Source organism: Python bivittatus, unplaced genomic scaffold, assembly GCF_059951505.1.
Source record: "Python bivittatus isolate LINGU-HERP-01145 unplaced genomic scaffold, Pbiv_v1 ctg000220_np1212, whole genome shotgun sequence".
In the NCBI taxonomy this organism is placed as follows: domain Eukaryota; kingdom Metazoa; phylum Chordata; class Lepidosauria; order Squamata; family Pythonidae; genus Python; species Python bivittatus.
This window is the reverse complement of record NW_028277048.1, coordinates 1756081-1871245: the sequence shown is the minus strand read 5'-3', so window position 1 is coordinate 1871245 and position 115165 is coordinate 1756081. Positions and strand designations below refer to the sequence as shown.

General features: G+C 43.1%; 2 protein-coding genes and 1 long non-coding RNA gene across 10 annotated transcripts; 1 reads left to right on the top strand and 2 right to left on the bottom strand.

Annotated features, from left to right (window-relative positions):
• Positions 1-2292: 2292 nt before the first annotated feature.
• On the bottom strand, positions 2293-12391 carry LOC112541999 (uncharacterized). Of its 2 annotated transcripts, none has more exons than XR_015795588.1 (3): positions 4940-12391; positions 3423-3524; positions 2293-2478 (listed from the first exon to the last, which is right to left on the bottom strand). It is a non-coding gene; the product is annotated as an uncharacterized LOC112541999 (long non-coding RNA). The 2 variants fall into 2 exon arrangements; XR_015795589.1 differs by having other exon boundaries at positions 4947-12391.
• Positions 12392-12597: 206 nt separating this feature from the next.
• KANK2 (KN motif and ankyrin repeat domains 2) lies at positions 12598-81913 on the top strand. Of its 6 annotated transcripts, none has more exons than XM_088137631.1 (14): positions 12598-12714; positions 39494-39617; positions 53488-53686; positions 57428-57546; positions 59341-60864; positions 66727-66849; positions 66929-67031; positions 67517-67753; positions 68655-68742; positions 68949-69168; positions 70572-70714; positions 71033-71233; positions 78357-78455; positions 79987-81913. In XM_088137631.1, the coding sequence occupies exons 4-14, from the start codon at positions 57510-57512 to the stop codon at positions 80059-80061; spliced, it is 2850 nt and encodes a 949-aa protein (XP_087993757.1). In that variant the 5' UTR covers positions 12598-12714; positions 39494-39617; positions 53488-53686; positions 57428-57509; the 3' UTR covers positions 80062-81913. The 6 variants fall into 6 exon arrangements, with proteins under 6 accessions (XP_087993757.1, XP_087993754.1, XP_087993753.1 ...); XM_088137627.1 differs by having other exon boundaries at positions 12644-12959; XM_088137628.1 differs by lacking the exon at positions 53488-53686.
• An 8656-nt stretch (positions 81914-90569) lies between these two features.
• Positions 90570-114192, bottom strand: LDLR (low density lipoprotein receptor). Of its 2 annotated transcripts, none has more exons than XM_007442645.4 (18): positions 113951-114192; positions 107389-107511; positions 106035-106157; positions 105085-105462; positions 103811-103933; positions 103167-103289; positions 102543-102662; positions 101920-102045; positions 101544-101715; positions 100058-100285; positions 99426-99544; positions 98349-98488; positions 97290-97431; positions 96948-97100; positions 96633-96830; positions 96098-96175; positions 95694-95851; positions 90570-94124 (listed from the first exon to the last, which is right to left on the bottom strand). In XM_007442645.4, the coding sequence occupies exons 1-18, from the start codon at positions 114024-114026 to the stop codon at positions 94089-94091; spliced, it is 2616 nt and encodes an 871-aa protein (XP_007442707.1). In that variant the 5' UTR covers positions 114027-114192; the 3' UTR covers positions 90570-94088. The 2 variants fall into 2 exon arrangements, with proteins under 2 accessions (XP_007442707.1, XP_025031714.1); XM_025175946.2 differs by lacking the exon at positions 113951-114192 and adding an exon at positions 112019-112152.
• Between the last annotated feature and the right edge of the window lie 973 nt (positions 114193-115165).

Genomic DNA, 115165 nt, shown 5'->3' with positions numbered 1-115165 from the left:
GTACTGCCCAGGTTTCATCCTTTTCAGCTTTTCAAGTTCAACAAAAGCCAATTGAGGAGAGGTGGGGCAAGTGGAAATTTGAAGGAAAAAGATTGTGAATATAACAGTGAAACAAGAAATAAAGGAAAAAACAGGAAGGTCTGCTGTTCTGGAACCAAGAGAGGATCCTGTCAAGTGGGATGAAAAAAGAGACTATTGGCAGATATGAAATCCATGTAGCCATGAGAATTGGATGAAGCAGCTAATGATAAGAGTTGCAGTGCATAGTCCAGCTCTCATCAGAGGATAGTTTAGAGTTGAGCTTGGACTATGACACACTACTTGACCAAAAAAATAGGAGGGAACTACTAAACCTCCTAAATATCAGTGCTGGGGAGGCCAGGCATGATTAGCCATGCACATTTGTTCTGGTGGCAGAAAAATAGCCTAAAGAAGAGACATGATAGCAATCCTCAGATACCTGAAGAGCTGTCACAGGGAAGAGGGTATGAATTTATTCTCCATAAGTCTTAAGGGTAGAACAAGAACCAAGCTTTACAGGAGGAGATCCAGGAATTTCCTGACCACAAGGGCTATTAAGCAGTAGAACACCCTGCCTCTTGGAGTTATGGAAGTTTTCAAACAAAGGCTGGACTTCCATTTGTCTGGGGTGATCTGAGGATTCCTGTCCTGGGCAGAGGATTGGGCTAGAAGTCCTCCAAATTCCTTCCAACTCAATGATTTTAGGATGAAGGACATCCTATTGGAAGCCAGAGGGAAGGGCTGGTGCTTGTCTTGAAATAAACATAAATGGGAGAAGTTTTTATCATTGATGTTCTCACAGAACCCTCTCTGCACATGTTGGATTCTGCAATTCAGTAAATTTCAAAGTAATCAGGTACTATAAATGGGATGGGGAGCAGTGGGTAGAGAATGCAGCATTGGGAGTGCCCCTCTATTGAAACTTGGGATGAGGGAGAAGGAGACTTGCAAGCTATTAGAAATGAAATTCCTTTTTAGAAATGAGAGCAGCAACTACTTAAAAGCTATCTGTATTGTTACAACAGTGCTTTAAATCCCACAAGTGATTGTGATAAGTATCTCTACAAATCTGGCTGCGGTTCTGGAAGAATGCCCTCAGATGTGGGGAAGGCAGCCTGGGTGATGTAGAAATTTGCTTGGCACAGTTAATGGGATCCCCATGACTTTAAGATGTTTACAGCAACAGCAGAAAATAGCATCCTGTGCTCATCTGATTTATCCAAGCAGAAATAGAACAGAACAGAAGAAAGGGTTCTGTTGTGGCAACTTTGAACAGAAGGATTGTTTCAGCTCATTGCCTGTCTTAAGCTACTGTAAAAACACCACCACCTACTTTTTGGGTAAGCTAAAGTGTAGGCCTCCCATATGAAGAGGCCCTCTTCTCTCAGGCATTCGCTTGTACTATTTTTTTTTTTTTTATCATCTGCACTCAATTGTGACCGATTCTGCGGCGACTGCCTGGACGAGTCCCTGCAGTTTTCAAGGCAAGTTGTTTCAGAAGTGGTTTTGCCAGTGCCTCCTTCCTAGAGCAGAGCCCAGCTGGCGAGTCCAGGAGGCGGGGTTTCCGTTGCTTCGCACCTTTTTCGGGCGTGCACGGCTTCTGCGTTACCGGCAACTCGGTCCCATCTCCCGTGCAAGCGCCGCCAGCATTTTTCCTCCCACCGGGGTGAGAGTCCCCATTTATCTACTCTAAGTTTTCGAGCTGCTGGGTTGGCAGGAGCTGGGGAGGAAGCAGGAGCTCACTCTGCTGTGCGGAGCTGGGCTTGAACCGCTGAAGTGTCGACCATTTCTGGACGGCAACTTTCAGCATCATTAAGCCACTGCGCCACCACGTCCCCCTCACTTGTACTATACCAAGGCCCTATGTTGGTGGGAAGAGGAATTATTTGCTGTTCTGTGAACTAATTATTTGTATGAGAAAAGCAGCAGCACAGCAAGGTTGGACCCCTTTTTGGAAGTAGTTCACCTGTTAAGTGTGCAGCGGTAGAACAGGGCCTGCCTATGTCTACATGGTATGCCAGCAACATTTCCATCAGAAAGCCATGCATTGGAGGACATTGGAATATTAGCAGGTGCAGACTAAACCTGGCAGACTAAACCTAGAGCAAGGGTTTCTACACAGTTCTCTCCACCCAAACAGCACAGCCTGCGTCCTGCTGGCTAGCAACAAATTGAAGGCAGAGGTGTTTGAAAATGCACTTCTGGACTTGCTGCTCTGTGCTCTGCACAGAAGTGCTTAGTCCAAGCAATATGTTTCAAAACCTTGATCATGCAGTGCCTGCAAACTTGCAGGCTTCTAGCCCAATTAGTCTGCTATAAATACAACTTTCCACATTTGTGAGGAGTATGGGTTTCTTCTGTCCGTATGTTCCATTTACATCAGTAGGCCTGATGTTGCCACATGAGCTGATTCATTTAGGCACGCTCTAAGTTTTGACAGCACATTTTGAAAAGAGGCTGAAAAGAGAATTGAGCACTAATTAAAAGACAGCACATAAACACTCATAAGTCATTAAAAGCAATCCCCTTAAGCACTATTACAAGCATTTTAAAACTATTTTGGTAAAAGGAATTTTAATTAATGCAAACTTAATTAAACCCAATCAGCCTATAAAATTACGTTTTGCAAATTAAAAACTTAAAAGGTAATAGGGAAAGAGCATTGAAAGATAGATGCAGAGGACAGGCTTATCTCCCTTTCATATCACTGCATGTGTCAAATCCTCCAGACCTGTTTGAAAACAGAACAGTAAGTATTAAACTGATTCACACCTTCAGGAACTGTACTGTTTTGCTCATTAAAAAGATTATTGAAAATCTGAGACCAGAGGCTGCACGGGAAAAAAAAAAAAGAGAACAACATTTTGATGACATAGATATATAGGAAAATACTGAAATCCAGATATCATGCCAGACTATTTGCCAAGCCTTACCTGGACATGCCAAGGACTGAACATGGCAACTTGGGCATCCTGGATGTGAGCTCTAGCACAAAGCTTGTCACCTTTTCACTAAGACCTTGTTATTGACATGATACACATCAGTCTCTGCCTTATGTGATTTTACATGCATTTTAATTAAGAAAGGGGGGAAGGTAGAATTTTGCAGAGGAAATCACTGGCCTCCAGCACAACAAATTTTGGTTTTCAATTAATCCCTCTAGGCCCCTTTAGGGACACACTTAGAAAATAAAGTGGTGAAGGGGTTGCAACTCAGCTTTGCTTGGATGGGTGTCCGCTCATGAAAAAAAGTAGGCAAACTGAAGGGGCAGGAGATTCCTGGGAGGCATGCAGGGATTGCAGGGAGGAAGCTAGCAGACTGTTTTCTGGAAAATGTGTATTTTGTTATTTGCCATGGCCTCCATCGCAACCATTTTGCGAGAGAGCCCATAACGTGCTCACCAAATTCCAAAAGTCCTCCATGGTCCAAAAGGGCTGAGACCTCTGCATTAGAGTCCCTGAGTCTTTTCCCACCTTGCACAAACTTCTCTAAAATGCAGGTGCCTTGTGAGAAAACAAGAAGGCATAGTCATGAATAGCAAATGGGGAAGCACTTGTTTCTTTTCACAAATTAGTATTTCTTTGTATTCAGCAAAGCTAAGGGGGTGGTAAGGATTTAGGATAGTTGAGCAGAGTCATAGAAAGAAGAAAGGTGACTAAGAAAAATACATTCTGGAGGAAGCCAGGCTTTGGAGGTTGTCTGCAGAGTGAATACAAGTCTCAGCTCCACAAAGGCAGTGAAATCCTACGAGCAGAGAAGGCTAGCAGACAGCACTATTGCAAAAAATAAAAGCTGAAAGGGTGGGGCAAGCAATCAAGACCCGAGGATGAGAAGTTTGTTTTGGACGTGAAAGGGAATTTGGAGAGACTTGACTCCAGAAAGGGAAGGGCAGAGGAGAGCAGGCAGTTATGACAGCAAAGCAAAACATGAAACAGTCAAAAGAAGAGCAACAAGTAGCCTCCCCTCTACAAAATAATCCAGAGTCAGGAGCTTATTTCAGCACGCAGTTTTAACTGTCTTGCTGACTAGACTCTTTTGGATCCCTGAAAAGGTAGGTGAGTCCTGGCCAGAGACGGGGCTGGAAACGTCCTGTTCCAAGGGCTGTGTTTCTTCTGAAGGTGGGGGCGGGGGGGCTGGCATCCACCTCTCCCCCATCCAATCCCATCCATTCCACTCTTGCACTGGGCTTCCTCTTCAGTGATCAGACCAGTCTTAAAAGCTTCCACTAGCACTGATGGAAATGTTTTTTATGCTTTTATAACAAGAACCAATGGGAAGAAGCTTTACAGCGAGAGATCCAAACTTGGTCTAAAGAGGAATTTCTTGACTCTGAGATCCATTAAGCAATGGAACAGCCTGCCTCCTGAAGTTGTGGGTGCTCCATTGGTGGAAGTATTCAAGAAAAAAAAATGGACAGCCATTTGTCTGGGATGGTCTGAGGATTCCTGCACTGGGCACCAGAAGACCTCCAAGGTCCCTCTGATTCATTGCCCCATGGATGCACAAGTAAACAACTTCAGGGGAAATCACAAGGGAAGGGGAGGGCTAATTTTAAACACATGGCTGTAGGATTAAAAACAAAAAGCAATTTTCCATTTATAACAATTGAAGTATATTAAACTGAGGAGAAGGGATTGGAGGAGGTGGTTGTAAAGGAGGAAGGATGAACATTTCCCCTTCCAGCAGCAAATCTCACATTCTCTTTCCTATTCACCAATATGGCTTTTAAAGGGGTTACGTGAGTCAGCAGAAACTTTGAGGAATTTAAATCACTGTGAGGAGGTGAAGAAGTTATACCACAGAACTAAAGCAATAGCAGAGGATCATCTCTAATGAATTGTACTAAAATGAGTCAGTTTCAAGGCCTTATCTGCAGCAGTGATGGTAACAAAATCAAATAAGAAAATAAATAAAATACCTCTCACCCACTGTGGTTGCATTGTCACAGAGTCAGCTAATGGAGATGTTACATATTGGAAGAGGCTCATCACGTCTTGGTCATTCAGGGAGAGCAGCAGACGATTCCCTGTAGCCGCTTATAGTCAACTTGTATCAGTATTGCTCCTGTTTCTTTGATTAGACATTAAGTGCAGAATCACTGGATATGCTCTTAACTGCTGCTTGTCATGATATCATGGATGCCTTTCAATGTACAGATTATTTATAGGATTCAGACCATTAGGAAAGGAAGGCCAAGCCTCTCACTTAGCTCTTGTTCTTCCTAGTTGCTTAAAGGAGCCAAAGAAGATGCTGTGTGAATACAACATAGGGTAATTGGCTCCCTGGGAATAGAAATTGCAGTCATGGGGTTAAAAGAACACGATTTGTTAGTTGCCTAATAATTCTGGTATAGTGCATAGCAGTGTCACAATGCCAATGGTTTACGGACTGTTCTGTCTATCTGGCTCCATTTCGATCTGGCTTCAGACCCAAGCCATGCTGCCTGGGGATTTATAGGTATTGCAGTTCAGCACTTCAGGAGTGCACCGAGATTGATTGAAACAATTTATGTAGCTGCCCATCCCACCATAGTGACTTTAGATGGCTTACAAAAAATTAAAACCAGACAAACAAAACACAATTTATAAATGTAATGGGTCGGGGGGGAACACCTGTTCCACTTCAATCACAGAGATAACTAAACAATCAACCAATGGGGCTTGCTCAACCTCCTAGCCCAAATGCAAATGGGAGCATCCAGGTTTTTAACACTTTGCAGAAAGCCAACAGGGTTGAGGGCTATCTGGATCTCTAGGGGAAAGTTGTTCCACAGGGCAGATGCAGCAACAGAGAAAGCACAATTGCTAGATCTCGCAAGATCTAATAGGAAAGAGCTGGAGCATGCCAATTCTGCTGGTTCTGGTAGGGCAATCAGACAGGCGGTCCTGCAAATAACCTGGTCCTGTGCCATGTAGATAATGACCAGCACCTTAAATTCCAACCAGAAGCCCACTGGGGACTAGTGTAGCTTGCAAAACAGAGGTGGAATGTGCAAAACTGCTGTGCCACTGCATTCTGGAAAAACTGTAGCTTCCAAATGCCCTTCAAGGGCAGCCCCATGTAAAGTGCATTACAGTCAACCAGGAGGTGACTAAGGCCTCCTGATCCAAAAATGGATGCAATTGGTGTACATGGCCAACCTGTACAAAGGCCCTCCAAGCCATGCCACCACTTGCTCCTCTAACAGAAGTTGTGAATCCAAGAGGACCCCAAAATTGTGCACCAACGCCATCTGGGGGCGTGCAATCCCATTCACAAATAAAGATGGAGCCCACAACCACTCAGCTGGCCCCAATTGTATCAGAGCCTGGTCTTCCCCATCCAGATATCTGGTGGGATACTGTTCCACAAGACAGGAGATGTCACAAAGAAGGCATGGCTCCTGGGTCTTACAGGATGCCATTGTCTGATAGAGGGAACCAGGAGCATGCCCCCTCTGTTAGATTTGGTGTGTTGAACAGAAACAATAGAAAAAAGGTGGTCCCACAAGAAACCTGGCCTTATGAGCTCCCTCAACAGCTTCATGTAGATGTTAGAGTAAGGAGAGGGTAGACCCCTGAGGAATCCCACCTAGTAGGGTCTTGGGCTCAATCTCTCCCACCTACCAGCCCTGGACAAAGGAGAACTACTGGAACACTGTGCCTCTCACTTCCAGTCCCCTGAACCAATCCAGAATATCGATACTATCAAATGTTGAGAAGTCAAGGAGGGCCAAGTGGATAAGCTTCCTACATCCCAAGACTGCCAAAGATAATCAACAAGTGGAATCAATGCCATCTCAGCACTTCAACCAGGTCTGAATCCAACTGAAAGGGATCCAGATAATCCACCTCTTCCAGGGCCCTCTGGAACTGCAGGTTGACAACCTTCTCAACCACCTTCCCCCCAAAAAAGAAGGTTGGAGACTGGATAAAAATTGTTCAGGTCAACTGAGACTAGCTTTTTTGAGGAGAGGGAATATGGCACTGCCCTGTCCTGCAAGGGTGTATTAACCACTACATAGACACGACCACATGTCACCTTCAGGGATGCCTTAAGCAACCAGGAGGGGCATGGATCAGAAAGGCTGGCTTTTAATTTCTCACAAGGAAGTTCTCTATGCTCTAAACTTTCTTGGGTTCAGTCTTGCTCCTAGATGTTCACATGACAACTATAGATGAAAGTACCTACTGTTCTTCCTTCTGGATTCCAAGGGAAGCCGATTCTCTGGTTCTGTCATGAAGACACTCTATACACAAGCACACCCTATAGAGTAATTTTTCAAATTTAAAATCAATTATTACGTCATTAAAAAAAGAAAAACATGTTAAAGGCTTACTTGGCTAAACAGGCTCAATACTGAGGGTGGGGAAATTTTTTTAGAAACTCAAAGCTTGTGAAGCAGCAGGGTGGGGTGGTGAAAATATGCATTTGGAGTCAATGTATCAGTGTCAGAACAAGAAGTAGGTGGGTGGGAAGTAACATTCTTCACCCTGCAGACAAATTTATTCCTGCTTCAGTAAGAAAATATAGCCTTACTACAAGAATGGCAGATGACAGATCAGGATCGATGGACAGATCTCTGGGCGATTTGTAATAGATCAACAAGGAACTCTGACTCACCAAACATGAACAAAAGTTATTACAAAAAGGCTTTATTTACTATATCAAGCAAGAAAGAAGCTTTTTCTGTGCAAACTCCGGTTCCACTACGGAAAATAAATCCCAAGACAGAGCATGTGCTTGGAGACACCTCGTGCTTGGGAACACCCAATATGATGCCTGTCTTTCCTGTTTTGCATCTGATGGTAGATTTCTATGTTCTCACCAAAAACAAGCTGCCCACTGCTGCCTTAAAATAGAAGGAGCGGTGTTTTGCCTGTCATCTTCCTTAACACGCTTCTTTAACTCTGATTCAAATTCCGTATAATTCCTCCTCAATTGTTTTGGTCTTAACTGTCTACCTTAATGTTTAACATACAGTAATTGTACAGGTAGGATAAACACACAGTGCTACAGCATCGTTTTTAGAAATGTACAGGACTGTTGGAGTTAAAAATTCTAAAGTACCTTTGATCCTCTGCAGATGTATTGGACTACACCATATCTCAATTCCCATAAACATAGCTGTGCTGCTGGGTGAGAATGATGGGAATAATGGCAACATACTTGGAGGGACTAGACAGAAAAGGCTAGCAAACAAGGATAGACAATATGTCCTCCCAGTATAGCTGAATTACAACAGTTGACCATGCTGGCTAGGGCTGAAAGTCAACCACATCTGGAAGAAAACTCATTGCCCATCCCAGTTAAAAGACATTACAATTCCACACTTTCCCCATCCCACTTCAGCAGCTAATTCATACATCTATATGTAACCATGGTTTGTTGAATAAACCACAATTGGGTAAGTTTGCAGAACATGCTAAGTTATAAGCCATGGTTTACAAATCACAATGGCTGGGTTCACAGAACACTCTGGGCTAAAGTCATATTATGGCCTAAGTGTACAGACTGAAACTTTGAACCTGAGCAAATAACAGATTAGTAATGGTATAAATAGCAGGTGCAGAACAATGGTCCTAATCCAGATATCTCCCACACACACACACAACATAAAGAAATGATTTACTTTACATTAGAATGCCTATGATTTACAAAAGACGGGGCTTGTAGGATAGGCTTGGTTCTACTTGTACCCACCTTGGTAATATCTTCAGTAAATATTCTCTGTTTGCTTTTCCTCAGGTAATGACACCACAAGTGATAGCTTCATAGTTACTCATGATTGCCCCTTCATTGCACATCATGCTGGGGGAGGGGCCACTGTCCTACCTTTTATCTGGATGAGAACAACAGTACTCCAGCTAATTTCAAAGATGTCATAGTTACTGAGGAGCTGAAGAGAGTGTTCTGCCAGTGGAGCTCAGGAGGGGGGAGAGGGGAGAGGCAGCAGAGAGGCTGTTCATTTTGAGGGATTGTGTGCTCAACCCTGAAGAGCTGCTGATTGCAAGGAATGTGTCCTGATTGTCCAGGGTGAACGATGAAACAACTTTTCCCTGCTCCGTAGGCAAAGACTGTAGGAAGACTATAACGTAGCCAGAAAAGGAGCTCACTCAGCACGTGAACAGTTTGTCGGTGGAATATGGCGATGGTGGTTAAGAGAAAGTCGCTTTATATTTGGCTAATTTGGAAGCCTAAGAAGGGAAGATGAGAAATATAAGCCTGTCTACTCGTGTGTCTTATGAAAGAAAAACAAAGAGGGCTCCCCTATTGTGACCTGGCATGGGTGCATTCCTAACCAAATACCACCTGAGCCATATTGACAGGGAAGGGCAAGTTATAACCAGCAGTCTCCAAGCTACTATGATGTCATCATGCAAATGTCACCATTACATACTTGCAGCCTGACATCTGACACAAGATCACAGTATGGCAGTTGTGTGATGACATCATCATACACCTGTCCTCATTTACCACCCACCTTTGACCTTCCATGTTCATAGCAGCCCTTAAAACAAAAGTCAAAACACTGGACCAGCAAATGGCTGCTGTTCAGCTAATGAGAGAGAAAAAAGATTTACCAGTGGAAAGAAAGAGGCACTATGACCAAAACTGACAGTGGAAGCAACTCTCCATAAGAAGGGCAATCAAACAAAAGAGAAAGCCCAGCGGACAAGAGTAACAACCAGATGCAAGAGATGTAGAAGATATTCTGCACAACTGGGACTTGGAAACAGTTTCCAGGCCCTCACAGAACAAACAGGCTCTGAGTGTTCTAGGAAGAGAAAGAGACTCTGTGGAACATGGGACAGGACAGGGTTCCCTGAAGGGCAGAGGGGTTGTAACCAGGCCTCACAAGACAACAAAGAGAAACATCAGAGTAACTGCTAACTCACTGCTACAGGGAATCAGAGCAAATGTATGCCAAACAGACCCATCTGTCAAGTGAGCTGTTGGCCAAGAATCAAGGATATGACACAACTTCAACAATTTATCAAGCCCACTGACAATTCCCCATGCCTGTTAAATCCATGAGAGGACCAATAATATTGGAAAGAATAGCTCCATCATGACTTTGAAAATTTAAGAAGGAAGTGCAAGATCTTTGTGGTGAAGTGATGTTTATCCTTCTAATCCATGGAAGAGAATCAATAAGGGAAGGAAGGCTACTGCAAATGAATGGTGTTGACAGGAGGGATTTAGTTTTTGGGACCCCGGACTGAGTTATCTAGATGATGGACTTCTGGCTCAAGATGAATTGCACCTCACTGGGATCAGTAAAATGTGTTTACCTGAAGCAGGACAAGCTTGATTAGAAAGCCTCTCAACTGAATCTTGTGGGGACTGGAGACAAAAGCCCTGAAGTAAGGAGCTCAGACAAAGGCACTGCTTGTGCATTATAGGGAGAAAAAAATGAGTGAGTTGTTGTAATGGGGCCTTGGTCCAAAAACTACACAATCTTTATAGTCTAGGCCAGCAGTTCTTAAAGTGTGGTCTGGGGAACCCTGGGGGTCCCCAAGACCCTCTCAGGGGTTCTGCAAAGTCAAATAAATAAATATTTTTAAATTTCTCAGTTTTAATTTGTAATACAGTAAATATCAATAGATATAACTCACATCCTCAATCATTTTTAAGAATGCAAATGGGTCCTGAGACTGAAATGTTTGAGAACTGCTGGTCTAGACTCTAATGCTGGAACTATAAGGAAAAAACAAAAAGGCAAATATGATTTAACAAGCATAACAGAGACTAGCAGAATAAATTTTGGGACAGAAACACATCAGCTTAAAGATACTGTTTGTTCAAAAAGAACAAAAATAGAAAGGGAGGAGGAACAAATGAAAGCAATACTGTTGTTGGTGTTGACTATCTCCCCTCCAAACAAGGATGCCTTCTGAAAGCAAACTGCAGATCTTTCAAAGAGGCCTGAAACAGCAGTGATGGGAAACTTGTATTACCCCAACATCTGTTGGGAGAGAAACTCTGCCAAGCATGGTCCTTCCCAAAAATTCTTGATTTGCTGACAACTTTCTCTTTCAGAGAGTTGAGGCAGACAGATGAACATCTGCTACTCTTGACTTGATACTAACTAATAGGAGAAGCTTAGCTGGAATAGTGGAAGTAGCAAGGACACTGGAGGAAAGTGAACACCAAATGCTGGCATTCTTGATGTTAAGGGAAATTGAATTTGAGCTCAGTCTAATACATATCTTGGATTTAAAAGAAAGTGTGTGCATGTGACAAACTCAGAAGAATTATTCGTAGAATCCCACAGCAAGAAAAGAAGCTCAAAATGAATGGGAGTTCCTTTAAACAGAGATACCAAACCACAATTGCCAACTATTCTGGTAAGGAAGGTAATATGTGATCCACAGGAATTTGTAAAGAGCCAGGTAAAGGGACAGAACTGAAGCTAGTGACTGATAGAAAGATAGTCAGGGAATACTCCTTACTCAGAATGATTTCAATCTCCAGGGCAAGATGAACTGAATCATAGGGTCCTAAAGAAGCCAGCTGATGGTCTGGCTGAACTTCTAGGTATTATCCTTGGAGTGCCAGATGAACAAACTGGAGAACAAACATCCCTATGTTTAAAAGGGAAAAAAGGAGAGTCAGGAAATTACAGACCAGTCAGCTTGATATCCGTATCTGAGAAGATTCTAGAGCAGATTATCAAGGGATTCATCAGTATGCATCTAAAAAAAACACATTAATTACCAGAAGTCAGTGTGGATTGGATTGCTATAGATGTAAAGTATCAATTTCAGCAAAACATTTGATGGAGTACCCCACGACAATTTAATAGACACATAACTAGCTCAGAAATGTTACTCCTAAGGTCCTAGTCAATGGCTCCTCTTCATCATAGAGTTCCATGAGATTCAGTTCTGGGCCCTCTATTTTCAAGATTGTGATCAGTGATTCGGGTGAAAAGATGGAGGAAATGATTGTCAAGTCTTCAGATGACGCAAAACTGGATAACTAATACTGAAGAACCTGGCCATTCCATGGCTTTGGAATGAGCAGACCCAGGAAGGATTTGTTAGCACGGTTTAATACCTGAAAGGATATTGCTCAGAAGGCTAAGCTCTCCTTCAGGGGATGTGCTCAAGAGGAGGTTGGACCGCCAGCTGCCCGTGAGGCTTCAATCTGAAGTGCTGCTTGAATAGGGTGGATCTGAAGACCAGAAGGGCCCTTCCAATTCTGATTCTATGGGGAAAACACAACAATCTGAAATAGACATGTCTCTGCTACCTACCACAAGGACTGAAAAGCCAATGGACTAGAGACTATTTTCATCATCTTCAAAGCAAAGAACCGTCTTCCAAGGCCCTTTTTTGATATACGCGTTTCTGCAGCGATTCCACTGAAAAGGAATGCAACCAATCAAGAAAAATTAAACCCCCAGGACTTCATCGCGCAAAACTGCAGAGGTCAGAAGACTGGTGTGGGACAGAAATGGGAACTGCCCCGGCCGCTCAGTGCAAGCCGCGAGCTGGCCGCCCGTAGCCCGCTGAGGGTGGGGCTAGGCGGTCCCGCTACTTTCCCCCACCCCGTCCCTCGGCCCATCCAACAGAGGGGGAGCGGCCTCATCTGGAGGGGCGGAGCCTCAAGCAGTCGCGGGGTCCCCGCTGGGCAAGTCCGCTTCGCGGGCGAGGAGCCTCCGCCGGAGCCAGGAGTGGCGCACCGCAGGCCGGAGGGGCAGCTAAGGTACCTACCGCGCCGGCCCTCTTGAGCAGCCCCGTCCGATCAACTAACTCTCTGCTGGACGCGAAGATGCTCCGCTGCTTTGCTTCTTGCCCGCGAGCTCCCTCCCCTCTCCAAGCTTAACGCCGCTTCTTCCGAGGCTCCCTCCAAACTCCGCGCCTCAGCTGCCTTCTCCTCCTTTATTCCCCTCCCTCTCCAGTCTAAGAAATGACCCCACGGACGGAGGGTCCCAAGGCAGCTCTTAAAAGGTAAGCGGGGACTCCTCCGCCCGCTGGGTCCCCTCGCTCGCGCCCCTGCGCCTCTGATCCCCGCCGCCTCTCCCTTGACTCCTCGCCCTGCCCGCTCCGCAGATCGGCCTCGTTTGGATTTGGGTGGCTTCTGAGAAACCGGGCTGCCGGGTCCCTTCCAACTCCAGAGAAAGCCAGCCCGCTTGCCTGAGTTCCTGCCCAAGCCCTCCTTCGCCGCGTTATGGTTTTAATTTAATTTAAGCACGTTGCTGCTCTTCCCCACTCCCCGAGCTGGAAAAAGAGCCGAAAAGGACAAACACCATCTGTGCATTCCCCTCGTCCTGTGATTTGCCTCGCTGCTCTCAGTGCCTGTTTTTAGGCTGGAGAAAGGCGGGGCGGCGGCGGCGTAGTGTGGTCATCTACAGCTGTTTGCCATTAGAGTGAGGCGCGCGCTCGCGCGCTTGTTGCGAACGGGAACGCTGATGTTCAAAGTTGTTTTCCCCGTCCTGCCTCTCCTTTTCTCTCTCTCCTCTTTTGCTTCCCTGCCTGTCAGGCTGATGTTGGTAACTTATTGCTTTGGGACTTCCCGGGGTGGGGAGGAATCTTGGATTTCTTCGAGTTTGCTGCCCACAAGAAGTGGTGGGGCAGGAGGACCGTATCAACGCTGGTGGGTGGAAGTTCAGCAGCTGAAGGAAAGAGTGCAAAATAAGGAGGGAGTGGAGGGACAGGCCAGTTCCCGTTAACCTTGCTCAGCAGAGCGAAGGAGGGGGCCTGCTGGGTCCCCTCCCCAGAAAAAAAAGCCAGCTGGGCAGGAGTCGGCACTTGGAAAGAGCACTGCTTAGTTCTCAGTTGACACTGGGTAGCTGTTTTGACAAGAGGGACGGCGAGCCTGACAGCCCAATGCCCCTTCCAGCATCTGACATCCAGAATATCAAGGGCCTCCCCTTGTCCCTGAACCTGGAAAAGCTGGCCAAGGATGGCTGCCTTTTCTAGAGCACTGACATCCTTGAGCCAGAGCTCTCAAGCTCAGTTGATTGTGAGGTCCCCATGAGGACTAGTCCTAGCCAGATGGCTGCAGTTCTGCAAACCTTTCAGAAGTTAATCATGAAGAGCATTATGGTTTGCCTTTAAATATGCATTTTACAAAATATAAACAGCAGCACCCATACTGTGTAACAGAGCTTCTTTTTCACCATTCAGTGTGAACTTCTCTATCAACATTTTTCATTAACCAGAACACCAATACTTGGTTTGGTTGTACGAAATAACAATATAAAACGCTTGAACCTAACCATCTGTTGGCAGGATTTATACCCATAACAGATAAAATTGTGCTGCAAATTATTTCCAATTCTGCCAAGAAATAAAGAATGATACTGGCAGTTTTCTTGAAGGAACCAGAAAGGTACTATGTTTTCTCTTTAATATAGTATATGCCACCCTATCATAAAAAGCTATTATTTCTTCAAGTTTTAGCTCAATTTCAGATTAGTTTTAATGGAAAGCAGGCTAAAATTGATTAAAAACTTGTCACACAAAAGAAAAATAATTATCATTTTGTGTTTTCCAATTATAATTAACGAGGACATTTGGGATTTAGAATTGAGTAAGATACAAACCTAAGTGCCACCTGCCTCATAAGAGTGTCACAGGTAGAAAGCAGCCAGCCTGGGGCAGAAATTGGGACTTGCCTCTTTGGGATGTGTGGAAACAAGTAACAGTGCCTTGAAGGGGGTGGGATGGTCAAGGCCACGTGGAGGCCCCCTCCAGGTGCAACTCCTGGGTGACAGGTGAGAGCAAGCTCTGGAGAAAGAGTCCTTTCTCTTTCAAGAAGGCAGCAGCATTTCCACCTTGGCCCCAGACAGCAGAGGGTGGCTGGCAAAGACCACACCATGACCATATCCTCAGGCTGGGATGGTGTTCTGCCCTCCTATGTGGTGGGAGCACACTCCCCTCCTGGCCATGATTATTGGGGTTTGCCCTCTTTTCCCAAAGTGATCAGTCTCTTGCACCCAAACGAATGGCCCTGAGTGATGCTGGCTTCCTACCTTCTAGCTGGGTGGGGCGGGGGGGGGGCAAGCTGTTGGGAAGGTGTTTAAAGTTGCCAGCTGGCAGACAAGTGGGATTCCTGCTCCCCTCACTGTAGGTCCTCCGTACCAGAAGTGAGCTGGCAGGTTCAGGCTGGGGCTACAGCAGTTTCTTGATGTGGATCCAGAAACGCAGCCACTCATTGGCCTGCCCTACTCAGGGGTGGAGGATCCATAGCACCTGCTCAGGATTGGAGAGGCCCTGTCTGCCCTGGCTATCACTCTCCTAAATGTGTGAGTGAGGCACAGGCTGCACCAAATAACCTGGGAGGCTGCAAGTAGCTGTGAGCTTGAGACCCTGTTCTAGCCATTTCCTATCTCCATTTGTTGTAAATGTTCTGGGGCAGAGGGCCTTTGAATCTGTTTCTGTGTAAGAGAACTTTCTTTCTGGTCTGTAGTGTTTCATTCCACTGAGGTCTGCCATTCCTGGGTTTGTATTGGTTGCAAGAAACTGTTTGCTGTCCTGGCAGGATGAGCTTATGTGAATAAGGGCAGTTTTATATTTTGCAGAGACCTCTCCAAAGTGTAGGGCCTGCCAAGTGTCTAAGCACAAGGCAGAGTGAGATGTTGCCTTACTCCTTGAGGTGCTTCTTAGTAGAGACAAATCCTTTCAAAGTATTTTGAAGCTATCTGTGTGATCATCTCCATACCCAAAGACATATGTAGGGAGAGTTTAAAAAGTAGAGATGGTAGCCATGATCATGTGATTGTGCTTTCAGCACACGCCATGTACATTTGGACATTTTCAGAAAAAACTGAGTAATCTGTATGAAAGGAAAATTGCCTATCAAGATCCCAATATTCTTGCATGTAAATTCCCACTGGGAACTGTGGGGATGGCATGACGTGTAGTTTTGCAGGCAGGTGCTCTTCCAACAGTTGCAACCACAATTGTGGGTTGCATGTAGAGCTGCTGGGAGTAATAACTTGCTTAAACCCAGAAGAAGGGTCTGACTGCATGTTGCACAGTTTTTTCAAGGATTGTGAAACCATCTAGAAGAATTAAGATTAAGTTGCTGATAACGTGGCCTGTGAAATCCACCAGGGAGCTCCAGATTCAGATTAGGGATGCAAGGGAAGGCAGGAGTTGTTGTGAATGGAAAAATGGCCCTATCCCAAGCCCATGGAGCTCCAGCATCACAAATTGCTAAATTGAAGAGTTGTTATTTGAGCTGCACTGCGTCAGAGCTGGAAGAAAATTGGCTTGCTTGCCCAAGGAGGACAATGTGGTGAGAATATAGCAGGGCTGTGCTGATGCCAGATTAGGGCAACTACTCCATACTGAGGCATCCTTGATAAAGGGTGGAAGATTTTGCAACACTGCAGTTTTCCATACGTGGAGTAGGTGGCAGCTAATAGAGTAAATAAACCAATGCATTCAAGGGATAACTCTCACACTGTGACTAAACCTTCCTCCTGTCCTTGTAAATTGAGTGTGTGGAACAAGGTTACTTTCCACCCATTTCCTGGCTTGAGGTCTTCTAAAGGATTGTGCAAGGTTGCCTTTGCTCAGCTCTCCCCAGATTCTATTTATTGTTGAATGAATGACAGGATGGATGCTTGAAAGTAACTTCAGATACAGTGCATGGTTTCTGTTGATTTTTTTCTTGCTCTATTTGCACATAGCACTTGGAAGTGCAAAATAAAGTTTGAGTACCATACACTATCACTGTTCTACTGTAGTTCATCCTCTGAGGATATAGAGTTAAGGAAGCCATTGATCCAAGGCCGCATTGAGGAAAGAAGGGTTTCCTTCTCGCTGTTTTTTAAGAGTCAGAAATCCTGGCATCCACAACAGTTTATTCAAAGATCAACCAGTAGATCCTGAGACATCCTCTAATCAGTACTTTAGTGTGACCTGGGGCTGTGGTGGCCTGGGAGCTGCTAATCATTAGCTGCACTCATGCAGAACACTGAACTCTTTTTTTTTAGAACTATGGTTATTGAAGATATCTTTAGCTTGATGTCAACTTAACACTAAAGCGTAGTGGTGAGTTCACACATTATAGTAAGGCAAAACCAAAGTATAAAGTGTAAACTCTGACAGTGTACTGAGCCTTCCTCAGGATTCAATGATAAATGTTTCTGAGATCTTCGAAAAGTAAGACTGGCTGTGTCTGGAGAAGCCACTTATGACCTGATTTCACCGTCTCCTTGTGAACCCACAACATCTGAAGTCATAGAAGGATCGTAGCTTGAAGGATGGAGTGTGTTAGGTTTATCAGAAGATGATTGGCAACTAACTTCTTCATGTGGCTTTAAGATTTAGGGTGGATGTGGGCCCAGTATATTGATGGTGGCAGGTATTGTAGATACAGTATTCAGTTGTAGATATTCAATCTTCTTTCCAAAGAGTACAACACAGAATGAAAACAAAGAGAAGGCTCTTGGATTCTCAAGCTACTTCCAACTTATTTGTTTGGAGAGTGAGCATTTAACAAGATGAGTAAAGCACATTCTCAGGGCAGGAAGCTCCTCTTCCCCAAGTTTCCTAGGAAGGAGATGGTGGGACCTCAGAATGACATTTGCTCGTGTTTGGTTAATAACACAGATCTTATCCCATCTCTAAGGCAGCCAAAAAGTGCCTTTGTGCTGGGGGAGGAGAAATGGAACACTTTCAACCTACTGCTTGATTGCTATTTGTTGTTGTTGTTGTTCAGTCGTTAAGTCGTGTCCGACTCTTCGTGACCCCATGAACCATATTGTGCCAGGCCTTCCTGTCCTTCACTGCCTCCCTGAGTTTGCTCAGTTTCATGCTCATTGCTTCAGTGATGCTATCTAACCATCTCATCCTCTGCCGTCCTCTTCTCCTTTTGCCTTCAATCTTTCCCAGCATCAGGGTCTTTTCCAAAGACTCCTCTCTTCGCATTAGGTGACCAAAGTATCTGAGCTTGAGCTTCATTGCAATCAGGGTTGATTTCCTTTAAGATTGACTGGTTTGACCTCCTAGCAGTCCAGGGGACTCTTAAGAGTCTTCTCCAAGCACCACAGTTCAAAGGCATCAATTCTTCGGCGCTCAGCCTTCTTTATGGTCCAGCTCTCACAGCCATACCTTACTACTGGAAAAACCATAGCTTTGACTATGTAGATCTTTGTCGGCAAGGTGACGTCTCTGCTTTTTAATATGCTATCTAGGTTTGCCATAGCTTTCCTCCCAAGGAGCAAGCGTCTTTTAATTTCATGGCTGCAGTCTCTGTCTGTGGTGATCTTGGAGCCCAAATAAATGAAGTCTGTTACTGCTTCCATTGAGATAGTAAATATCTCACGGACAAGCAGAACAGAAGGGCAAGAAGGGACAGCAACTCAAGGCTGTGTTAGGGAAGGGTACAAACAGGGTATGGGAGAATTGATCACTCTCTGCCTCCAGGGGGGTATTATAATAACCAGCAGTCATCTGGATAATACCACAAATGATGTCAGGCAACAGTAACTGACCCTTCAAATGACCTTGTCTGATGTACTTTTATTCCGCTTTTGCTCAGTGCTGAATTCTCTTCTGATATGCTTGTTGGTATAAGCTTTCCAAACTTTGCCACTGTTGTTCTCCAGGATGTCACACCTATTTCTCCTAGAGCAACATAGGAAAGAACCTGATTCCTCAGGTATGCATGATCTCCATCTGCAGGGCTCTCTCCCCAAACCTCCATATGAGCAAAAACATTGCCTGCAGGGCATCAGGTGGCAGTTCCAACACTGTTGGCTGAAGGGCCTCATTGTATAAATGGGCTCTGAGAGTTCAGCAAGATCACACAATTCACTCTTTCATACCAGATGGAGTCACATATTCAAATCCAGTACTCTCCCTCCTTTTGCCCTTGCCCCACTGTGGGAAGAAGTTGGGCTGTGGGCAGCATCAGCATCAATTATGATTAGCATCATAATTTTTGCTAAATTTAAATTTAGCATTTACTCTTCCACATCCACTTTAGCAGCTCGAAGCAAAGAGAAAGAGCCTTAATGAAAAGATGCCATGTTCTCCAGAACACCTACTCAAGTGTCACTTACCACAGGGTAGTTACTTCTTTACAGTCTCACAACACATTGGTGCAGTGCTTGTGGCAAAGGATGGAATTTCTTTTACATACTCTTTCAGTTAATGCTCTGGGCTTTAATCACCTAATTGGGGTTGATCAATTAATATTTGCATTTCAGATGATGTGGGTCTTCAGAGGCCTCCTGCAAAGCTGTCTGCATGCTGAAAGCAGCTCATTCAGCTTCATGCCCAGCTGCAAGGTGCAGATTGCCTGTCTTCCCAAAGGCCCTCCTTCCTACACATGCAAGTCACAGAACTACCAGTCCTTAGAAATTATGAGCAGCTTGGTTTGTAACCCGACCCTTTACGAGGTGGCTACCAGCAGCAGAGCTCAATGTAATTAGCAACTGGGTTCATGCTTTTTTAAGCGTAAGTGGCAGGTGTGGGTATCCAACCTGGATGGGAACCTGGGAGGGAAAAGTAGAAAATCTCTAACTGCTTTGCCCTTGCTGCAGTCCTAATCTAGGCTGGCAAGTCCTGGGTTTCCTGTTGTTTTTTTTAATTTTACAAAAATCACCAATGTGTCTAGTTTGGCTCTGGGGTGCAGAGTCTATGCGCTATTTCTGAGGTTCATTACTGCAGATGTCAACTGCAGCCTAGGAAGAGCCCGCCCTCTTCTTAACTGGCACAGTGTTCTGAACATCTAACCATCCCAATGGCGAGGCAGAAAATCATTGGCATCTGGCAGTGGCCTGAAGTCCATAAGGAAAGTCTGACTTTCTGGAAGACAGCAGGGACCTGAGCTGTAAAGCTCCTTTAAATTTTTTCTACTTCTTATGTCCCACTGAGCTGCAATATAGCATTTATACACGTTTCTCTAAGTGCGTTTATTTTTTAAAAAATCTGTTTCTCCCATCTACCCTTACAGAGATCAGCACTGATACGATGTTCTGGACTTCTATATATTTGATTCATCACCCTCACTTCTCTTTCCCTCCACCCCCTATTCGTTTTCCTGAACACAGCAGATCTGTCAGCATTTTCTTTTTTTAACCACAGAATTCTAGGACTCCAGAAAATCCTAGGCTGGAAGTTCTTTTCTGAGTCTTCTAACAGCAAAGAAGCATTACTGCCATAATATTAGAATTTGTGTACTTTTTAACAATGAAAGAAACTATTATATGCCTATATTAATAGTAGAGTTCAGTGAATTAGCTGAGGCAGATTAATCCATAAAACTATCCTGAGAGAGTCATCCTCATGTCCTCAGAATCAGGGCTCACACACAGCATGGAGACAGACGGGAAGACCTGAAGAGTGGGGTATGCAGGTATATTGCCTACCTCTGTATAAGTGGGGCTCCTTCTGTTCTGAAAGCAAACAGGGAACAGTTAGGCAGAAGTGAGATGTAGAGTTCCTCTATTTTCCAGGATCCTAGGGATTATTTTCTGTTTCCCCTGTCCATGCGCATATCCTCAAGTTGAGGTCTCCACCCCTCCAGTCCAGCTGAGCCAGTCTCAAGTGTGTTTATGCTCAGAGACCAGCTATGAAAGGTGACCTTCATTGGCCTGGTGTTTGTTCAGGGATAAAACTGTCTTTCAGCCGGCCCCTCATATGCTCTTAATAGGTATCTATAAGTAGAGGAGCAGGGAAGCTCCTGTTTAATGTTCTCTGCCTGATTAAGCTCAGGACTCCATTGGAAGAATATACCTGGGTGTATCTGAGCAAGAGGGGGCTCTTGAGAATAATCCTGTTTCATTAAGAATGTTAAGTGGCTGGTTTTCTATCTATAGCGCTTAGCTCCAGACTAGCATTCCCAGCCCTGAGGACCACGTAGTAAGCAAATCTTTTTCAAAGAACTGTGAAATCTCAGTAAATGAAAGAGGAGGGTCCTTATGTCATGATCTGAAAGGATCAGAAGAGGCTGATCAAGAAGGGCAGTCTTTCGAGGGAACCCCACCCAGCTGCTGGGCTTCCAGGCTTTGCAGGCAGGACCTAATTTAATCCATGTGTGTGTGTGTGGCAGCTGGATGAAGCTGCCTTAAAGAGGCAGATGCTTCTGCATGGAGAAGGATTTCGAAGAGCAGAGCTGTACAGGCCAGAACAGCAAGAAATGTGGTAGATGGACTATCTTTTTGTGTGTGACATGCCTACTAAATACTCACCCAAGGCACCCTTTCAGATTAACTTGGAAAAAAAAAAGCTTAAGCTATTGATGTTCTTTTTGATAATGGAGCTGTACTGATAACAGCCTATTAAACAGTATATTTAAAAATTTAAAGGAAGTGGAGGAATTGATGCCTTTAGCATGTGTATTTTGTATACCGTCCTACTTCTCTATTTAAACCAATTCACTGAAACTCTTGGGAGGCGTACATTCCCATGATATGTATACACCCACGTTTTGTTATATCATACTCTCTGCATATTGCATATTTTTCAATAAGACCTTATTTAAACATTTTTAAATAAGATTTCATCTCACCCCTCCCCAATAAATAGAGTGAATGCAAGTACTAACAAGAGTAATTTCCCCCTTCCAAATTATCTTCACCTCTGGGGGTGAGGTGGACTATGTTGGTTATCTTCAACTTCCAAACCTGAGCATAGAAACATGGAAAAAGTCACTCAAGCTCTGGAAAACAGTCAGGAGAGATGGAATAGTGTTTTGAATCCCATAATGCTGTCAGCCATCATCTGACTATGAGAAGAGTCTAGATGAATGCAGGGGATGTGGCAGATGGAAATGAAAGCTGTTGACTTTCACAGTTGACTAGTTGAGGCCAGTTTTGTTCATCTATTTTAATCATTGCTGAGATAGCTGGAGATCTAGATCTAGAGTAACCAGAAGCTGAAGACCAAAACTTGTGGATCACCTTTGAGTCTCTTTCACTACCATCAATCTCGCCTTTCCTTAGATCAGCATTAAGGACACTGGCTTTTTGGAAACTAACACTGAATGCCATTACAATGGATCAAGTGTGAAGATCTAACGGAATTTGTAAGGCTTGTTCTCCTCTTTCATAATATTGCTTTTGGGCAAAACCTGGGGGTCAAAGCTAAAACTAATTATAACCATTTGCTGCATATCTTTTTTTCAAATGTTCAAGAAATTTATTGTACTGAAAAAGCAATTGCGTGTATCCAGAGAACATTATCAGTTATATGGAAGTGATGATACTGAATAGTAATCAACATACTGTATTTTGAAAAACTCACAGACAAAACCGCTGAGGTATAGACCTGAACATCATCAAACATTTTAGAAGCAGACTGGAAAGTAGACAAGCCAAATTGCAGCTGACTAGTCCAATCCTTCCACTGCATCACATGGCCTCTTGTAAAAGGAAGATACATTCATTGCATAGGATAATGTCTTAGTCTCAGATCAAATCAATCCTAGCTTAGCTAAACAGCTAACATGCAGAGAGGAGTCGTGCCTTTTGCATCCCTGGCCTAACAAAACAATGTTTGCAGTTTGAATTACGTTCGGCTACTTTTACTGGAGTCTGAGCTGCACAGTCTCCTTGCCTTGGCTCTGAGGCATCCCGCTTACCACTCGCTGAGGACCGGCGCTTGCATTGGAGCCTCCATTTCAGGGCTAAGCGGCTTCTGAGGCTGACCGAAGCCAGATCGAGGTGAGCCTGCAGGGAAATTACATTTTCCCATGGAAAACAGAAGAAAGCAGCCTATGCAAACACTCTTAGGCCACATGGAGGAGGAGCCTGAGGAAAGTGAGTTACCTGTGCAGCTCCAGTTGGCCCACTGCCTCCCATTTGGCTCGGGGCTCTGTGCCTCTGTGAGGATAAAGCAAGGGCTGGTGGCAGTCCTCTCCAGCAAGCGACAGCAGCAAGTATCACCACTCCTGGGCCCAGCACGGATCCTTCCAAGGGAGAGAGTTGGCTGTGGCTGCTGCTGAGCGGGGTGGCAATGCTCTCCAGGGCACGGAAGTAAGGGAAGCAGCAAAGGGGAGAGGAACAGAGAAAGCACAGCATCCCTGCAAGCCAGAAGAACCTTTGCTTTCCTTCTCCTTGCTCTTCCCTTTTCTGACAGCCACAGCAGCAACTAATAGTCGCCCTGGATTACTGTGAGGGCAGTGATGCTGATGTTAGCATACTTCCCTCCTGTCTTGAGGAGGGGAGGAAAACAACCTTGTGGACTATGTGGACAAGCCCTTATTCTTACTGAAAAGAATTGTCTCTGGTCTGTTGTCTCTGGAACCTTATTAGGAACACAGAATTACTTGTTTCTCTTAAAGGCAGTATTGGGCACAGCTTTTCCAGGCACAGGGCTTAGCCTCCATTGGATGAAGATGATGCCTGCGTAAGATAATTTGGTGTGGGATAACAGCAAACATGGCCGGTTATAAGAGAAGCCCAGCCCAGCAGCAACAGAGAATATCAATGTGGCTGGGCCTGTTTCAGTAGCATTTCTTCACCTCGCTGGGCAGCCCCATTTATTGCTGTTTAACCAACAGCTGCCCAGTGCTGGCCTTCCAGTGGTCTATGTGAACTTACCCTTCCTCATTCCAAAGTGATGATGGGTGTCAGGGAACTGAGGAATTGGATCTTGCTTCTTCAGTCATTTGTCATCTCCTCCCAACATTTGACAGAGCAAGTGCATATTTTTACATTGGACAATGTCAGCTATTACAACTGTGTCTTTTCCCTAAGGACTTCCAATGCAGCCAGCAGAGAGTTCTCCCATCCTGTTCCCACAAGGGGGCAATGAGGTTGGCTAGTCAGTGGCAAAAGAGGCCCACAAGCTGTACAGGCCAAAGAATTCAGGTTTCCCTGGTCCAAGGGCAAATATTCTATCCACAAAATATCCCATTACCTGCCAAAGGCATCTCAAGCACATGTTTTTCTTGACGAAGGTAACATTTCCTTGAGGCTGAGTCTCTTATATTAGAAAGGAGCAAGAGGAGAATTTCACAGAAATCTTAACATTTGAGAATGCCTGAGAGGGCTTGGTGAGGGGTGGCCATATGCCAATGGGGGAAATTGTAAAGTGGAGCTCCAGATGGGCCTTCAGATGTTGTAATGGGCTGTGAGAATAACCTCAAAAAGAAGAGCCACAACCAAGACAAGATAATAAGAGAAATCTGAGTCCAAAGCAGGAATGTAATTTGAGAAAGCATCTCAGACTTGACCCTCCCTAGTTCTCTTGAACGTAAAGGCAGGGAGGGGAGATGTGCATTCAGACTTGCAAGATTCTGTTACTGCAACCTTATAACAGCAGTAATATTAGCATTCATTGCTTTGGTTTCTTGAGCTGGACTACCCCAAAGGGGTTACAGATAGACAGGACACGAGACTCTTGCCTCTTCTGTGCTCAGATCCTAAACTCCCCCCTCCCCCCAGATAATTTTGCAGGCAGCTTCCCACTGGTGAAGAAAATAACAGGAGATCTCTATTTTTTTTTTTGCTGTAGTCCAAGCTTCACCTTTGCTTCTTATCCTGAAAAATTTTAGCTACAAATCTCAGCTTTCTCGCTCTTTCTCTTTCTCTCTGAGGGACAACCTACATATTATGGGCACGAAGTTTTCTATTCTGGTGTTTTTAAATTTCAAAGAACAATCACTAGGAAGGGGGAAATTTAGGCTGAGGCAGCAGAATGGAATACAGTTAATTCTTCTTTCCCATGGTTCACCAACAGCCTCCCCCTTTTTTTTTAAATTAGTATTTATCAGGATGGCAGGTTCCCTTTGCTGTTGTTTTTGGAAAATAGCACAGTATTTACAGTTTGTGTTCCACATTAATTTTCTGTATGCAGATAAACATAAAAATCAGAAATGGGCAGCATGTGGTCATCTTTGGCCTAATTTTAAAGCCCCTCTGCAAATGAATAATTCTAGCAAGAACAATCTGGGTCTTTCCCAAGCTTTGTGAAAAAGCTGTCAGAAAACATGCTGTCCGGAGAGGTGGTGAGGTCTTTAGTCCATTCTGTTGGAGGGTACAGGGTTAGGGAGGCTGATGATGCACATCAAAGTTATCCATCAAATGTTTGAAATGGGATTGCATTCTTTATGGCGCTTGAAATGGGAGAGTTTCAACACCTGCTAACCCACAAAGGTTGTGGTAAAGCTAAAAATGCAACTCTGAAATCCTTGCAACATACTATCTAATTGGGGTTGTATAAATAACAACTTAGGATATGGAAATAAAAGATTAGCCCACTTCTGCTTTCTTTCAAGATAGGACAATGTTAAATCTTTCCCAAAACTTTCCCAACTGCACCAGAGGTTCACATGGGTACTTTTTTTCTTTGATATCTTGCATTTAAATAGGTAGGAACAGTGGATTAGGCATTTTAGAAAGTTAACTTTCTAACTCAGACATCATTGAGCAAGAGAACAGGTTACTGGAGTTTGGTAGCAATGTTAAAGGGAAAGGTCTTTCTGTTGATGGTGCCATAAGAAATAGAAGCAAAGATGACAACTTTGTAATTGGGATCTATAATGCTTTGGCACGTTTGAACCATGTTTATGCAAGTTTGTGTAGTGTGCCTGAAGGAAAAGCAAGAGCATTTGAGCAGCAAGTGGCCATACGTTCATAACAGAAGAGCCACGTTAGTCTATGGTAACCAAAAATTAGGAGTCTGGTAGCACCTTTTCAGCCTAACCAGTTTTATTAAAAGGCATAAGCTTTTGTGAGCTATAGCTCACTTCATTATACTCCTTCTGATTATAAGAGAATGTGAAGGTTTATTAAAATAGTTAGAGGAGGCACAAGACAAGTTCTCAGAGGAAGCAACTCTCCACAAGGAGAAAGCCCACTAGATAAGAATGACAACCAGAAACAAGAGATACAGAAAATATTCTGCACTTATTATTCAGAAATAACTTCAGGGCAGAAGAAACCAGCTCTGAGTCTCCAGGGTAAGAATGAAAGATTAGCTGAATGGGAGAGAAGAGAGTGGAGCCCTGAAGAGCGGAAGAGATACAAAAGCTGCCAACAAGAGGAGACAGGGAGGAGTTGGTAGAACAGAAACAAATGTGTTCATTGGCTCATGAAGCGTGTGCTGTGTTCAGAAGCACAGATCAGGGATATGATAGAGAGGTTGCCAACACTTATCAAATCCAGTGACTGGTATCTGTTCCTACTCAACTATAGGGAGCAATATTATCCATAAAAAAAACTACAACTGTATTGTCTCTGACTTCAGTGTCTTAGGAAGCTGAAAAATTTGAGGAATTAAGTATTCTTTAATATTTTTTTAAATCCGTAGAAGAAGAGTTGAAAAGGAAAGAATAATTTGCAGGTGAATGACTAGATACGGAGATAGTGTTGGTGGGGGAGTTTTGATTTGTTATGTGGATGATGGACTGCTGGCATTAGATGGATTGTATCTCACATAGACTGGGAATAATGTGTTGATCAGGAGGGATTTAAACTGAATCCTGTGGGATTTGAAGATAGAAACTCAGAAATGCAAATGTTGGATAAGGATGTTTGCACTACAGAAATAAGTGTATATTTTTACAGTAACCCATACTGTATTACATACTGGTTTTAATACTAGTCACCAAGAGTAGAAGCCATCTCAAAGATGTCTGAGTTTTCAACTACCACTATATCTTCGGGCCATGAATTCCATAATTTCACAGTGTGGTTTTTTGAAGAAAAACTTTTGCCTGCCCTGAACCTCCCTTCTTCAGTCTTGTTACATGGCTGTGGGTTCTGCTACTATGTATGAGAGAAAATATTTTCCACATCCATTTGTTTCATTCTAAGCAAAATTTTACTTTTATATTTTCTCTCCTTTGCTTGCCCTTTTTCCTAAATAAAAAGTCCCAAATGAAATTTTTCCTGATAGGGGAGTTGCTCCAAATAGTTCGTCATACTGTGTCTTTTCTAGCTGCAACAGTATATTTTTATGAAGGACAGCAACCAGAACTTCGTACACCCTCTGCAGCAAGATTATTATGTGCTCAAAAGTGGGAAGGTTCAACACTACCCACAGTGGAGGAATGGTTGGTGAAGACGATGGAACTTGCAGAGATGGCTAAATTGACTTCCTTGATTAGAGAAAAGACAGTATCTACATTTATGGCTGACTGGAAACCTCTTATGGTCTTTTTGCATGAGACAGAAAAAAGTGCACTTATGATTTGTGATTTTAATGATTAGGAAAAAAAATAGATAATAGAAAAAAGTGAGCCTTTCTGTTTATAACCATAGAGTAAGAGATAACTTTGTAATCATACTTGTTTTTGCTGCAAAGAAAACCGGAAGCTTCTTCTACTTCTTTTTATCTTTTTTTCCCTGTATCTTTGTCTTTTTTTTCTTTTTTCTTTTTACTCTATATTAGTTTTTGCTAGTTTTTATCTTCTCTTCAAACTTTTAATAATACACACAGACATACTTTGTATACCACCACAGATCCTTTTCTGACTTAAACATGCCTAGTTCAGATTCTATCACTGTATATGTGAAACTGGATTTTTATTTTTTGTCCCAATGAGTATCACTGAATAATTCCTTACTTTGAACCACATGTGGAATATTGTTCAGTGTTCTACTCTGGAGAGATAGTTCTGGAACTCTTCACTGTTCCTTTCTAAGCATCGCTCATGGGCAAACTTGGGTACATCTATAATTATCTCTAATTCAGAAACCATTTATGAATAGATTAAAAGAATGGGAGTTACAGAAGGATATTTAACCCCTCTGCTGTTTTTCTACTGCAGACTCCACCACTCTGGAATTCTTGGAGTTCTTAATAGATGGAGGACTGCTGTTGCTACCATTGTGGAACCATGTACATTTTTTATTCTGTATATATTTGTTTATGATGAAGGGGAAAAAATGGATGTAATGGATGATTAAGGGAAAAAATGAATGTAAAAATTGATGAAGGGAAAAGAATCGATGTAATGGTGAGAAAATATGGAAAGGCAACACATAAAGTAGGATTTCTGTACTCACATAATTAAGTGGAGGCATAATACAAGCTTTACCAGACAATACTCCAGGTACCCATTTAGAGCAGATGGAAAATCTAAGGATGATTTGGAGCAGAAACAAGTATCTGTTGGGGGAAACAGCATTGCCTCAATTTCAAATAGTTCTCTCCACAGAAACAGTTTTTCGTAATTAAAAAAGGTCAGATTTATCTTGCATTAATTAGTATACAGTGTTAAGTTCTGCCCCAAACAGGAACTTTACATGATTGAATTCTGAGTATGCATACTAAAACATGCAAAAGTGAAGCTTTCAGAAATATTGGTTACTACACCAGCAGTGCTTACAACGCAAAGAAGTATATATTCTGCACTCTCTTGAGTTGTATATTCTTCACTCCAAGACTAAACCTGGAAGAAAGTGATTCTGCATATTTGTAAAAGGAACTAGTTGTGTACAATATTGATCTGGCATCTTACATGTCTACCTTTTTCTTTCCTGGAGAGAAAAATCATTAAAATGGGTGTTTTGAAAAGGCTGTATGTTAAATTGAAAAAAAATGTTCATATGGCTTGCTTCTCTAGAAATGTCTGATGATAGCCATGAGATCTATGGAAGAATTGATCTAAGTACCCTTCTTAATCACCCTCAGATTAAATTAGTTTTATGGATTTACATAGTGAAGATTTGAAGTCTGCCTTCCAATTTCCAGCTTGTACTGAGAAGCATCCATTAGAAGGTATGTTTTGTGGTAGTAGTGTATTGTTTAAAGTTATACACTTCCCTTATGTAAAGTGTGGTTAGTAAGTTTCCTGTGTCCATCTGGTGAAGGCAGGGGAAAATGAAGATATAGCTGCATCATTATAGCAATTTAGCTAGGGTTAGATTGAGAGGAGAATCAAAGGAGAGGATATGTTCACATTGGATTAAAATATATAAGAAACTGACCTTAAGAAAAACTCCAGTAAATTGGAGCAAGAGCCAAACTGCAATTTATTATGCTCACCATCTGTAGTTCTCAAGATATTTTCAGTAGGGTGTTAGATATGTGCTTACAAATTTGGACCTTGCAGAGAATATTTTCATCAAACTTCGCTCACTGTGAGCTAGACAATAGCTGAATATAGAAAACAATCAATTGTCTATTTCAAATTGATCAATGCTGAAGTATTCCCCACAGTCTCTCTGAATTAAGAACAACCTTTCCTTTCTTTCAGAAAAAAGAAGCAAATAAAATGCCAAGCATTCATTTCCCCAAATACTCACATTTATCTTGTGGTTTGGAAAATAGGCTGCTATGGGGACAGTTGCATGGGAAGACTTGTTTTTGAAATTAGTAACAACTATATTGAGAAGCCTCAAAAGTCATCTGTTTACCACAGCACCATATCAGTATTGCTGAGCAAAGCTTGTAAAAGCCGTATTCTAATGGGCCATGTGAAGTGAGTTGTCCCAGCAAATTCTGAGACAGTTGCACAACAGCAAACCCTATGAGGGTAGCATACCAGCAGAAGTGCCTTAGAGCACTCTTCCCTTAGCTGGGCTAGCTGAGTTACTGGGACGTAGTGTGACAGGCACTCTCTCCTATTGGAAAACAAATGCCCACAAACACATAATGAATTCTTTGAAATGTGAATGTAATCAGTCTCTGAAGTGAGGGAAAAACTATGCGTATAACTTTTCTGAAGGAGTTTAGAAATTTATATCACATATGTGCTGGTTTCAGATAATATTGTGAATGCAGCCCAAGAGCAAGGGGAAATTCATTGTCCAAATTGTACCTACCATATGTCTCAGTTGTAATAATGATGCAGCATGGGGAAGCATTGCTGTGTTTCAGGTAAAAATGATTGCGGCTTAAATGTTAGGAAAATGCAAAATCCCAGTTATTGTCCAGGCTTTATTTTTGAGGAAAGGCTTCCAGATTAAGCTGCTTAGGCAAAATGAATAAATAAAACGATAATATGGAGTACTTCCTGCTGCCCATCATAAGATTTGACCTTATGGAAAATTTAGTTTCATTTGCTTATTAAAAAGTGTCCAGCTGCCATCTTATCACAATGTTGAATTTAAAACAAAACACAGCCAGTAGGTTCTGGGGCTGAATCCTGCCTCAGATTCTGTCATCACAATTTGCACTTTTGTATTCCACTTCATAATATTTTTGCCCTTGGCCAAAGGAGAAGTTAGCATTTCAGGAGGACTGAAGCCTGTCTGCTCATTTTTAAGCTGCTTGACACTTGCAACTGCTACACTTCCAAAATCCACAAAGCTTTCCTGCCTGGCATTGGCCAACTTCAGCATGTTCACCTAGAGAACAATTTTGTCTTTTGTGTTCTTTCAAGATCTTGTAAGATTAATGGGAAGATCCTCTATCTCAGTGTCTGAGCCTGTATACCAGGAAGTAAGAAGAAAGGTTCTGAGTGATACCTTCACAAGAGTAGAACTTTGTTTCATATAATGAATTTGGATTGTGCACCTACAGTAGTTCTGTAAAAGCACCTCTGTAAAAGCACTTGGGAAGGGATGAATGAACAAAGGGATGCATTATTATTACCTGATTAATCAGCAGTTTTATTATATTTTGGGCAGAAGATGCCATGAAGTTTATGACCAGACTAGGAGTAGGCTAGGAGCAAACTAGGAGTCTGATGCTTGCTATGTATTTTGAATTTACAACTCCTTCAATCCCTTGTTCTTTGGCCATGCTACCCAGAGTCATCGAGAGTTGGCTGGCATACAAGTTTAATTTGAAATTATTATTGTTGGTTTTACAGTCAGTCAGATGTTTAGACTGGATTTGGCATTTTTATTCACCTATCGAGTCCTTCCCAAGGAACTGGGATAGGCAGATGTTGTTGTTTGATGGTGTTAAAGATATCATTGCAGGATCACTTAATAATAATTATTTAATGATGATGATGATGGCTGGAAGTCATGGTAGCTCCAAGCATTTGGAGGATGCCAAGATGCCTGACTCTGTGCTTACCTTTCCTATAGTACCAATTTTATTTCAAAAAAAATGTTTGTCACTTACAATAATATGGACTCAGTGTAGAGAAGCATATTAAAGGAGCCAGCATAGTATTTATTCAGAAAAGGGTACTTTGAGCACTGACAGTTAATTACAGGTACCAGTCCTGGATACAAAGATGGCTGTCAGTAGTAAAATATCTTGAGAGGACTTTTCCTGCAATGGGCATGTCTCTCTGAGCAGCAAAAGAAACAGCTGTCAAAATAGCAAAGGGTATAATTGTTAGGAAAGGGGTGTAAAGGAATTTCTTGAATGTTAATGCTTTCCAGCCCAGAGAAGCACTTCTAATTTAGAAACATGGCAAAACATCTGGACATGTGGAAGTTCTTGTTATCAGACATTTCAAAAACACAAAGATTCCGAGCCTGCTTTAATTACACTTTTGCTTGGTATAGCTAGTAGCCACAGACAGGAATGAATATGCTTGGAGAGTTGCATCAAATTCACTGAGGACCAGGCCAGCATCATAAAGTACATACATGGCTGTTGTATATACTAATCTTGCTTCTGGATTAGGACAAGAGAATTTCCATTTAGAGGTCTCCATTAAATACAGAGTGGAAATTACAACAATGTCAGTATCCAAAGCCATAACAAATGTACATCTCTACAATTCTGTAACCTTAATATTGTGCTATAACAAGACACGGTGAAAAGAATGGAGATGTTTGCAAAAGCATAGGATGTCCTAATAAGGCTTTGAGAGACATCAAAGCAAAACAGAGCAAATGGCATTGAACTCAAAGTTGTAGTTGAGGCATGAAAGTAGTTGTATAGTTATAATCATGCTACAGTTTTACATAATCATAATTGAAACTTAAATATGGTTTCCAGTAGATTTTTCTTCCAGGCTGACTGCCCTCTGTGTACGTGATCACATTAGTTCTATGTCTTTACCCACACAAACAGAGCTGCAAACCTCCAGGAACAGCTTTGTCCGAAACAGAGATACTGTTAAAGCAAAAGCAGCTGTTTTTCATATGTAGCTCTCAATACAAGCAAAGTTAAAATTCTAAAGCAACTAGGAGTGAACTGAGTTTCTAAAAAAATAAGATTAAAAGGAGAAGAAGAAAGGAAAAAGAGAAAGAGGCTGGGAGTGGCTTGAAATTGATCACTTGGCAATTTTATGAGGTTCCATTCCCAAAGTAATAGTCTTTTGCATGAACAGCAACTGGATCCTGGTGGGGCAAGAGTCAAACTCTGTTTCACTGTTCCCTGGTGATTTGGGGCTCCAATGCTGCTCTTTTTTTCCAGACCTCTGGGTAAGCCCCACCTCCAGGGATAAGCCAGAAATGACTCAGAGGCAGCATCTGGATCAGGGAGACTCTTTGCTGGGATCCCTAGAGTGAGGCCACTCTTGATCTCTGCCTGTAGGGAATTTGTTTCTCTTGATCCTCTCCCTCCTTCCCGTGTGTTTCTTCTGTTTTTCTCTTCCACTCCTTCACCCTGGGCAAGCCTCTCCCATCCTTCCCCAGCTCCAAGCTTTGGAGGCCGTCTTTCATCCCCTCCTCCCCACACAAGCAGGCCTTTGTACTTCAGAATGCTGGCTTCGTTCCACTATGAGTTCCAGATGCTAAGAATAGCCCTGAGCTGCTGCAGCAGCAGCTACTAACCCTCTTAGGCCTTGTATCTGAGGATCTGGTCAAGGCATCCTCTCCATCTAGGGGATAAGGATGCAGCTAAAAGAATGTCAGGATGCATTTTGCCAAAGGGTCCTCTAGAGTTCCAAATCAGAATTATCAAGATCATCAGGGCTGTAGCTAGCAATAACGGAAGTTACATTTCAAGAACATCTGGAGGGCACCAGGTCGCAAAGATTCCTGCATGACTTCCTTTTCTTACCATTACTTCCTTCCCTGACTCTTATATTTTATGTCTTAGATATTTTTACTGGAAAGAGACCGGGAGCGGGGGAGATATATGATTGCTGCCCCATCGCAATGTGTTGAATGAGCTTTTAATACACCTACCTCTATAAATGCCACAAAGTGTAGGAAAATGGATAGGCAGAAATATTTGGATGGATTTACCAGTCTTATAGCATCTCCATTCTCACAATACAGGATTATTTTATGGATAAAGCTGCAGAAATAGGTAGATTTGACTCGTGGTGTATTGCCAAGAGGGGGAAAATGTAGATTTCAGTGTGCTGCAAGGAAAGTTATTGCTAGTTATGGAGCATTTTTGACAATTGCTTTCTATAGTGATTTATGTGCAGTGCTTTATCAGTTATATCATTTGTAAATATGTGCAAACTGCAAAAAAGAGCTATATGGTACTCCAGAAGACTTCCACTGTTCCCATCCATCCATCCTGTATACGGTTACTGTACCATTTTACTGATACCTCAACTGCAGTCAATAATATTGATCAGTAAACCAGAAAGCTTATAAAGGCATCAGAAACAGATGCAAATAGACAAGTCATTCTAAAGAAGTATTGAAGTAGAGCCAAAACATATTTTTACATATCCACAGAATACCTAAATGAAAATATTTCAAATTCTTTATCAGACATTGTAGTATAAAATCCCAAGGAAAAAAACCCCTATCACAACTTTTTGATTCATTCATATTTTTAATTTTTCTTGTTTGCCAAAAATAAGAGGTACTTCCAGATTGTTCTTTGGGCTTTTGGTTAAAAGATAGCATCCTGTAATGGATGTTCTGTTGCAAGAAAAAGATGGAAGAGTGGGTTGATCAATAAATGCTTGATCTGAAAAAAGTTTTAGTTGCTTTAAAATTACACAGTGAAAAATACAGGTTTTGCCTTTGTTTTATTGCACATACAACAATCGGGGTGAGAAATTAAAAAGACATCCCCCCCCCCTTTTTTTTTGTTCTTACATGAGCAGAAGTCTTCTTTCCTTTAAAGTTGAAATTTGGGCTTTCTTTTCAAATAAGGATCAAATAACCATCATGAAATTGTTTCATTTTTCTTTTGGAGAAGGTTATGTTAATTACTTCATTCACTGTTTTTTGGAAAAAAGACACTTGCTTTCTCTGCATATGTAATGGTTGAGAGGAGTGAGATTAGGGTTTCCCCCCCACCCCAGGAAGTTTACTTCTTGTTTTAACCAATAATGGAAAGGCAAGACCTTTGCCTTCTCTGCCTTAGACTACTTTATGCAGTTTGGAAATGATGATTATACTGTATTGATTGTCTGTTGACACAAAATTTAGGTTTCTGAGAATTTCAATATTTAGTATTTAAAAAAAAAAGTTACTAGTTTTTTTTTTTTAACCAATCCACTAAGTGCTGGAAAACAACGTTGTCAAGTACATCTAGACCTGTGGGTACGGTGAGAAAGTGTACAGCTGGGATTCCCAATCACTTTGGGCTGGGCATATTTGGAATTTTGAGAAAATGTTGAGGACTTTAATGGGGATATAACCTATTACAAAGCATGGATTTATCAGAATGCTCCCTGGCCCTCCTCAAAGTCCCCCTTGTTTTCAAGAACTCTCTATAACCTTGTTTCCTTTTCTCCTGTTTCTGGGTTAGATGGACATATTTCCAAATAAAACATGGCTCATATCCATTCACTATTGTTATTTGCTTTGTAGCATGCCAATTTTTAAATTAAAATATTTTGTAAAATATCATGTGAGGCAGGGAGCGTACTAGAGGGGCACCTACCTAGCACTCCCTTAACTGAGCCCATTTACCCTAAAAGAGACTTAAACCAGTTTTAAAACAAAAGACTGTCTGTTTTACATACACACACACATGCATACACAAACTCTCAGGCTATTCCCTTCAAATATCTGTTAATTTGGCTCTTTTTCCCTCCACACTTCATTCTTCTGGAAATCAAAAGTGTCTGCCCAAGAGACTGCTGGTTTCATGGAGGATAGGTAAGAGCAGCCCTGAAAGCACTGGGACACTTCAGTCATATATTAGACTGTGGAGTTAATGGTCTTATGGGGTGGGGGAATCTCTTCAAATAGGAATGTCAAGTACTTCACTTCAGAATGGAGCAAAGATAAGCCAGGGATGCTAAGCATTTGTGGACCTTCTCTTACTCTTGTTGAATGGGGCACTGGACCTCTGCCTGAAAACTGATCCCTGCACCTTCCTCTCTTGTGTTCACTTCTGTATTCATGCACAACTTTTGGCTTCTGTATTCTCAGTGCTTTCTTTACAATCCACACAGAAGATGCTGGGAATCTCCAGGAGACTTCCATCTCTCCAGTTCCAGCATGAACATTTCTGGGATCACTTGTTGGTTTATTTTATTTTACTTTATGTTATTTGTATGCTGCCCATTCCTGAAGGCTCTAAGACCTGTAGACCTCTGCATGGGACTTCCAGAAGAAGCTTTTAGCATATGAAATTTTAAAAAAGGGAGGCGAGGGCAAACATTGACTTTCATTTGTAGGTCTCTTGTCTTTTCTCACAGTTTCTTCTGCACTTTTTCTTACCAGGAGATATAGAATCATTGCACAATTGTGTTTGAATGGCAATGTTTAGCTCAAATTTTCTTTTCTCCTTGATTATGAGTAAATATGTACCATTTAGAGGAGGAGGATATCTATCAATGCAAGGGAAAAATGTATAAATCATTCTCCAGATTATGATTTTTTTAAACTGTGAGCATCCATTTAAAAACGTATCGGTGCATGAACAAATTCAGTAAAGAAAGACAGCAAGTAAGCAAACCCTAGCCAGAAAAGGCATGAAGAGCACTTGACTTTTACTCTGAAGGAAAAATCATTCTCCACAATCTTAACTTTTTCTGCAATTTTAGCAAAGAGCCATATTTTAAACCCCACACAAGGTGGGAAAGCATCCACAGCACAGTACAGAAAGGGACAACAAGAGAGATTTTAATTCTCTTAATCAGCTGGAGAGTGTGGAGAAGCAGTTATATCCAGGTTGTCTGCAAAATCGCAGGTTTATTAGATTTATATTAATTGAAAGAGAGAGACAGTGGCTTTTAATTTAGATTATTGTAGCAAGGAGAGGGGGCAGCTTCCAACCTGCTCCTCATTATCTGTCTCATCTCACATTATTGTGTTTTCATGCGACATATATTTTCAGGGAAATGGACATCAGAAAAAAATCAAATTGGGGCATACTTTGGTGCAAGAGATGAGGAGTGGCCAGATTTCCTAACTAGTCTTCCAAATGTCATATGTAAGATCGTGGTGTTATAGATTCTCCCTATACTGTAAATTGGATGAATTCAGACATATGGGAGAGGTAGGCTGGCAGAACTACCAATTTTCAAAATCAGAAAGAGGGACATCTTTAGTTATTTATTGCGCCTCACACAGCAGGTTTGCCATGACAACATGCATGTTGCTTTTTGCCTTTATCTCTCCAGGATACAAATGCTACCCCCCAAGCTCCAGAGGATAATTTTCATACAAAGGGTAAAATCTGCTTTGAGTTGAGCTCCTGGTGACTTAGTGGATAGGACCATGGAATGCTCTTATTGTATTTAATCAGTTTCCTAGCTCCTTAACTGGCAAAGCAGAGGGGACACCTGTTAAGACTCTTGAGATCAGATGTCAGGTAAGTTCAGGTAGCTGCTGCCACCCCACTGGGTGGTCTTCATATAGGCTCAATTAAGCAAGACATTCAAATAATGTCTATTATGTTTGTATCACAGTAGAGAACCTTATATTGCCCAATTGTAGGAAAAGCTTTGAGGCCACATTCCAAGCTTGACAGGGCAAAATTTAAAATAGAGCAAAAAAAAGACTTTCAAATTAAGCAAGAACATCCGTTGAAAAAGTAGTATTCTGCAATATGTTATGATTATTAATATGCCATTTGCACCATAATTAGGTTGCCTTTGGCCTTAATTTGCCACAAAAAGATAATGCCTCCAGCAATAGAAGGAAAATCAACCCTTTGTTTTAAAAATGAGCATTGAACAAATGTAACCAGAAAAAGACCTGGGGCAGGGGTGGGGAGAAGTAAAAACAAATGGTATCCAAAAGAAATGCAATGAAGCTGTTGAAATTAATTTAATAATTCCAGCTGCTGGAGAGCCAGGTTTTTCCCAGGGTGGGATTTTGCTGTGGAACTGCACTCTGTAAAGCGGTGCTATCACGTCCTGTGTTCTTGACACTAGACCTCTCTCGACACAGCCCAAGACTACATTGGCTCTTTGGCAGCTGCGGCACACTGCTGGCTGATGCCAAGTCTGTGGTCCACCAGGATGCCCAAATCCTTCTCCCAAGTACTACTGCTGAGCCAGCTACTAACTTGACTTGTGCATTTGGGTTTTCCTGTCTTACATTTACCTTACATTTCTCACCATTTAATTGCATATTGTTGGATAGGGCCCAATATTCAAGTGTACCAAGACCCATTTGAACCTTGAGCTTGTCTTCTGAGGTATTAGCAATACTACCTCCATTCCTGCCCCCTCCTTTGCATCATTGACATCCCTTCTGTTTCCTCATCTAAGTCATTTAGGAAAATGTTGGAGCGCTACGCCCAGGACAGAGCCCTAGGGTACCCTGCTGCATACCTCCTCCATGTTATCATTGATCCACTAAGGGCCACCTGTTGGTATGGTTGCCCAACTGCAAATCCATCTAGTAGTGAGACAGTCTCATCCCACATTGTTCTGTGTTATCAAGAAGAAAGCAGTGGACAATTTGAGATAGTTCTAGGTACGGTTTTACTGTGCCAAATCTTGTACCATAGATAGTTGTTTATCCTTTGTTTTGGGATTACCATGATGCAGCCAAGATGTATTCATAGCTAGCCCAAAGCGTTTGCTGCCCCAGGTATTTGCAAAATCCAAAAAACCCCTCCCACAAAGTGCAAGTGATTTGAGGGCTAGGACCCAGAATTTCAGATTGTCTGAGTTTATGTGGATTCAGCTGAGGGTTGCCGCCCCACTGCTTTAGCCAGGAAACATATGCTAGAACGTGCTGAACTCTGGTCCTTCTCATGGAAAGGAGCTGTGCTCTGCCTGCTGTTGAACTAAGGAACTGATTTCACAAAGAAATTGGCCTTGATCCTTGTGTTGCTTTATTAGCATCTCAAATTATAGCATCATTCAGAACCAACAACTGAACTGGGAGGTAAATAAATAAATTACATCAGTGGCATTGTTTTGGCCCCATAGAAGTTTGGGGTACAGATTTCAAAGAAGGTGGGGAGGTATTATTAACCAATGTCCCAAGTATGAGGTGGTCAACATCTGGTCAAATTTTGGCATTTCTTTTTTTAGAATGTGCAACACTAAGAGCTTGAAAAAGGTGTGAATTTGACTGTTGCTAGTCTGTGGCTCCTAAACCCTTCTCTGCCTCATTTTCTGCCATTTTCTTCCTGGGTTCTGGCTCTGTCCTCCCCTGTTTTAGCCTGATCTGGCCATAATCCAGGACTCCAGTGGTCCTTGTGAGGAATCCAAGTAGAACAGGAAGACCATCAGCCTTAAAAATGCAGCTCAGAGTCAAAACATTTTTGAAAATATTAATGCAGCTTTAGCTTTGGCCCTGGTTAAAGGTTTGGATATTTAAAACATTATGAAGGCCCAGTCTTTGTAAGGATTGAGGCAGCTGGTGGGATATTTCTTGCAAGCCTTTCCGATGCTTGACATTCACCTTCAGATGCATTTTGAAATGTTCAGTCCCAGAGGTAACTATTATGGCTTTCCTACAAATGAAGACAATGATCTGGTTGGCCCCACTAAAGTCAGTGTTTGTTACTCAGTTCTGACCAGATTATCCAAATCCTGACTTTGCTCAGAGATAAAACTCTTGCTTTCCCGATTGTGAAATCAGCTTCTCTGCTCCAATCAGAATCTGTGAAAGGTGATTCCCCACAGTATTCAGGAGTTAGAAAGGAGCCCTCGGATGCCTTCTACCCCTGATCTTAGCCAAGAGGGCTGGGGTGGCAGAGAAACCCCAGCGCTTGAGAGCTGTTGGTCCCATGTGGCAAGAAATAAAGGACAGGCTATATCCTGCTGCAGCTTCATGTTCCTGCCTGGATGGGAGTAGCAACAAGAAGTCTGAGTTCCTGATGAATTTGAGAATTCATGAATTAATAGCAAGTCAAAGGTGAAGTTAGAACAGAAGAGATGAACTGGCTGGCACTGTGTGCTTATTTTGCTGTTTTATAAGCCCTGGCTTATAAGGAGGGAGAGAGAGAGATTGGGCTTAATCTGAATGTTGCTTTCTCTAAATAAAGGAAATAAACCTAGGAGCGTGTAAGCAAGTGTACCGGGGTGGTCTTTGCTAACCAGTGTTAAGAGTCTGAGGCTTGCAAGAGACCAAAGGAACAAGATCTGTATGAAATTGTGTAAACAGGGAGTGCTCATTTTCACAGTACAAGTACTGGAACAATACTATTTGGGGTGATTCAGAGTCGCGTTTTCTTGTTCTGTTGGCTTTTTTGTATATAGTAGCAATTGCTGGACTACTGTAACAGTTTGATAGTGACTTGAGTCTGAATATTCTAAGGCAAATTTATGTATTCACATATACATTTATCTTATTCAGTTTCCTTTTGCAGAATCAAGTGACCTTTTCCCATTTTGGGGGAAAAAAATGGAAGATCACATTGCCTTCTTAAATTTTGTTTTGCAGGGTCATTGATACATTGGGACTGTTGGGTAGGAAAGAAGGGAAGACAAAAGAGAGACAAACATGTGGATTCAGCCTCTGTCTCCTCTCTCCAGGCAGCAGAGATAGGAAAGTAATTCTGATCCAGGTGAGAAAAACCTTTCTTGTTCAGGCAACTATTATGGCTGCTTTTGTGATGTTCAGTCAAAGATTGTTTCCTTTTTATTAGTGTAATAGAGTACACATCCTGGCCTCAATTTGAAGAAAACTGCAGATTACTCCCAGCTGCTGAATGGAGCTGTGCCTAAAACACCCAGTTTTCATTACTGTGTTGGAGGGCAATGGATCATTTTTTTCCTCCAGCCACTTGAGACAGAGACCTGGGACAACAAGGTGATGGGTAACAGTTGCCTTACCTAACCTGCTGTAGTAATATTCTAAGTGAGTCGAGTGACTGTATTCAGGTTGTTCAAAGATGATTAGCTCAGGGTCTAGGATAGTGTTTCTCAACTTTGACAACTTGAAGGTGGGTGGACTTCAACTGAAGTCAACCCATCGTCAAATTGCCAAGGCTGAGAAGCACTGGTCTAGGATCTGGCTCATTAAATCTAATTTCATTGTAACATGTTCAGGACCCATCCCTATTACACAACACAAGATTTAGTCAGTCAGTGACAGAGCTGGAATACAGTGTGAATCAACCTCTGAAGTTCAGAACATGGTGTTTTTAAACTGATGGTGAAAAAGAGTGCTTGTCTGATCTGGAATTTAAGGCAGAAGACTAACTTCCTCCAAGGGCAGTTTCTGAGTAAATGGCAGGAATTCATCATGATCTGGTTTGAGTATCTGGCAACTGTGGATGATTAATAGCTTCTCAATAATGATTCACTGAGAATGAATTAGTATTCATTACTCCCTAATCAGATAAGTGAAAGCAAAAATAAACATCTGAAGGCAGCTTTGGAACAGGAAAAGAGATACACTGGGGAATTAATGGCTTGAAAATGTGGTCACAGAGAAGTCAGGGCTTCATGGCCATGATTGTCCAAGAATCCAATCTGGAAGGGCCTACCTGAAATTGCAACCACTCAGAACAAGGCCCAGGCTACAAAGAAAATTGGGGAAGATAATGCCAAGTCAGTCACTTGGTTAAAGATTCTTTGCCTATAGATTCGTGTATTGGGAATGAACATGGAGATCATCCCTGATAACATCCTGTAAGGCTCTGAGAGGAGGGGGTGGGGCAAACAGCTTCACACTTCAGTACAGGTAGTCCTTGTTTGGTGACTGCCTCATTTAGCGACCATTTGCAGTTATGATGGTGATGAAAAGTAACTTTGCTCACTGAGCAGAGAATGTCCCTGACTCTGGAAATGGGCGGGGGGAAAGAGTGAATTTGTTTGTTTGTTTGTTTGTTTGCCAGTTATATGCTGCCCCAGTCTGGGCTGCATACAAAGCATAAAATAATAAGGGAAAAATACAACTAGATCAATGAATAACTGCTTTATGGTAGCTCCTCAACAATGCTTCTTATGCCCCAAAGGCTCAGTGGAAGAGCACTAGTGAGACTGCCTTGCCTTCTGAAAACTTAGCAGGAAGGAGGCCACTTTGACTTCAGGATGGGCAAAGTGGAATGGAGTATTCTGGAAAGAGTGGTGGATGCTGGATATACTGAGGCAATGACTCAGGCAGATGATTTGTGGGGTCATGAAAAGGCAGCAGGTTCTAAGTTCTCCAGAGGAACCCCTTTCAGATTTCTTCAGATGCCAAAGCAACACAGCTTGTCGTGGGTACCAGGCACTTACAAGGCCAGACAGCAGACTTTCACCTCAGAGAGCAAAGTGATTGCTGCAGGTTCTGATTGACTGATTCCCTGAGGATCCTCAGTCATTGGAAGGATCCGGTGATCTTACAATCTGCTTCTCAGCCATTCGTGTTCTCTGTCCCACTGACCTGTGGAAGGGATGCCAAATTTCTGCTTTCCCAAATTGGCTTTTTAGCTGCTTCAGTTACATTCTGACTGCAAACTCTTTGTTCCCCTCACTATTTCCTGCTCCAGGAAAATCCTGGCTGCTAAACTTCTGGCTCCCTGCTATCCCATCAGGTTGATGTTTCAGCCTCTGCTCCTCCCCCATCATTGTGAAGATCTCTCTGTGGGTAAGAGGAAGTTCTCATGTAACAGCCTACAAAACTGTTTATTTTTGGAGAAAATTGCTTCCATATAGGGGGGAAAGGCCAGCACTATGTTCTGACTGTCTCTTAAAGAACTCTCTCATCCTGCTGTTTTCACATACACCATCTACTCTGGGCTAAAATGTTCAGTTTCCTCTTTTCCTTCCTCAGCAAATCTTGGACTTACTATGTCATTACTCCATGGCTCTTATTCTTGGAACTGTGTATTAGCCATCTTTTGGTAACTTTCAAATTAGAGTGCACATGCAATTAACTTTGAAGACTCTAGGAAACTGAACTTATCCACAATACAGCTTTGGGATCACTCAGAATTCAAAACAGCTTTACTGACCCTCTACCCATTTCCAAACTCAGTTCATAGCATTGATTCTTATTTTAAAACCTGAATGACTGAATTTGGCTATCTTATGGATCACTGCTTCCCATGTAAACTTGCTTTCACCTTTCTTACCACCTTTGGAGGCATTAATTTGGATCAAATAGATGGTTACTTGAGAGCTTTTTCAATTGTGCCCCCCTGTCTTTAGGAATGCCCTCACCAGGAGCAAATCCCTTAAGTCTTTTGGAGCTAGGCAAAAATGTTTTTGTTTTCCCAGGTATGTGTGGGAGTGGGTGTATTTGGCTGCCCATTCTGTTACTGTAAAATTATCTCTTTACTGATTTACTCTGATAACTATTCCTATTTTTTCAACTGTATTATTTTTTTAGTCCATTCTGAAGATTTCATTGAAAACCAATTTATTGTTATTATTTTTGTTGTTATTGGTAGTCACATCTAGCTATCTCCCACCTTTCCTCTGGGAACTCAGGGTGGTCTGCGTGGGAGTCCCCCTTCATTTTATCCTGGCCAAATATGTAACCTGCTCAAGTCACCAAGTGAGTTTCCATGGTTGAGGGTGGGCTTGAAACTGAAACTCCCAGTCCTATTTTAACAATGTGCTTCTTGGTTTTATATCCTACAGAAGCATCGTATTTGCTTCAGTCTCATGAAATCTCCAAATCCTCATGTCACCTCTAATGCTCCCTTGTCTCTGTCCATTGTCTTTAGTGTGGTTCTCCTCATCCTCACCCGTTCTCTCCAACCTTCTTCCAACCCCTGTTGTCCTGACCAGCAGATCATTCAGCAGTAATTAACCACTATGTCATGGTCAGGCTGCCCAAGCAATCTATAATATCTTTTAGGATGACAGTAAGAATTGTAGCTTGATTCAAGAAGTATGCCCTTGAATCCCTGATAAGCTTGAAGAGGATGCTGGCAGATTTAAGTACATGCAGTCCTTAAATTAGCCCAGTATTCACTGCAGAATTGCAAGGAATTCTAAACCAAACAATTTCTGAGATTAAACAGTATAATCCAGAGGGAAGGGGAGGGAAGTCCTTTGTTCCAGCCTAGCCCATTTTAAAACAATGCGTCTGTTCTTCCTTGGGCCAATGTTTTGCATATCATGCCAGAATTTCCTATGGCAAAACAAGATGGTATTTAAAGTTTTGCATTCTGGCTTTACTTAATTGTAATTACATGGTGATCTGTAGCACTGAATGGAGGAAGTCACCCTTTACCCCAATACCCTTACTTGTTAAAAGAAAAATGCACATATATACAGACACTTAGAAACCATGCAAATGTGGGTTTCATTACTAAAACTGTCCATTGATGCCAGTGGACTTTTTTTCCATTGTAAAAAAAAGGGTAGGTAAAAACAAGAGCAGGTTGGCTGAAGAAAAAGGCTATTCCACCTTGTGCTTAGTATTTGTGGATTGTAAGTAAAACTGGAAATGAAGCAGGACAATATGGATTTAAATTCATATTGAACCAAAATAAATTTGATCCCATATCACCATGCTTTTTCAGAATTGTTGCTTCTGCCTACTTCCAAGAGTACTGCAGCCTTGGGGGTCCGTATGTTGGGCACAACATCTCTGCTTTTTAAGGGGGCAGGGCTCTGGCTTACTGAGGGGTTCAGACGTACCTATGTACAGTATGCTTAAGCACACAGGATCTAATGTTAACCCATTAGATCCTGTGTACTTCATTGATACATGGGATAAGAAGCCATTTGTGGGGAATCTCAGAACTGCATTACAGTTTACCTGAAACTTCTGCAGTTCCCTGTGCCAAATGGAGCCAAGGCTAAAAATAATTCCTCCTTCTCCTCTTCCTCCTTCCACACTACTATTGCTATGTACTACACTACTAATACTATTCAGGATTAATCTGTTTCTATGCTAGATATTATTGATCTTGGGCTACTAGCTTGAGATTTAGTCTAAAATGGCATCAGTTTTCCACCCCATCCTATTTCAGCTAAGTCCCATCATTCTGACTAGACTTCAGTAAAGAAGGGGTTAGAATGCCCCTCTTGTGTCCCTTAAACACATGGTTTGTTTCTTTCTCTTGCCTGCACATGGTTGATACTTTTTTACCAGAGGACAAATTCCCAACTGTGTGCTCCTTTACATGCTGCTTCTCGTAAAGCCTAGCAGACTTTGCTTCTGCCTAAGAGGACAAACACCTCTGGCATCTTGAGTGTTTACCTGGGTCTTCTGAGACAAAGGAATAGAACCAGGCCAATTAAGGGTATCATAATCCATACTGTGGCAAAGAAATCTGCATAGACTTGTCCTTGAAGTCATCGGGAGCCAAGCTGAACTTTAAAAAGTTGCTTTTGCATCTGTGTTGGTCCCATTTAATGTTGGTCCCATCTGATATTGGGAATTATATCCAGAGTTGCTATTGCTTCTGCAAGCTATTTCTATGCCTTTTTCAAGTATGAGCAACAAAAAGAGGTCTTTTTTAGCACTTCATTTCTAGTTGGGATGTTGCAGGTAACTGAAAAGAAGTCCTCATGAAAACAAGGAACCTTATTGATACTTCTAATGAGCAGACATGATTTGCACTGTGGATACTTAATTCTGAAGAAATGTCAGGCCAGCCTTCGCAACCCTGCTCAAAAACTCAGCAGTTTGCCTGGGATGGCCATGCTCTGCTTCTCTAGCTGAGAGATAACCGTGATGCGTCCATTTACACTAGCTGGAGGCCCCTTGGTGGAACAGACACTGCCACAAAGGTGAAGTTTTCCCCGCTGTTTCCACAAGCATAGGATGCTAGGCTTAAGGTAGCAGAAGCGGGTGTTTTGTATGTCTGTGAACATTTACAGCACCCCTCTTTTCATAAATACTTGTACACCCACAACTTCTAATCTTGACCCATTGTAATTTTTATATATTTATTTCCTCTGTTAGCGATTTTTGGGAATGAATCAAAGGTCCCTACATAGTCAAAACAGCACAATCCACATGGAAGAGAGAAGTATCAGTAGGTCTGTGGAGTCCCAAAGTTTGCAGAACTATCTCCTGAAAAAATTAAAAGGCAAGCTCCCCCTCAAAAACAAAACGAAACAAAACGCATCCTCAGTAGTTGCAGAATGTGGAGTCCCTTGGGAAAAGAAAATGGTGGAGAGGACCAGATGGGATTGGCTGGAAGTGCCCAATGAAAAAGAAGGTGGGGCCTTGTTAGCCTGGGAAACTGCAAAATACTGTTGATTAGATGGCAGCAGCAGAGAGGGAGGAGGGAGGGTGGAAGGTAAATGGTTTATATTTGTATTTTTTTCTTCTGTTGTTCCTTGCTTCATTTCCTCCTTTTGTTTCCTCCTATCAATAGAAATAATAAGTAGAAGATGGAGACCCATATATGGTTTTAAAAGGAGTAAATTTTGGGGGGCCTAGATAGGTAATTTCCTGTTTTGTGTTGAGGAACCATTCTGTTCTCGGGGATGGAGAAGAAAGCTGCCCGTAGAATGGAGGAATTGTAGACTTTAAAACAGTCAGAACTGGGCATCAGCATGTCCATGAACACAAGACAAAAAACAAAATGTAGCAAGAAAGCAAAGAACTAATGCTATTTTTAGCTCAGTTCTTATACAGTTTATTCTCATTCTAATTTCGGAACAAACTATAATGGAAAAGCTGTGACAGTCTGTGACAGTCCTGTTACAATAACCCTGCAGCATTCTCCAGAAATGTTAGAAGCTAGCAGTTAGACTTAAGCTGGTAAAGTAGCTTCTAAAAATGCTGCAGATGTAACCACTGCTTTTATCATTGCATATTACAAGCCTGTTTCCTTTGCTGTTCACTCCAATCACAGGTTGGAGGGCTCTGCTGAAAGACGGTGACTTATGTGACTGTCCTGCAGTGTCACTTGTTGAAGATCCAACAAGGTGAATTACTTGAACAGGGCACATATGTGAAGACATTGCACAAATATTTGGGTTATGCATCAGAAGCTTATTTTAATCTCTCACTCCTTCACTGAATTGCAGTCATTTATTGCAAGACTCTTTTTTAAATTAAAAATCAGGCATTTTAAAAAATAAAAATGACTTTTCCTAAAAAGCAGCAGGAAATATCATCCAAAATATTTCATAATGTATTGGGAAGCCAGTGAAACATTAGCATCAGTATGGGGAAACTTTTGACCCAGAGCAAAGTTAACTTCTTCTGCAAACAAAAAATCAGGAAACCGTGACAAAAAGTTGCAGTAATATATAAAGGTAAGAGATCAAACTCTCATCCATAGCAACTAATACCTAAGGTTGAGCCACAACAACCCTGCAATACTGTTATCTTCATTTACTGATTGTGATGCTGAAGAAATATATTAGTTAGGTCCCAGCAAGTTGGGTTTGACTCCTGGAGAGTGTATGGACACATTGACTGGCTCTTGCAGTCTATGGTACTGCTCGTAATCATTTCCAAATCCATAGTTCAAAGCCTTTTTTCTCTTTCCTAGTGTTCACCATTGATAGCTATGTATTATCATTCAAAGGATCGTTGATTTAACTGTTTTGATTTTTCTTGTCACTGAAATATACTCATCCTTTATGAACCTGAAGATCCAAGGTGTCTGAACATAATGTTCTACATTTTAAAAAGCTTTTTTGGGGACCTGTAAATCAGAGCACTTACTTCCAGAAACTGCCTACCTGCCCCTTAGCATGACATAGTCTTGGGAAGGTTTGAAAGGAGATGGTACTTGGCTGTCTGGAATAATCCATTCCCACATCAATGGATTTTACACATCTCTAGAGAGCTATAACCTGAAGATAATTGTGGAAGAAATGCACATCTGCATCTTCCTCTGGACACTGACACATACCTGGTCACTTTTTAACAAAAATGATATAAAAGCTCAAAGATATCTAGCTTTTGATGTCTAATTTGACCCAGTATGACTGGTTAAAGTGTCCTGCCAACTGGTGATATTCAGAAGTTGATGAGGGCAGCAAAGTTAAATCAATAACTTTGCTTAATATATCGCAGATGCGTAATCAGGATAACACTCTTCAGCACCAAACAAAGGCAATAGAGGTAGGATAGGGATGCAGGGGGGCCTGCAAATTTAATGCTGGTTCAGATTTTGGCCAACCAAGAAGGATGGCTAAAAAGGACTTCAACTCAGAAATTATTAGTGAATAGCATACAATCTCCAGGTTTCAGCATACCCCATGTTTTCCACTGCTTATTTTTTGGCCTTGTGCCTAAATTTTCCGGTTAAATGACAAAAATGTATAACAGGTACCTGTCATATAATGGTCCATCTTGTTAAAGAATAATATGCCAGTATTCAAGAAATTTATATGGATAATCACAAATGGCAGTGTTAACAGTGGGGAGTTAGTTCTCTCCTTCCTGCAGACTCAATATTTGGTTATGCTAAGTTAGCAAAGAGTTTTCAGTCTTAACAAAATTGTTATTTAGTCCCTTAACCATTGATAGTGAGTGCAGATATATTTTAAAATTTAAGAACTAGGGTTGAATCAAAAATAATTTTTACAGAAAACCAGACATTTTAAAGTGGAAGAGAAGTTTAATTTTTTAAACATAGAATATCTATAGACATGAGATATTTTTCATCATGAGTTATGAAAAAAAATCATTTGTGAAACAAGATAGCTGTATATTGTGGCAAAAACTCATCTAAATTCTGTTTTTGGAGGCAGTGTCTATCTCTTCCTTCACAATTCTGTGGTAGAATCAGTCTCTCCTACAAAACAAGCAAATTTTGACATTAAAATCAATCTCTCCTTGCTGAGTTGCATTTCCTTTAATTTATTTTTTCTAAAGCTCTGCCCAAGAGCATATATAGGCTTCTTCTCAATCTACCATATGATGTGTGATCCTTTCTTCTGCTGAGTTTTGCATGCTAGTTCCTTATATATATACTTTTCTTAACTGAAGGCTTTTGTGTGGTCAAATGCCTGTCGGTCTTGTGTAAAATGGTGTAGAGGCATGAAATTTGTAACTGTATTGCAGCATCACTGCCCTGTCAGTCTCTCCAGAGACCCCACAGTGGTACGGGGATGTATGTGACCAAACCACATGGAATTTTGCTGGGAGTTACAGATCTGCCTGGCTACAATTCTGGGGGGGAAAAAAGCAAAAATTTTGTCTTTATTGGCGTGCTTGGAAAACAGTACTCTTTCCCTGGTTTTGCTTTGCAGATATGAGACTAAATATGTTGCTAAGATCAGATACTTTCTAAATGACATTGCAGAGAATGAGGATTATTCTCAGGCGGTTGGGCCAAAGATCCTGTTAGCAATAATAGTGTTTTTGGGAAGAGCAGGCAAGAGAGATAAGAGCTCAGAGCCAAAGAAAGAGCACCATTTCCAGACCGCTGGCCTTCTCCCAATCCTTCGGATTTCAGTAAAACCTGCACCTGAGACCTGGTTCTGACTGACTGTTCATGAACCTATTCCTTGTCTTTCCTCCTTTGAGCTCTTTCTGTGCATTAAGTAGCCCAACAAATCAAACAGCGGTGAGACTGACCAGAGTTAATTGGCAATTGATAATTAACTGGGACTCTCTGGTTTCTTCCTGGCAGGTTACAGAAAAAAAAAATCCACCTTCTCTTCATCATAGACAGACCAGCCAGCAAAGAGGGTTAGGGTTTCTTTGTGGCCCATTTTATGCTGTTTAAATCACAGACATAGTTCCCAGGCAATTGAAGTCCCTTCCTCTAGGGAAGGGCGTGAGTGCAAAATGCTAGGCTGTTTGGGTCAGGTTTTGTCATGGCTTGTCAGTTTCCAAGAAATGAAAGACCCACACTCACAGAAACGACAGGTGTATATTGAGATGTGACATGCTTAAAACCTTCCTGGTCACAATGTTATTTGACCACCAAAGGGCTCACTTCATGCTAAACTACGACTTCATCTTAGTCTGATTCTGATAGGGTAGGAGAGGTGACTGAATGTTTTTGTCTGGAAAGGCAACTGAAGTCTTGAGATCACAAAAAGAATGGTAAATCCAGTATTCCTGGATCTTTCCTTTGTCTTGGAGAGTGCAGCATGGCATTGTAGGTTTGTCTTCTAGTTATTCATGACTAAGAATAAGGTTTTTTAAAAGCCCTTCTTTGTACATGCGTTATTTATCTGCCACTTGTTTGCTTCTTCTGTTCAGGATGCTACAGACAAAGTTGAAAGGGTTCCTGGTGTCTCTGCCAGACAGGGTCTGTCAGACAGATTATCTCTGTCCCTCTCACCCAGTTTCTTTGCTGGCTTGCATTCAGTGCACTTGGGGTGGGGGTGGGAGGTGAAGAGTGTAGCATCTCAAAGATGGAAGGTGAGGCAGAAAGAGTTTCAGAAGATTTCCCATATCCAGATTAATCCTTTCCCAATCTGGGTAGTCTCCTTGCTTGCAAGCAATGATAATATGGATATAATGGCTGGCAGTATCCCAAATCACTTTTTCGTTAAAACTAACCCCTTCCTGAAGAGCCTGAGAACATTTTTGCCAACCTCGAAAAGGCAAATTGAGAAAGGATCACATATGGTTTCTTTAAAAAGAACGGTCATGCCTGTCCCAGCAATGGAGTCATTCCAGCAAGACCCTGAGATTGAAGCCCCAGCACAGCGGTGTCCTTTCCCTCAATTCCCAGGAGAATTGGGTCTGGGATCTGGCTTTTCTCGGGTGTCAGTAGTGAACATGTGCTGCCAGCTGTTTTCATGCAGTGCAAATGAAATGAACCAGCTGTTCCTTGCAAAGAAAAGCTGTTGAATGGAAACACTGAGCCCATTGAGAATTCTTTTCTTTTTCAGGGGATATGCCCATTTTCAACTGTGTAGGAACAGCCAAAGTAGGTGTTAGCATGTGGGCTCAAGCACCTTAAAAAGTGCAAATTGCTGTCAAGTAGGAGTTACGATGCATGTGGATTTCTGTGCCTGCTAGCCACTGTCCATGGCAACATGGCTGAAACTCATCTTCTGGCTTGTTTGCATAAAACAACATCTTAGAATAGTGAAAACTGGCTTTTGCTAAGTCCAGAGTCCTCTCAGTCTTACCATTTGAATTGGTGGTTGAATCCCAAGTTATGCCTTTGAAATGGTGCTCTGAATTGTAGCCGTAACATTTAATGACTACTTGACCGGTTGAATTTTAAAACCTATGCCAACCTCTAGCCATGGCAATGTGGTTAAAGGAAGGAAATAAAGAAGATTTTAGTTTCTAAGCAGCCATGTGACCATCTTTCTCCCACACTTAGAATTTAATTAAGGACATGTCCACACAAGGATCTTTTACCATTTCAGAAACAGCTCTGCACCTGCAGGATCTTCCATTCTGGTCTGCTCTTAAGATCTATGCCAATTTATTTCTGGCTCAGCTGCAATGTATCTAGAATTGCAGGAAGATTTTTCATTTGCAAAACTGAAATTCTGCAAAGCTTATAGGAGATGGTTTTCCCATTGACGGGGATGCTAGTCTATGCTGGTCTTTGACCATAACAAAGATTTGATTGATTGAGGGACGCTTGTCTCAACCCAACCCTGAATCCTGGTCTCTAACAAGCATTGCTCTTCTTCATCTGTCTCTATAGAGCAATGGAGGCCTGTCGCTGGCATTCCAAGTAAGGGCTTTCTTTCCTCCACCCCAGCAGATTCCCCGCTCCCTCCCTCTCTCTCTCCCCCAGACAAATCCACAGAAGAGTGAAGAGGAAACATTCATGATTTCTTAATTTTGTTCTTTTCAGTAGCAATGAAGGGATTTTTGTACTTACGATATCTAACTGCCCTAAATATTAATTGGGGGTAACTGTGGCTTACATATGAAAAAAAAAAAAGCCTCAATGAACTGGAATTTTGCTCTGGCATAAATGCTGGTACAACCTATGCATTGTTAAAAAAAAAAAAAAAACCCCACAAAAAATCCATCTGGATCAACAGCTGGTTGCAGCATCCTGTTTTCCACAGACACCCTGGAGAGATCCAAGGCAGGGCAGGAAAGCAGCAGCAACTGATATTTGGGACTTCAGAGCAGAACCTTCCATTATAATTATTAGCTTTCTTTGGCACTGAATATTTTTACACAAGGGTGAAAAGGAGACTCTCTAGAGTAGCAGTCTTGTCTACTCACATGTCCAGATGAAATAAAAGTCTCCAGGAAATTAAAACACTTTCTTTGTTTTACAGAGATTTACTGATTCTGAGTTTAACTTCATGGAGGCCATACAGTGGGGCAAAAAAGTATTTAGTCAGCCACCAATTGTGCAAGTTCTCCCACTTAAAAAGATGAGAGAGGCCTGTAATTTTCATCATAGGTATACCTCAACTATGAGAAACAAAATGGGGAAGAAAATCCAGAAAATCACATTGTCTGATTTTTAAAGAATTTATTTGCAAATCATGGTGGAAAATAAGTATTTGGTCAATATCAATACTTTGTTATATATCCTTTGTTGGCAATGACAGAGGTCAAACGTTTTCTGTAAGCCTTCACAAGGTTTTCACACACTGTTGCTGGTATTTTGGCCCATTCCTCCATGCAGATCTCCTCTAGAGCAGTGATGTTTTGGGGCTGTTGTTGGGCAACACGGACTTTCAACTCCCTCCCAAGGTTTTCCATGGGGTTGAGATCTGGAGACTGGCTAGGCCACTCCAGGACCTTGAAATGCTTCTTACGAAGCTACTCCTTCGTTGCCCGGGCGGTGTGTTTGGGATCATTGTCATGCTGAAAGGCCCAGCCACGTTTCATCTTCAATGCCCTTGCTGATGGAAGGAGGTGTTCACTCAAAATCTCACGATGCATTGCCCCATTCATTCTTTCCTTTACATGGATCAGTCGTCCTGGTCCCTTTGCAGAAAAACAGCCCCAAAGCATGATGTTTCCACCCCCATGCTTCACAGTAGTTATGGTGTTCTTTGGATGCAACTCAGCATTCTCTCTCCTCCAAACACGATGAGTTGAGTTTAGACCAAAACGTTCTACTTTGGTTTCATCTGACCATATGACATTCTCCCAATCCTCTTCTGGATCATCCAAATGCTCTCTAGCAAACTTCAGACAGGCCCGGACATGTACTGGCTTAAGCAGGGGGACACATCTGGCACTGCAGGATTTGAGTCCCTGGCGGCGTAGTGTGTTACTGATGGTAGCCTTTGTTACTTTGATCCCAGCTCTCTGCAGGTCATTCACTAGGTCCCCCCATGTGGTTCTGGGATTTTTGCTCACCATTCTTGTGATCATTTTGACCCCACAGGGTGAGATCTTGCATGGAGCCCCAGATCGAGGGAGATTATCAGTGGTCTTGTATGTCTTCCATTTTCTAATTATTGCTCCCACAGTTGATTTCTTCACACCAAGCTGCTTGCCTATTGCAGATTCAGTCTTCCCAGCCTGGTGCAGGTCTACAATTTTGTTTCTGGTGTCCTTCAACAGCTCTTTGGTCTTGGCCATAGTGGAGTTTGAAGTGTGACTGTTTGAGGTTGTGGACAGGTGTCTTTTATACTGATAACAAGGTCAAACAGGTGCCATTACTACAGGTAACGAGTGGAGGACAGAGGAGCCTCTTAAAGAAGTAGTTACAGGTCTGTGAGAGCCAGAGCTGCTTGTTTGTAGGTGACCAAATACTTATTTTCCACCATGATTTGCAAATAAATTCTTTAAAAATCAGACAATGTGATTTTCTGGGTTTTTCCCCCCATTTTGTCTCTCATAGTTGAGGTATACCTATGATGAAAATTACAGGCCTCTCTCATCTTTTTAAGTGGGAGAACTTGCACAATTGGTGGCTGACTAAATACTTTTTTGCCCCACTGTAGGTGGACACCCTTTATGTTGTTGGGAACCACATTTAACTGTTTTGGGGGAAGTTACAATGACAGGGGTGAAGAGCAAAGCTCATGGAATCTGCTCAAGTTTCCTGACTGGGGGTGTGGAGAGAGTTGGTTGGGGGGAGGGAATCCTTTTTAAACTGGGTTAAGACTACATTAAGGCTTATACAACAAGGTTCTTTGTATTCCTTGGCTAAAATGTTGAGAAACCACACTGCCACTTTTCAAAAATTGCACAATCAAAATTCAACAGCCTGATCAAAGGGGGAATACAAAAAACAAGAGGGGGAGGGCTCAGAGGCCACCTTGTAGGTTGTGCAGCCCTAATGTAAACCACATTTGGTATCAGAAAAGAACTCAGCTAGGTAACAAAACACCTCGACTGTTTTGCTTGATCTGTCTAACCCAGCTTCATAGTTGGATATCCACCGATGCTTAGAACATAAAATGTATGAACCAGCCATTCTAAGGAAAAGGGCAAGACATCAAAGAATTATCGATGTACATAGAGGTACAATCGGTTTTTTTTAAATTAAACTTTTAGATGTAAGGACCTTACGTGGGGGCAGGAAAAAGGGCTGTTGTGTGCATTCCCTGTTTTCCTCTATCCACTGGCATTGAGCATCCATATTCTCCTATGGTAGAAATATGAGCCATGGGCAACTGTTGGTTGAAAGGCAGCTGTCCATTTTACATTTCACACCTTTATTCTTCCAGCTGCCTGCATGGGGGAAAATGAAGAAAGAAGCTGCTTCAGATAACTGAAGACTAGCTGCTGCTGACAGACCTGTCCTCGTGAATTTACCACATCCTTTTAAAAGGCTATCTCGGGTCATCTGTGGTGGTGAATTGTCCAAGTCAGCCTTCCCCAATCTGATGTCCTCCAAATGCAAACTCCTTTCACCCTGGCCAACAAGTAAATCATGTAGCTCTCCAGGCTTTAACTCCAGAACTTGTCATTTGTGCCCAGGACAACTCTTAAAAAATTAGAAGCTATGAAGAAGAGTTCCTGAGTATATACAGAGGGCATTTTTTCTGTCCAGCATCCTCCTACTTCAATTAGTTTCCAGAGCAGTGTGTATAACATGCAAGGCAGGCTTGAGGCCAGCAAATTTCTTTTTAGGGATTCATCCCTGGCCAGCTGCAGAGGGAGTCACAACGCTTCCCATTCCTCTTTGTATACATTTTGCAGCACTCCTCCGCTCTGGCCCAGAATTCTTACTGGAAGGGCTTTTGCAATCCTGCTCCGCCCAGGCCTTGGTTGCAGTTGCTGAGGGAGTGTGGTGGCAGGAGCAGGCCGAGGCAGCAGCCCTGTCTAGAGGATTGAGGCTTTGGATGGAGAAAGACCCAGACTATCTGCTGACCCAGCGATGGGGAATTTGAAATGGGTCAGGGAGGGGAGAACACACAAGCTGGGAGGAAGCGTCCTTCCCTATCCAGTCTTCCTCGTGGCTGTGCTTTGCAGCCAAAGAATGTGAAACCCGCAATGAGAAAACGGATAAGGAGACAGGAATGTTTATGGCTTTGCCACAATTCCCCCATAAATTTGAGAGATGCCGCTCCGTAGAAAACAAAGTCCCATTCAGCTCTCCTGTCCAGCGCTCAGGCTCTCTGCCAGATGGAAACCCAGATGGTCTCTGTTCTCAGCCCTCAACTCTTGCATCTGCCCAACAGGATTCAGCATCTGCTTCTCTCATAGTGCCCTGACTTATCAAAGACAGACAGACAGACAAGGCAACCCTCTAAACCTGGCATTTTAAAGGTAGCCCATTGTGACTAATCCTCTCCTATGTCCAGGGCTGAGGCTGCAGGCCAGCCTGACAGGCAAATGGTGGCAGTCACCTCAGGTTGTGCCTTGGGGAGGGATGGGAAGAGTGAAAGAGAGGAGCAACAGCTGTCCTGTTCTTGACACACAGACTGAGCTATTCTGCTCCCCCGGAGAAGAGAAAGGTGTGTGCTTCCCAGCTTCTGCATCTCCAAGCCAAGCCTATTGCACTTGGGTGTGGTGGAGAATGCTTCCCCCCCACAAAAAAAAAAAAACGACAACAAAAAACACTTGCCTGAGCCATTCTGGTGTGTGATTTTGGGCCAGAAGCAACATGGCCCACGTCCTGGGAGTTTCCTTCTTTTTTATTACTATTATGGGAGCTCCTAATCAGTTCTTGGATGTGGGGCAGGGCCTTTTTATCCCCATTTCCCCATTGTTGCCCCCAGCTGCCATTTCCCCCTTATTTGCTAACAGAAGCAAATATGCTATATGATGAAATTTGGGTAAATTGGTTGAGTTGCCCGAGTTGAACACGTGGCCTTCAGGCTGGATATCCCAATCATTCATTACATCCTCTTCCATTAAATATAGAAGAAACATCTTTTTTACAATTTTATAGCCCCTGACAGAAATCCTAGTTAAGTAAGGTCCACTTAAAACACTCTTACTGACTGAATAATCCACTCAAATTACCTATTGTATTTGATAGAGTATTTGTTTATTATGTTTTTAATCTAATTTTACTTGGAAAAATTGTCCATACATTTGGCTTAAACAGTTGTTAAACAATATGCAGACCACACTCTTTCTAGGGAATGCATAATTCCCTACATCTAACCACTGTGCAGTTTAATTACCTAGACCGTTACATTGTTTCATCAATTAGAAGAAATTTTATTGCTGAAGACAGCCAAGATGCAGATAGGCATAATCTGAGAGAGTAAAAAGGTCTTACATATTGACCTAACTTGGGAAGGGTTAACTATGGGTAAAATCACACCCATATCAATATGAACAAGACTTAGATTTGCATTTTTTAATTTATGTGGACTCAGGTAAATAATTTTTCAAAAAGGCAGTGAGGCTTATAATACATGCTATAGCATATATTTTCTGGATTCTAAGGTAACTGTTGATATGTCGTACTCTATTTCCCAACTGTTTAATTTTGTATTAAGAATTTTTATTTTGTAACTATAGCAGCAGCAGGGCTGAGCCTGTAGGATGAAAGGTTGGTGGTCTCAGCCCACCTTGCCCAGAAGCCCTCAAGTCTAGAGTTTAGCTCAGCTCCCTGCCTCGGGTGCAGCCTGTTACTTCTTGCTGCCTCTACCTATCTTCTAGGAAGCACCTTACTTGCTCTCTTTCCCCTAACCTGAGTGAGTGAGTGTGTGTGAGAGAGAGAGGGCTCCCATACCTCCTGTTATTTGCTGGCATATTAAAAAGAGAGAGAGAGAGAGAGAGAGAGAGAGAGAGAGAGAGAGAGAGAAATAGCGCCATCTCCTGGCTGGGTATTGTCAAGGCATGTGGCTAGCAGGATCACTTCCCTTCCCATGGGAGATGAACAAGATTAATAAATCAAACTTTCTTTTAAAAAAAAAGGAAAGAGAGAATGTTAAAATCTTTTTAGCTTTGAGATATACATGCAAGACACCAAATGGAAAAAAAGAAATAAAAAATATAGAGCTATTCAAATTACAGACAGCATCCTAAAAAGAGTCTCATATGAAAAATGTAAAAATCTAAAGCCCTGGGAGACTCCAGAAATCTTGTTTGTCCCTATTTGGAGGCAACTTAGCTGTAAAGAAGTTCCAAGTTGCAAAAACATGCCATTACTGAGCTTGCATAGAAACAAGAAAGAAAGAAAGAAAGAAAGAAAGAAAGAAAGAAAGAAAGAAAGAAAGAAAGAAAGAAAGAAAGAAAGAAAGAGAAAGAAAGCCATCTTGTGGCCTTTGCGTGAGCCTCTTCATGAATAAAAATGATGGTTGAATGCAGGCTATTTTTTCTCTTTGGAATGGTGCCCAGCTGCTCAGAGAAAAGACCATGGTAAATTGAAAGGTGGTCATCAGTATCCTGGAGAGGATACTGTATTTGTTAATTCTTTCAATATGAGACTATAACACTGAAAGCTTTAATCTCCTTACCATTATCATGTTTACAAATGAGCAGATAGCTTTTCATACAGGGAATTTGAAGATGCATGATTTTCCTCCACTGGCAACCTAAAATATGTTTATTTGTTAATTTATCAACACTGATATGCTCCCTAAAACAACTTGAAAAGGTGGCTAGGCCCCCGTGGTGGCGACTTATACTTTAAAAATTTAAAACAATTTCCACAATATTCCACAAGCATAGGAGAAGTACAGCTTTTTAGATAACAGGCAACAGTATTGAAGATGAAGGGTGGAATAGTGTGAGAATTTTGTATTAATATTTCTTCTAATTAGCAAGCAAGCAACATACAGTTTTTGATAGGGTGTATTGTTATGGATAAGCAATTAATCTTTTGAGCTATGTTCAGTTTTGCACATTTTTACTGCATAGCTTTTAGAACATTTATACATTTGTTGTTACTTTTGTTCTCCGTAACTTGAAGATAATTACAGTGGGAATAACCCTGTTAGGAATTGTAAACACTATAGGCAAGAACTGTTGTGCCATTTTTAAGTTCAGTGTAGCACCTATATAGCACAAGATTGGTGGTGATTACTCACTAAAAGTGTTACTGGAAGTAATTATCACAGAGGGCCTCTTTCTGAAAGTATTGTCAAATTCTTATTAGTCATTCCCACAAACGTTTTAAGCAGCAAGCAGAACAACAATCCCTTACTCTGGGCTGATTGTTTTAAGAATATGTGGATTAAAGTGGCATCTGATTTCTATTTTCAGGCAATGTGGGTTTCCTATGTGCTGTGAGAAGGGTTCTGGGCTGTTTTGAACGTGCCCATTGAATTTAGATCAAGTGGAAAGAATGGCCCAGGTTCTGCACATGGAGACTGCTTTCCCAGGTAGGTGTATGTGAAGACTACTACTTGTAGATAGCATCAGCAGGGGGCACAGTGCTATAACATCATCCTTTGTGCCAGCCCAGATGGTAATCTTGGATCACACTGCCACATTCAATCTCTGAATTATTCTCACTGAAAGCTCTCCTATTTCATAGCATGGGAAGGGATGTGGAATAAATTCTATTTTCTTGTGTATGCAAATATGTTACCACTTGATGCCTGTAAAATCCAGTCAGGATTTAGTGATATAGTACAATATCTATAGAATACAGGTAGTCCTCATTTAGCAACTGCAATTGGGACTGGCAACTTGATCGTTAAGCGAAGTGGTCCCTAAGTGACACCGCAACTGTGGTTATGATCTTACTTCAGCTTTCCTTTGTTTACAGACCTACGAAGGTAGTAAATGTGAGGATTGGTTGCAAAGTTACTTTTTCATCATCCTTGTAACTGCGAACAGTTGCTAAACAAGGTCTACCTGTATATTGGTAGTCCTTGTATATACGTTGGGAATCAAAGTGTTTCCTGACAGAAGGATCTTTTCATTGTCAATTCAATGTATTATACAACTATTCCATTTGTGGTGGCAAAAATAGGGGAGGGTTACAAATGGGAAATAATTCTGACTGGACCACTAAATAAGATTTCACAGACAATAAAAACTCCATCTGGAAGGATTCTAGAATCCCTAAATGCTACACAGATCTGTTGTATCTTTGGACTAGAGAAAGGGAGAAAGTCTCAGTTACAAGAATAAAATCATTTTCTTGCTAGAACAAACCAAATCCTATCTACACTTTTCTAATAGTAGCCAGCTAGATGCCCAAGCTTGGCAACTTAATAAGAAGTGCATCTAAGGTCAGTTTACAGTAAAAGCAAGCTAATGGTCACCATTCCCTGCTTCTATCTAGCATTTTAGAAGTATTTCTGACTTGTATTTGTATTCTTCTGGAACACTATTATATATATTATTATATATATTATTATATATATATATATATTATATATATAACTATTATATATATTATATATATGTGTATATGCAGAGCATTTAAAAAAACCTTTTTGCATATCTGAATACATTATGCTCTTCTGGAAATATGTTAATAACAGTGCCAGAACAATGTCTTTCCCCCATCACTGCATTGATGGCTGATCATTGGGACTATGGGGAAAAGTGATCAGAGCTGCTGATAGATCTGTGGTCCACAGAGAATGGCATAGGCTTGCCTGTGGACTAAGAATTGCCCATACATGGAGCTCTATAAATGCAAGCTGTACTGTCTTAAGTTACATCAGTACTGAGGTATGGATGAGCTATTATGACATTTGGCGTGAGAATATAAAATTAAGTCATCACACTCTTAAGATGTAGCTTTGCAATCACTCAATCAATCAATGAGGCTTGTTGGTTTGGCAGTCAGATCCAAGTTATGCAAAATTGGGAAAAATGTAGACTTCCTATTTACTGGCTACAAGCACACTGTGTCATTTGATTTAAGCTAGTCCCCCTTGTCTGAGGATTGCTGGTGTGATGCAATAGGCAGATTTAAAAAATACAGTTGGTTCTAAGCTAATGTTTTTCTCTCATAGAATGGAAATAGGAGACAACTGGAGTCTATGACTACATCTGCCTATACTGAGCTCTGCCAATACATGCCATGATATGCAAAACGTCCATTGTTCAACTATGTCATGGTGATCCCAGTCTTCCTGTGATCGATCCTTTCATGCACATCTTCAATCCAGACAGAAAAGTGTTCTAAGCTGATCTTTCTCTTTTGTGCTTTGCAGGAAAGGGCAATCCAGCCTCTGCTACAATCTTTCATGGGAAGGAGCAAGACTTAACTTACTCAGTGGAGACTCCTTATGGCTACCGCCTTGACCTGGACTTTCTCAAGTATGTGGATGACATTGAGAAAGGCCACACTATTAAGCGCATTCCAGTCCATCGCCGACCACGCTACAGCTCATTGCCACGGGGCTATGGCTACACTGGTTCATGGTGGACATCCACTGAGTCCCTCTGTTCCAATGCCAGTATGGACAGTCGCCACTCCTCCTATTCTTATTGTGGCCGTAGCTTCTACCCACAGTACACTAATGCAATTCCAAGCAGTTTCAATGCCCGTGTGGAGAAAACTTTGCTCGATGCTAGAAAGAAGTTAGAAGACCAGGCAGACTTAGATGGGGAAACACCCACAGCAAGTGGTCTAGGAAGTCTCCACAACAGTGTATCTGGTTCAACAAGTTCTTTGGTTGGAAGCCAGGGTGTTTCCCGTCAGACTTCTTACAATGGCTCACAGCAAGGTGCTCCTGGACAATTTACACCAATTGGTTCTGGATTGTCCACTCCAGTCTCGCCAACCCCAGGACATCTTCAACATGTCCGTGAGCAGATGGCTGTGGCCTTGAAGAAGTTGCGCCAATTGGAAGAGCAGGTCAAGATGATCCCAGTGCTTCAGGTGAAGATCTCAGTGCTACAGGAAGAGAAAAGGCAGCTTAGTGTTCAGCTTAAAAGCCAGAAGTTCTTAGGGCATCCAGGAGGATTTGGCAAGGGCAAATCAAGAGGGGAGCTCTACATAGATATCCCTGAGGAGGGGGCAGGTGGAAATACAGAGGACAGCAGTACAAGGTCTGGCATGAAGGGTAAATTGGATAAGAAGGAAGTGAGGTCAGTGGGTGTGGGAAGGACAGCTGAAGATGGAGAGCTGAATGTGGAAGTGGGAACATGTGACATAGGGGTAGCAGTCAGGGAGGAGGAGTTGGGTTTGCCTTCCCCAGAGGAGGAGCAGCAATGCCAAGCTATTCAGGCCTTATCCACCAAAATTGCTGTACTAGAAACACAACTGAAGAGAGCACTTCAGGATCTCCAGGCTGCCCATCAGAAACTGGATCATCAGGGCAGGGAGAAGGAAGACAAAGAAACTTCAACAAGGGATGAGGGCCTGATGGAATGGGCAGTAAGAGTAGAAGGTCCAGAGCAGTGGGATGCCCCCATTCGGGTTGATGCAGTCAAAGTTGTCCAAGTGGAAAGGGAGCCAGAGATTGCAGCCAGTATAGCTACAGGGCCGCAGAGGGCACAACTCCTGGAGAGCAAGGAGCCCTATGCCAGCCTCAGACCTTCAGCAGGCAAAGATTCAGCATCTGAGAAAGTTCAGTTGCCACTTTGTGCCACATATCACAGCAGTGAGGTGATGGAAACCACTTTCCCAATTCATGCTGGCTCAGCAACCACAGCTACCACCTTCCATTCTGTGAAGAAGATCAGCATTGTCAACACAGAAGAGGATGGGCATGGAAAGAAAGAAGCAAGAGGTAAAGAACAAGGAAAGTAGTCTATCATTGATTTGCTTTGAGAGGAGCAGAACACATTTATCCAGACGAGATATTCAGTTACTTGATTACAGGTCACCGACATAGATATCAGAACAATAAGACAGATAAAAGAGTAAAGAAAAAGAAAAGAAAAAATACTAAATAGTAAAATAAAATAAAAATGATATCTCGAATACTTTATGCGGTACAGCCAAAAATCAGCCTAAAGTTAATTTGACATTAATAATGCATATGCAAACTTTGCAACAGCTTGTGTTATTTTAGGGTCATCTGCCAGAAGGAATTTTACATAAGGTTCATCTGGATGTCCAGGATTCATCATGGATGTCTATGACCTAATGAAAGATGTGAAAAGTTCTGTATGTGTATCTCTGTAGAAGTTGCAATACAGTAGCCCAGGGGCCAACAATTTGCCCAGACTGGCAAGGGCAAATCCTTTCTGCATAGCAAATCTTCAGAAACCTGCCCTCTAGTACAGCTGATGGCAAGATATCAAAACACAATGGCGTGAAGGCCCTACAAAATGCATTAACTGTAAGCTGGTTAAGATATTGGGCCACTTTGAAGCAGGTCTTACTATGGCCCCATTTTAGACCAGCTGATATTCTACTGTATTCATTTTGCAATTCCATGTCAAGGATTCTTTGTCTAAGAGTTGCCATGGCCTGTTCTTGTTCCAGTACTTCTGGTGTTCTTGTCCCAGTACTTCTGGTGTAAAGCCCACTTTATGAATTTAACCTTCAATTTGTTACTTCCAGGTAGATTGAACAAAAAAAAAAGAAGTCAACCTTGTGGTTAAAAATTAAAATTTAGCCAGTATTTAAATATACATAACTATGTCCTTGTTTCATTCCTCAAAAGCCCAGCTTCCCGCCACAGGGCTATGCTAGAAACACTTCTTGCTACCTGAAATATCTTTCATATAAAATTAGTTTACACCTTTTCTAGTTTAATATAATTGGAGCCTGGTGTTAACTGGGCCCCATGTACAAGCTGGGCCAATGTTTTGGCTTCAAATTTTTATTTTTATTTTTTTTATTTATTTTCAAATTTGTATGCCACCCATCTCCCCCATAGATGCAGAGCATCTGGAATAAATTGTGTGCCTGTTGAGAAAAACTAGAAGATTGCTGTTGAACTTCTAGGAGCATTAAAAGACCAATAAATATTTACCATGCAAATCAATCCAGTCCCCAAACCTACCATTTCCCCATTTTTCTACCAGTGCTCAGAATACTTAATAAGGTAACTAAAATGCAGTACTAAAGACATTTTGGACTAGTTTATATCACATTAAATAGACTACTGCTGCATGAGATCCCCACCCCCCAGCAAAAGATTTTGCCATGAGGTAACGTATCTTTCACCTTACTTTCTCACCCAAGGGTGCATTACAATATTTTGCTTATCTATTGCCTTTGAACTGGAATCTTTCCGTTTTCCCTATAAAAGGTTAGATGTATTATGACCATACTTTCAACTAATGAACATCATATTCAAAATGACACATGACATAATACTATATTAAAGTAAAGTCACTTCATATCTGTGTCTATTAAAAATAGCCAGGACAAAAGGCTTGGCAGGGTTTCCATAGTCTTTAGGGAGATAAAAAAATTCTGGCAGAATCCCTTTGTCCCTCTTGTCAAGGCCCAGGGAAAAAAATGCTTATCTATGTTTATTCCCTGGCCTGAAAATTTATGGCAAAACTCAACTATTTTCTCCCACAACTCTTGTTTTAAAAGAAGTATGCATGGAAGGACTTTTTTTTAAACCACAATTTATAATAGGAGCAAAAGAAAAAGGCAGTTTTAAAATAGGCTGTGAAATTCCCAATGGGGAGATCAAAAATTCTGGAGCAAAAAGATTATTGGAAGCTGAAGTTATGAGCTGTCTTTGTCCAACAGAACCTGTGGGGTGGGCCAGAAGTGCTTCCTCAAGCCCAGAACTAGGCTGAGCTCCAAATCTCTGGAGGACCCAACTCTCCCTCACAATCCTTTTCCTAGCTCGCTGTTGGTACTTGGTGTGTTCTTAACTCTGTGTGTGAAAATCACAGCAAAATCTCCAGCAGGGGATGGAAGTTAACTCTGGTCTCTTAGGATGAACTGCCTAGATTCTGGCACCAGGACCTGAATCAATATTCAAGGCCTTTCCAGATGTTGCAGAGTTGCAACATGAAAGCAAACTGAGCCCCTATGGATCAGTTGATGCCTTCTGGGGTGCTTGCTATCTTATTTGTCTGAGATTCTTCCTGCTGCAATTGCAAGGTTGATTGCAGAAAGGGAACTTTTGTTTTCAGAGTAGTGAGTGTTGCTGTTGGAAGAGCTGTGTTGTTTTGGGTTTTGTTGCAAGGGGTGGTCTGCAAGGTGATAGGAAAGGATGCCTGGTTCATCCCACTCCTGAAATCCTGGTGTGGTGGCTGGGGGAACAGGACTAAAAGAAAACAACACCTAAAATAACCCATGATTTAAGTTTGTTCCTGTGGTCGGTGAGTGGAAATTGCAGACAAAGGCAAGGAGATGATAACCTTAATTAAACCAGGAACCACTGGGGAACGCATTACTTCCCTGAGATGTCTAATTAAGGCTAAAGACTCCCCCAAGTCAAGTTTGATTCCTGGTGGCTATATGGACAAATCCATCTAGTTGCTTGGAAACAATACAGAAGTGATTTACCACTCTCGTCTTCCAGGATGTTTTTTCAATTTCCCAGTCTTGCCTTCAGCCTTGGGATTTCCTGGTGATCTTTCGACCTGCCAATAAGAAATGAAAAAAGTACAGGCAACAAACCCAAGAAGCTTTCCTCTGTACATTTCTATGGGGCTGGCACAATGCTGCTGAGAAGTTAGATTGAAAGCTGAAAAATTGAGATTTGCAAAGAGAGAGAGAGAGAGAGAACCCAAACCCACTTTGAGCTTTATTAAAAAAAATCTAACATGCAGACAAAAATAAGTATAAATGAGTGAGCAAATCAGAAAAGCAAAGTGATCATAGTCTAACATTTAACCATGATTTCAACTTTCACAGTTTTGTGCCTCATAGCAAGATTTGACTTTCTGTCCCTAATGTCACAAAGAAGCGAAACTGTTATTATTTACTATTATTTTAGGTTTCTTCCAGCTACCAAATGGAACCATTGCTTCTTTTAGAGCAACCAATGCCTGGTGTGACTAAATGCAAATCTATAGAATTCACTCCAAGTTACAACTTAAGAGAAAACTGGTACAAAATATTTTATAGGTGGTATACAGCTCAGTCAATAACTGCCAAGATAGATAAATCATATAGTAATAAATGCTAGAAATGCTATGATACAGAAGGAATATTTTACCATATGTGGTGGACATGTAAAAAAATTCAAAAGTACTGGAAAGAAATACACAGATAAAATTCAGAGAATTTTAGAAGCCAAATTTGAATTGAAACCACATTTTGTTTTAACTAAATGTAATTCCAAGACAGATCAACAAAAAATATTACAATTTATGAAGATACCTGTTCACAGCTGGGAGGATAAACCTAGGAGAGGATTAGAAAACAGATCTGTTATCAACAATACCAGTTTGGGAACCTAAATTTGGAGAATATGCAGCACTAGCAAAATTAACAGCAACATTCACAACAGAAGTTTGACCAGATTTAAGGGAGAACGGCTTCCATATAATATATTATGCAACAAGGCAAACCTAAGCATTTAGAGTATGGTTTTTAAGGGGAAAAAGAATTGAGCAAAGAACTTAAATCAGAAATATATGAAAATTTTAAATGTTTATAAATATTATATATTTGTTGGAGAACAGCAAAGGGGAAGTTAGAAACCAAGTATTTACTTATAATGTTTTTAGTAGTTTGTCACATATTTTTTTAAAAAATTGTGGATGGTTGGATGGTCAGAGACAAAATGAGTAAGTAAAATGCAGGTCTATAAAGCAATCACCATATACTTAAGTAGCATTACATCCAGGGTCTCCAACATGATGCCTGAGTACCAGTGTGCCCATGAATAATTTCCTTGACACCCCCAAGCTCCAGTTGAATATAATTGTTTATATATATATATATATATATATATATATATATATATATATATATATATATATATATGGGTGGGGTGGGACTGTTTTGTTGTTAAGCAAAATTCCAGCCTCCTGCACTGCCTTGATTTTCAATACTTGGCCCCTAATGGGCTCTATAAGCTTTCTTGGGACTGCAGCCCAAGGTTTGCTTTGGAAATGCACCAACGGTCTTGAAAAAAAGACAATAGCAGGGAGTATCCCATGGAGGAAGGGGTTTGGATGGGATGTTAAGCAGCATGATTCTGCTGTTCCCATTATGTGATTGTGTAAGCTCCTCAGCAGCTATGGTAAGAATGCAGATGTTATTATTCACAGAACTCCAAATATGCTACCAGCCCCAAAAGTATGGAGATTATGTTAGATACCCTAACAGTGAGTGAGTATCTGCGCAACTGGAGGTGTAAGTTCCATTTTAATCACAAAGGATGGTCTTCAGGAAGCTAGATGAAGAAGCGATCTTCACAGAGGAGCCAAGATAGCCTACATGCTGGACATAGCCTGAAAGATACTTGACTCCAAGTTTCTTTTATTCTTTTTTCCATACTACTGTAGTGCTTATTCACAGAATTCACAATACTTTTGTCTTATGCTATTTCTTTCAATACCAATATGTCTTTATTTTTCCTATATACTCTTATGATGAATTGTGAGTTTATTTTGAGTTTTGTTCTGCATTATAAGTTATCAAGAAAGAAGGCAGTCTTATGTAGCTGTACATACTATGTATTGTTTTTTTAAAAACTGATTTATTTATATGATTAAATGGCCACCCATCTCACAACAATGACTGTGGATGGTGCACAAGAATTAAAATCTGAACCACAACATACAATCCCCAGTGCCCAAGGACAAAACAATAACCCCAGTCACAAAAAACACATCAACAGCAGCAGAGATCACCTAACCTCCTGACCCAAATGCCTGGGGAAACAGCCAAGTCTTCAGCACCTTACGAAAGGCTAGCAGGGTCAGGACCCCCCAGATCTCCAGAGGAATGCTGTGGTATTGGGTAAGCATTGCACGGAGAAAGCACAACTCTGAGGTCCAACAAGATGGTGTTGTTTAATAGAAGGCACTTGGAGCATGCCCCCTCTGCTAGATCTGGTGGGCTGAGATGAGACAATGGAAGAGAGGTGGTCCCACAAATAACCTGGTCCTATGCCACATAGAGGTTTATAGGTAATAACCAGCAACCTGAATTGCACTCAAAAGCCTACTTGGGGCCTGTGCAGCCATGTTATATGAATGTAATGAGAAATGTTAAAAGCTGCCTGCACAGCTGCATTCTGGACCAGCTGCAGCTTCTGAGTGCTCTTCAAGGTTCAATTTGGTTCATTTACCCTCCCATTTATCTACAAATTAAACCATGGCCTGATTCACCTGTGCTAAGCCACAACATAGTTGTTTGCTTTGGGCATGTTATGAGAACTATGTGCTGCTCTGGCATGTAAACCATGATTTATGGCTTAGTGCTATGTGTGCATTCAGCCATTGTGGGTTAGTCAACAAATATTGGTTAGAAAAATCATGGCTTCATACAGTGAGTGAATATTGCTTGTGCATAAACAAAAGTGTCTATATACATTGTTCCCTGTTTTCCAGACTTGGAATATTATATATTACTGTATGGCACTTGGTCATTTTGTAATCGAGCTATGTATTCTATTGCATTCCTTAGTATGCGCCCACAAAGCAGTAATATTGATTTCTCATAAACAAAAAGACCTCTAGAGTGCAATAATCCTGTTGCCTCTCTCCTCTTTCAGAGCCCAAAGAACCACTGGAGAAAACTGAATATTCAGTTCTTGACTCCCTTCAGGCAGAACAGGTGGTTCCATGCCTCTCTCAAGAACCTAAACTGGATGCGCAGAAGGAGGGAGAGGATCAAGGTAAGAAAGTGGGATGGAGAGAGGTGCCATGGAATCCTCTGACAAGCTGATACTGCCACCTCCCTCTGTTTTTCTATAGCTTCATCCATTGCAGGGATCCGGTCAATTATGAAGAAGAAGGAAGAACCTACGGAAATTCTGACTAGCAAGAAAAGCCTCCAGTTTGTGGGTGTCAATGGAGGGTAAATCTCAGTTCCAGAATTATAAACAGAACAGGAAGTTCCCAGTTCATTCCTCAATTCCCCAGTTGAGGAAGCATGGCATACGGGTTTTTAGCAGCAGAAACAGCTTTCCCATCTTGTTTGTTTCCTTACCTTTAATCTGGAGTTCAGAGAAGCAATATCCCATCCTCACCTCAAAGAAATCCAACACCTGAACAGTTTTGTCAGAGTTTGTACAAGAGTCCTATCATAATCCATCACTGGGAGGGAGCTTTACTTACGCTTGCTGCTTTCCTTGTAAGCTGCTGTTTGTACCAATAGGGACCTTCATTGTCCCAATGTGGCCTGTGAGATCCCAAATCACCTGGCATCTCTAAAGTTCTCCATTCTGAAGTGCTGTGGTGGCTCACAGCCAGGGTTCCCCTAGTCTCTGCCTGCTCTGGGGAGAATCTGGGATAGCTTCTCAAGCATCTTTTGGCCTGTTTCTCAGCCCTGTATCGTTCCAGGTATGAGTCCACCTCTTCTGAGGACTCCAGCACAGCTGAGAACGTCTCAGACAATGAAAGTACTGAGAGTGAATACCATGAGGCGAGTGAGGGCCTCCCTGCTGGGCAGGGAGTTGTAGCTGAAGCCTCGAAGCTTTCTGGAATAACCACAGACACCCCACATCCTGGAGACCCTGTCGAGATGGGGAAAATAACTACAGCAGAAGGTCCCAGCAAGGAACCAGCAGGCAAAACTGGGTAACCATTAGCTTGGACATCTTCAGAGCTCAAGGCTCTGTATTGTGCTCTGCAGGCACTTATACATGGCCACTGGTGCCACTCCCCAACTCTTTGAAAGCAATTTGAAGCTGACCTGCAGCTATCTTCATACAGTACTCTGCTGACCCCAAACTCCAAAAAATAAAAAATTGTCCTGCTACTATTTGATAATTATTGTTGCCAACATTCAGCAGCAGGATATGTGAGGGTCACAAATGGCCCTTCCCTGCTTTACACAGTGTCCAGCCCTGAAAATAGTTTCAGAATTCTTTATTTCTTGGGTAAAATAATTCTCTCCGTGTGTTGTATTTTAAAGGTGCCAACAGTTGTTGTACAACTGCCATTTAATTGTAATCCTGAACTAGCACAAAACAGAACAATTCACTGTAAATTCTGTCTCTGTGTACCACTTTTCCCTCTAAGAGGTGCTTCCTAGTAATCTGGCTCACATGTAATCCTAAACCAGGATTTAGGATTATTGCTCTGTGTAATCTTGAACAAAAACTTGGCTCACATATTCCCTCTTCTTCCTCCTTCTTTCACTTTATCTAAATTGTGTAATATATGAACAAAAGATTTACAGCAAACTTTCCAGTGAATTACTAAACAAGCTGACCACAAACTTTGAACTGGTATGCTGGATAGTTTTAAGGTAAACATAGTTTGTACAGGATCTTGTTCAAACTTAAAAAACAAGCCAGAATCATGGGAAGTGAAAGTGAATCCTGCTTAACTCTTCCTTGTAGCCATCCAAAAGGGAAAGTGGGAAGAGTACATGAGCTGTTTTCTGCACATAATGGTAAATACTAGCATTAGTAATACATGTAAATGCAGGCAGGAGCTAATTTTCCCCCCCTTTTTGCTTTCTTTTGATAACCAGATTGGGTCTCAGCAAAGAGTTGCTTTCAGCCTGTGCAGTTCTTCAGAAATACCTAGAAAATGGCAACCCACATATGGATGAAGAGACGGTATGCATATATTTCTAAAGCTGAGGTGATAGAGAGAAATTAACAAATAAAATAGCCTCTGCTGATACCCTGCATGTTTGCCAGAGGAAAATAATGAGCAACAGAAATACTGAAAAGGCACAGAGCATTCAGCAAGCAAAAGTAGGCCCTAACTATGGCTTACCTGCCTCTTCTGTTATTCCTTTTTCTTATTTGTCCCACGGCAGAAATTAGCTTATACCTCAATGCTCCACTATTGGCTCAAGCTTTCCTGCCACAAAGAAGCCGACCCAGAGCTGATCTCGCTACACTTGACGGCTTTCCAGGCGGTTTCCCCGCAGTTGCTAGAATTCATCATCAATGTGGCGGATGCCAACGGCAACACGGCCCTGCATTACACTGTCTCGCATTCCAACTTCCCTGTGGTCGCAAAGCTGCTTCAAACAGGTAGGCGGGGACAGAAGAAGACGGGGGGGAGGCAGCCCTTTGAGCAGAAGAGCCCACCTGAATGGACAGAAATAGCTGTTCCGGGCAGCCCTTTTGACCCGTGTGCTTTGGTCACTTTGGGCTCTAGAGCCCAGGGTGACTTCAAAGTCACAGGAGCCTAAGAGTTTGAAGGTAGGCTGGTGAGGACATTCTGAATTCTGAGAACGTGTTGCAGTGCTGTCATATGATAGCTGTCATGGACAAAATGATTTGCCGGCTTAAAAAATAGCTCCCAAATATGGTTTGACAGAGTCGCCACACTCATATAAGTCCTGCATTGCAGCCTCCCTAACCTTTGTTTTCTAAGAAAGCCTATGGAGCCAGTCTTGGATCCAGAGGCATTTTTGAAATAAATATGAGGCAATTGGTTGGCATATTGCCTCACCATGTATCCGTTTTCCACTTCATGTTTTAAATTAGGAGAATCTTTTTAAAAAGTTAAATGGTGCAGGAAACCTGCTGTGCACCAAGGGACATTCTGCAGGCACCATGTGGCATGCCCTGGTTTCGGTGGATGTAAAAGAATTAAGGCTATGTACTGTATTTATTTGCATTTAGTATACATCCATCCTCCATGGAATTTGGACTAGAACTTTAGCACTGACAATCACCCCGTGAAGTAAAAGGGGCTGAAGGGGAAAGAGACTCACCAAGACCACCCAGCGTAGATATTTAAGGCCGGATTTCCCACCTCACAGACCAATGCTCTGGCCACAGCAGTACCTCAGTCTATCAGTGAGAAACTGGTGGGCTGGGACTTCGGAGGGAAAAAGTTAGGCCTAATGCAAGGAAAATAATGCAAGGAGTGAGGATTTTTCCAAAAGCAGCAGGAAGATGCCCTGGCTAAATATCTGGAAGATGCTCATAAGAAGGTCAACTCTTTGGGGAATCTGGGGGAAAGGTGTAGGATTTATGTCAGGAGGGCAGTATGCTGGGAAATATTTTCTTTTTTCCTTTTAACATTTAAAGGAATCTTGGCATACTTCTCTGATGTTACTCAGTTGTTTGGTATATATTTCTCTGTGTGAACTTTTAAAATGTACTACCCTACTTTATCTTTCTTAAAGTGCAGTTATCGTGTTTGTGTTCAAAATGGAGATTTTGTAGATTTTTTACCAGAGAAAGGCAGATAGTAATGGACTCTATCCAGTAAGGCCTTCTGTTCCAAGATGGAGTCCGTCTGGCAGATTTTTCAGTTTCTTTAACTTCCCTTTAACTTCTAAGGAACTTCCTTTCCTTAGAGACATTATAAAACAAATGCTTACCACTGTTTCCTAGCAGCACAGTTGAGACTACAGAACCCACCATGCCCCAATATTTATTTCCAGAGGGATAAGGTTTCTAATACTGTCTCGCTGTTCTAGGTTTGTGTCATGTGGACCAACAGAACAAAGCTGGCTATACAGCCATCATGCTCACAGCACTGGCTGCCTCACAGACCGAAAGTGACATGGAGACTATTGTGCAGCTACTGAACAGGGGCAATGTGAATGCCAAAGCCAGCCAGGTACCAACATTCCCCATAGTTTCTTGCAAGACTGGGGAGCCATGAGGAGGAGGAGGAGGAGGAGGAGGATGACTACCAGGAAGTAGTAATCATACTCTCACATGGGTGTGTGGGGATTGTTCAAAATTTTTTAAAATGCTATTAACTGGCTGCAATAGATATAAAAAATCATCATAAATATAGAGTTCATGCTTCTTAAATATTTCAGATTGTTCTTGATGCACATGCTTTCTAAAGACTAGGCATTGTAGCAGGCTTTTCCCCACCCTGCATTTAGCTGCCCCTTAACACCCTTGGGTTCCCTCCCCACTCCTGCAGGCTGGGCAAACAGCATTGATGTTAGCTGTCAGCCACGGGCGTCTAGAGATGGTGCGTGCCTTGCTAGCAAGTGCTGCAGATGTCAACTTGCAAGATAATGATGGTTCCACTGCACTGATGTGTGCCTGTGAACACGGCCATGCTGAGATTGTCCGCCTGCTGTTGGCTACCCCTGGATGTGATGTTGCCCTGTCAGACAATGTAAGTCCTGTTTATGTTTCTGCTGCTGCTGCTGCTACTTCTGCTGCTGAATTTTTAGGTGGAAATTTGAGGACAAGGAATCCTTGTCTTCTACCTCAGTGGCCATAGCAAAAACCCTGCACGATAGATTTAGTTCAGTTCCTCAGGAAAATAAGCAGACTTACTCAGGGCCAAAGTTTAGTACTGGACTATATGAAGCAATTAGTAATTATTTCTCATTGTTGAGTAACTGCAGCTCAATCTTAGGAGAGAGAGAGAGAGAAGGAGGCAGTGCACATTGGGAATAATATAATCAAGACATTATGTACTTCCTCATTTGATTGTCAGATTCAAGTAATTCTGTTCTAACATCCCATACACACACCAGCCTCCCTGGTCCTATGTATGGCAGGGCCTTCTACTCTAATTTACCACAGTTATTCTATTATCTAGCTGTGTGAACATAAGAAAATAACAATTGTGTGGCTGATCAGACCCCATGTGCGCACTGCCGAACATCCTCGTTCCCACGGAAAGAGGCCAGGCAGCTGTTTGCCCTTATGTGCAGAGTGTGGTGGGGATGGTTCTCTTGTCTTTGGGGTGAGTATTAGGAAGTTCCAGTTAGCACTTCTGGAGAATACTCATCTATTCTATTTATTGCATTAATAACCTTTTGTCAGGGAGCTCAAGATGGCATACATATTTCCTAATTTTATCTCTGCAGTCTTGTGAAGTAGATTGAGTGAGAGGGAATGATTGGCTCAGGGTTAGCCAACTATGGTAAAGAACCTGAGTCTCCCTAGTGCAAGTCTAGTACTGTACCTTAACCCTATATTAACAGTTCATAGATCTGTATGGCTCAGTCCCAGATACCATTTCCTGGAATTCCAGGAAGTGGGAGGGCAACCAAAATTATTCCTATTTAGCAATTCCTCTTTGACAAAAACAAGGGTCCCATAAGCCCTACCATCATTGTGTAAGGTTTGCCCCGTTCGACAGAGAAACTCTCGTGACACGTGTGGTTCACAAAGAAGGTTTACTCATGCGTAACGTAGTAGTCACAAGCAAAGCCAGGACTGGCTTGGTACAATTGCATCACTTGTTATATTCCCCCCTTCCCGCGCTTTTTTCCCGCCCCGCGATCACGTTGCAGCTGCGGATTATCGGCCCCCAATAATCCCCCTTGATTGTTCATGATGGCAGGATCGGTCAGGGTCCATTGTCCTTGATTGCCAGTCCCCCTCCGGCTGGGTTGGTTCCTCCCCGTTACGTGCAAGCCCGCGGGTTCTGTGCTGCGTTGCGATCTTGTTTCGCTGCCTGCGGCCCCGTTCATTGCTGGCTCGCGCCGTTATCAGTTTATAGTTAAAAGCTTCCGCTGCGGTTTTCCTGTTTGGCTGGGCGCAGGTGGCCCGTTAATTAGCGGCGCTTTCAGTTCCTCTTTTCCCCGCTAGCTACCGCTGGTGGATTCCGCGTGGTCTGGCTGCGAGCTTCCCTGAAGCCCCGTGCTTCCCTGAAGCCCCGTGCTGACCGAACCTGACATACCGCCCCCCTGAAGACAATTCCCCCCCCGGCTCTATTTCGGCTTCCCGGGGTATTTTTTGTAAAAGTCCCGCACTAGGTCCGGTGCCCTTATGTGGGTTTTACTCACCCATTCGCTGTGGGACTTGGAAAAATGTTTCCATTGCACTAGGAGCTGGGTCTGCCCCTTGTGCCTCCGGGCGTCCAGTATCTGGCTGATCTCGAAATGCTGCTCCCCCCCGACCATGATGGGTGGTGGCACTCCCTCTGTCTTGTGCCAGGCGTTCCCCGGCTGGTGCAGCTTTAGCAGGCTGCAATGGAACACCGGGTGGATCTTCCCGAGGCTTTTCGGGAGCGTCAGCCTGACGGTTACTGGATTGATGACCTCTGCAATGGGGAACGGCCCCACAAACCTCGGGCTGAGTTTTTTCGATGCCTGTTGCGTCTTTAGGTTTTTGGTTGACAGATACACCTGGTCCCCCACTTTCCACTGCTCCTTGGGGAGCCTCTTGCGGTCCGCGTGTTTCTTGTAGTCGGCTTTGGCTCTTTGCAATGCTGCGTGCGCCGCTCGCCGGGTCGCGTCGATTTGGGCGAACCAGGCGTCCAGGGAGTTGATCTGGGATTCCGGCTGAGGCAACTCCGGCATGGGGACGAAGTCTCTCCCGGTGGCTACTTTGAACGGAGAGAACCCGGTACTCTTGTGGACGGCGTTGTTGTATGCCACTTTCGCGAATGGTAGTAGCTCCGCCCAATTGTCCTGTTGGTGCCCCACGTAGCAGCGCAGGTACTGTTCGAGCCCCCCGTTCAGGCGTTCCATGGCTCCGTCCGTCTGCGGATGCGCCGCGGAAGAAAGGGCTTGTTTCGTCCCCACCCGCTTCAGGAACTCCCTCCAGAACCGCGCTATGAAGTTGCCGCCCCGATCGCTGACGACCCGTCGGGGCGCGCCGTGGAGCCGGTAAACATGTTGCACGAACAGTCTCGCCAACCCCTCTGCCGTGGGGACTCGCCGGCACGCTACAAAGTGCGCTTGTTTAGAGAATAAGTCCGTAACCACCCAAATGGCGGTCTTCCCCTTACTCTCCGGGAGCTCTACTATGAAGTCCATGGCGACCTCTTGCCATGGGCCGTCGGGTTCCGCTACCGACTGGAGTAGCCCTCTAGGTTTGCCTTTGGCCCCTTTCGCCGTCGCGCACATCGGGCAACCCCCCGAGTACGCCTCCACGTCCTTACGGAGCGTGGGCCACCAAAACTGCCGCCGGATTAAGTGGAGCGTCTTTACGAAGCCGTAATGCCCCGCACTCCGGCTGTCGTGGGCTCTTTCCATGACCTCCCGTCGGCAACCCTCGGGCACGTACAGCTTTCCTTCGTGCCACCACAACCCCTCTTGGCTGGTTAGCGCCTCTCGGTTCTGCTTGAGCCAAGCGTCCTGCTCTGCCGCCTCCGCGAACCCTTGCCTTACTTCAGGCGCCGCGTCCCGTCGCTCCCCCTTGGTCTGGCTTCGGGTCACCGCCTTTGCAGCCAGTCTGCTGGCAGGGATGATGGAGTCCACGATCTCCTCCCGTAGGCTGGCGTGCTGGGGCATGCGAGACAGTCCATCTGCTAGGAAGTTGCGCTTCCCGGGGATGTGTTTTAGTGTGAACCTGAACCTCCCGAAGTATTGGGACCACCGCGCCTGTTTGGGGGATAGCTTACGCGGGGTCTTCAGGGCCTCGAGGTTCTTATGGTCCGTCCACACCTCGAACGGTTCAGCTGCCCCCTCCAGTAGATGCCTCCACGTGGCCAGTGCCCACTTGACTGCGTACGCCTCTTTCTCCCACACCATCCACCTCCTCTCCGTCTCGGTGAATTTGCGGGAGGCGTAGGCGCATGGGTGGATGGCCCCTCCGGGCTGGGCTGGAGCAGGACTGCCCCCGTTGCCACGTCTGACGCATCTACTTGGATTATAAACCGCCGATCTGGGTCGGGATGGCGCAGGATCGGCTCCGCTGTGAACCACCGTTTTAGCTCCTCAAACGCCCCCTGGCATTCTGCAGTCCACGCAAGTGCCATGCTGGGCTTGGGGGGTTTCCCAGTGCCCTTGGTCTTTAGCAGGTCGGTTAGGGGAAGGGCGATTTGGGCGAAGTTCGGGATAAACTGTCTATAGAAGTTCGCAAACCCTAGGAAGCTTTGGAGTTGCCTCTGGGTTCGCGGCGCTTCCCAGCCCAGGACATCCTTTACTTTCGCCGGGTCCATCTCAATTCCCCGGCTGGATATTCGGTAGCCGAGGTAGTCTAGTTGCTCTCGATGGAACTCGCATTTCGATAGCTTCGCGTACAGCTGTGCCTTCAGCAGTCTCTGGAGCACCGTGCGCACCAGGCTCACGTGCTCCGCCAGGGTTTCGGTGTAGATGAGGATGTCGTCCAGGTAGACCAGGACGCCCCGGTAGAGTAGGTTGTGCAGCACCTCATTTATTAGCTTCATAAATACCCCCGGGGCCCCTTTTAATCTGAACGGCATCACGGAAAACTGGTAGCTTCCGAGCGGCGTGTTGAACGCCGTCTTCCACTCATCTTTTGCGCGGATCCTGACTCTGAAGTAAGCTTCGCGCAAGTCCAGTTTTGTGAACACCCTCCCCTTAGACAGATGCGACATCAAGTCCTTCATCAGGGGGAGGGGGTATTTGTACTCCGTGCTGATTGCGTTCAGCCCCCGGTAGTCCACGCACATTCGGAGCGAGCCATCCTTCTTCTCCCGGAATAGTACCGGGGCCGCTAATGGTGACTTCGCGGGTTGGATGAATCCCCGCGCTAGGTTCTTGTCTATGAACTCCCGCAGAGCCCCCATCTCTCTCCTTGACAGGGAGTACATTTTCGGCTTAGGCAGGGTCGCCCCTGGCTCTAACTCGATGGCGCAATCACTGGGCCGGTGTGGTGGGAGCTGGTCGGACTCCTTCTCCCCGAACGCTGCCGCCAGGTCTCGATACTGCCTCGGGATTCCGCCGCCCGTCGTGGGTTCCCCGGGCCCGGCCTCTCTCTTTGCGGTTGTCTCGCCAGTCGCCGCTGCCTCCCCACGCCTCGGGATCGTTGCGGGTCTCCGGGGTCCCGGCGCTGCTGCTGCTGCTGTTGCCGGCCGGGTCTCAGGCTCTGTCTGCTCTCGCCCCGTCTCCCGGTGTCCCGGATCCTCCACTTGCCCGTCTGTGGTTGCGGCCGCACCCGTCTCCACGGCTCGGTCCCCTCTGCTCTCGCACTTCGCCGGTCTGTCGACCCCGAACTGCACTGCCTCCGCCGTCCAGTCGACCCGTGGGTTCCGTCACCGCAGCCACGCCAAGCCAAGTACCACCGCGTAGTCGGCCACCGGGACCACCACAAATCTCAGTTCTTCCCGGTGACTCCCGATCGTCATCTGGACCGGCTCGGTGTAATACTGAGCTGGCCCCCCCCCTGCCAGTGTGCCGTCTAGCTGGCTGAATGCAATGGGCTCCCGGAGGCGCCTCAGCTGTAGTCCGAGCCCCGAGACCACAGCTGGGTGCATCAAGCAGTGGGTGCAGCCTGAATCCAGTAGCGCCCGCAGCTGTGCCTCCCCTCCGGATCTCACCCCCCGGATGTGTATTCTCACCCGGAACGGAGGGCAGTCCTCATCTCCTATTGGGTCCGCGCGCCTCGACTCCCCTGCTCGCACTGGGACGCCGTTCAGTGCGAGCGCGCCTCGTTTCCCGCCGGCTCCGAGTCCTCTCCGGAGGACGCCGTCTCCGGGGTCGACCGCCCCCCACGTCCTTTCTCGGTCACCACCGCCACTGCCCTCTTCCGCGGTCGGTCGCCGGCCCTTTTCCCGGTCGCACGCGGGGGCTTGACTTCAGGCCGTGGTGAGGCTCCTTCCCGCTCCGTCGGGCACTGCGCCGCTCGGTGGCCTCTGCCTCTGCACCGGAAGCACAGGTCCAGGGCTCTGGTCGCCTCTCGCACCCTGGTGGACTGCCGCCAACTGCTCCGCCTTTCCTCGGGGGTTCTCTCCCTCGGCTGGTCCCTCGGCTGGTCCCGTCGCCTCGCGCTCTGTTGGATCTGCCGCCATGCCGATTCCGCCGTTCCGGCCAGCCAGATCCAATCTTTCACTGTGGACGGGTCGTCCCGCCCCAGTGCCCGCTCCAGGATCTCTGGATTGAGCCCCCTCTTAAAATACTTCACCCTCAGGGACTCCGGCCAGTCCGTGAGCTTCTCTGCCAACCTCCGGAACTCCAGGGCGTACTCTGATACCGACTTGCCCCGCTGTCTGAACTGCAGGATGTCGTCCTCCGCCCGCTTGGCGCTCAATGTGTCCTCGAATCTGTCCCGGAGCGCCTGCATGAAGTCCGGGAAACTCCGTAGTTCCGCCGCGTTGGCATCGTATAGTCCGATCACCCAACTAGCTGCTTGACCATCTAGCAGCTCGGCCACGTAGGATACTCTATCCTCGTCCCTAGCGAATAGGTGACCACCCCTCTGCATGAACCCCCTAACGTGCGTCAAAAAGTGCGGCAGCTGTTCAGGGTCCCCTGAGAACTTCCCAGTGATACCTCGAAGTCTCAGGGCGTCTGCTGCCCGTCGGTCCACCGACCGGGGCATCGTGGGCGGTGCCGGCTGAGGTGCTGGACCACCACCCCTGTTGCTCGCCCCTCGCTCACCGCCGGTGGTCCCACTCTCTGTAGCAGGGTCTGGAGCATTGCCTCCATGGTGTCTAGGCGCCGCTCGACTCTCTCCTCTAGTCGGCCGAACTTCTCGTCCCACTCGCGGTTCCGGGGCCCTGAACCTCGGGTCATCGTGATGCCTGAACCGTCTGGCCCTTGGTTCACGCCCATCGACCACCGCTCGGCTGGAGGGCGCCCGGTCCTGGCCGCTGTCCCGTCGCTCCTGGGTGGCTCTGACCGTCCCTCCTCGAGCCTGGGTTCCTCGTGCTCCAGCTGACCCACGGATTCCTCGTCGCTGGTCATGCCTGTATTGGAAAAGGAGACGCTCCTCGGTGGTACCAGGTAGCGCTAACGGTGAGTCCTGGCTTTATGTAAGGTTTGCCCCGTTCGACAGAGAAACTCTCGTGACACGTGTGGTTCACAAAGAAGGTTTACTCATGCGTAACGTAGTAGTCACAAGCAAAGCCAGGACTGGCTTGGTACAATTGCATCACTTGTTATATTCCCCCCTTCCCGCGCTTTTTTCCCGCCCCGCGATCACGTTGCAGCTGCGGATTATCGGCCCCCAATAATCCCCCTTGATTGTTCATGATGGCAGGATCAGTCAGGGTCCATTGTCCTTGATTGCCAGTCCCCCTCCGGCTGGGTTGGTTCCTCCCCGTTACGTGCAAGCCCGCGGGTTCTGTGCTGCGTTGCGATCTTGTTTCGCTGCCTGCGGCCCCGTTCATTGCTGGCTCGCGCCGTTATCAGTTTATAGTTAAAAGCTTCCGCTGCGGTTTTCCTGTTTGGCTGGGCGCAGGTGGCCCGTTAATTAGCGGCGCTTTCAGTTCCTCTTTTCCCCGCTAGCTACCGCCGGTGGATTCCGCGTGGTCTGGCTGTGAGCTTCCCTGAAGCCCCGTGCTTCCCTGAAGCCCCACGCTTCCCTGAAGCCCCGTGCTGACTGAACCTGACACATTGCAGCTTTATCTATCTTCTTGCCTTCTTCTGCAGGATGGCAGCACAGCTCTCTCCATTGCACTAGAAGCAGGCCAGAATGACATCGCCATCATGCTGTATGCTCATCTGAACTTTGCCAAAGCCACATCACCGGTGAGTTGCCCCCTATAATTGCAGAAGCATCAGTCATAAAATGACTTGTAAGCCATTTTCTCCTGACTTCCCTGCTCAATCCAGGAAATTTCAGGGTAGAGCATTCCCAGTAGATAGCTATCCAGTCTTTGTTTAAGGATCTCTACCAAAGCCTGTAGGCAATGGATTCTTTTGTTCTTCCTAGTCTTCAGCCAAAATCTTCTCCTGCAATTTAAGCTCGTTAGAACATGCTCTCCCAGCCAACAGAAAAAGTCTTTGCCCTCTTCTGTGTGGTAGTACTACAAAGGGTAAACTTTTCTCCAAGCTAAACAGTTCCCTTAAGCTTTGCTCATAGGACTTGTTTTCCATAATCCTAACCATACTTGTTGATGTCCTCTTTCATTTTGTCTACAGCCATCTTTAAGTCCAAAGATAACAGCTACATAGTTCCAGATGAAATCTGGTTTAAGGCAGGATAAACTTCTTGTGACTAAAAAATTATGATTCTGGTAATGCAGTATTAAGTGGCATTATGCAGTATTAATGTAATATTAATTTTTGCAACTACATAGTGCTGCTGTTCAGTTTGTGATCAATGATCTCTAGTAAGATGGTTACCAAGCCAGTTTTTTTCATCGCATACCTGCATTTTGTTATACTTTATTTCCTTAAGTGCAAACCTAAGTCCATTTCTTTCTGCTGGCTCTATTCTGATAATTTAGCCAAGTTTCCTTTCTATCAAAGTTATTTTGAATGTTGTTTCTCCCTTCTCAAGTGTTAAGTGTCCTTTTCAATTTCATATCATCATCATACCCAATTTGATAAGGGTTCTCTCTTTTTCCTGGATAGGCAAGTTTGTGTAGACCTTTTTAGAAACTATTGAATGGGAGACGGGGTACAGAATAGTGACATCACGATGTCACACAAACAAAGCAGAACTGGAACATGATTCAGAATCCCTGGAGGAGACTGACAGTCAGGGCATTTGGTAATGTATTTTCCCATTTAATAGAGGATGAGCAACTTTTTTGTGGATGCAGTTTAAAAAAAATTTTTTTTGTTGCATAGCTATGATGCCATGACATCACTGAGAAGATGAATCAGATTTTATTTTTTTTTACTTTTTTCCATGTTGGAGAATTTAATGTATCTTGTTTTGGTAAAAATCAGTGGAGAATCTGGTACCTTGACAATTGCCACCAGATATCAGTGAAGTGATATGGAGAATGGGCACTTGCAGCCGCATCAAGAGAATTCTAGGGCCTTATTTAACCCATTTTGCATATGGCCTCAGGGCAAATTCCTCATTCTTCTGTGTCTCCACATTCCATTCTGCATATTGAATATAATCCACCCCAAATGGCTGCTAGGCTCAATATGGAGTGGTAAGTGAGTAGGGGACCTGTGCATGTGGATTCCCATACACTGTTTAGTTCATGGAGCTGTTGTCAGACAAGGGAAAGGTTGATTAAAAATAATACAACAGGCTAAATGAGGCTGGAAAAAGTGTGTCTTTTTCATTAAGAAGCAATAATGAGGTGCTTTTTTTCAGGGTACCTTGAAGCAGCTGAAGCCTGAAAATGCAGCTGTGATATCCAGTGATACTGTACTCAGTAACCCAAAGTAGGATGATGGATTTATTGTTATCCCAAAGGTTTCTTACTTCCGCTTGAAAATGTGGCACAATCTGGATGAAGGAATATATACACATCATACAGATTGCCAATGTATACAATTCCCTAGAAATGCTACCTGTCCTTAGCTTCTCTCACTGCCTGCACCAGCTGAAATCTCGCCATCCGCTCAGTTCATAGGGAAAGGGAGCTGACCTTCCAGGAGAAGGAACTCTATCTATGAGCTTCATTTCTGCAGTGTGGTCTTGTATCCAGCTATGCTTGATCAGATGCAGTTATGCCAGATAGCGAGCCAAGGGGAAGATTGGCAGTTTAAGGTCTCTGGATGTTGCCATGGCTTTTCTGCTTCCTAGAGACTTAGGTATCTTTCCTTTTCATCCCAATTACTGAAGAAGCAAGGAGCTCTGCAGGGCACAAAAGGAGGCCAAAAGAACAACTGCAGTTTTCTTCCCCAAACCCTCAAAAGTAGTTTGACAGTGATCCACAGTCATTGTCATGGCTGCCAATTCAAACCGCTCCATACTCCCTTCTGATGACCAGTAAGAAAATGCAAAAAAACTTATTCTATCAGGGCCCACTCCTCCAAGTTTTTAGTTCTCCTTCTGTGCATTCCTCCGGATTTCCCAAAAACCTGAATGTTTGCTGTGAAGAGAACTGCAAGGCCTCTAAAGTCCTATGAAGTAATAGTTTCTGAGCACAGTGTGATGGCTGAAGAGTGGGAGATGCTGGCCAGGAGGCAGGGGAAAATCATCATGCCCACCATAGAGCTTTGATGCTTCAAAAGGGAAAAATCAGCATTTGAGCAATTTCAGATAGACCAAAGCTGAGTGGAAAATAAATCAGCTCAGCTGCCCAAACATAAAATCACACAAAATGGAGCTGATTCTTGTGCAATAAGATGCCAAGAACTTGGATAGTCTGTATAATGGTGATTCCATTCTGTTTGTTGTAGAGTGACCCAGCAGACTTTAGACCTATGTCTCTGCATGAACTTCTTGGGTAGAATCCCTTGCTTCTCTTCATCTTTGTTCCTCTTCCATTGTAAAAGGGCAAAATATTTTTAAGAGGCCAATGAAGGAGTGTCTCTCTAAATCAACTCCATAGATAATAGATAATCCTTTCATTTCCCGTTTTAAAGGCACAGAACCTCTGTATTTAATTTACTTGAAATAATTTTTGAAATCCCTAGCCTGTGTGAAACAGGATTTCTTACTTTTTTATTACAATGTAAAATCACAAAATAAGCAGTGTTTAAATGGATCTAAAATGAGTATTCACACTAAATTTTAAGATTTTATAAATTTGTCAAAATATTCGTATGACAAATGTATCATTGCATTTGGCAATGCAAGTCATAAAAGAATCACAGAACAAATACATACCACGCATAACAAACATGTACCCACTCCCAAGATTATAGCTATTTTTGGCCTAGGCCACAGATATATATATTTGTTTGGTTGATGTTGTTGTTTTAAATATAAAGGTGGAGTTACGCAAGGATGCTTGTGCACTGTTACACAGCTCTTATTTATTTAAACAAAGTTTGCACAGGAGATTTTCTCCCAGTGAATTGGACCCTTAGCCTGGAATAAAGATGACCTCTCTTTGTCATTTGCTCCATTCAATCAAATTTTCTGAAACTGAAGAGTTTTGATCCAAAAACAATATGTAATTGATATTATTTGCCTAAATGTCTACATCAATATTGGAAACTAGGCAAATCCATGCCTCTTGTTTGAAATCAGTCTTATTAACAGATGAAAATTGATATTCCATTTGCTTTGCAAGTTTAAAAGTCCTCTTCACTTAATTCTTTGTGTGTCAGATGCCAAACTTTACTTATGTCTCTCCTAACAAGAAGTATAATAAACAAGATGAACCATAGTGGTTTTTGTAATTGCTAATCATTTGAAATAATAAAGGGCACATCCTATTTTTATATCAATATATAAATATATAGTAATATACACCAAGAAAATGACTATATGTAAATTATTCCAATGCACATCAAATAGGGTTTTTTTTATAGAAGGCAACATCCAAAGTGTAGGGAAGAGGCTGGCCAGAAGAACTGTTGTCTTAGCTGCAAAACTGCTGGCTGATACTTTGCACAATTTATATTTTGCTTTGTGTAAAAGTTGTTAGAAACAAGTTGGGCTTTGTCTGAAGTTGGCTGGCTCTTCTGTGATTCTGAATACACAGATGGTACAAGTATTTCTTCTTAACAGTCATTATCTGTTGCTGCTTTGAAGCAAACATTTTAAAAGGCAACATGGAAGGTTTTAGAAACTTCAGAAATGCACGTCTTCAGGAGTGAATCTAAATATTGTATTTGAGATATTGCTTCATATACATGTAATCTCTTTTATAATTTCTATATGATATTTTCTATACATTTAAATGAACTTGATGCCATTTATATACATCATAATAAATAAAAATAGAATAGAGGACTGTCTCTGCTTCATCCATTACAGCTATGTGAAAAAATTTGTAGAAACATTATCATGCATTTCTTTCTCTGCACCAGAAATAAAACCCACCCAAACTCAGATCACTATCAGATTTTTATTTATGGAGCAGAAACATAGCTCTGCCAAAGGGCACAATCCACCCCAGTGGGGAGCAGTGCCTGCCTGCAGCGAATGCACAAAATTTCATTCCTCTAATACCTTTCTGCAGTATCCACATTCAACAGAGTGGACCGTTACAGAGACCCCAAAGGTTGCCCTCCCGCATTATCCCCCTCTCCTCCTCCTCCTGACTTGAGTCCTTGGAAGAGATACAGTTGAGTAGAGATGAATCCAGTCCCAAGCAGACCTCTTGTTCCTCAGAATGGGCTGTGGGCATTGCCTGTCAAAGATGCAGGGGAAACCTGGTCTTCTTCTGATGCCTGTGGGCGTCTCTGAACACAGACCTCACCCTGCATGGGTTGATGGATCATGACACGGGTGCCTAATGGAAAAATAATTTAATAAAAATAACTTGGTGTCATATTTAATATTTGGTTTGCAAATGATTCTATCATGATGAAATAGTAAAGGGTTTTCCCCCCTCTGGAATGAAAAGTCTGCAGTTGGTTTTGTTGGGAGCTGGAATTAGTCTTATTTCAGGGTGAGTTTTGACACTGAATATTCTCTAACTATCCGAATATTTGGTGGTACTGGACATAAAGTGTTACTACAGAACATCCAGAAGTATTTAATTTTAATATTTGGCAAAATGTAAGTTGACCTATAATCATCTTCTCTTATATAATGGCCAAATTAGCTATTTTAATTTTAATTATTTAGCTCCACATTTTTATAAGCTATCCCCACCCCCACTGTCAGAGTGTCAGGAAGTGTCATCTCTCACAAAAGGGAAGGCATTGTTGATTTTCCATGAGAAGATTTTCCCTGGCATCAATGGGTCCTTAACTTTCAGCTTCTGATTGAGCCCCAGTGTCTTCTTTGTCCATTAAAGGGGATGTTAAAAACTAAATGCCCGGGAAGGTGCTTCATCCTTGCTCACCACCCTATCCTCATGGCCCTGGCAGTTTCGGAGCTGGCAGTACTCTCCCCATCACCTATTTCTACTGCCAGCTATTTCCTACTCATTTAATTGCTTCCTAAAAACCACAGAAAATACTTAAAGGTATCTCTTAGCTGCCTCGAAGGCAGTTGTCCCTCCCAGGCAAGGGAGAGTAAGTGACTCTGGGATATGGTAGAGACAACAAAAATAGAAGGAATGAGAAGAAGGAGAAGGAGAAGGAGAAGGAGAATGCAAAACAAGAAAGGTAAAAAAGTAGGGGAACAGAAGAAAGGACTGAAAACATTCATCTTCACATCCCCAGGACTTTTGTACAAGAGCAAACATGTAGAAGTAAACTTTCCCTCAAGATGAAGGTCAACTCCAATTTTCAACTTTCTAGTCAAGTGTACAGTACCTTGATTTTCTGTTGGTCTCCCATCCAACTGGTAACTAAAACAGCTGATACAGACTTGGTGGGGTATGATTCAACCATCTACCCAAGACAATGCCGTACTAACCAAAGTTTCCAAATGGCCTTCAAAGAACATAGTGCATCATAGTGGACTAATTTGGTTTTAAGTGCTGCACAGAAATCAGTTAGACATGCTGCCTCTGGATGTAGTTGCACAGGGCATGAAGCTGGTAATCAGCATCAAACCAACATTTTAGTTCTTAGCTTATGAAGAACCCCCTATAATATTTTAAATGATTTTTGAAACTATGAAGCATTTTCTTCTGTAATTGGCTGTTGAGATATCTTGTACCTTTCCAGCTCCCAGCTGTTTTTAGATTTAACTACACTGCCTAGTTTACCTGCTCTAGCTGTGTAAAAACTCCCCTAGAAACACAATGTGAGTTTGAAGGTGGCCTGTTTCTGCACTTTCTTCTGTAGGAGACCTAACGAAGCATCAAAAGCCAAGAAAAGTACAAGAAAATGATAATAAGTCACACAGCCTACCACAAACACAGAAAGAAAGCAACCCTCTGTAACAAGCTGCAACTTTTGTGCAGCCTGCAAGGTCTTGTTCTGTGAGGTCCTGGTTGGAGAGGAGGTATAAGCCCTATGTGGAGAAGACTCAAAGTCTTTGAGGACTGCTGTGTTCTAGTGACCCTCTGAAACTGAGTCGAATTCATGGTGGATGCCAGGAAATCCAGCCCATTCTTACCTATGCTTTTGCTGGAAAGGGGACTATCTATTCCCAAACGACTTCCTGTAATGAACAATGGCCACCACACGGTGGAGATAAACTGCTGCTTGGCACTAGTTTCAGAGGCTAAAAAACTCAAATTTCTGAGATAGACCCTTTGGACTCTCCAGCAGCCTGTTTATGCCAAGGAAATTCAGCACAGTTGAAGCAAGGGCATCAGGGAGGGACTTGTCTGTGGAAGTGTCTGTGTGCAACATTTTCTTACCAAGATCTGGAGAGCGAGGGTTGGTCACGCTCTCTAGGCCGGGTCAATGTGCCCCAGTGCAGTCTAGCTGCTCTCTATTCCACAGGCCTCTTCTGCCCAAGTAAAAAAAGTTCCCCCTTAGGCAGATCTAGGGCTTCTGATAACCCAATACAGTTCTGTCTTTGGAAAGTTACTTGCCCAGGAAGACAGAAAAAGAATACCTCTTAATTCATGAATCACTCGTTCTGCAGGATAGAAGATTAATAAATGTAAATAAGGGAACATTAAAATAGAATCAAAGTAGGCCACAGTCAGGGATACTAAAACTGCAGGCATCTGCATCAACAACATTAAAAACTTTGGAGACAGTGCACAGCAGTAGCCAGGCAGTTTCTTAGGAAGGAAAGAGCTCTTCCACATATTCCAGGGGATCCAAGGATATTTTCAAAAATTAAAATTGAACACTAAATAAGTATACTACATGTATCATAAAATATATGTGGAAGTGGCTGAATGTTCACTTGCTTAGGGCAGTGTTTCTCAGCCTCAGCAGCTTTAAGATGGTGAACCTCAACTCCCAGAATTCCCTGGCCAGCCATGCTTCTTGCATATATGGAAAGATGGCTGACAGAGCACCTCCCCCCTCCCCCCCACCAATAAATCTTTCTGGGGGGGTTGGTTCCACCACTGTAAAGTGAATGTGGGAATCAGAGGGTCAAATAGAGTGCATGTCAGTCAATCTAACATTTCCAGGTTGAAACAAACAGAGAGAGAAGACAAACAGCTGCATAGTGCCACGGAAGCTCTGTGCCTTTTCAAAAATTAAAATAAATATAGGGGAAACAAGCCTTGTTCAAATCAAACCACCAGCCTCAAGCACAAATTTTATTTCCATATGTACTTTGGGACCCACATATACTCAGAGGCATTTTTAGAAAATATCATTGATAGAGGCCTGCAGGTCACTACTCTGTCTGAAGTGTGTCCAGAGAAAATGGACAGAAATAAGCTGAGATGGTGGGAGGAAAGGGCACCATTTCTGTTTGACAAATAGTGACTAGCCATATCCACTATGGCAGCCCTTTTGTGCAAGTGCTGGTAAGGTTCTCTTTTTAAGAAATCCAAAAATATTCAGCCTAAAAATGTCAGGGCCCTTGCTTAAGTTTTTACAAGCCAGAAACTAGCACAGCTTCATCCTTCCCCAGCAAGGAGCGTTTAGGCCAAAGCCAGGGCACTATTGGCTACCTTCTTGTTCTTCATTCCCACCCGGGGGCCTCCAGCCTTCAGCCAAGCCATCTGCCCTGCCCCTTGCAGCCAGCATGGAGCCCGCAGGACCAACCAGCGTGCCTGGCAAGGAGTAAATGCTTTTTCGTTTACGGGGGAAAAAGGCCAACTGCCACGTTGGAGCAGAAGGTGCCAGTTTGTCAGATGAAAAGGCTAATGAGCTCCTCACAGCCGCTTTGGGCCATCTGCTCAAGAAGTCGGGCAGAGCTGTAGTGCTGCGGCAGTAACTCAGCAGGCAGCTTGCCAGTCCTGGGGGCGTTTGACAAAAGAGGCTGTTGCATGCCGCCTGGCTGAAGCAATTGGGCCATGCAATCTGAGGTAAGCTGTGGAGGCACAGCTCAGGGCGAAACAAAGAGGGGAGAAGCTCCAGCCACAACCCAGTAGCCACTTTTCCACCAAGAAGAAAGTAGGTGATGCTCGTTGCGGGGGGGCCTTCTCCCCTGCCCCTTTGATGGGGAGCTCAGAAAAGTAATACTGGAGAGTTGCTCTGGGCAAATGCCAGGACCGCAACTAGGCTGGGAAGGCCACTGGCTGGCCCCCACTGATGTTGGACCATAGCAGTGTTTCTCAACCTCAGCAACATTAAGATGTGTGGACTTCAACACCTAGAATTCCCCAGCCAACATGGCTGGCTGGGGAATTCTGGGCGTTGAAGTCCACACATCTTAAAATTGCTGAAGCTGGGAAACACTGGATTACAGGATACCAAGCGCCGATTGTAACAATGGTAAACAACACGACCATTATAGCTCTGCCTCGACTGTCTCTAGCACTGAAACAGCTGCAACTCCTCAGGCAACTTCTACTTTTTAAAGTCTCTTGTTTGAGTGGATCCCTGCCACGCTGCATCCTGCACACTCCCTCCTTGGGTGGGACTTCGAAGGATGCGGCTTGGCAGGGGGTGGGTGGGTTGGGTAGGGCTGGGAATTTTGTACTCAGTGTTTACCTTTAAAGGAAACCAACTGGCAAAGGGTGGGTGTAACATTTGGGGAATGGAGTGAAATGAAGGCAGAGGTCTGCGAGCCTTCCTCGACTGGTAACTGATGGGCAGTTCTCTTGCAGCACTGAAAGGAGGTATGTTAAGACTTGAGATGTTTAGTTAGCTGTGATGTTGCATATTCGAAGCAGCACAAGCATTAGGGATAGGAGGGGCATAAAGACTTGTCAGAGCTGACAATAGCAGTTGAATATGAAAGTTATCGACAGAAGGACTGAGAATCAAATCACTCATACGTAATTTGTATGAATACCCCTGAAATAGGCAAGAGGTTCTGAGTTACTCACATCTTGTTCATTTGGTTTTAGCTCACACATTCTCTGATGCAGCAAATATGTCATGAGAGACAGGCAGGCCTTCGCTGGGGGAAGACAGGAGTGCAAAGTTGTGTTCCTCGCTAGCCAGTAATACTACTGTATCTTCATTCCTAGCAGAATGATGCCCCTTTGTCTCCAATGGCTCATTTAACAGTTCTAAGCTTACCTTCAGTCCTTTTTGAAAGTGTGCCAGCTTCAGATTTTCCTGTACGTTTTGGTTTCTTGGAGACCATCCAGAATGCCAATGCAATCATTCTACCTCCACAGCTGTGGCAGCCTTGGCCATGATGTCTGCCTGGACAACATTTTAGTGGATGCCTGAGTCAAGCTGTTAATGAGAGTTTACGTAATGCTTATCGGGGGCTTAAAATTGGATGAAAGTGGTATAGTATTATCAGCAATCAGCACCTAACCAAGAAGGCATTTTGACTAAGGGTTAACCAAAGCAGAAATTTCAACAGGTTTCTGTTAAAAACTAGTTTTAGGTTTTAACAGGCTTCTGTTCTCCATGCCTTGAGTGAAAAACTTGGAGCAATTTTTAAGTTAGCCTAGCTTAGTGGTGTGTGAAGCTATTAATTGTAGTTCTTGTGTGTCATCCAGACTAAGCTCTTGGTCGAAGCATGGTTAAGGCAGAGTATTTTACCCAAGATTTTCACCTGGCCTCCTGTCATTCAGACCTGGGTGGAAAGGTAATCTGAAATGGGCTGTTGTCTTTTTTAGGTTTTTAACCTTTTGTTCACAAGAATTGGGATGAAACAGGAACATGAAAGGCCATTTCCTCACCCTGCACACACAGGGAGGAATTAAAGTTAACTGAATATCCAAGCTGCATATAACTTGGAATCCATCAATCCCTCTTTACTTTGAAGTAATGAAGTAAGCTAATGCACTTCTCTAACATGCCGGTGATCAGAGATGAAATTTGCATTTGTCTGGGGGTTCACTTGACACACATAATTCTCGTTACAGCACCAGGCAAAGCCAACTCTCCCTTCTCCTTTTATTCTGCAGGATCTTTTAGTTTCACACTGGAATGTGATGGCCATTCAAGAAAAGCATACAGCATTTCTTATAAACAAGAAAGTATTTCCAAAGCTCTGGATTATCAGTTTTCCAGTTACATTCCTAATGGTCAGAAAAACACTTGTCAATAGCTTCATTTTATTCACCTCTCCCCCCTACCCTCCCCATTCCAGGTGATCCATTGAAAATGAGCACAGTACTGTAATTTTTGCAGATGAGTGCCTGCATTTTTGTAGCACTCCAGGATGCTAAATCATTCATGAAACCTGGCTGTTGTGGCCACTTTGTATATGCACCATTTCACCTACTAGAGGCACAAGCTTGGTTCACAATAATGCAAGCCAACTGGGATTCAACCAAAGTTGAATGCACCTCCCTAGTTTTTAACTTTTTAGTTGAGTGTCTGTTTTTAGGAATTGCTAGAGTAATTGCCAACCTTACAAACCATATACAGGATGGTTTCCAACATTTAAATATTGACAGGGTTGGCAACTGACTTGTAGCTACTGGAAGCCGCAAATGCAAGATTTTCAGCAGAAATCACTATTTAGACTTGTAGCAACAACTATCTGCATGCAGTTTAGGTAAGTTAGCGAACGAAAAAAATAATTTTAAAAAATGAAAATGTGTTACTGCTCTTATATTACAAGAGTCTCCAGCCTGATAACCCCTACCCTTTTAGCCTTCTGGAGGGCTGTGAAGACCCGGCTCTTCCCCCAAGCATTGGGCTAGGATGGGGGTTGAGCTGGGAGACTGTTTGGTCTGGCACCTGGGGGGAAGCGTAATTGTTTTTATCTTTGTTATGAATTGTTACGAGCTGCCTAGAGTCATACAATGAGATAGGCGGCCATATAAGTCTAGTAAATAAATAAATAAATTCCGCTGACTGGAAATTAGCCACAATAGCTGGATAGGATGAAAATCATTGCTCAATATGCTGAGATCAGACAGTGTAGAGGATGAATGGTTCAACACCCAAAAGCCCATCACATCAGTCTTAGTCGAAGCCACTATTCCTTGGGCCAGCTCTGTCTGCTCCAAGCTGCAAAGGGGGCTACTGGTCAACTTGACTGGATTGTTTTAAGGCTCTGAGAAACTCTCTCAAGAGCTAGGAAACACTTGATAAATATGCTTATGTGCTGGGCACTTAGTTCAGCTCAAGGGCCAAGAGCAATAAGTTGCAGGGCTCCTGCTAGAAAAGACATTGTGCCCAGTTGCCATCCTTCAGCCACTGTCATACACTATGATATTCTGACATCATAGCAATTGGCACCAAGCTGCACTCAGAACAAGCAGGATCAGATTTGTGGAAGCCATTCCTAGCAATTAGCACAAAACTACAACAGGGCAAAAAATAAATTATAGAAGAATCAAACCTGTTTTCACCATCATGTAAAGTTGTGCTAAGAAAAATGATACCTGAGCTTTCTCCAACCAGGCAGCCTCAAGTTGTAATTAACACTCACACAATCCCCCATCCAACATGACATCTGAATTCTGGGAGTTGTAGTCCCAACCCAACTGGAGGATTCCAGATTAGGAAAGGCTGCTGGAACTGGCCTTCCAGCCTTAATAAGAGTGAAGAATGAAGAAAAGAGATATGATAGTGGGGAGGAAGTATAACTTGAGGAGACAACTGACACCTCAAGGCCATGATTTAGTCCTGAGTGCTATGTGTACAGAATACCCATGGTTTATTTAAGGCTCCGTGGCACACGAACTATGTTCAGGTGTGTGCATGCAAACAAATTCAAAACTCTTATTGGCCTCTGAAACTTCATATACATTTGGGACTTGGCTCATGTTGACTTGAGTTCAGTTCCACAAAACAGCATATTGTGCATTTGCCCAAATCCAAGAATGCCAACTTTGTGTATTGAGACAATACAAAAGGCCAAGAGCACTCTTCCCCCGGTCAACACTTATACTGAAATTCACTTTTCAGACCCTGGCCAAAGAAAGAAGCATAAAACACTTTCAGCATATTTAAATATTTATTAAATTCATTCAATATCTGGGGAAATACCCCATAAATTTCCAACAAAGGCATGTTTAATATTTAAAAAAATATAGCTCAATGCATCTGTAAAGGTACAACTTACTAGTCAGATGCTTACATGTAAAACCAGTTTAACTATCCAGTTAAAATGGCTTCACCTGGATTTCCTTTGCCTCAACCAGGAAGGCAATAGAACCAACATATGCAAGCATGAAGTGAGGGTATCACAGAAAGAAGGGAGAGCCCTGTCATCCACTGCATTCCAAGTCATTCTGCAACCTTCCACCACACCAGAGCTGAGTGAACCAAGCAAAGGCCTGCTGTTTGCTTCAGCATGCCACCCATTCCCAACCATCTTCCATAGGTTTTCTGCTTTTGGAAAAAAAAAAAAAATCTTGAAAAACACACTGAGATTTAACATAAACATCCTGAAACCTAACTGACCCTATCATTCCACGGATCAGAACAAGTCCATTAAGTGTGGCTCGTGATTTGTAGGCTGAAAGGACTGTCCTAAAGCTAGCTTCATAAAATGAGAACACAGCTCCATCCTATGGTCCTATCCTACAGCTCTGGAGAGTCATGCAGGTGCATGAGAGGTATTAGAGCAGAGTTCTAGACTGATGTAGGAAAAAAAAAGAACTAGACAGTTGACATAATCCTCTCAAAATCCACATTTTTTGTCCCAAGTGGCACCATGCTAATGCTTGTGTAAAAAACTGCAGATTTTGGAAGACAGCCAAACCAAGAGAACCCACTTAATATGCCTAGGCTGTTTGGAGGGTTCAGCCTCTAATTGGTGAGGCTTTTCACAACGATTGTCATTCTAATAATCACTTTTGACAGAGGCTGAAATATTAAAGCAGCTGCTTAGCAACACAAGAGGTTCTTTTACAGGAGGCACTCCTTCCATCAACCTTGTGATTTTTTTTCTTTAAAACAATTCATCAAACTGACTTTGATTTCAGAAAAAGCCTCTATGATGATGTTTAATATAATACCCCTAAAAAAAAAAAATTCAAAAGTTCATTTTAAGGCCCCTAAGCTATTACATCATATTTTCTGTCCTTTCTTGAAGATGTAAAAACAGAACCTTCCCTAATTGTTGATCATTACAAACTTTTGTTGACCCTCACGACAACTTGCATTTATGAATTTGGGCACTCACATGCAATTCTAATACAGTGATGCAGAATTGAGTTTAAAAATTCACAGTGCAACAGCAAAAGGCACCAGAACCAAAAACAATTGATTCCCAGCTGCCTCCAGCTGTAGTCAATTCTGCTGACCCAGAAGAAACTGGGCAGCAGAGGACAATAACAAAAACATGCAGTGCCATAGCTAGTTAAGAAATGCTGTCAGCAGTTAAAGGGGCATCTAAGGGAAACATACCTCTTCTAGGTTTACTAGATTCATAAATATTGCAGAAGACAAAGTTAATCATTCATTTGGTATCAGTCCCTCACTACCAGGCATTCTATTAAGAGCACCAGTAGGAGAGCAAAAATAATCTGTGATTCAAACCATAGACTAAAGGAGAAGGTCCAACCATGTGAAGTAGCAGTAGATCTTGTGTTCTTTGAAAAGTATATTTCTACAAATACCTACGTTTTATACTGCGTTCATCCTGTCAGATTAGTCCAGATAGGGGCAACATTTACATCACACACACACAAACATGCACACTCCAAGCAGAGTTTTTGTGGAAAAGAATGAAAAAGACATAGTAACATAAGGTGGGACAGAAAAACAGCCCAATTAGCAATCACAATAATATAAACATATAAATAAATAAGTCATGAATTTTATGAACATATGTACAAATAGACAAGGCAACTTTTGTGCAAAGGAAATCTATACCTTAACATAGACCACATACATTATTTACACACTTTACAATAGGTGAAAGAGGTTGGCATCTTTCACAGCTTCCGGACAAAAGGTCTGAGGGCTTCCCCTTGGCATTTAGTGCTTTTCCTCTCAAAGGGAAGGGAATTAGAAGTGCCAGGCCAAGAGCAAAAAACTGCCACTTCTTATCCTAACCAATGACTGTTCTGCATTACCAAAGGGAGACAGGGTGCACAAGTATTTTCTGTTTCTTAGAGGGAATGGGAAAGGTTATACTAATAGCAGATCTTTTGCATTGATATCCTAATTCTACTTCTCTGTAACCAGTATTTTAAAAGTAGCAAGTAGTCAGGATATCATCTGTTTACCATTCCAGAAAATTCAGTTGCAAAAGAGCAAATCAGCTTAGTTTCAGCCCACTTCAGAATGCGTAACAGACCACTGCCTTCGACTACAGAAAGTGACACATGTAGGACAGGTTCTTTCTGACTTACATGAAACTCTGATTCTGTGCTACAACTCAGTGGAGAAGGGGGAATCCATTGTGCATCTCCATCCCTGTATAAAAAGCATTATTTCCTTTAGGAAGGGAAGTATAAAAAAGTAACACTGAAGAAAAGGGAGGCGCAATATTAAGGCAACAGTATGGCAGTGAGTTGAGACGGAATATGGGGGGGAAATGGCTTCCGATTCCTGTTTTTTGGCCAGCACAGTCTATTGCCCTTTTCTGTCTACCTGCACTAAAGGCACAAGAGGCCCAGCACCAAGCAAATGCAACATTCCCAGAGTCAGCCTGTTTGTATCATTGGTTTGGTTTTTTTCCCCTCTTATTTTCTGGACACAGGTGACCAGAGAGACCAGGAAAACAATCAAGTGCAAATATTGTTGTACAAGATTACAGGCTACACAGATCACAAACTGAACCCAAAAACAAAAGTGCATGGTAGATTGGACAGGGAAAGCTGGAGCAGAACAGGCAACCCTGAATCAACAGGGAGGTTCTCAACAGGATCAAATACCTTGAGCTTTTTTCCTTTGGAGTTAGAAAATAAAGTCAATGTTTCTTGTTGACAACATGGATGATGGGATCCATTTTCAAAACTTGTCTGGTCTAGTTTGAGAGGGATCTAGAAGCTCGTGGACTAGATGACTTTGGCTTCTTGTCTCAGATTAGACTTAGGCTCCCAGCCCTTCCAGGCTTACTTCATGCCTAATCAATCAGGGCACAAAGGTCTCCCCACAGGAAGGCCCCACCACACCCAAACTTACACCCAGAGAAGAACTTCTCTCAGTTGAATTCCTATTTTTCACACCTAGGAATAGTCTCACCATGTCAGATTAAGGAGAGCCAAAGCACATCAGAGATACCAGTGCCCTGTTAGAACTGGGCACAACAATAAATATAGAAAAAACATAAAAAACCAACAATGCCATCAATTTTCACTTGCAACGTCCCGTGAAGATGGCAGCTGACAAATGCCCCCCTTCTTAAACAAATAAGGGAGAGTGGGAACGATCCATCAAGTCACTCAGGAAGTGGTATTGGATGCCTGGGAGAGAACTGAAGCCAGACCACGCGTGTTCTTCCTCCCAGAAAATAAGCAGCAAAGTCCTGAGAGAGGCGCTTGAGGTGTAGAGGCAGTTTCATGCTGCGTCATCTTCCAGACTGACCATTTGTCTCTAGAAGAAAGATGTGGAATGAAGAAATCAGCTGCTGAGGTGCTCTAGGTGGGATGGCTCAAAACCTCTTGGGCTCAAATCTTAGTTTGGCAGCCAAGAATTTATATGGGCATTTTCTCTCCCACCTTTAATGGCAGAGGTCAGGCTAAGTTCTGCAATTTCATCCACTTTACTCAACTTTTCAGAGATCTTAAAGTTGCCTCAGTTTTGGAAAGCTACAGATTCATAAATGTGGGACAGTGATCAACAGTTAAAAAGAGGTGCTGAGAGCTTTGGAAATGACGTATTTTCTATTTTATGGAACACTGGCCTATAGGAAAGGGATGAAACCAAGGTAGGGAACAGAACACCAGCTTCCAAGGGCTGGGCATGAATCCTTGTGCAGTTATTTTTTTTTAGAAAACCAAAACCTAAATATAAGTGAATTACTGTAGTGACATTAATTCATCATTTGGAGCAAACCAACACTTCCTCTGAATAAATTTCATCTGCCTTCATTAAGGATGTTTAGATAACTAAAGCTGTTTGCTTTACTCACATATTTCTAAAAAGGGAAACCAGGGGGGTGTTGGGGATTGGAGGGGCATGCTATGAAAGACAATTAGTGGGCTAAGAATTTTTGAACTAATGTAACAGTTTGAGATTGTGAACGTTTAGGCTACATTTAAAATACATTTTAAATTTTGATTTTTTAAATCAAAGGGCTGATTTGTGCAACTCTAATGAAATACAGGTATTTACCTGCTAAAACAAATTTTGTAACTGTTTAAAGGAATTCAGACTGAGTTGCTACACATTCCACTTACATTCTGTATACAGGTAGTCCTCGCTTAATGGCCACAACTGGGACTGGCATTTAGGTTGCTAAGCGATGCAGTTGTTAAGTGAATCATGTGACCGGACTCGATTTTACGACCTTTTCGCAGCGGTTGTTAAGCAAATCACTGTGGTTGCTAAGTGAATCATGCTAAGTGAATCATTAAGCAAATTATGCAGTTGTTAAGTGAATCAAGCAGTTCGTCATTGATTTTGCTTGCTGGAAGCCGGCTGGGAAGGTAACAAATGGCGATCATGTGACCTGGGACACTGCAACCATTGTAAGTGCAAGCTGGTTGCCAAGAGCCCAGATCACAATCAGGTCACTGTAGGGGCACTGCTATGGTTGTAACTTTGGGCACCAGCTGTAAGTCACTTTTTTAGCACTTTCGTAATTTCGTTGCTAAATGAATGGTCATAAACGAGGACTACCTGTACATGCCATGAATGTGAAACATCTGAGTTCTGGTTTAATATGAATTTTTTTTTGTTAAGAAAGAAACTCTACAAACTTGCATAAACTAGAAATTTAAGTATCCCAGTTTCTGTTCTCCAATCTAAGCAAAATATTTACTGAGGACATTTTCTGTGGCCATGAGACTAAGTGGGTGGGGGATCAAGCTGGGTCAGTAATGGTAAAGCAAGTTAAGGAAGCCAAGTGTCTTGGCACTTATTTTGAAATATAGCCCAATATCGCCCACCTAGTGCCTTGTGGAAGCTTTCATTTTCCTGTTGTCTTGAACTTTAGCTTACCGATGGGTACGTATATCCTTCCTGGCTCCGACAGATATGAATTTCATCCTCAGTTGTCTTCTGATAAACAGGGTTATCAAAATTGATACTGTTGGTGTTCTTGAGACGCCAGTTCTTCCAAATGAGGAAAATCCCAAAAGAGACTAAACTAATCAGTGCTGAAATGAAACCCACACCCAAGAAGACAAATCATTTTAAGCTTACAGTAAGGAACATACTAAGTAGACATGTAAAAACTACAGGTCAAATCATAAATAATTTGTAATTACACCAATATGCTTTCTGAGCACAAATACTTATTTTTTGTAATGCCCATTAATTGAAAATATTAACCACTGTGAGTTAGAACACCCTCCTCCTCTCCCTGCCCCCAACAAAACCCTCTTCTGAAAAGGGAAACTTACCCAGAGGTAGAACAACAGCGAGTGCTGATGGACCACTCCGTTCTGTCCCATCTGTTTCTGCAGCAATGCCATTTTGAGCTATGGAGGGAAGAGACACGAGAGACTGAAGAGTTAACTCCTCCACCCAGCATGTGCCGAATTTCCATGGAAAGAGGAGAGGACTGTGGCTTGCTCCACATTTTGGACTGCCACAATGAAGCAAACCTCCTTCAGTTGCAGAACAGATTCATGCCAGGCTTTCTCCATCCCATTTTCCTAATTTTAGGGTTGGTCAAATTCTAATGCTACACTTTCACTATGGAGATCTTATTCCAAGACTACAAAATCTTATCTAATGCTAAATGTGTGTGGAAGAGATTTTTAACAGGATGGAGCCAATGTTTTATTTTTGGGATGTGTTTCTTGTGCCTTTTCAATGGTTGCCACTCAGTTGTCAGGCAACAGGCAGTAAGTAATGCTAACTGGTACTGCAGCTTTGCAGTGAAAGGTAAAGGTGTTATATCCAGGATCCCTGGATGGAACAGAAGACCCTCACCTTGCTGGGACAGGGTGACCATCTTACGAGTGGTATGTTCCAGGATGCCGGGAACAACTTTATTCAGCACATCTGCAGGCAGATGCTCAGTTTTCTGGCTTGGAGTCCTGGCTGTGGTTAGTAGCCATGCTGTAGGTGAGGTCCTTGTAGACTGCACTGTTGCAGCAACAGACACTGGGACATCAGGTACAACAGGATCTGAATGGTGGAGAAAACTCCTAATCAATACCTCCCTCCAAGGCAGCATTTATTCCTTTGCAAGCTCCTCCTGGCTCCATACTAGGACCCTGGCTTTATCACCCCCGGCCTCTGTACCTTTGGTGCAACTTCTCATGTTGGTGCCCAGGTGCATGCCGTCAGGGCAGGCACAGGTGTATCTGGCAGAGTGGAGAGTGATTTGGGGAGCGGGAAGGCAAAGATACTGGCAGCCTCCATTGGGGATGCCATTCTTCTCACACCAATTTGTACCTGGAAAAGAGATAAAAACCCTCTTCTTTCAGAGAAAATTTCACAAGCTATGGGCAAGTTAAATGAGTGATATTTATAAAAATAAGTTACCGCTTTTTAGGCAGTGACCCAAACAAATAACTAACAAAGGCCCACAGCCTGAAACACAAATAGGAAAAGGACACTAAGAAAGAAGAAGAGGCATCTTACCTTTTGGCTGCCGCACAGAGTGAAACAGCGTCAAATCCTCAGGTGAAAAGAGGTTGTCTGCCACTTTGACAATATCTGAGCCAGTCCGGCGGTTGGCGCTAAAGATGGCTTCATTTATAACATCTGTCCAGAATACCTTATCCTGGATGAGGAGTTAATATGGACAGTGAATCATCCTGACTACTAATTGTATTCCACTCCACAAAACATATCCAGCCACCAGAGTTTCCCAAGGCAAAAGGGGGATCCATTCAGAAATAAGCTGGGGTTGGGGGAAAGGGCAGAATTAAAAGGTCTAGGAAAACAGGATTTGCTGATAAACTGGCCATTTCAGTCATGTGAATAAATTGCTTCAGGTTTTAAAGCAAACTTTAAATGCAACAGAAAGGGGATGGCATAGTATAAGCTGGTTTTAATTGTAACATCTATTTTATTTATATCAAGGGTGTAAGCCAGGAATTCTGTGGTCATATAGATGTTGATGAATCGCCAAACATCCCTCCCTCCTGTTCATGCTAATGGGAGCAGTAATTCATCAATATCTGGAGAGCTAAAAATGTTCTGCCCTGGCCTAGATTTTTATCCAGAAATCCACGCTTTGGACATTTTAGAACAGCCTTTCTCAAGTGCACTTCAGATGCTTAGAATTAGAATGTCCACTGCCTCACAGCCATCTAATGCGCTGATTTGGAGAATTCTATTTTTAAAGTTGTGTTCACTCTTCTGCTACTAAAGCTAATGCCATACGAAATCTAATTCTTCTACTATTTTTCTTTATAGTCTTATAAGCTATTAATTGGCTTTTAGAAATGCTAGCAACTTTTTAAGTATTCGTGCAAAAGTATGGGTTGTGCATATTTAAATTAGTCTGAGATTCACAACAACTATTTCTGCCCCCTTATCTCTACTGGGCTGATGGTGGTGGTGGCAGCTCTTTTGATTACAAACCAGGAAAAAGGTATTAGAGTTAATTCCATCTCACTGCAACTGTTTTATCCAAGCAACACTGTGTCACTATTTGGTATTGCCAAAGATCCACAACTTATTAATCTATCTTACCTCAAAGACTGTGATGCCAAAAGGGTGAGCCAACTTCTCCTCATCTACAAGGATAGTCTTTCTGTTTCCCCCATTCACATCAACGCTGGAAACCGAGTGATATTTGGAGTCTACCCAATAAAGGCGATGAGTAATCAGATCTAGCACAGAAGAAAGATGTCAGAATGACATACAGCAAAATCCCACACATTATTTTGTTCATATACAAAGAAAAAACTCTCCAACAAGCCACAGCAGCCTTGAATAGAAAACAGAGTCACATGAGGTAATATTTTTGACAACACAATCCTCCACGTCAGGCTGAATTGATTTTTTTCAAGGGTCAGTTTCCAAAGAAGAGCCGTAAGCTTCTACTGAACCACCCTGGATATCTGGAACGCTTTGATCTAAACAACTTCCAAGAGGCTATTCCCAGTTCCATACTACTACCGAGAAATCTGCCCTCAAAGGTAATCCCCAAGAGATGTGACAATCTGAATCCCAAAATTGAATGTGTTTGTGATCTTTTGATGGCTAGAATCTGAAGCTGCAGTAGACAACTTGACTCCCTTCAGATGGTTTGGACTTCCTTAAACCTAGACTCAAGGATTACTGGGATTACAGTCCAAAATGGAAAAAGGGCACCATGTCATATTTGCTCCTCATGCAAATATTGGACAACCAATATGAATCCAACAGAAAAAGCAGATTCTCAGGGTTAGGATACAATATCCAGCTGTGTCCCCAGCTGTATCGCAACCTTGCTTGCCCCCAACACAGGACTGTCCAACATGGGTATGGGGGAAGAGCTTATAAAACGTTATTTATTTATTTATATTTCAAATTTAGTCACTGCCCATCTCACTCAAGGAACAACTCTGGGTGGTTTACAATGAAACACGAATACTAATTAAAATACAATAAAAACAATGTGCATAAATAAATAATTTAACTAGGCAAATGACAGTCAGGGAAGGGAACAAGACAGAATGATCCAAGCAACAGAAAGCTCAGAGGACAGGGTCTCTCTTTAGATACAGATGAATAGAACCTCGTCTTCTTCCGAGCTGGCTTTGTTCTCAGCTATGCAACACATACCTAGTGTTATTCCATTAGGCCACTCAATGCCTTCTCTCACCAAGGGGAAACTGTCCACTCCATTCAGACCACCTTTGGCAATTTTAGGAGACATCCCCCAGTCAGTCCAATACATGAACCTACCAAGGAGTGAAGAGAGAGGGAAAGGACAATTACAGCAAAAAGTCAGTTTAAGCCAACTCATCCACAGCACAAAACTCATCACTGTCTTGAATGCTTACCCTAGTATCTTCTTTTCCTAATCTGTCAAGCCTTTCTGCTTCTCCCAATAGCCTCTCCCACAATTCTGTCCCACACTTGAAATACCACAACAGGAAATAGCAGCCAGATGGTGCTATCCTAAATTTTCAGATGTGTTAGGATGTAACAAGTTACTTTATAATGAATTGGTCTATGGTCCATCTACATAAAATGGCTGCCCAGATTTTTGAGTAGGACTTTTCCATGAACCTAGTGAAGATGCCAGGGGCTGAGTCTAGGAACTTCCACATGCAAAGTATGTGCTTTTTCTCTTAAGCCACAGGCCCTTTTCCTTAACTATTCCTGATACCATTCCTACAGCATGTTCCCACAGAGGAGGACTTGGTCTCCCTCGTTTTCTCCAACAGTAAGTGTTCAAAGAAGACTCATACCCATGGACTGGATCCACCACAATGGCACGTGGTTTGCTGCCGACCTCCTTGATCAGAGTCTTCCTCTTCAAGCCTTCACTGTTGGCCACAGAGATGGTGCCTAGGCCAGAGTCAGTCCAGTAAATATTGCGATGCACCCAGTCAACAGCGAGGCCATCTGGCTCTTTGATGCCACTGCTAATCACAGTTGAATGGTGGGAGTGGTCGCCAGCCTTATCAATTGGGGTACTGTGTAGAAGACAAACAGGGAAGTCCCATTTAAATAAAAGCTCCACAGTGGCAGAATTTGGTGGGTGCAGGATTAGTGCGCAAACAGCATCTATTTTTCATACACTTCCAAGCAATAATTCAGAAGCAACTAGCACTGAATCAGCAGAGAAAGGGTTTAGCTAGCTTGATAAAAACAGCATTCAACAAACTCAGAACACTTGTTTCTTAACAGCAACCCTTTGATTGCTAGGCAATTTAGGTACTCTCTCTTGATCCCCTGCAAAATCCCTGGTTGCTGTTTTGTCTGTTTCCCTGATGTCCTGACTCCTGAGCATCAAGAAACAGCCAGCAGTGGAAGCAGACAAGACCCCCAAAGGTTGTGTGTTAATAAACAGGAGATCTAGATTGGCAGCAGCTAGCTCAGGACATCCTTTGGGACACAGATGCCCCAGGGAACCTCTGTGACATCAAGGCTAAGTGGAAGGCATTTTGGGCAAGTTAACTCCTTCCTGCATGGACCTTTTTAATACAGGCTGGATATGTGAGAATGTGATTTAGGGCAATAAGTTTGGATTCCATCATCACTGGCTCCCTTGCATCTGCTCCTCATATAAGAATATCAAAAGGCCCTCTTCAAGATTGGCATTTGGGTGGGGGCCTGGAGGGCTATGCCTTGGGTGAGAGCCAGGGTTGGGCATTGTTTGTATCCTCCTGTCTCTAGTGAGAATAGGGTGGGTGGAAGTGGGGTTACTGGGATGGCTGAGGAGCTCCAAAAACTTGCCAAGTCATCTGGGGTGATTGGGATTTGGCACTAGAAGGCAAAGTTCCTGCCTGGTTGGGTTTCAGCTTTGACACCAGCTATAGTCCCATGGGAGGGGAGTAGCTATTGTCATCCATGAGACTCTGCTGGCATCAAGAGGCACACTCTGCAGATAACCAGATAGAAAACCTTGTTTGTGCAAATGGGCCTGCAGGGGCAATTGGGCTCAGTGCAGGGGCATTACTCTCCCTGCTCTGCAGCAGCATTAGGAGCGGTGGGGTCATTCAACCTAATTATTGGGGTGACAGTAAAGTTTCCTAAACTGAATATGTTGGGAGATCTCAACCTGCCTTCCCTGGGCCCAGAAGTGTAGTTTTCCAAGATATCAACTCACAAATCTGCTTATGGAACCTTTTTGGATGCTGGTGAATCATTTCCCTTTGCCAGGACAATACTGATTCTTCACTAGTTCATTCAACAATCACAAAAGTAGCACACACGCTCCAGCTAATTCACCTGAATATTTTCTTCTGAAGGCTGTCAGACCAGTAGATTTTATTCTTGGTGATTTCCATATCTAAGGCCAGTACACCTTTAAGATGGGGGATCAGATTCGTGTACTCGCTGTGGTCCAATGTCATCTTCCTGACCTCATGGCGATTGGTAAAAAAGAGGTAAGCAATGGTGCCTGTAAAGGAATAAGAAAAGGGATACTGGGACTCCAGGGCCATTAGTGGTCTTGGTCTTGGTCTCGGTCTCGGTCTCTCTCTCTCTCTCTCTCTCACACTCACACTCACACACACACACACACACACACACACAACTGCCAGTGAACTGAGAGATTCCAAAAGGTTTCACCAGTACTCTAGCACAGAAGGAAGCCCAGACTTACCAATTGCTTTGCAGGTCTTGGTAGCTGGATCGGTCTCATATCCTTCATTACACTGACATTTATAGCTTCCTTTCAGGTTCACACAGACTTGACTACAGGCATCAGGGTCAAGACACTCATCAATATCTACAAAGCCAAGATGATGTTGCTAAGCATTCAATGAAATAGGTCACTGCTGTGGTCAATCTTTTGTGGAAAAAGGCTTCACATGTCTTGTGAAATCAAGGGTACCTCCCATGATGTCATGCAAAAGAGGAGGGGCAAATGTTCCTATCCAGGTTTGCAAGGAATTTTGCACAATGGCTACCACAGGAAGCAACAAGTTGCTTTTCTTTTCTGTAGCAGTTTGCAAAATGAAACATGGCAAGGACAGAACACATTTTATCCAGCTCCAAAGAAATCAGAAAGTGGAAGCCTGTGTCTAAGAAAGAAATCCTCTTCCTCCAGCAGAATTCTTATCTCCAAAAGTTAAATTTAAGAGTCTCTTCATCCTCATTGTTATCTATGCTGACTGGGAATGATGGGAATTACATTAGCAACACACTCAGAGGCTACAAAGTTGGGAAAACCAGCATTAAATCAAGAAGCATCTTGTAAAAAATAAAACGGCAGAACTTTCTTACCTTCACATTTTCTTTGGTCAATCAGCTGAAAGCCTTCAGGACATAAACATTCATATCCAATTTTGAGGTCATTGCATATGTGGGAACAACCTCCCTTGTTAGTCAAACATTCATTAGTTCCTGAAAAGAGAGGGGAATACATTATGAAGTCTCTCTCTCTCTCTCAATCCCTCCCTCCCACTTAGGAGAAACAAAGTAAAACATTATGCCAGATTTGGAATTCTTGCTGTAGCCTCGAGGAAGTTAGAGTGCTCAAGTACGCAATGGGTTAATTCTAGACAAGGAATCTGGAATTCTAATTCGAAGCAGAATAGGGCAGGCTTAGCAAACCGAAACAAAGTGTCCTTCCGGTCCAGCTCAACACATCCATGTAGGTTTTTTTACAACAATATGGGAGTATTGGTTTGCCACTGACTTCTTCCTGGATGCTTTTTCAACTCCCCAGTCTAACCTATACAACTAGCATTTCAGGGAGCAGGGGGGGGGGGGGTTGCTATCCAGGAACTAGCCAGTCTGTCTCTGCTTAATGTCATTGGGAGAGGATTCAGCCAAGGTCAGGTTAGCAAACTTGTTGCAGCCACAGTAGTTTGCTACAGAGAGAATATGAAATTGTTAAATACTTACGGCATTCCTTGAGAGGTTCATCTGACCAGTCCCTGCAGTCTTTCAGCCCATTGCAGACCTTGTCCATGCTGATACATTCCCCAGAATGGCACTTAAATACATTTGGTTCCTTGCAAGTTGTCACTATTACAAATGTAAAAAGAAACATTCTTTAATCTCACTGTGCAGTTTCCATTTAGCTTTTCTAGAAAAGCTGTTAAGAAAGTGAAGATAAGCAGAAGAGTAGCAACAAGAGAGAGCAGAGGCACTTAACACATTAACACACACTATATTCTTTATTTTTTTAAAAAAAAAATCTAGACTATCCTTCATCCGCAAGACATCTCAAGGCAATGCAAAACATTATACTACAAACTCAGTTCCAGTTTCATCAAACAATAAACTAATCCCAGCAAACATTTAAGAAAGAATAAAGCAGCTGGAAGTCTTCCCCTCACTGTCCAAGTCATGATATCCCCACAAGAAAACGACTTCTTCTCTTGTTTATAAGTGTGTCATCTGCTTTTCTGAATGATGGGACCCGCAGAGGAGCTTTCTCTGAAGACCTCAGGATGTAGACAGAACATGGCTTGGGCCTTTCCAGCTTTGGACAACTGCCCCCCAGGCTCTCCAGACTCATACATAAAGCTATCAGCAGGGCTCACCGTTGACACAGCCAATCTCATCACTCGTGTCTTCGCAGTCATACTCCTTGTTGCACTGCAGGCTCCCATGGATGCACGCTCCATCATTGCACTGAAATTCATCAGGCCGGCAGGTTGTTTTCACTGGGCAAGAAGCAAGAAGAGGTTTAGAGACAGACAACACCATTATGCCGAACCCTTGCCAACTCAATGTTTAGCTGGCATGACATGTAGTACACATCATTTCATTTCACATGACCAAGCTGCTCAGAGTGTAAACTTGCACTATCAACTCTCCCGCACAGCACCTGCACCAAGTCGCTTCTATATTCTTCTGCCATAAATAGAAAGCTGTCACTATGCTAGTTGAGCACCAAGAGCAAAGAAAGGGGCCTCTAAAACAACACGAGGCTGTCTTTGTTGCAGTTCTGATCAGGACCCAGAGAGCACTACAGTCCTTGTTTAGCAACTGCCTCATTTAGTGACTGTTTGCAGTTACGATGTTGATGAAAAAGTAACTTGGTGACCAATCCTCGCATTTACGACCTTCACAGGTCTGTAAAGCAAAGGAAAGCTGGAGTAAGATCATAAGCACAGTTGCAGTTTCACTTAGTGACTGCTTTGCTTAATGACTGGGTTGTCAGTCCCAACTGTGGTTGCTAAACAAGGACTCCCTGTAGCGTAAAGCACTCCGTCAAGCTTGAGTTGCTAGCCAGCACCTGCCATAAGCTACTATAGGGCAAGATGTCATGAATGAAATTGGAGGCAACTTGTAAATTGACCACCATCTTGCTCAACTCTCACTTGGATCTAGTCTTCCATAAACCACCATTTCAGCAACTGTCTGTTCAATTTTATCAAGCTCCTAATTCAAATCCATACATTCAGGGTTGGAGAAACAGTTGCCTTTCGTTCTCCTAGCCTGCATCACAGCGATAATATTGAAACTACATGGTTGTGTTTATTATTACATAAAGCGCTTGAAGACTTGAGAATACATGCAGCACCTGTTCTGCTCAGGGCATCTGACAGTTTGTTTTTTTTAAAAACTTCCCTAATTTCTATTTGTTCTTTCCCCTGAAGTACTTTTGAAGCCTCTCTAAGGCAGTTTGTTCCAGCTCTCTTTCATGTTATCTTGAAACACGCTGCTTTAAATAATGGATATTTTACTCCTTTCTTTAGCCACCAAAGACTTCTAAGTCCAACATCCCCTTTGGTGAAGGATCTTGTGCCACGTGTATTGTAATCTCCCTCAGCTTCTGCAGAGCCCAGAGAAGTGCCCAGCTCATGCTTACCACAGTTTGCCTCATCTGATCTGTCCTTACAGTCAAAGCTTCCGTCACACTGCCAGCGCTGGTGGATGCACTCGCCACTCCCACAGTGGAACTCCAACAGAGAGCATGGCTTGGCTTCCTCAGCTCCCTCCTGGATCCCACACAACTCAGGCGATTCATCAGACCCATCTTTACAGTCTTCATCGTGGTCACAGGCCCAGGTCTTGAGAATGCATTCTGAGCTGTTGCACTGAAACATTTCAGGATTGCAGGTTGGGGCGAGACAGTTTAATTCATCACTGCTATCTCCACAATCATCATCTTCATCGCAGACAAAATCCAGAGCAATACAGTTCCCATTCTGGCACTGAAACTGATGATCGGCACAATGTTTAGGAGCTAGAAAGGCAGAAGACAAGATTGTCAGTCACAACCTACATCTGCAGTGGGATACAAAGGTTTCAAGTGGGTTATTCATTTTTTTTAAAGGGGGCATCATCAGTATACACCAGTTTTATACTAAATAACAAGTGAGAGGCCCTTATCCTGAAGAGCACACCATTTCTCACTGATTCAAAGTTGTCTTGCCGTTTTTCATTTACCCGTCCAAGCAGTTTGCAACAAATGAACGCAAGGACCCTGAAGTCTCAACTAATAAATATGATAGTAGACAGTAATTAATCCTTTAGCTTTAGCTTTTATGTTCCAAAATGCAAGACTAATAGAGTTCGATAATCAAAGTCTACAAGCCATAATAGGGGACATTCTCTCTTATATCTTTAAAAGCAATGCAAGCTTTGGTGCTCCAACAAAGGAATCTCTATCCCTGTTGGTTTTACTACAGTTAATGCAGCATTCTGCAACAGGAACAACCATTTACATTAAATGTGACAGTATTATGGTACCACCTGCCTTTATGATGTCATTAAGACACAATAGCCTCCATCACTAAGTTGCGCAGCCTGACTTACGGCAGTTGTCTTCATCGGAGCCATTTTCACAATCTGTTTGTGAGTCACATCGCCAGGACATATCAATACAACGATTGATGCGGCCACCACAGCTAAATTGGGTTGAACTGCAAGTCACAGATTCTGAAAAGACACATACAACCCTGATTGTATTATACTGTAATCCCATTGCCTGAATAACCTCAACAAAGCAGCTCCTTTGGGTTAGGCTTAGGCATAGGGATGTTGCTCCCTGCCCAAAGAGCCTAAGAGAGAGGGGGAAAGCACAAGCTCTGGCGTGGGGAGAAAAAACATGGCAGTCAATGTCAGTGGAGCTATGCGTTCCTGCACATGCTGTCAGATTAGCAGGTGCAACACTACAGGAATTAGAGAGAGTAAGGAAAATGACCTTGATGGAGATATGCAGGAACTGTTACCTAGGCAAAAGGGGCTGAAGCATTTTTTAACTACAGAACATCAAGATAATATTCAGAAGCTGCTCAGGCAGACGCCTCCCTAACTCACTGAACTATGAAAAGGTGGAGGTACAGCAAAATCAGACTTGTAAGATTCTGTTATTATGGCCAATCTCAATAAAAGTAGTTTCAGCCTTCCTGTGAAATTGATTTCCTGGTCTGGTCTAGTGGGGCTGACAGGAAGGCATGGAAACTCAACTGTTCTGACACAAAGCACAAATCTTGCCATGTCATCAGAAGCTGCTAGCATTCACAGAATTAAAAAAAATGGCAAAGCTATTTCAGTCCTGCCCTGGGCATACATAAACAAGCCACTACGGTCTCTTTCTTGTTCCACAAAACTTCTCTCTTCTCCTAAGTCTTTTTGAAGCAGTGAACCCCCATGCCATGAGGCAAGATGAAGCTAACAGGGATTAACTCCATATTTTGTTCTCAGTTGTTCCAGTGAACTTCCATCCATCCTTGAAACAAGCAGCTTGTCTGCAGGAAGAATGCTTTCTCTACTTACAGTCTATAGGAAGTTGGAGAACATTCAGTAGGAAGGCAGAATGTAATTGGTAAGATACTGGCTGAATGCACACATTATAGTAAGCCATCAGGTAACTTATCTGTTTATCATTTAGCATGTTGTGTGAACTCACTCTGATTTCTATATTACAGTTTATGGCTTAGTGTATTAAGCAATCACAGCTGGCTGTGATTTGTTCCAAACAGTTTAGTTAGCAAAACCATGGTTTAGCATGTGCAAACCCAGCCTCTATGAAACAGATGGTAGAGATCCAGGCAAATCCAGAGTATATTCTTATAGGCACAGGTACTTGAAGACTGTCCTTTCATGCGTGGCTTTTGGGGAGACTGGAAGAGGAAAAGTTGCTCAGAATTAGCATTAGCCAACTTACTGCAGGCATCCAGGGATTCATCAGAGCCATCCTGGCATTCAGCCTTGCCATCGCAGATCCATTTGTAAGGGATGCAATCTCCATTTCTGCACTGAAATTCATTTCTTCCACACTTACTCACCTCTGCAAAAGAGTTTCATTAGCCATTAGAAAGAGAAACAACCACATTCTGCGTTCAGTCCTTACCGCTACAAACAGAACTTCTTAAGTGTGAATTAGACAAACCTATTCATGGGATATTTATCAGTACCTTCACCACAGGATATGAATCCAAGTCTATTTTATATATATTATTACTATACACATCTCAACTTTTAAAAATAATTCTAAGTGCCCACGTATCCTTCTCAAACGCCACAAAGGTAGAAGAGGCATCCAGAGAAGAGACTCTGAAGATCTTACCAACCAGAAAGATTGATCTAGAATTAGACATTTCTGATTGTATCCACAAACAAACATACCCACACACAGAGCAAGATGAGATGAGACAGTAACAATGGGGAGATCTATTTGATGCAGCTCACTGGTACAGTATACTCTTTCCATATGGAAACTGAATCCCCTGTATGTCTAGGTTGGCCTGGAAAAACTGTGCCTGAAACTCTGAGCAACAGATACCCGGGAGGACTGGCAATGTGGGGCAGGTGACCCAATCTGGGGCAGCAGCTTGTACTACAGTTTGTGAAGAGGCTGCCATTTGGGTTTCTACAGGAAGCCACAAAGCACTGACAGCACATTTAATCTCAATGAAACTATACCTTTCCCTCCCTGACAGCTAGTCCACTCATCAATTCCATTCCAGCTGTATTTTGTAGTTAGTTTTGAAGACTAAAGACTGGAGAGCTGCTTTTTTAGCTGCTAAAATATGCACATTTCTAGCCTGATTTTGAACTAGCTGTATCTTCCGCAGGGTCGCAAGCTTCAGAGCCTTCTTTAATGCCAGGGCTGACCCCTGGAATTTGCTAAGAGTTCTGTTTGCCTCACTGCTGTTATAAACACAGACAATCTCCGCTCTGCTCACTAAGCCCTGGATTTTAGTTAAGGGAAAGTTTTCCCAGGTAAAGACATGACCTCCAAGCTTGGGTACCTGTCGCTAAAGCCTTATGTCAACTTCTCAAGTGGAGCTCTCCTATGATTCCCAGACAACATGGGCGATGTCACGTGGGCCTTATTAGAAACTTAACAGTTTCCACAAAGGGTAGGGCATAGATCTTTTTCATGAGTTAATTAAAAGGAATTAAGTAATGCCTTAAGTAAAGCTTTGTTGATCAGAGTATTAACTGGGGGAGATGGGCAGCATATAAATTAAATAAATAAATAACTCCAGATCCAAACCTTAGCAAGATCCATTGCAGTACAGCGTCAGAGGTAATCTGCTTTGGAGACTGACTTACTTCTCCAGATATAGAACAGACAATCACAACAGATGCCTCTGGCTTGGAGAAGCTCCCTGAATCTTACTCCCACAAGGCATGAGGAAGGGACTTTTCAGTTGTGTGATTGCTGCCACAGATAGCACGCACAGCTCCCCTTTACATCAGCACTATAACATTTAATCAGATCCTCTGATATGGAGGTAGCCTGTTCAAATTCTCATCTAATATGGGATTGTTGACTGAACCTAGTTCCAGCCTGTCATTAAAGCTACTTTGTATGAAGCTTGGCCCTGTCCATGGGCCTATGCCTATGGATTTAGCATGGCAGGCAGTTTTAAAGAAAGGGTTTCCCGCACCATTCATGCATGTCATAACCTGCAAATGGCTTTACAGATCTAAAATACAAGCATGGGGCATATTAGATTAAGATCTTGCTGGCATCTTAATTAAAGGATTAACTATAATAGGATCTTGCGAGGGTCTGCTCTAGCTTGGCCTGCAAGTGTCTGTAATTAACATTTAAACCATTCCCACAGTTAATTGTGCAAACAATGCAAACCTAAATTTTGCCCTGAACTGTAATGTATAGCTGAAAATCTGCATATATAGAGGAGTATAACTATATCTTCTGATTATGCAAACTGGGTAAGATAGAGGACAGGTTTCAGCTGAGTCACAGAGCCATTCTGCACTATCCTCTGCCTTCCATCAGAGGGAGGAGGCTGGTTGTCATTGCCAACTGCACACATCCTGAGGTGGAGCTGCAGTCACACCACCAACTCCTCTCACTTTCAGGACCACTCGTAGTAAATAAATTAACTGAAGGATGGGCGGTCCAGGCAATCACGCTATTTGCAGAGCAAACAGCAAACGTCTTAGCACAATGGCCTGTCCTTCGATTTAGCCATGGTGATATGAACTGGACCATAAAAAGGTAGAAACTCCTCTCTACAAGGAGTTTACTACACAGCTTCCTGGAGAGCTGGGAGTCTGAAATTAAGTAACAGTTCACAATTCTGCATTTTGTCTTACTCCAAACATGCAAACAATCTAACATTCAAGTATTTCTAACAGCATGCAATCATGCTTATGATTGTTAATTATTCCTTATTGCAGTAAAGGTTCACAATATTTATCTTTACAGATCTCAAGGAGCTTTTTATGGGAAATTCAAGTAAGACACTACTTCACCAGTGACCTCCAATATGAAACAGTGGAATATAGGGCTGGAGTATTGTAAGCTATTCTTCCAACACAGCTTCCCAATCACCAATTGGGGCTTAACAAAACTCCAAGATAGTCATGGTTAAGGCTGGGCAGAGTTTCAGATCCAAAGGGCAACATTTATCCTACAAAACTGGATGCCTGCATAGCTACATGAACCCCTACTTTATGGCCTGTAGTGAACAACTCCATAGAGATATTGTAAATGAGCCAAGCTTGCAATATGCAGTGTGAACATGGCTTCCATAAAACATTATCTCCCAGTATCAACCCCTACTTAAGCAAAACCAATAGACATTTTTCCCAATTTCCATAATAGGTACAGCTTAATTATTTTAAAAATATATTAAAAGGCCTCACAAAATACTCTAGCCTCTTATATGTATTTATTTTATAAAGGGCATTCTGGAACCATGAATTTGTAGTTGCACATTACCAAAGGATGGCACTAAATCAGGAGCTTATTTCTACTGAAAGATATGCACTCAAGTCTTGTCTTCCTGGCCAGACTAAAGTGATTCATCTAATAGGAGTTCAGATGATGTCAGTTCAGTAGTGAAGTGCACACTGGAGTCGGGCAAGTTCAACTTCTACTAGTTCGGGCTTCAGAGATGTCAACAGGACAAATGAATCATACCTACCTAGCATTCTGTACAATTGCAGCTTACTGGGGAGTACTTGCAAACATAGCAACAATCCATCTTGCCCCACCCAATCTAGCCTAAATGCCAGGGTGCTGAGTGTGTGAAGGGCCCTGTTTCCTGGTTATGCTAACATCTACAGATTATAATATTTCTTAGCATTTAATTTTTCTTTTTGTATTGTGTTTTTAATTGGTCTAATTGATTTTATGATTGTTCACCACCTAGAGTTACTTGTTTGAGTTGGGTGGCTATACAAATTGAATGAATGAGTGAATGAGGTGCTGACTTAAAGCAGCTCCAGCAACAAGTAAATGGACAGATGATTCTGTAAATGAGGCAGCATCACACACCTACTCCACTGGCAGTTCAGTGTGCAAAACATCAGGGGTTACACTTAAGGCTTTTATCAAGAGGCAGGATGTCCCCTGAGCACACTTTGCATTTTCTTAATATATTCTGGGCAGATCAGACAGACCAACATGCTTGCCATTCTTCACACATGGGTATTTTCTCCTTTTCTCTCTTGATTAGAATTGTGCTTCTTCACAAGCTAGAAATATTCCTTGGAGAATGAGAAGATATCATGATCCTTTTCCAGACCTTCCTGTTACCAAACTCTGAAGTAAAATAGAAGCCCCCAAGCTCTTCTACCCAACTACTCTGCTTCAATCTTGAGTTCTTAATTTTACTGTAGTACAGATTTCTCTAACCAAGTGCCTCCACGTGGGCTGGGAATTCTGGAGGTTGCAGTCCCAACATCTTCAGAAGTTCATAAAGGCTATTCTTGAATGCCACATTTTGCCAAAAGTTTCCTGAGATTAAAGATTGCCAAAGCAAGAGTCATATTAGTTTGTTGTGGTAAGATCAGTTATCTTCTACAAGATCCTGAAGAAACAGGACTGTGGACTGCAGCTTAAACTTTTTGACAATTTTGAGAGAGGTATCATCAAACCACAATGGAGTACTGCCATAATGATCAAGAGCTCCTTTTGTAAACATGACTGAAGTTCATTTCAGATTATGGCAGCAGAGTTTTTAAAGCAAATATATCAGATACAGTCAAAGTGGGGGTAATTGTCCTTTGGAACTTTGCTACCCAAAGAGCAGATATATTAGGCAAGAACATATTTCCTTCAATTATTAACAGCTACATGGCAGAAAGTAGCTCTTTTTTCTTAAAACCTTTAAATACAGCAAACCTGAAGAGCGTGTCTATTTACAAATAAGCACAGAAACAAAGTGAAGCCTTTTCTTGTCAATTAATTATTGTATTTTGGAAAGATCTGTGATAAAATTGGGGGCAATTTTAATGAGGGGACATTTGGAGAAAAGATTGTATCCCATACTTTCAACCCCCCTCCCCCCATCAAAACATTTTTGTCTTACCTAGCAGATACCTTGTTATGTGTAGAGAAATCTAAAACCGTGACACCAGTGCAGGCAAGGGATTTTAAAGGGTGTCATGCAAAGAGGGAGGTACTCGTCTAGCCAGGCATTAGCAGCAGGATGGCAGAAACCAGTGAAAAGGATCTCAACTGAGGAGTCTTCCTTCTTTGGTCTGCCATTGCCTGAAGCAAGAGAGCTATTAGACGCCCCATTTTCTCCACAAGCCAATAGGCCGGAGGAGCATATGGGGATGGCAACGTAAGGGTGAGATGAAGCCAGCGATTGGCTGGCTCCAATGCCGCCAAAGGGAAACATTACCTCCCTCCATGACCTCACAGCCCATTCTTAATTCCCATCAGCCTTCCACTGGTTCCTAATGGATCCTCCCTGAGAAGCATGCTCGCTTCTATAGGACTCCTCCCTTACACTCCCTGAAATAATTGCAATCCTTAAAGCAGTAATGAATAGTAAATGTGCACAGATCCTCACATATCCCCACTTTTAAACACCATCGGATTGCAGTTTCAAAATACTTCTAATTTAGCCATCAATATACACACAGGATATCTTCTAAGGAAGCCAGACGCCTAGAAAGGATGCCTTTATTCTCCCCTACCAGGTCCACCAGCCTTGTGCAACTCCAGGAAGGAAACGGACAGGCTGCTGTCCTGCCACCAGTTCTTTGAAAAGAACCTCTAGTAGCAGCGTGTGCTTACTCACAGGTCTGCCCTACCCATATTCCTGTTTCCGGTCACCCCCTGAGAAAGGAGCCCCATCCACCGCATCTCAACTTAGAGCTCCACCCAAATACCTAAATCTCGAGCACTTTTCTGAAAATCCTCCTAGGCTTTAAGGCTCAACACGCCAATGATTCTAAGAGGGTTTGTATGTGGCCAACAGTAGTCTGCGCCCTGCCGGCTAATTGTTGGGGAGTTTAAAATGTCCTATCAATACTTGCCTTTTTAAGAAAAAGCGAAACAATCCACCTCGGATCTTTACCTGATCTCATTCAACGTTGGATTAACTCAAGGGAAGCCTCCTCGTTTAACCGAATAGCAAAGGGAAGCAAACCGCCTTCTAATTACTGCCTGCCGGCAAAAGAAGGGGCCCGCTGCCGCCCCCCCCCCCCCGATGAAAGCTGAATCCCGAAGCCTCTGGGACCGAGCAAGGCTGCAACCTAATGGCACGAAAGAGCCGCGTGGTGGGAGGGCCCGGCGCGTTGAGCTCATATCTCCAGTTCAAGTTGAAGGGCGGAGTAAACAGCAGTTCCGCCGCCTTGAATGAAATACCTAGGGACAGCGGCAGCTAGTTGGGAATGGGGTGGGCAGAAAAAGAGCAAGCTAGCTATCGATCCTTGCCAAAATCCAAAGGGTTATGGCCGGTTTCTGCAAAAAGCGAAATGAACGACGCTATCCACTGGGGAAAAAACGGCGGAAAGTCCAATGAATTGGGAATCCAGTTATCCCAAGAGGGGGGCGACCTCGTTTAAAACCAGGTGCTGAGCAACGCGCGGCTTTCTCGCCAGTCGCTAGAACCCAGCTATTAACGAGCCCCGGAAAGGAGCTGCGAGAGTGACGCGCCTTCTAGCAGCCCACCCAAGCCACGCGGAGGGCGGGGATAACTTTAAAAAATTAATAATAAATAATAAAATAATAAAATAATAAAATAAAATTAATAAACTTTAAAAGTTTTCTTAAGGAAAGAAGGCGCCACCTTGGGCCCGGGACGCGGGTACCAGGTTCTAACGCGTTCGCCGCTTTCCCGGTAGGCGTTGGAAGGATTTGCATTTTCTGAGCCCCCCAACTCTCCTCCCCTCCCCAGGCTTTGCCTTCCTAGCTGCAAACGCTGGCTCCGCTCTGTTTTGCTCCCTGCTTCTCCCCTTGTCATCTGAAAAGCCACCTAGGTTTCAACACCTTGCCCGCTCCCTCTTACCATTCGTGGAAGCGCGGCTGAGGGTACCCAACAGCATCAAGACAATCAACGAAGCTTCCAGTCCACCTGGGCTCATGGTTCGCGGGTAGCGCCCTCCTTTCTCTGCTCTTGCGTCGGCTGCGCCTGGGTGACCCCAAGGGACTCGTGCACAAAGATGCAGAATCTGGGCAGGTGCCAGGCACTCACCATTCACAAGCACACGCGGCCGTCACCAGCTTCATTTGCCCGATTTCTTCGCGCTCCTCCTCAAGGCAAGAGGGGGGGCGGGGCTTCCAATGGGGTGATTTTCAAACCTCCCCACATTATTGCGAGGGGGCGGAGTTCCAAACGCATGATGTGACGTGTTCATGTTTAACCCCGCCAGGCCCGGCTTAGGATGCTCTTGGCTCAACATCCCAAAAATCTGTGCAATTCGTGGAAGGTTATCCGCGTTATACGAAGCAAGATCTCCTTCCCTCGGTTGACTTAAAAAGCAAAACACCAAAAGCATTCCAGACGTTCGTTTCCACTTTTCGTGAAAAACGGTTCTGGTTGGCTCTTAAAAGGGGAACTCCTGCAAGGAGGACTTGATTCCGCCCCCTACCCTCAAAGGGGCACGGCAAAGCGTTGCATTTGAGACAGCCTAATCGCGGGGCCCTGACCCTACCTGACCGATCGGCCAGGCAAAGCCGGCGGAGTGGGGGGGGCACCTTGTCCAGTGCAGAGCGGCCTGCCTCGCAATCAGCTGTGCAGGCTCGGTCACTGCAGACCCTCCCTCTACCTGGGCATTTTTTTATTTTGGAGTTTGCAAGTAAAAACGGCTTGATTGGAACCCAGTGACTATTCAGCTTCTCCCTTTTACCCAGAATTGTACCCATGCCACCTGCCTATGTGACCTGTTAGAGTTATTATTTTCCTCACCCTCTTTTTTAAAAATGTTGCCTTAATTATATTATACTATATTGTACACAATTTGCAAGGTATTGACAGGATTTAATTTCAAAATGTCAGCCCAGACAGCATACAGTATTACAAAACTTAAGAACTGCAATTTCTAGTAAAAACAGTTACCACTAACCAGAGCCTAAACTAACATAGGTGCTCCAGTGAAATTGGAATTCTGTTACAGACCAAGACAAACAGGGGAGTGTTTAGAGGCTCCATGAGAGAGATTGAATAAAGTAACAAACTTGTTTTCTTTACTCTTCAGAAATATCTTTACCACTTGAGATTATT

Bases quoted from the DNA above. Each gene is read 5' to 3' on its own strand.
- KANK2 (XM_088137628.1), top strand. From the start codon at position 57,510: ATGGCCCAGGTTCTGCACATGGAGACTGCTTTCCCAG. The intron at 67,032-67,516 runs GTAAATCTCAGT...GTATCGTTCCAG, and splicing joins TTTGTGGGTGTCAATGGAGG to GTATGAGTCCACCTCTTCTG. The intron at 78,456-79,986 runs GTGAGTTGCCCC...GCTTTTTTTCAG, and splicing joins TTGCCAAAGCCACATCACCG to GGTACCTTGAAGCAGCTGAA.
- LDLR (XM_007442645.4), bottom strand. From the start codon at position 114,026: ATGAGCCCAGGTGGACTGGAAGCTTCGTTGATTGTCTTGATGCTGTTG. The intron at 106,158-107,388 runs GTAAGTTGGCTA...GTGTCTTTTCAG, and splicing joins TGAATCCCTGGATGCCTGCA to AATCTGTGACTTGCAGTTCA. The intron at 98,489-99,425 runs GTATGTGTTGCA...CTTCTGTGCTAG, and splicing joins GCCTAATGGAATAACACTAG to ATCTGATTACTCATCGCCTT.